Source organism: Bos indicus, chromosome 5 (genome assembly GCF_029378745.1).
Source record: "Bos indicus isolate NIAB-ARS_2022 breed Sahiwal x Tharparkar chromosome 5, NIAB-ARS_B.indTharparkar_mat_pri_1.0, whole genome shotgun sequence".
NCBI classification, from domain to species: domain Eukaryota; kingdom Metazoa; phylum Chordata; class Mammalia; order Artiodactyla; family Bovidae; genus Bos; species Bos indicus.
Genome location: NC_091764.1, coordinates 75792843 through 75934275, shown reverse-complemented (window position 1 = coordinate 75934275; position 141433 = coordinate 75792843). Strand labels below are relative to the sequence as shown.

The 141433-nt window shown below is 53.1% G+C and overlaps 1 protein-coding gene across 8 annotated transcripts; it reads left to right on the top strand.

The window, feature by feature from the left end:
* The first annotated feature begins 35907 nt into the window (after nt 1–35907).
* Nucleotides 35908–92741, top strand: ELFN2 (extracellular leucine rich repeat and fibronectin type III domain containing 2). 8 transcript variants are annotated; one of them, XM_070789785.1, is made up of 5 exons: nt 35908–36114; nt 44829–44976; nt 46853–46971; nt 71736–76378; nt 84841–92741. In XM_070789785.1, exon 5 carries the CDS (start codon nt 85300–85302, stop codon nt 87772–87774), a length of 2475 nt encoding a protein of 824 aa, XP_070645886.1. In that variant the 5' UTR covers nt 35908–36114; nt 44829–44976; nt 46853–46971; nt 71736–76378; nt 84841–85299; the 3' UTR covers nt 87775–92741. The 8 variants fall into 8 exon arrangements, with proteins under 8 accessions (XP_070645886.1, XP_070645884.1, XP_070645889.1 ...); XM_070789783.1 differs by lacking the exon at nt 46853–46971; XM_070789788.1 differs by lacking the exon at nt 71736–76378.
* The last annotated feature ends 48692 nt before the right edge of the window (nt 92742–141433 follow it).

Below are 141433 nucleotides of genomic sequence, written 5' to 3'. Positions count from 1 at the left end.
GTACCAAACCGGCTGTATTAGAATCACAGGTGCTTGGTAAAAACAGATTCCAAGGCCCCATCTTAGATCCTCAGAACTCACGTCTCCAAAGAAGGGGCCAAGGAATCTGTGTTTTTACCTGGTTTCCAAGAGGATCTAAGTAGTTCCTGGCTTAGCAAACACGGTGGGAGTTGAGGGGAGTTCAGCACCATGGACAGAACCTCACACTGCTGCCCCTATCTCCTCTCTTTCCTGGGATCAGCTGGGGCAAGGACATTCTATGTGTGTATGGGACAGGAGTTAATGGTCTAGCCCTGATGGGGGCCATAAGACATCTGTGGCCTTGGCCCTCATGTGACACAGCCCTTGTCTGTGCTTCAGGAGCGAGTTTTGGGGTAGGCACTGGTCCTGCTGTGGGAGACAGCTCTGACTGCTCAGGGAGAGGCAGGATAATGAATATCCCCTCTATTTCTTTTACAAGTTATAAGTGACCCTCATACTGTGCAAGCAGCAAAGCATGAAGCCTGAGCCAGTGTGAACAAATTAATCCCCCAAAGGTGGTTTGAGCACCTACTGTGTTCAAGGGCTGTGCTGATAGCCAGGGGGCACCTAAGGATGAAAAAGATACAGCTGCCTCCCCAAGGAACCCACAGCTTGTCAAATATGGTTCATTGACTGTTAGAAAGCAGAGCAGCCTTGAAGATAACCAGACCCAGAGTCAGCGAGTGTGCTTACTGGAGAGGCAGCCTGGGGAGTGGAGAGAACAGACATGTGGCAGAAAAGGCTTTTGGAATTTGAGACCTTGCTCTAGCACTGACTAGATGTGTAGCCTTGTGCCTGCTGTTTAGCTTTCAGAATCTCAGTTCCCTAATCTGAGGAGTGGGAGTGATTACATCCTTCCGTCAGCCCGGTCCAGGGGCACAGCCCCAGCACCATTCACTCACTCATAGATTCACATTCATTCATTCACATTACATTTATGCCAGGTGAGCTGACAGTCACTGTGAAGGTGCTTGAGAGTCAAGGTGCTTGAGAGATGGCATGCAAGGGGTGTAAACTGGGGTGGAGGGTAATACTCCTGGCCTCCAGTGAGATGACATTTCCAGCCTCCCTTATAGTGAGAGGCCGGCCATATGACTGAGTTCTGGCTGATGGATGTGTCCAACTTGCAGGCCTGGCCCATAAAATTCTCCTCTATGAGATGATCTGTCTCTGTCCTCATTGCTGGCTGGATGGAGAGGACTTTGGGTTATAGGAGCCTGGAGATGGGAGGAGCCCAGGTCCCAGAATCTCTTTGTGGAAGTCTGTCCATCAAACAGCTGCACTGAATTGTTAGAAGAACCAGAAACAAACTGGTGTTGAGTTGGGGTCTTGGGCTGTTTGTCACCGCACTTAGCCTGTCTGTGCTCTCTGTCTGCGCTCAGTCATGTTTGACTCTTTGTGGCCTGCCAGGCTCCTTTGTCCATGGGATTTTTTTTTCAGGCAAGAATACTGGATCCTCCTTCAGGGGTTCTTCCTGACCCAGGGATCGAAACTACATCTCTCACATCTCCTGCATTACAGGTGAAGCCATCCAGGAAGCCCCAGCCTACCCTGACTAATACTAATACAGGGAGATACAGCAAACAGGTAAACAAATAAACAGGAGTTCTAGAAACTTATGGAGTGATGAGGGCCACATGCAGGAAGGAGATCTTTGGAGGACACATTATGAATTTATTCTTAAATTCTTCTAAGCTTAACAAGTAAACTTTTAGCCTCTCAATGGTCCTGGTCTAAAATTCTCTAGCTTTGTCTGGCTAACCTCCTTCTCAAGCCTTCTGAAACCCTGTCTTGCATGATCTATGTCACTCTTAACTCCACCTTCTGGATTTTATTTCAAGGACCTGCTGTTTGTTTGTCTTTAATTTTTATCTTTAATTTGGCCCTGCTGGGTCAGAAACCTGTCCCTTCATGCTACATAGCTCCAGTGACCTTTCTCTCTCCCACCCATATCCTGGCCTTCTTGGAAAAGTCTCCAGATGGATCTGTGTTTCCCTCTCTCCAGCCCATTGACCCTCCCCAACCCCAGCTTTGTTCAGTATTTGGGTGTGAGCAGATCTGCATCTTTAATGATTTTATAGAAGCAGGATACAGACCATGAGACTGAAAACATCCAATTTACCAGTTGGTTTGCAAGAGACATTTATGTAGTTCAAATCTGTTTTATTTGTGTCTGATTATTTTTAAAGTAAATCAAAATAAATTCTAATACATTAGTAATATGTTCACTGTGCCATTTACCCATTGCTGCATAACAAACTACCCCAAAATGTAGTGGCTTAAAGCAGTGACACCACTTATTTTGCTCATGCATCTGTGATTTGGGCGGGTTTGGTAGGAAAGTTCATCTCTGCTCTGCTTGGTGTCCACTGGGGCGGCTCCGGCTGAGGTTGGATCATCTGAAGGCTCTGACATCTGATGCCTGGGTGGGGAAGGTTCAAATTGCTATTGTCATTCTCTGTATGAGGTCTCTCTGTTATGACATTTCAGGGTAGCTGGACTTCTTACATGCTGGCTCAGAGCTTCCAGCCAAGAGAGTAAGCTGGGTTGTCTCTTATGATCTGGCTTAGGAAGTCTAGCAACATCAACCAAGGCCAGCTCATATTCAACGAGAGGGCTGGCCCCACCCTTGCATTTAAGAAATTACATTATTAATTTTTAAAAATGTGTTAAAATATATAATATGAAATTTCCATTGTAACCATTTAAGTGTACTTCAGTGATATTAATTACATTTACAATGTTGTACAAACACCACCAAAACTTTTTTGTAATGGTCATCCATGTTGTAGCATGTATCAGAACTCCATTCCTTTTCACAGCTGCATACTATTCCATTGCCTATATATGTCACATTTTGTTTATCCCTTCATCCATCCACGGACACTTGGGTTGCTTCCACCTTTTGACTATTGTGAACAATGCTGCTGTGAATGATGATGTACAAATATCTGTTTGCATGTCTGCTTTGAATTCTTTTGGGAATATACCCAGGAGGGCAATTCCTGAATCATATGGTAATTCTGTGTACCTTTTTTTTCTGAAGAACTGACATACTGTTTTCCACAGCAGCCATTCCATTTTACATTCCCACCAGCAAAGTGCAAGGGTTCAAATTTCTCCATATCCTCACCAGCATGTTTTCTGTGTGTGTGTGTGTGTGTGTGTGTGTTTAAGTAACAGTCACCCTAATGAGTATGAAGTCTCGTCAATGGGTATGAACCATCTCCCTGTGGTTTTAATTTACATTTCCCTCTTGAGAAATTTTTATGCAGGTCAGGAAGCAACAGTTAGAACTGGACATGGAACAGCAGACTGGTTCCAAATAGGAAAAGGAGTTTGTCAAGGCTGTATATTTTCACCCTGTTTATTTAACTTATATGCAGAGTACATCATGAGAAACGCTGGACTGGAAGAAACACAAGCTGGAATCAAGATTGCCGGGAGAAATATCAATAACCTCAGATATGCAGATGACACCACCCTTATGGCAGAAAGTGAAGAGGAACTCAAAAGCCTCTTGATGAAGGTGAAAGTCGAGAGTGAAAAAGTTGGCTTAAAGCTCAACATTCAGAAAACGAAGATCATGGCATCTGGTCCCATCACTTCATGGGAAATAGATGGGGAAACAGTGTCAGACTTTATTTTTCTGGGCTCCAAAATCACTACAGATGGTGACTGCAGCCATGAAATTAAAAGACGCTTACTCCTTGGAAGGAAAGTTATGACCAACCTAGATAGCATATTCAAAAGTAGAGACATTACTTTGCCAACAAAGGTTCATCTAGTCAAGGCTATGGTTTTTCCTGTGGTCATGTATGGATGTGAGAGTTGGACTGTGAAGAAGGCTGAGCGCTGAAGAATTGATGCTTTTGAACTGTGGTGTTGGAGAAGACTCTTGAGAGTCCCTTGGACTGCAAGGACATCCAACCAGTCCATTCTGAAGGAGATCAGCCCTGGGATTTCTTTGGAAGGAATGATGCTAAAGCTGAAACTCCAGTACTTTGGCCACCTCATGTGAAGAGTTGACTCACTGGAAAAGACTCTGATGCTGGGAGGGATTGGGGGCAAGAGGAGAAGGGGACGACAGAGGATGAGATGGCTGGATGGCATCACTGACTCAATGGACATGAGTCTGAGTGAACTCCGGGAGTTTGTGATGGACAGGGAGGCCTGGCGTGCTGCGGTTCATGGGGTCGCAAAGAGTCGGACACGACTAAGCGACTGATCTGATCTGATCTGAATGGATAGTGATTTTAAGCATCTTTTAATATGCCTATTGCCATTTGTATATCTTCTTTGGAGAAATGTCTTTTCAAGTCCTTTGCCCACTTTTTAATTGGTTTTTTTTCTGTTGTTCTTGTTGATGAGATCTCATTCTTTTTTGCAGTCATGTAGTATTTCAAAGAAGAGTTATACAGTTCTTTTACTAACCAGTTCTCTATTGATGGCTATTCAGGTTGTTTCCAATCATATGTTGTTCAAGCAATGCAATAACGAATTTTCTCCTACAAATGTTATCATGCTCAGGTGTGAGTATATTGGAAGAGAAATCCTTGCAGTAGGATTGGTGAATTAAAGAAAAGTTGCATGTGTCAGTTTGGTAGATGCTGTCCAATTGCCCTTGAGAGAGTATGCACCAGTTTATACTCTCTGTAGCTATGTAAGAGAGCAAGGTGCAGCTTTAAAACTAACACATAAGTTTTCAGCATTATGTCAAAGATTTCTTCTTCCTTGGGGATGCTAATCTGACATTTCCTAATACCGATTAAAATGTTGGCCTAACACTGCACTCTGTTAAGGGATTTGCAACTTAATTGCATTTGTTCATAAAATGGAATTAATATCAAAAACTTGCCATCAACAGTGATTTTTGACCCTGTGCTATGACAAATCTATTCATGTTTTATGTTTTAAAAATCTATTCAAAGTTAAAAAACTGCTTCTTAATACTATTAAAATGATATTTAAAAAATCAGACTCAATCTCAATATGTATGCCAATCTTCCCAAATAGGATACAACTTATTTTTATCCATTTTTCCCCCAGAGGTATAGCCATGAAAATTCATGCCTGGAAACTCTTTTCTGTTGTCAGTGGTATCTAACAAGATCATGGAACAACTCACACATCAAATATTAACTCAACCTGCACTTTTTAGGTGACATGTGGATTTAGAAGCAAACAGCATGCTTTCCATAGCCAATGCCAAACCCCTCCCTCCTCTGGATTCGAATTAAGAAAGTAACTGAAAGCTGTTGTGATAAAGCCAGGATCCAATTAAAACAGATAAACAGACTGTGGCCACATTAACTATAATATATTAATATATGTTCGTAATTAACTAGACACAGTTTTCAAGAAGAAGGGGACTTTTTTCAGAGGCGAAAACTCCTGTAAATGAAGAACTAACATGTATTAATAGATCAACTCAGGACACACATTCTATATGTTCTTCCTGGCAACTAATGTAATATTTATATTAACTGATAATAAAGATATATGTCAAATAAGACTTGATGTGCAGGGTGAGTAAATGAGAAACACTTAGTATGTTAAAACCATAGTAAATACACAATTCACTTTGTACTGTGTGTCAATGTAGAAACTAGTTTACGTAAATAATAACTCACTTCTGTTTCTTTGCATGATGCCTTCAAGTTCATCTAGTCCAACTTCTTACCCAACAAAGGAACCCCGGATCACCCAAGCACTGCTGATTCCTCCAATGATGACAGTTTGACATTATCTCAAATGGCAGCAAAGCCATGATGCATCTTAGAAGTCACCTAAATTGGGTGCTTTGGGGCTTTCCCCTCCTCTGGGAGCTGTCCAGAACACACTGGCTTCTTCCTCACCACCTGAGATTCACAGACACATAACAGCCCAGAGATTTTTTTTTAAAAAAAAACAACCTCCCCAAGCAATTTGAGTTTGAAGCAAAGTTTGGGATCATCTGTTTCTACTTTACAAAGACCATCATCACCTGCTGGTCATCTCCTCATTCGTTTGTCACACGAACTTTTATTGAAACTTTTTTTGAACTTTTATTGAACCTTCTATGCTAGGTCCTGAGGATACCCATATGTTACTTGCCTAATTTTTTTTTGCACCTAAAGACATTTTGGGGTGAATTAAAAAAAATTTTTTTTAATGTGGTCCATTTTAAAAGTCTTTATTGAATTTGTTACAATATTGCTTCTGTTTTATGTTTTGGTTTTTTTGGCCACAAGGCATGTGGGATCTCAGCTCCCAGACCAGGGACTGAACTCTGACCCCTGCATTGGCAGGGGAAACCCTAGACCACTGGACTGCCAGGGAAGTCCCAAGACATTTGTTTTAAACAGAAAGTTTATATAATGGATTTGATGGGCCAGATCTATTAAATCTATCATACTTCAACATAGGCACATAATTCTTAAAATAAATAAGAATTACCTAAAAGGTACACTACTATCTAAAAAGTAAACTACGGACTAAAGGTCCGTTGTGTATTACTTGTGATATTCATACCACCTTTCAGGAAGCAATTCACTTCTGTATTTGTTCACTCATTCTTTCATCCATCCATCCCATATTTCCTGAGCTCCTCTGATGGGCCATGCTTGATACTGGGCATCCTCCCCTGCCTTCTTGCTTCACCATGCCTAGTGTCCATCAGTCACCCAGGAGCCTTTCATTCTCCCTGCTGCTGGAACCAGAATGGAGACGTCCTCACCCAAAGCAGTCAGGCCCTGACTGCTGACCTGGGGTTGGAGTCCCAGTGGGTAGTGTAGGCTATCACCACCAGGGGGCACTCCTGCCTCACTGCTGGCTTCTCACCCAGGCCAGGGCCAGAGCAAGGTGGGCCTGGCTGGAAGGGGAGGATGGCTGGCATGATACTGAGGGGCACCAGGCCAGGCTTTTGAAGAGCCTTATGGGATAAGGAGGCATGGAAATGGGGCCCCTGTACTCAGATTCTAGGAAATTTTCCCTCTCCTGACAGGGGAAAAGAGCACACAGTTCATTTATTTACACAGGAGCAGCTGGTGACAGCGGCCCTCGATGAAACCATCCTGCCATTTGGTGAAGGGCAAGGCCACCCCGTGTGCAGATACTGAGCTCATCATAAGCACCAGACAGTGTACCTACAGCTGATCCGGAACCTGTCCTCTACCTCAACCCTCTGCTGATTCTTTCCTGGGCGAGGAGAGGGCTGATGAGGGCCAAGGGGGCCTCTCCTGGGGACTGGGGCCACCCTGATCCCCACGTACAGCCAGGAAGACAAGTCCAGGTGGATGGGGCCTTCTACAACTGTTCTTCCCCTGGGCCTCAGTTTTCCCTTCTATAAAATGGAGCTGAAATAATTTCTGCCCTATCTGCCTCTCTTGGGAGCGTGGCTGTGAAAACTGCTGCAAACAGCAAATAATAGATTTGAAGAGAAACAGGAGAATCTAAAATGGAACTTGGAGCCCCTCCTCTCTGCTCCTTCCTGCTTTGGAATTTGCTCCAATTTGTAATCTGAGTGAGTAAGTCTGTGCTTCACCACGCCTTGCTGGAGCTGGCAATCAGGTGCGGTGGTGGCTTCTGCCTTGCCCTGCAATGACTTGTCTCTAATTGCTCTAATCTGTGTTTTCACGCACTCGCTGGAAAATGAGAAGAGCCGCCAGCTCCACGGAGGAGAGGAGCTGAGGTGTGAACCCCAGGCAAGGGGGAGGGGGAGGCGTGCAGCTGAGCACCTACTGTCTGCAGCCCCTGGGAGCGGATGTGTGCGAGGGTGACGATTCCTGGGGAGCCCGAGTACCTGGGAAAGGGGATGGGGGAGGACAGGGAACCCCGATTAAGTCTGTCTCCCAGGGAGAAGAGGACTGAGGGCAGAACGCTAGCTGGGCACAGGGCAGAGAGACCCAAGGGAGCAGTCTATGGGTGAGTGTTTTCTCCGTGTGCGAGTCCCCCTTGTTTCTGGGAGTGTGCAGCTGTGGCTTTCTCTGAGACAGGATGATTCCGTGTGGTCTCACCTGATTTGTCTTGCCTTTGGGAGGACAGTTCAGTATGCGTCTGTGTCTGGTGTTTTGTCTCCGAATGTGTGTCTGCACGTGAGTGTGTGTGATAGAGAGTGCGGGTTGCATGTTACCACCGCTAGCAGCTGGCTCCGTGGGACTTAGCTTCCAGTTGCAGGGCTTTCTTGCTGAGCCTCTGGGAACCCCACCTTGGGCAGAGGTGCTGGTGCAGCTGCGGGTGGGATGGTGCTAGCCAGGATAGCCGCTTAAGCCCCTCCTGCTGGGGTAAAGCGATTATCTGTGTGTGCGTGTGTGTGTGTGTGTGTGTGTGTGTGTGTGTGTGTACTTCTATAGGTGGGTAAGACTGAGCTCTCAGCCTTTAGGGGTTGCAGAATCCTCAACTACCCCCAAAAAAGGTCCAAAAATTCGCCCATGGTGTTTCCTTCCCTCCCTTCCCTTGCCAGGATTTGCTCCCCGTGGCTGACCTGGATATGTGCATTTACAACAAGACCAAGATGCTCTGCTCCTAAATTGCTTCTCCTCCTAGGGGTTCTCTGGTGCTAATGGTGGCATTTCAGTCAGTGTCAGAGGGGAGATGGCTTGGGATGTAGGGCGCTTCCTGGTGCTGCCTTGGTGACATGGGACAAATTGAGATTCTTGACCTTGTGTTTGACAAATGAATTGCGTATAATCACCAGTTAGTTTTACCTGTGTAAACCTAAGGAAGAGGAAAAGCTTTGGGTTGCTCCTCCTGGTGCCAGGAGACTCTACACAAGATTAATTATGATCAGAAGCAGCAAGTGTGAAGTCCACTGATGAAATGTTCCAAAACTGGTGAGTAAATTCAGTTTCCCATAACAAACACGTGATAAAGAAAGAGAGTTCTCAGCAGAAACATGTCAACAGTGGCTAATACTTAATATCTCCTCCTACATATCAGGCACCAAGCTCTTCCCAGGTCAGCTCTTGAAACCCTCAAAGCCACCGATTTTATTTTTTGGTTGTGCGGCATGGCATGTGGAATCTTAGTTCCCCAACTAGGGATCGAACCCTGACTCCCTGCATTGGAAGCATGGAGTCTTATCCATTGGACTTCCAGGGTGCCCATTTTAGAGATGAAGAAACTAAGGTACAAAGAGGGTAGAGAATTTGCCTTGAGATCACACAGTTCATGGAGCAGGAATTTGAACCCAGGCTGGCTGGTACCCTTGCCTACTACCCAGCCACAAGGTTATGAGTTGTAGGACAGCCCTATAGGGTGGGCTCAGTGTGGGTTTAATGCTATTCCTTCCTGCATGGTGGTTCAGATGGTAAAGAATCTGAATGCAATGTGGGAGGCCTGGGTTCGATCCCTGGGTCAGGAAGATCCACTGGAGTAGGAAATGGCAACCCACTCCAAAATTCTTGCCTGGAGAATTCTGTGGACAGAAGAGCTTGATGGGCTACAGTCCATGGGATCGCAAGGAGTCAGACAAGACTGAGCTACTAACACTTTCTTTCCTCTTGCAGGAGACCCACAAACCTCAGTTTTCACATGGCAAAAACAGGGGAAGACGAGTCTGAAAGAGGCTTTTACCCCACGTGGCTAGTATTCGTTTCGTGTATTTTCTCTTTGTGGTATGCAAATATTCTCCAGCTTTTCCTTTATTTCTGCAACAGGTATGACATTCAGCCTGGCACCTTGCTGTCTCACCTGTACTTGTGTCAACAGCTCCAGCCGCCTTGATCAGCGTGGAGCACCACTGACAGTGGTTGGTGAGGCCCCCTTCAGTTCAGGCCAAGGCTGATTCACAGCATCTGGGAGGTGGGATTTGAGTGCTGGTGTCTTAGAAAATCTGACAGGAGGCTGGGGGTGCACCTGGAAAATGGGGGTGCAAGAGGTGGAGGTTGCACCGTAAAATCTACCTCATAAGGCTTTTGTGTTTTGGTTAGGGATTGCTTCGTATTGCCAATCACAGAGACTGGAAATGACAGTGGCTTATACCAGATTGAGGCTTATCTCTTTTATATAAAGGATGTCAGGAGATAGGCATCCAGGACTGTGGGGGGTGGGGAGGCTCAATTGTGTCTTGAAAGCACCAAGTCCTAATTTCCTCATTTATTTTAACTTAAGAGAAAATTGAGGTATGATTTACATACAGGAAAGGAAATTAAATGCATGGATTCTAAATGTATAGTTTGACGGATATACATATGTGTATCAAACATGCCCAGCATCCCAGAAGGCTCCCTCGTGCTGTTCTCTCCCAGTCACCAACACTTTCTCCCCCAAGGCAATCACTACCTTGACCTCTGTCACTAGAGACTGGTTTTGCCTGTTTTTACCCTTCATTTGAACAGGGTCCTAGAGCATGTTTTCTTGCTTTTGGTCTCTTGGACTTAGTGTAATGCCTGTGAGATTCATCCAAGTCGTGGCACATTTATCAGCAGCCGATTCTTTATTGCTAAGTGATGTTCTATGGTGGGGAAACACACCACCATTTGCTTATTCTCTCACTTGTTGATGGACATTTGTGCTGTTTTCTGTTCATAGTATAATGAATAAAGCTGCAATGAGAATTTATGTCAAGTCTCTGTGTAGACACGTGCTTTCTCTTCTCTTGGGTAAATCCCTTGGAGTGGAATGGCTGGGTAATAGAATGAGTGCAGCCTTGTGAGAAACTGCCGAACAGTTTTTCAAACAGGGTGAACCACTGACAGTCCCATTGGCTATGTGGGAGAGTTGATCCTCATCCTTCTGTGCAATATTTGATACTATCAGTCTTTCACATTTTGACCATTCTTTTGGGTGTGAGTGGTAGTTTATTGTGGTTTCCTTTTGCATATATCTCTGATAGCTGCTAATGTAGAGTATCTTTTTGTGCATATTGGTCATTTTGATGTTCCCTTTTGTGAACTGCCTCTTCATATCTTTGCCTACTAAAAAAATGATTTTTTTCTTATTGATTTGTAGAAGTTCTTTATATGTGCTGGATACTAGTCCTTTGTCAGATATAGGTATTGAATTATCTTCTCTGCATCTGTGTATTGGCTTTTCTTTCTCTTAATGGTGTCTTTGGCTGAATACAAATTCTTAATTATTACAAAGCCCAATTTACACATTTTTCCTTTATGGTTAATGTTTTTGTGTTATGTTTAAAAACACTTTTCTTCCCCAAGGAGTCTTTCTTTTTAATTTATTTTTTTATTGAAGGATAATTGCTTTACAAAATTTTGTTGTTTTCTGTCAAACCTCAACATGAATCAGCCATAGGCATACATATATCCCCTCCCTTTTGAACCTCCCTCCCATCTCCCTCCCCATCCCACCCCTCTAGGTTGATACAGAGCCCCTGTTTGAGTTTCCTGAGCCATACAGCAAATTCCCATTTGTTATCTATTTTACATATGGTAATGTAAGTTTCCATGTTACTCTTTCCATACATCTCACCCTCTCCTCCCCTCTCCCCATGTCCATAAGTCTATTCTCTATGTCTGCTTCTCCATTGATGCCCTATAAATAAGTTCTTCAGTATCATTCTAGATTCTGTATATATGTGTTAGAATACGATATTTCTCTTTCTCTTTCTGACACATTTCACTCTGTATAATAGGTTCTAAGTTCAACCACCTCATTAGAATGTGTTCCTCTTTAAGGCTGAGTAATATTCCATTGTGTTTATGTATCACAACTTCTTTATCCATTCATCTGTTGATGGATATCTAGGTTGCTTCCATGTTCTAGCTGTTGTAAATAGTGCTGCAGTGAACAGTGGGATACATGTGTCTTTTTCAACTTTGGTTTCCTCAGGGTATATGCCTAGGAGTGGGATTGCTGGGTCATATGGTGGTTTTATTCCTACTTTTTAAAGAAATCTCCATACTGTCTTCCATAGTGGCTGTATCAATTTACATTCCCACCAACAGTGCAAGAGTGTTCCTTTTCTCCACACCCTCTCCAGCATTTATTGTTTGTAGACTTCTTGATGATAGCCATTCTGACCAGTGTGAGGTGATATATCATTGTAGTTTTGATTTGCATTTCTCTAAAAATGAGTGATGTTGAGCATTTTTTCATGTGTTTGTTAGCCATCTGTACGTCTTCTTTGGAGAAATGTTTGTTTAGGTCTTTTTCCCACTTTTTGATTGGGTTGTTTGTTTTTCTGGCATTGAGTTGTATGAGCTGCTTGTATATTTGGAAATTAACCCTTTTTCAGTAGTTTTATTTGCTATTATTTTCTCCCATTCTGAGGGTTGTCTTTTCACCTTTAGTTTCCTTTGCTGAGCAAAAGCTTTTAAGTTTAATCAGGTCCCACTTGTTTACTTTTGTTTTTATTTCCATTACTCTAGGAGGTGGGTCATAGAGGATCTTGCTTTGATTTATGTCATCGAGTGTTCTGCCTATGTTTTCTTCTAAGAGTTTTATAGTTTCTGGTCTTACATTTAGGTCTTTAATCCATTTTAAGTTTACCTTTGTGTATGGTGTTAGGAAGTGTTCTAATTTCATTCTTTTACATGTAGCTGTCCAGTTTTCCCACACCATTATGGAAGAGGCGTCTTTGCCCCATTGTATATTCTTGCCTCCTTTGACAAAAATAAGGTACTCATGGGTGCATGGGTTTACTTCTGGACTTTCTATCTTGTTTCATTTGTCTATATTTCTGTTCTTGTGCCAGAACCATACTGTCTTGATGACTATAGCTTTGTAGTATAATCTGAAGTCAGGAAGGTTGATTCCTCCAGCTCCATTCTTCTTTCTCAAGAATGCTTTGGCTATTCGGCTTTTCCTCCCCAAGGAGTCTTTTAACACATGACTCCATCTGGCCTCACCCCACCTGCTCTCTGCTCTCTCTGCCTCCCCATCCTCTATTAGAAGTGCCTCCCAGGAGCAAGGGGTGAGGAAGGCAGAGATGGGATGGCAGATCTGTGGGGAAGAGCAGGGTTAAAGCCTCCCTAGAATATGAGATCTGTGTCCCCCACCCCCTTCCTTCCCTGTGCGGATTTGGGTTTATGCTGGGCTGCAAGATTAAAGCCAAAGAGATTAAAAGATTACCTCTGACAGGGAAGGCAAATTCTGCCTCTTTGCTCCTAGAGCCATGAGGGGGAGGGGTGAGAGTGTTACTGGGGTGCAGGTCGGGGGATGGTAGTGATGGAGCCATCTCCACTACCAGGGCCCTCCCCTTCCTGCTGAGAACTCTGCCTCCTGGAAAGCTGAAGCCTGGGCCACTAGCTCATCTCTCTGAACCTCTGATCCCAAGTTATAAAGGGCATGGGGGGCTGAGCTGGATACTGAGCACCAACATAGGCTTTAGTGGTTCCTCAAAGTATGACCCCCAGACCAGGGGTCCCCGCATCAGAAATACAAACTTCAGGCCCCTTCCCACACCTATTGAGGCAGAAACTTGGGGGATGGAGTGGGGAGAGCAATCTATGTTTTAAAAGCCCTCCAGGGGATTCTGATGCGCATGAATATCTGAGCACCAGTGTCTTTAATTATGGTAACAATTGCTAATTTTTAAAGTATTTAACTGTGCTCACCAGTGACTCTTCTAAAGAGTGTGCACCCACTCACTTATGGTGCTATTACTCACCTTACTTTACACATGAGGAACTGAGACGCAGAGAGGTGAAGCATTTGCTCAGGGTCACACAGCTACTAGATGACTGAGCCCAGACTTGGACTCCAGGGGGCTGGCTCTAGAGGCTGAGTCACTAACCACTGCTCGAAACTGTTTTGAATTCCCAGTGCTGTGCATCCTGGCCTTCTCAGAAGCCCACAGCTTTTGTCAGCGGCTCCAGGGAGTGGTGACTCCAAGAGGCTGACTGCTTCCAGGGGCCCCTGGCTTGCAAGGTCCTGTCCCAGCTTCCTCAAGGATCGCTGACCACACGTCTTCCTGCTTCCTTTCCCTGCCTCCTGGGGCAGCTGGGAGGCCCCTTGGCTAAGGCTGAGGGAAGCGGATGCTGAGAGCTGACCTCAGCTGCACAGTAAGCCAGAACCACAGACAGAGACCCGCCGCTCCATGTCTCAGAAATTCATTTATGTCTCAGTTCATTCCCTCATTTCAGTGTTTAGTGATCAGAGCAAAATAGAGGCCAGCAGAAAGCCAGAGGCAGAGAGAAGGAAGGGGAAAGAGGAAACCTGTCGGTTAATTTTCCAATTCTCCCTGCTAGTCCCCTCCTGTCACTAGGGATGCTGAAAAAGCCCAACCCCCGAAGCTGGAAAGTGATCAAGAAATAGTCAAGGCCGAGATGAGGAGGCTGATTTATGGGGCCAGCGCTGGGGAGCGGGAGTGAGGGCACCAGCTGCGGGAGAGAGCAATTCATCACAGCTCCCAGGAAGAACGGAGGGCCTTCACAGGTCTAGCCCCGACTGGGCTCCCTGGCCTCCCCTGCTCTCAGGAGGACGGAACTTATCTTTGGGGCTCCCAGTACCTCTCACTTCTCTCCCCCAGTTCTCCTGGGTCTGTAGTCTCTTTGAACCTTTGAGTTGGTGGTGGGATGGGGAGGAACAAAGAATACAGCCCCAGGCAAGTCCCTTCTCTGAGCTTCAGTTTCCCCATCTGTAAAACCAGAGCCTTAGCCCAGCTGGTCAGCCTTACAGGGAGGCTGTGGAGGAAAAAGGCTATGGCCATGAGTTGCAAAGCCCTGTCCCATCCAAGAGATGACAAGTGTGAGGTGGGAGTGAGGACCTTGCCTCCTACTGCTGTGGTCCTGGGTTCTTCACGTGGAGGTGTGTGCCGGGCACACAGGGCTGCTGCAGCTGAGGTTCTGTCTGTGCAGGTGCGTCCACCTGTGCATAAACACGGTGTGTCCAAAGCCACAGCCGAGTGTATGGAGCATGCGCGAGTATGCATGTGCGTGTGCAGACATGCATGTGTACGTGTGTGCAGCTGCACCGACACCTGTGAACTCCAGCTCTCGTGTAATCTCTCTACCCCCACCAGCCTGGGAGGACTGCTCTGGAGAGGTGGTGGGGGTGTGTCTGGGTGCTTATTCACGGGCCCCATCCAGCTGGTTATTTATTGATTAATTCTGCTGCCAGCTGATAGATGCCAAGCCTGTGCCAGACGCAGGCCCTGGGCTGATTTACATAATTAAAAACCATCAGTAACAGAGCCGGGCCTCACCCGCCAACTGTTTCCTCTAGCATGACAAGCCGAGCCTCTCTCCTCCCCGCCTCCCTGTCCTCTGCACCCTCCCGGCTCCCTCTCCTTCCAGACCCCCTCACCCTCCTGGCCTGCTCTGTGTCAGTATGCTGGCCTGGGCCCCTCCATGACGTCAGCCTCCGCTCAGTCAGTGATGGAGAGCTCGTAGTGTTCTGGGATTCTCCAGTCACTGACTCTGAGATGCTATTAGTGGACAGTTCTAAGGTTCTTCGATGGAAAGCCTCAGATTATAAGATTCAGCTCTGATCCTCGGAGTCGTGATTTTTCAAGAGTCTATTACTCTGTGTGACAATGGGGAAATGATGTTTGCTCTCGGCAGCTCTGCCTGCGCTCAGGGAGGTGGGGCTGCTCTCTGGAGGGCCTGGCTTTCTGTGGAGGCCGCCATGGTGGATGGGGTGGGTCAGGCCCTGCTTTCCAGGAGGAGAAGAGCATCATGGCAGAGGGCTGGGGTGGGGGCTGGGCACCACAGGAACCTGTCAGAAGGAAGGAGGACCCAGGGATACCCGAGGAGGGCTGGAGGGAGAAATCCTTGCTGATGTCCTAGGCTCCAAGACGGATTTGGAATATATGGGATCCTGTGGAGTGTGTGACATCGGTCCCTTTGCTGGTGTCACCTTCAGTGTCTTCAGAGAAGACTCTGGCATTGAGAGAGACAGTCTGCAGGGAGGAGTGTGGATTATTCTATTTCCCAGCTGTGTGATCCTGAGGAAGCTACTTAGCCTTTCTGAGCTTCAGTTACTGTCTCACCTGTGACATGGGGTCTGTTGTAAGGATTAAGTATTAACTTTTGGGGACTTACCTGGTGATCCAGTTGCTAAGACTCTGTGGTCCCAATGCAGGCAGCCCTGGTGCGATTCCTGGTTGGGGAACTAGATCCCACATGCCTTAGCTAAGAGTTCAAACGTCGCAACTAAAGATCTTGCGTGCCTCAACTAAAAGACCTGGCACAGCCAAATAGATAAATAAAATAAGTAAAAAATAATTAACTTCTCTAAAGTGCTTGGAATGCAGCTGGTACCTGCTGAACCCCTAATAACTGGTGGCTATAATTGTGTGGGTCCTTGGGGGAGATGAGTAGGAGGCTGGTCAGATATGGTGAAAGTCCAGACACACAGAGGGGTTGGGTTTTCCCATTTTTGCAGGCCAGCTCCCAGTGGGGCTGGTGCTTGGACAATGTTGATTGAATGAATGAGTGATTCTTCTCTCAGCTCTTCCCAAACACAATGCCAGCCCCAGCCAGCTCTCAGCCAACTTAGGCAGGGTATCTGGGTGCATGGCTTCTCTCAGGTGGGTCCCCAGGACTTGCACTCTCCTCCTCCATCTGTCCCATCTCTGCCTCTTTGGCTCCATTCTCACAGCCCAGCTCTGATCCTCAGCAGTAAGGGCTGCCCCTCCCCCAACCACCTCCAAGATTGGTCATAATTTAAAAAATTGAAATAAAGTATGTTTAAAATTAACAATAGAATGTAAGATGGTGCAGCCACTGTGGGACACAGTTTGGCAGGTCTTCAAAAGTTAAACAGAATTACCATATGATCTAGCAATTCCACTCTTATGTATACACCCAGAGGAATTTTAAAGTACATCCTCTGAAAAAGCAAAAGCTCAAACGCTTGTACCCCAGTGTTCATGGTAACATTTTTCACAATAGTCAAAAGATGGAAACAACCCAAATGCTTATCTGCAGATGAATGGATAAATAAAGTACAAAACCTTTGCACTTAGTTGCTTCAGTTATGTCTAACTCTTTGTAACCCAATGGACTGTAGCCTGCCAGGTTCATTTGTCCATGGGATTTTCCCAGCAAGAATACTGGAGTGGGTTGCCATGCCCTCCTCCAGGGGATCTTTTGGACCCAAGGATTGAACACTCATCTTCTGTGTCTCCTGCATTGCAGGTGAATGCCTTACCACTGGGCCACTGGGGAAGCCCACAAAACATATATAAAAGTATAAAAAATATAAGTACATAGAATGGAATATTAGTTAGCCTTAACAAAAGAATAAAATTCTGATACATGCCACCACATGGATGAATCTTGAAGACATTATGCTAAGTGAAGAAAACCAGATGCAAAATGACAGGTTTGATTTACATACTTTTTTCAATCAAACTTCCAAATCTGATTCCAGTCAAATTCAATTTTCCATATTATACACTCATGGAAGTGTATGATTCCACTTATTTGAGGTACATAGAATAGTCATATTTGTAGAGACAGGAGAAGAGGTTGTCAGGAGCTGGTGGAGGGAGAAATGAGAAGTTAGTGTTTAATGGGTATAGAGTTCCAGTTTGGAAAGATAAAAATATTCAGGGAATGGATAGCGGTGATGAATGTACTTAATATCATGGAGCATACTTTTTAAAATGGTCAACTTTTTAATGTATATTTTAGCACAATAAAAGGCTTCTTTGCAATTGAGGGAGATGATTCTGTTTGTAATCCTTCTTTTTTATTTTTATTTTTTAATGGCCACCATTGATCCTCCAGGCTCCTCTCCTTGTCCCCAGCACATAACAGGACCCCACTCATCCTTTGCTGAATGGATGAACCGGGCCTCCCATCTGGCCCCACGAAGAGCCTCCTTGATCCGCTACTTGGCCAGGCAGCTGGTTCTCTTTTCTCTCTTTATTTCACCAAAACTGACAGCACATGAGCCAGCCACAGGTTGTTTGGGCTGAGGACCAGTGCCTGGTAGTGATTAGGTGGTTCTGGGCTTTGAGGATTAGACACGGCCCCGAGGTGACCAAGAAGCGATTTCTCACGGCCGCCTCTTTTAGCACCCATCAGAAGAAAAGGCACCACCCTCGAGAGCTGGCAAGTGTGGGAACAAACAGCTTGGCCTGGGCTTTGGTTGCATTTCACACTGGAGAGGATTCCTTCTTGTTCAGCATGAGCTCCTGGATGTGGCTTTTAATATGTTCGTTGCTGTGTCATCGATTTCTCCCCATGAGCAAGTGGAGAAAATCGTCAAGAGCTGGGGCAGAGTCAGGCTCTTGGGGATCAAGAAATATGCCCCACATCGGGTCTTACAAAACCCTGGTATCTTTTATCAAATGTGAACATTGTCACATAGTCCCCAGGTGACAGAGTCAGATTATTCAAGGTGCTGACTGTTTAGCCAGGTCATGTTTTTAAAAGCAAAGGAGTAGTTTTTATTGGCATCATCATGTTGTAGAGAAAGACGTTCAATCTTGCCTCTCATTTTAAAAAACTTGATGAGCACCTTTATCCAACAGTTAGTGTTGCTCAGGTTGTGAAAGCAGAGTTTTGCTCGGCCCATCCCTTTTAACTGCTGCTGTAAAGACATCTGCTCAGTGGCCTTGGTTTGATTATGCTTGCTATTTTCTCCATTTCTCTCAACGCTGAATGAAGATCAGGGGGTACATTGTTGCCTACCAGCTGCTTGGCGAACAAGTGTGAGGGCTGGCATTCCTGAGCTAGTGCCTCCATCCATGGAGCTGTGCCCTTCCCTGCCACCCATAGGGTAGCTGAGTGTCAGTTCTGATCCCTGTGTCCCTTTCTAGTCCACATCGTGACTCACAAAGTTACCAGCAACTTAACCAGCAAAGTTCTCTCTTGTAGCATCAATGCTGAGTGATGAACAGGACCCAAATAAATCACAGAGCACATTTCCCTCATATATGTACAATAATCAGGCTGCAGGTGATAGAAGAAAATCCAACTGTAAGTACTTTAATAAATAAGGTGCATTCCTGGAAATATAGGAAAAAACCACAGCTTTTTATTTTATTACCTGTCTTCCTCATCCCACAGGTAGCTTCACTATCTGGTTTAAGATGGTTGCTCCAGCTCCTGCCACTGCATCTGCATTCCAGCCTATGAGAGGTATAGAAAAACAAGAAAGGTATACATACATCTTTCCTTTTGAGGGCATGAGTGGGAAATTGCACAATTCCTCTCTGTTTTCATTTCATTGGCCAGAATCCAGTCACAGGGCCATTGTCACCCTGCTTATTTAACGTATATGCAGAGTACATCCTGAGAAATGCTGGACTGGATGAAACACAAGCTTGAATCAAGATTGCCAGGAGAAGTATCAATAACCTCAGATATGCAGATGACACCACCCTTATGGCAGAAAGTGAAGAAGAACTAAAGAGCCTCTTGATGAAAGTGAAAGAGGAGAGTGAAAAAGTTGGCTTAAAACTCAACATTCAGAAAACTAAGGTCATGGCATCTGGTCCCATCACTTCATGGCAAACATGGGGAGACAGTGAAAACAGTGACAAATTTTATTTTGGGGGGCTCCAAAATCACTGCACATGGTGACTGCAGCCATGAAATTAAAAGACACTTGCTCCTTGGGAAAAAAGTTATGACCAACCTAGATAGTATATTAAAAAGCAGAGACATTACTTTGCCAACAAGGGTCCATCTAGTCAAAGCTATGATTTTTCCAGTAGTCATGTATGGATGTGAGAGTTCGACCATAAAGAAAGCTGAGCGCTGAAGAATTGATGCTTTTGAACTGTGGTGTTGGAGAAGACTCTTGAGAGTCCCTTGGACAGCAAGGAGATCCAACCAGTCCATCCTAAAGGAGATCAGTCCTGAATATTCATTGGAAGGACTGATGCTGAAACTGAAACTGCAATACTTTGGCCACTGATGGGAAGAACTGACTCATTGGAAAAGACCCTGATGCTGGGTAAGATTGAAGGCAGGAGGAGAAGGGGACGACAGAGGATGAGATGGTTGGATGGCATCACCGACGCGATGGACATGAGTTTGAGTAGGCTCCTGGAGTTGGTGATGGACAGGGAAGCCTGGTGGGTTGCAAGGAGTCAGACATGACTGAGCAACTGAAGTGGTTTATTTAAAAATGAAGAGACCGCTAGTTGTCCCCCAGTATCCCCTCTCCCCTTCTTCTACAGTATTAGTAGAAGTTTTGCTGAATATGACGTACATAGCTGCCCAGATAAAGACTACATTTCCCAGTTTCAGTTAAGTTCAGAGTCTTCTCCAACACCACAGTTCAAAAGCATCAATTCTTCGGCGCTCAGATTTCTTTATAGTCTGGCTCTCACATCCATACATGATTACTGGAAAAACCATACCTTTGACTGCTGCTAAGTCACTTCAGTCATGTCCGACTCTGTGCGACCCCATAGACGGCAGCCCACAGGCTCCCCCGTCCCTTGGATTCTCAAGGCAAGAACACTGGAGTGGGTTGCCATTTCCTTCTCCAATGCATGAAAGTGAAAAGTGAAAGTGAAGTCGCTCAGTCGTTTCTGACTCTTTGTGACCCCATGGACTGCAGCCTACCAGGCTCCTCCATCCATGGGATTTTCCAGGCAAGAGTACTGGATGGGGTGCCATTGCCTTCTCCAATACCTTTGACTAGACAGACCTTTGTTGGTAAAGTAATGTCTCTACTTTTTAATATGCCGTCTGGGTTGGTCATAGCTTTTCTTCCAAGGAGCAAGCATCTTAGCTATACACTTTAGTCTACTTACTTTATTTTTTTCGGTTGTACTGTGCAGCATAAAAGATGTTAGTTCCCCAACCAGGGATGGAACCCATGCCCTCCGTAGTGGAAGTGTGGAGATTTACAGCTGGACCACCAGGGAAGTCCAGGCAGTCTCTTCATTAATTCAGTGAATAGCATTGAGTGCCCATGGGGATGAAGATGGGGCAGTGAACAAAACAGCAAATATTCTGTTTCTTCCGGAGCTCACACTAATGTGTGAGAAGAACAACAAGAGAGGGTTTCAAGGAGGGCATGGTCAGCTGTGCCTAAGGTAGCTGATGGGACAAATCAGAGGTGAGGTAAGGACCTGGTGACCTAGACAAGGAGTGGAGAGGAGGGGCAGAGACTGACTGAAGAGGCCTCCTGGAGAGGAACTGAATTGGGGTGAGTAAATACAGACAGTTCTTTGGATATTTTTTTCTTTCTGTAAAACAAAAAAAAAGAGAGAAGTGGGAGTGTGAAGTCAAGACATGTTTTTTAAAGATGGAGAAATACAGTATGTGTGTGGTAGTGGGAATGATCTCAGGGGAAAATGAAAAATGAAGATGAAAGAGAAAGATGTGGGAAATGCTGGAGGAAGATCCTTGAGGAGATGAGAGGGATTGGGATGAGGGCACAATGGAACCTTGGTCTTAGAAAGAGGGACATGGGCGCTGGTGGAGTCTCTTCTGATTACTCCTGAATCCTCAGTGAAAAAAGGAAACAAAGTCAACATGTGACAAGAAGCCTCCAGGAGGGACGAGATGGCTGCCACTGTTGTGTCCAGCATCATGCCAGCATTCCAGGCGGGACGAAAGGGGAAGAAAAGTGAAAGAAAAGAGATATCTTTCCTAGAAACTCATCTGCTGCTTTCTGCTTAGATCTTATTGGTCAGAACTGAATCACATGGCTACCCCTAGCTGCAAGGGAGGCTGGGAAATCAGGACCAGGATTCTCAAGACCAGTTGAGAGGAGGGCACACTGCCTCATCAAATGCAGCCAGAGTTCAGCTAAGAGAAGGAAGGGGGCTTGCCTGTCATGCACTCCCATGCCTGTGCCAAGGTCTGCTGTGTCCCGCCCACCAGGGGTTTGTGCATGTCTAAAGAATGCAGAGGCAGCCACTATGCCTGTGTGATCATTACAAGTCTTCTACATCATTGGCCATTAATTTCATGGACCACAGCTCCCAACTCCAATAGTGTTATTTGATAAAAGATAAAATAATTTTGCCAATAGCTTAACCTGTTTGCTCTGACTTGTCACTCACTGTATGGCTGCCTTTATAAGGGTCCTGGTGATAGAGTGGTTTGTACCTGGCTTTCCTATGGGGCCAGCCACTTTGAATAATGCCTCTGTGCTTCTGGTCTCTACTCTGCCGTTAGTGATGGGAGCCATCAATTTTGTACTGGAAAGCTTTATTTTGTGCTTGTTCTAGAAACACTCCAGTGGTTTCCCAGAGTGATGCTATGATTGTTTTCTAGGGAAACAGATGTGAAAACTCCAAAGGCTCCTACCGACCACTAGACAACCTGACAGGAGAGACCCCGAACTGGTTGTAGCTATGACACAGATCCACTGGCAGGCACATGGGATTGTACTTTCTATTTTTACTCTTTTGTCTTTGCTGGTGCAAAAATCATACCTCTTCAAACCAGAGCATTCAAATAAAAAATCCTAGTCACTGATTATGGTTATGCCTTATTCTAAATTATAGAATTTTAAAAATATTTTCATCCCTAGTTTCATGTTTCAACAAACCATTTTCCATGATCAATCCATTTTGTTCTTTGAAGATGTAATACGACACAAACATGTTTGAGAGCTTACTATGTGCCAGGCACTATACTAAGTGCTTTATATAGATTGTGGCAGTTTTAATATATGCTTCCTTTTTTTTTTTTTTTTTGACACTCTTCCTGTGAAGAGCTGGAATTTACATCCCTTTCCTTTTAATCTGAGCTGGACTTACTGATTCGTTTATCACCAGTACTAGGCAGTGAAAGTAACGCTTTCTGATTTCCAAATTCAGGTGCAAAAATGCAACGCAGTTTCTGCCTGGTTCTCCTGGGACACTTGTTCTAGAGGAAGCCAGGCACCAACTCCCCCGATTCTGCCATGCTAGATGTGCGCACCAGCTCCAGCAGAGCTGCCAGACTCCAGTGGGCACCAGATGCCAGCCATGTGAGTAAGCGATCTTGGCCATCCAGGGCAGCCCAGATGATGCATCAGATGATGGCAGCCGCAGCTAGCATCTGACTGCACCTGCGCGAGAACCCCCAGTGAGAACTGCCCAGCTGAGCCCTTCCAGAATTCCTGACCCACAAAAGTGTGAACAGAATAAAATGGTTGCGTGTGTTTTTTTTTTTTTTTTCACCACTAGAGATTTTCAGCAGCAATAGTAACCAGAAGATTTTTTCAGATAAAGCAATTGAGCCCCAGAGAGATTAAGCAACTTGCATCCGTTTTCATGGCAAAGATAAGAGATGAGTGCAGGCAGCCTGATTCTAACATTCTGCCTCTTGACAATAAGAGAGGGGAGGAAGCAAAATTAACCAATAAGCAGGAATACACAAAATGTTAAAGTGTGCCAGCCAGGCTACAGCACCTGCAAAAAGTCACAGTATTCCACTTCAGAATTGCAAAATGGAAGCGAATGACATTCCTCCAACTTTTCCTCTTACATCCGAAGACTCATAACTGCCCAGGGAGGTCAGGGTTTTGAGACCACACAAGGGAGGTCCAGACCCCTCGATTCTTAGTATCAGGCACGGGAGTGCTGGAGCTTCCTGGCAAAAAATATTAGAGCCATAAAATTAAAGGAAATCAAATTGAACTGTTGGAAGCACCCTGGATTTCATCTCATTCAGTATTCCACCCAGAGCAAAGAAAGGAAAGACCATGGGAGAGCAAAGCTCAATGCAGTGGCCTGAGTAGCGTCAATAGGAGGCTTATGATTAATGTGCAAGGAACTGTAGAGGAAATATGGCAGGGTCAGATCACAGGGTTAGGATGGTCACTGAGGTCTGGGGACTGGGTCAGCTTCAGGGGCATGTAACTTGTGCAGTCACCCTGCACCCCTTGCCTTAAAGGACCCCACATTTCACTGAATGCTTTGCATTGCTGTCTTGAAATTCTTAATACTTTTTGAAAAGGGGGTTCTGCCTTTTCATTTTTTACTGGGTCTCACAAATTATAGAGTTTGTCCAGGCTGTGGAGGTCTGACAGCTGGCTCAGGAATGAGCATTTCAGCAGGGAGAGTGGGACAGGCAAAGCCTGGGGGCTAAAAAGCCCAGAATCAGCTTGGGAAGCAGTCACTTGCCCATGACCATAGTCAGGAAGAGGCAGACAAGGAACTGGACCTGGTCTCGTCAGACTCCAAGGCTCATGGTCATAAACACTTTGCTCTTCTATTTCCTTGGACAGACCTGACACCTGAGCTGCCCTCGTGACTATTCCTACAGTGGTAGTCTTTTCTTCCAGGGAGCCTTCCTGGATTGTCTGGCCCATCATCCTTGCCATTCCCCCTTCCTTCATCCTTCTTACCTGGCTGAATCTGTGCCAATCCCAACAGGGCTTTGTCTTCCAAGAAGCCTTGGGCCCAGTGCTCTTGCTGCAGACTTCATGTAGATTTCATGGTGCAACCTTTCTCACTTTCCCATTCCTAGAGCTGGGCTAAAACTCCAAAGAACTGATAATGGGAGTCAGGTCTGGTTTGCATTCCTCCCACCACTGACTCTGGCACAGGCAGCTTAGCTTCTCCCAGCCTCAGTTTACCAATTTGTTAAGTGGGTGTAGACCTCACATTAACCACTGGTAATGTACCTCCTCACACACCGCCATATCAAGCACATCAAACCTCTGTGCTCTTCTTCCCTGCCCATGGCCCAGACCAATCATGAGAAAACTTCAGGCACACCTGAATTGAGGGACATCCTCCAAAATACCTGAGTGAAAGTGAAAGTGTCAGTTGCTCAGTTGTATCTGACTCTTTGTGACACCAAGGACCATACCCACCAGGTTCCTCTGGCCATGGGATTCTCCAGGCAAGAATATTGGATTAGTTTGCCATTCCCCTACTCCAGGGGATTTTCTTGATCCAGGGATTGAACCCGAGTCTCCTGCATTGCATGCAGATTCTTTACCATTTGAGCCCCAAATACCTGAGAAATATCCTTTAATTAAAACTGCCAAGGTTTAGAAAGGGAAGGAAAAAATGAGATGCTGTCATAGGCTAGAGGGGACTAAGGAGAAACATGAATGAATGCAATGTGGGATCCTGGATAGGATCCTGGAACATCAGTGGGAAACCGATTGCAATCTGGAGTTTAGCGCTGGGAAAGATTGAAGGCAGGAGGAGGAGGGGATGACAGAGGACAAGATGGTTGGGTGGAATCACCGACTCAATGGACATGAGTTTGAGCAAGCTCTGGGAGATGGTGAAGCACAGGGAAGGAAGCCTGGTGTGCTGCAGTCCACGGGGTTGCAAAGAGTTGGACACAACTGAGCGACTGAACAACAACAGCAATATATCTGTGCTAATTTCGACAAATGTATTGTGGTGATATGAGATGTTACCATCAGGGGAATTTGTGTGAGGGGTATACAGCTATTCTCTGTGCTATATTTGAAGCTTTTTTTAGAAATCTAAAATTGTTCCAAAATAAGATGTTTATATACATAAGAAGAAAAAAACAAACAAACAACCTCAAGGAACCTGTACTGCTTCTCTTCCTTTGTCTGCTCTGAGTCCCTCCCCCTTTCTTCTGCTGACAGGTCCTCCTCTGGCTACAGGGGTGGGGGCACCTGACCCAGCCTGGGCCATTAATCTGCCCTCATCACCCTGGCCACCGTGATTGGGTCAAGGAGTAAACATGTGACCTACAACGGACCAATCAGAGTCCTCCCCTAAAACTGTGCTGCTTGGAATTGACGACCTTCCCATTCTTGCCATGAATCTGTCAGGCTGTTAGCCTGGGGTCTCCTGGTTGCACTGAATGGAGACTGTGGCTCAGAAGAATTAGTTGCCAAGAGAGAGAGACAGGCAGAGAATGTAGATGGCATTCAAGATGGCCTCCTCCTTCTCACTCTTCCTCTGGGAGGCCTTTCCTGCCCTATCCTCTTAGGAGAGCCGGTATATCCTCCTTTGAGTTTGTCAGTTCAAACTGGGCTCGGGTTGGGTTTGTCACTTGCATCCAATGAGTCCTAACATAACATCCTATCCAGTCGTTGTGGAGATTTGATGGGATTTGTATATAATCTGGCTCATGGCAGTCATCCTGTAAATGGCGAGGGATATTTTTTCTTCTCCAGGGAGTCTGGGGCCTGCTGTGAACTTCGGCCTGTTTGGTTACAGCCCTGACACTTGCCTTGCTCCCCTCCTGCCTTGGGCGTACTGCTTAATACCGGCCCAGCTAATACCACACAACTTCTCACCTCTGGCCCTGCTCCTAGCCTTCTCCTCTTGGTGCTGTGAGCTGAGTTTTTTTCTTTTCTTTTTAAATTTTTGGTTATGCTGGGTCTTCATTGCAATATGTGGGCTCTCTGGTGTGGCATGCAGGTTTAGTTGCCCCACTACATATGAGATCTTAGTTCCCCAACCAGGAATTGAACCCACATCTCCTGCATTGAAAGGCAGATTCTCAACCACTGGATCATCAGAGTTCTTGGGAGCTGAGTTTGAAGCTGAGTTTAGGCTCTGCTCTGGGAAGGGTATCAGGGAGGAGGAAATGGAACTTAACCTCTGGCAGCAAATTTCCTCCTCAGAATTGGACGGGGGAAAATCCTAACACTGGCCTGGCCAGACCGAGTGAAATCAAGGTGAAGCTGGGTGTTTGAAAGCCACAGTTTGTCTAGTACTTGTTCTGAGAATGAACTGGAGGAACTGTGGAGACTGGAGTTCCACAGGCCCCAAGTGAGAGGTGGGCGGGGGAGCAGGAGATGTGAGGGGAGGTTTCAGAGAAACCGCAGGCAGAGCAATCAGAAGGATTTGAGTGAGAAAGGGCAGAAGTCGCTCTTTTATCTCAGGTCTGGGCTGTGGGCCAGGAAGGCAGAGACACCACCAGGGAAATCCAGGGCAGAGTGACTGAGGGCACGCAGCCACCTTGCCCTGGAGCTGGGCTGGGAAGGACCTTGCTCAGCCTGAGGAGGGAGGAGGCAAGTCCTGGCTTGCCGTCCTGAGCCTCAGTTGCCCCTAAGTCCTGTCCTGGCCACTTCATGCCTCTGTGGCTTGTTCCTTCCAGGGGCTCTGCCTGCATGCACCTCCCCACCTGTCGGGCTGACAGAGAGAGCATCTCTCTCTCTCTTTTTTGTTTTGCAGTAATTAAAAAATTTTATGCAGTTTAAAATGGTTACTTTCCATTTACAGTTATTACAAAATATTGGCTTTATTCCCCGTGTTGAACACATCCTCGAGCCTCTCTTATTCCCGGTAGTTGTACTTCCCACTCTCACGTCTCTATCGCTCCCCCCACCCCACACTGGTAACCGCTAGGCTGTTGTCTATATCTGTGCATCTGCTTCTTTTGTTATAGTCACTAGTTTGTTGTGTTTTTAAGGTCAGAGCATCTTTTCTTTTGTGAAGTTTTCTTTTTGACCACCTCCCCGCCACCTCCAGCCCGGTCTCCAGGAAGTACTGACTTCACTTGCCTTTCTGTTCCCATGCATTTTCTTTCCCTATCTGCTTACCCTTCCTTCCTTCATCTGTTCACTCAGGCATGAGCTTGATCATTTTATTCAACAAACATTTTTGGAGTGCCAGCTGCATGCCAGATCCTGAGCAAACCGAGGTAAATAGCGAGGACCCTGCCCTTGCATCTGTGGCAGCGACGGGAAGAGAAGGGGCTGGATTTAGGTATATTTTGGAGGCAGAGCTGATAGGAGTTGTCGATGTGTCAGTTCTGCAGGGAGCTCAGGAGGCATCAAGGTGGCATCTGGGTTTGGGGCCTGAGTAACATACATCAGCCATTCTGCACAGAGCTTGGGGAACACACAGTTATCCTAACCCTGACCCACCCTCATACCTGGATTCTAGACTGATAGAACACTGGGTATAAAGGCAAGGTGCTAGGAAGAATGAGCTACATGGAGGCTAAGAGTGGAGCTACTAGCCTAGACTATCCTAAGAAACCTGTAGTCACAGCACTGTTCCATCAGCAGGAAAAACTGGATGAGCTGCAGTGTTGCCTCTTGCTTGCTGTGTGATCTTGGTCAAATCGCTCAGCATCTCTGAGCCACATCAGTAAAACAGGAATAACAACATAAATACCTTGTAAGATTGCTGTCATTTTTCACTGAGACTTTAATTCATGGGGAACACTTGGCATCCTACCTGAAAGAGATAGTAAATGCCTCCATTTCAAGCTATTATTATGATTCTAGGTAGAGTGTGGCCAGGTTGCAGAAAACTCCAGATGCCGGTGTAAGGAGCTGGCACTTTACCCCGTGGAGTCAGAGCCTGGACATTTTTGAGCAGAGGAAGAACACAAGGAAAGCAGCCAGTCAGCGCCTCTCCAGTCCCTGCAGCATCCAGAGCCTTGGAGTCGGCCTCAGGCCAGCGGTGACAGCCCAGCCACAAGGCCAGTGACCTCCAGCTCCCAGAGCCCTCCAGCTGCCCCAGTTCTGGACCCAGGCAGTAGAAGCCAGTTTGACCCCAACCCCCAGCATCCCTCTGGGCAGAGCCAGATAGATGGTTTAATAATGCGGCTGCCTGGCTGACCTCGTGGCCGCTGAGCCAGCTGAGATTCATGCCCTGCACCCCCCCTCATAAGGATGCATGTGTGCTAAGTTGTTTCAGTCATGTCTGACTCTTTGTGACCCTGTGAACTGTAGCCTGCCAGGCTTCTCTGTCTTTGGGGTTCTCCAGGCAAGAATATTGCAGTGCGTTGCAACGCCCACCTCCAGGGGAATCTTCCTGACACAGGGGTTGAACCTGTATCTCTGTGGTTCCTGCATTGCAGATGATTCTTTACCACTGAGCCACCCGGGAAACCCCCACATAAGGATGCTTAGACCCATATGGCAGACATCCCCATGGTGCAGGGCTCATAGGCCTTTGGCTAGTGGGCAGCAGACAGCAGAAAGTTATACAGAGCCCCAAGCATTCCTACCACCCCCTCCAGCTCTCCCTGGTAGGTCTCAGAGGAAACCTCTGGCTCAGAAGACCGGAGGAGGTGGTCTGGCACAGGGCTGCAGTGCCTGTGAACTATGCCTGTGTTGGAGCGGTCTTCTGAGTCTGACCCTTCACCAGTGGATGGGGCCACTTATAAGGACCCTTCCAAGCACACGTTGTATCTTGCGAGGGCCTGGGCACCCAGGGCACAGAACAGGTCAGACATTGCGGGGTCTGGAAGTTGTTCACATTCTGGTGGAGGCATCTGGTGTCTCAACAGGGGTACTCACATTCCTTCCCTGTCCCAGGGTATGCTCCAGGCCTGCTCTACCAATACTGGCAGGGAGGCAGGCTGGCCAACTTCACCCCCCAGCTCCAAGCCGGGCATGCTATCGGCAGCCCTAATGAGGTTCCCTGGGGCCACTCCTATAACTGGATTTCTGGATCAAAAGGTATCTACCTGGACATTTCAAAATATCCTCCAGGGTCCGGTCTTAGCCTCTGGCCCTCACAGACACCCTCTCATGGGGGCCACACACCAAGCCACCCTTCATTCTTGCCTGGCTTCGTCAGGAAGTTTATGTACATTCTTCAAGCCCCACTGACCTTGAATTGCCCTTGATTCTTGGAGGATGATAGACCCAGACCTAATCTTATGAAATTAGATCCTCCAGCTCCTTTATCCACACCCCCAGTCCTGTTTTCACTCTTGCTAGTCTGAGTGCAGAACATGGAACCTCCTCAATTTTCCTAAATACAATTGATCTACCTCAAGCCCACTGGCCTGCCAAGACGGCTCCTGACGCTACCTTCCTCCTTGAATTCACACCTGGGTCGTCCCCTCCCACAGTGAACAGGGAAGACCTGTGTACACAATAGGAAATGGCCTAAATGACAGTGTGTACCTTCTGGGGATAGGTCATGTGAGAATGATGGCTTCCTCCCTGTTCTCACTCTGAGGGAAGCAGCTGCCATGCTGTGAGGACACTCGAGCGTCCTATTGAGAGGGCCATGTGACTAGGAACTGAGGCCTCTGGCCAACAGTCGGCACAAACTTGCCAGCCAAATGAATGAACCATCTGGGAAACAGGCCCTCCAGGGCAGTCTTCGGATGAGTGCAGCCCCGGCCAGACACCTTGACTGCAATCTTATGAGAGATCTCAGGCCAGAATCATGCATGCATGCTAACTTGCTTCAGTCGTGTCCAACTCTTTGCTACCGCATGGACTGTAGCCCATCAGGCTCCTCTGTCCATGGGATTCTCCAGGCAAGACTACTGCAGTGGGTTGCCATGTCCTCTTCCAGGGGAATCTTCCCAGGCCAGGGATCTAACCCGAGCCTCCTGTGGCTCCTGCATTGCAGGCGGGTTATTTACCACTGAGCCACCAGGAAGCTGAAGCTGAAATCATTCACTCCCAAATTTCTGACCACAGGAATTGTGAAATAATAGTTATTCTTTTGCTATTTGAACCCACTGAGCTTCGAGGTAATCTGTACCACAGCAACAGATGACATATGATAAGCATGTAGACGTTCCTAAAGGAAGTGGTGGGGAGAGGTGGTAGGGGAGGCTGAAGTTGGGGGAGGGGCTTATATTGCTGAAGTGTGTGGGCTCAGTCCCTTAGTCGTGTCTGACTCTTTGCAACCCTATGGACTGTAGCCTGCCAGGCTCCTCTGTCCATGGGTTTTCCCAGGCAAGAATACTGGAATGAGTTGACTCCTCCAGGGGATCTTCCTGACCCAGGTATTGAACCCCTGTCTCCTGTATTGGCAGGTGGATTCTTAACCACTGAACCCCACCGAGAAGTCCTTATATTGCCAACCTTCCCTCAATTCCCAGCTCCAAATCCTCTCATCCTTTTTATGCCCAGCAATATTTGCTCCCTAACCTCTACCTTCACTTCATGGGAAATAGATGGGGAAACAGTGGAAACAGTGTTAGACTTTATTTTGGGGGGCTCCAAAATCATTGCAGATGGTGACTGCAGCCATGAAATTAAAAGATGCTTACTCCTTGGAAGAAAAGTTATGACCAACCTAGACAGCATACTAAAAAGCAGAGACATTACTTTGCCAACAAAGGTCCATCTAGTCAAGGCTATGGTTTTTCCTGTGGTCATGTATGGATGCGAGAGTTGGACTGTGAAGAAAGCCGAGTGCCAAAGAATTGATGCTTTTGAACTGTGGTGTTGGAGAAGACTCTTGAGAGTCCCTTGGACAGCAAGGAGATCCAACCAGTCCATTCTGAAGGAGATCAGCCCTGGGTGTTCTTTGGAAGGAATGATGCTAAAGCTGAAACTCCAGTACTTTGGCCACCTCATGCGAAGAGTTGACTCATTGGAAAAGACTCTGATGCTGGGAGGGATTGGGGGCAGGAGGAAAAGGGGACTACAGAGGATGAGATGGCTGGATGGCATCACCGACCCGATGGACATGAGTTTGAGTGAACTCTGGGAGATGGTGATGGACAGGGAGGCCTGGCGTGCTGCGATTCATGGGGTCGCAGAGTTGGACATGACTGAATGACTGAACTGAACTGAACTGAACCTCTACCTTTAACCTGGCACACCCTTACCTGTCACAGAGCCCAGCAAAACAAAATACCCTCAGCTAAGTGGCCCCACTTTCCCAAGAAGACAGCCCACATCTGTCTCTCTATATTCAATCTGGGACGGTTCCATGGTGGACAAGAGGCGGGGGTTTTAGTAGGGGAATTTTCATTATTTGTCCTCTGGATTCTGAATCTCATCACTGGTTCCTGTTCTGAATGATCATAGCCCTTGGTTCTAGCATTGGAAGCACAGCATAAAATCTGATTTTTGGTCTGGATCCAAAATAGGAATATGACACCCCATACACGGTCAGTGTGTGTGTGTTTCTCTGGAACAATCACTTAACCTAATTTTTTTAGCATCAATTCGAAATGCCATGTAGACTGAATGAAAAAAAAGTTACCTAAGTACAAAGGGTAGATCTTGGTATTCACCTTAAACAGCCCATGAAGCTTTTTTAGCAATTTATGGGCTCTTCACACTCTCACTCCTCTTTTCTCTAAGCCTGCAGAAAGTAAGATCTTCCAGAAACAGGTTCTTATGGTGACATGGCCAAGGCAGTTGCGGTCATTTGGGTGTGAGCCACATCTGGTCAATTTAGGGCTCTTGCAGGTGGGCTGAGAGGGGCAACTCCCAGGCACTATTGGAAGATCCCAGGGTCTGGGGCCAGGCAGCTGGAAATGCCTGCACCTCATCTGGCACTGAGGCTTCTGGGATGGTTCTGCTGTGGCTGCTTTTCCCGTCCATACATCTCTCTAGTCACAACTCAGTTAGCCCAGCTTGGGGCTGGGGGTGGCACCTTGACCCAAATTCCACCAAGACTGTACATGGCAGTGGGGAGAGAGGAACTTGGGAGGCTTGTGGGAAGGGGGAGAGGTGCTGGGTTCCCAAAACAAAAAATCTCTAATGTTCATTTTATGACTTTTTTTTTTTTTAAACTTTGTGACTTTTTAATGAGAATCATTTCTGTTAAGGGCCCCCTGCACAGCGCCTGGCTCTGAGTGAGCCCCATACAAGCTAGCTACTATGAGAGAGGTGTCAGCGTGAGAAATAATTTGGGGGAGGACACACATGAGAGTGAATAATAGTAGGATGTGATGTGTGCTGTCATTAAGGCCTGCACAGACAGTTCTGGGAGCCAGTGGAGGAAGAAGTACCTTGGTCAGCTCAGCTCACGGGTGGTCAGGGAAGGCTTCACTGAGGAGGCAGACTTTGAGCAGTACCTGATGACAGACTAGAAGTAGACTGGTGGGGAAGGAATAGGAAAGGAGGAAAATCTTCCAAGTTGAGGGAACAGCATGCTCAAAAGCACAAAAGTGTGGAGAGGTGAGAGATTCATGGTATGTTCTGAAAAGGGCAGGCACTGGTATCTGGGATCCAGAGCATGTGTAGGATGATACGAGATGATGCTGGAAAGGTAAGTAAGGGCTTGACTGCTGAGAGTCTTATTTGGGCAAGGCAGGAAGTTTGGGTTTTATTCCTTAGCAGGGAGGGTGTACCATTCATCTCTGTGTCTGCACCCAAGGCAGACATCACCAATCGATCATGACACTGCAAAGGAAGCACCCAGGTAGCTGCTGTCAATCACTCAGCATCATCATGAAAAAAGGAATACACTTCATCTCTGCATGGGCTACTGGAGGGTTGAAATAGGTGGGTGATGAGGGAGGTTGTTGCAGGTGTTCAAGTGAGAGATGGTAAGTCCTAACCTAGGACAAGGACCATGGGGATGGATTTGTTGCTGCCTGCGTTTGTCTCAACCTTACCTGTCCAGCTAGAGATTGCAAGCAGTGGATTCATCTCTACCCCCAGGTCCGGTCAGGGAGCTCAGGGTCGTGCGTGTGTGTGTGTGTGTGTGTGTGTGTGTTATGTATTAGCTCTGTCTGGGCTCCATTGTAGGGAGAAAGGTGCTGTACTTCTGGACCTGTGCTAACTCACAGGGTTGCCACTAGCCACATATGGCCATTTAAATCTAAATTAATAAAATAAAAATTAAAAATGCAGTTCCTGAGTCCCACTAGCCACAATTTCAAGCACTCAATAGCCACATGTGGTTAGTGGTTACTGTATTGGATAATGCAGATATATAATCTTTCCACCACCATAGAATGTTCTATTGGACGGCACTGGTCTAGAGAAAGCTTAGTTGGGTGTCCAGATCATGTGAACCACCATGACCCTAGTTAGCCTAGGTCAATTCCATCTTCTACCTGGTGGCAGTGACTAAGTTAAGAGTCTGAAAGTCTTGCCAATTTATGTCTGCCTGCTAAGGACAAACCCTCTGAAGGGAGAATCTTAGAATGGATTCAGAGCTTAAAGTAATTTCAGAGCTAATCCACCAGACTTGGAGGTTCCAAGGGGAAGGGAGTGCCCTCATAGTAAGTCCCAGCACTGTGCTGGAGACGGGGCTGCTTCTGTTATTCTTATATCACAAAGCAGGAAACTGAGGCTCAGAGGGGCTTCCCAGGTGGCGCTAGTGGTAAAGAACCTGCCTGCCATTGCAGGAGACCTAAGAGACACGAGTTCGATCCCTCGGTGGGGAAGATCCTCTGGAGGACGACATAGCAACCCGTTTCAGTATTCTTGCCTGGAGAATCCCATGGACAGAGGGGCCTGGTGGGCTACAGTCCATAGGCTCGCACAGTCAGACAACGACCGAAGCCATTTAACACACACGGGGGCACGAGTCTCAGAGAGGGGTGTGACTTGTCCTTTGGCAGAGGACTAGGAAAGTCACGCAAACTGAACCAGAACAGACTGTTTTGCTGCCTTGTATTCCTTGGAATCATTGCTGAGGTTCTTGGGCCGGAGCAGAATTGGTTGACCTCCTCCAGCGCCCGCCTCTGGCAGGCCTCTGCACCGCAGAGCCTCAGCCATGGGGTAGATTGGGGAGCTTTCTGCTGTTGCTCCCTAGATCCACCAGAGGGCGCAGAGGCTGTTGTGCGTCCGCCTGAGGTGGGCGGTGCGGTGCGCGAGTCGTTCCTTCTAGCAAGGACTCTCGGCTGGGACCCTGCTTCTCGCCCAGCCCTCTGCAGGGCCATATGGTCCATATGGTCCCTGACCTCTAGGAGACCTCAGTTTAGAGGGCAGAGACAACGTAATGGCTTGTTTGGGTCTGCAGCAAGGGGCCTTGAAGGGTGGATAGGAGTGTGCCAGCCAGCTTGGAGTGCAGTTGTGGAGGGCAGAAGTGGGACACCCAACAGTTTTGCTCCTACTCAAAGAAACCGTGACCTCGGTGGCCTAATTCTCAGAGCTTGTCTGCCCTCCATGCCTGGACCTGCTTTTCGGTTCTCAGTTGACAAAATAGAGGAATTTCTGAACAGATTCTTTATGCTCTAGTAACACCTAAACTCCGAGGAGTTCCTCGCACACACCAGGTGGTCTCATGCCTCTGTGCCCTTACACATGATGTTCCCGCAGTCTGGGACATCCTCCTCCATCTTCTTCAGTTGACCAGCTCCTACTCATCCGTTGATTCAGCTCAGGCAATGGCTTTTTCCAGAGAGTCTCTTCCATTCCTGGCCCAGATGAGATGCTTCTTCTGGGAGTTCCTGCAGCCCATTTTGCTGTGCACGACTTGAGGGCTGGCATTAGCGCATGCGGCCCCATAAAAGTGATTGAGACGCCTAAGGCCTGTCCCTAGCCGGGCTTCAGCCAGTAGGTTTGCGGGCCCCAGGGGCCAAGGAGGGGGCTGTTTCTTTCTGCACGGGAGGGACATAAGCCAAATCTTCTCACTGGGTGCTTGTGTGCCCAAGTGTGTGTGTGTGTGTGTATGTGTGTAGGGTGGGGGGTTATAGGCCCCTCATGCCAGAGATTCCTCCTGCATCTCCTCCCTCTGTGTTTATGTGGGGGACGGTGGGTGGCTAGGGAGAGGCTAGGGCTCCAAAGCCTTAGGAAGCATCTCTGGGCTGCAGCAGAGCACAATGCGCCCCTGGCCATACTTCGCGAGGGCTGGGGAAAGGTAGTGAGCACCGCTCAGAGTCTTGGTTCAAGGACAGACAGACCTGGAGTCTAGTAGTACTGTCTCTGCTACCAAGCTGGCTTCTAACCTTGGGGGACTCCCTGCACTCCTCAAGCCTCAGTTGTCTTGCCTGTAAAATGGGAACACAGCAGCCACACTCCTCCAGTTGCCAGGGGTTGACCACAGGACTAGCGATCGGGGAGCGGGCTGCTGGGGATGGGGTGTGGGGGCGGTGGGTCCACTGCTGGGGAGGGGGAAGTCCAGGGGCTGCAGGTGTCTTCGGGCGGGCGCTGGGGGGCGCCGCGCACCTAGGGCGGCTCGCCCCGCCGTAAGTTTGCCTCCAGCTGTTGAATGCGCCGGGGGCCGGCGGTGGGACCGGGTCCCCGCAGGGTCAGCGGGGCCGGGGGCCAGGGCGTGATCGGGACTTGGTCGTCTGCGGGGCCTCGGCTGGCAGCGGCGGAGCCCGGCGCGGCCCCGGCCCAGCGGGCGTGTGTCTGTGAGCGTGCGTGTGTCCGCGGCGGCATCGAGCCTGGAGAGGGGGCGGGAGGGGTCTCGCTGCGGCGAGGCCTGCGGAGGGCGCGGGCGCGGGCGGCGAGGGCGGCGGACAGCCCGCGGCCGCGGCCCCTGACGCACGCTGCGCTCCAACCCCCTCCCGGGCGCGGGCCCCGGCGGGGCAGAGGCGCGAGGCGGGCGGCGGGGTCTGCGCGCACCCGGCGGCGGCTCGCAGACACACCGGCCGCGCCACAGACACACGCCACGCACCAAGCCCGCCGGGCGCCGAGCGCATCGCCCAGCTCTCGCACTCACTCTCGTGCGCAGGCCCCGCAGCCGCCGCGATCGGAGGCGGTGCTCGGCCAGGAGCCCGGCAGGGGCCGGAGGTGAGTTAATTCCTTCGGATCTGAGAGCCCACGGCCGGCCCAGACGGTGGGAGTGGGCGCTGGGACCGGAGGACACCCGCTCCGCCATGGGGGTGGGGCTTGGAGGAGAACTCAGCCGGGGGAGGTTTAGACGGGGAAAGCCACCCCCGGCACCTCCTGGGTCGCGGGATCCCCTTGAGACGCCCCCCTCCCTCCTCGGGGAGGACCACCCTGTGCAGGGCTGGGGATGGTGGACGGAGGCGGGGTGGGAGGACAAGGACGGTCGGTGAGGTGAGCAGTTTCGGGGGGTGGTGCAGAGGTTTGATGGTGGACGGTCGTGCCAGCCAGTACAACAGCGCGCCTCTCTGCCCGCATCTTTGCCATTCGGGGGCCCTCACACCCCTCTTTCAGGGAGTGGTGCGGGGGTCAAGGAATTCATCTTCTAGCTGGTAAGGGGGAGTTGATTTGTGCGGGATGACAGCTGAGGTGGGGGGGTGGGAGCTAGGGTGGGGCTTTACTCCCCTTCCCCGCAGGAGGGCGATGGTTTGGTAAGAGGACCAGAATTGGGGAGTGGGGGCTCCCAAGGGATGGGGACCTTTGCGAAGGCTTTGCCCCTTCCTCTGATGGCGCTGGTGTGGGGCAAGCAGGGAGGCAGCAGAAATCGGCAGACTGCAGCTCTGGCAGGGCCAAGGCCAATGCTGGTTTGGTGTGTGTGTGTGTGTGTGTGTGTGTGTGTGTGTTCCAACAACTGGCAGAAGAGGGGGGCAACAAGGGGTGGGTGTGTTGGTTGGTAAGATGATGTGTACACGTGGGAAAGGATGTGTGTTCTGTGTGCGCACACAAGGCTGTGTGCAGGGATGGACTCTGCTCTGTCTGTACACACACACACACACACGCACACACACACACACGCACACACACACACACACTCTCTCTGTCCGTGGTCCAGCAGCATATTTGGAGGGGAGAAGGCTGTGTGTTTGTCTATGTGTGCACTGGGGGAGCTTGTGTCCAGGACAGAGGTGGCCAGATTGTGGTGTGTCAGGCGTGCCCAAGAAGCGAGATGACTGGGATGGTGGTGCTGACCCTTGCTGGGTTCGGCTCCGGAGAAACGTGGTACGTGGTACTTGAAGGCACTTTCTGCAGCTCTGGGCTCCCTGCTGTGTCCCTTCCACCTGGACCCCTCCCACCCCAGTGCCTGCCTTTGGAGGGCGCTTGGATCCCCTTGCCGAGACACAGGTGTTGGACTGGAGAGTGTGTGTGTGTGTGAGTGTGTGTCTGGGCTGCGGCTGTTGCTGTCAGCAGGCCAGGCTGTTGGAGGAGAGAAGGGGGGAGGAGGGGGTGCTGGCAGCACCTGGAGGGATGTGGTGGAAGCTGCAGGCCCCAGGCTACCAGATTTAGTTACGGAGGAGGGACATTTTCATCTGGAGAGCGGCCTGGGGGGAGAGTATTTGCATGTGTCTATGTGTGTGTGCCTGGCTCACACACCTGTTCTCAGAGCCTGTGGGCACCTGTGGGACGTGTCATGTCTAGGCCATCAGCAGGGCATGTGCGTCCACATATATGTGTAAACATGTGTCCGGGGAGAGTAAGGTCTGTGCCTGCACACACACACACACACAGGTGCTGTCTGTAAATGCCTGTTCTGAGTGAGCTGTGTACACCAGCGGGAACTCTGGGCCATTGAACCCAGGGCAGGAAAGAAGCAGAGTAACTGAAGGGGGGTCTCAGGGAGAAGTGTGTTTGTGTGACGTCAGTGAGGATCTCTGGGTGTGACGTCAGCTCCAGGTTGCCAGTGACGTCACTGGGACAGCGGTGTGAGAGGTCACCCCCAAGGACCGGGATGATGTCAGTGGGCAGGTGAGGGAGGTGTCACCGTAAGGGTATGTGGTTCAACGGGGTCACATCCCTGTGTTTTGAGAGGTGAGAAGGGGAGAGGGGTGGAGCTTTGGAGTGAGCAGTCCTTCCCAAGAAGCCCCATTTCCTGAGTGGATGTGGACCCATTTCCATAAGGCCTGCCCCCCCCCCCAGTGGCACATCTCTGCTGCCTCCGCCTACCCATGTCCCCTCTCGCCCCTCTGCCTGGGACCCTGCCAGTCCCTTTTCTCCACCCCATCCTAGTCAGGCCTCACAGACCCTCAGATGAGTGTGTTCTGGTGGGTGAACATGTGTGTGTGTGTGTGTGTGTGTGTGTGTGTTAGTGCAGATGACAACAGAAAACAGCCACAGTGAGGGAGCCGGAGACCTTTGGCTCTCACTCCATGTTGCCACTCTGTGTTTTGTGATATCGACATTCTTGTCATCTCTCTGGGCCTCCAGTTCTCATCTGTCACCTGGGAGATGGTTAGGGACTTGAGGGGGGAATTACAGGAGGCAGTGGGCTTCTGGGGGGCCAGATGTCCAGCCCATGGTAGAAGTGAGCCCCATCCCTTGGCCTTCTGTGCCCCCCTGCCCCACCTAGAGCAGGTGTTCCCCTGTTTTGCTTTAAGTCGAACTTTGTCAAGAGCTTTCTTTTCTCTCCTTGGATCCTATGGCAGTCCTGTGAGGCTGGCAGGCCGGCTATTATGTGGCCATTTGACAGATGAGCAAACTGAGGTCCAGAGGGCAAAGTAAGCTATTGTTTCATTCCTTAGTAAGAACTCCCCTGCTGGTGGGTGTGGGGAGACCCCCATTTGATTGGCAGGGCACCTGCATTTAACAGAGGGACAGAGAGCTCTCTGCAGTGGGGCGAGGATTGGGAAGTGTCAGGGTGAGAAGCCCAAGGCCAAGGAGCTCAGTGGCGGCAGTAGACGCCTCCTGACTCCAGTCCAGTGCCTGCTTGTTCTGGGGCCCCAGGAGATTCCGAGGTGGCCCGACTGATAGGAACGGCTGCATCCAGCGCCAAGCCTTTTGTAGTGGGGTCGGCCTGGGGTGCTCATCGGGGGCTCTGAGACTGCTCCCCAGGCTGGTTCCCTGTCCCCTGAGGTCTGGCAAGGTGCCTGCTGTGGACACAGTCCTCGTTCCAGTGACACCTCTGCTCTGTCCTGGCTGTGTGTGACGCAGGGATCAGCCTCCCCGTCTGTCTCCGAGGTGGTGGCTGCTTGCCTCCGAGGCTTACTGCTGAGCAGGAGAGAGTGGCACCTCCCTGGGCAGTCGGGATGGTACCCATCATAGCTACTCTCACCACTTCAGCTCCAGTGCCCCCAAGCCAGGTCCTCCATCCTGCCACCCCACCCCCATGTCCCCCGCTCCAAAACTGCTGTGACAGCATGCTGTGCAGACCCAACAGCCAGGAAGCAGATTGCCTTGAACCCCAAGTCTCCTTAACAAGTCAGGCCTCTTTAGGGAAAGCTTTAATAGTCCAGGTTAACTCAATCCTCTGCCTCCTGCTGTCTCAGCCCAATCCCCTATTAAATTTACCTTCTCCTGGCTCAATGAGCACCTGGGGCAGAGGCGCTGTCACTAGTACTGGGGATGGTGTCTGGGAGGGTTGGAATAATAGAATCCCCTCCTCCCCGCCACCTCCAGCTCTGCAGACAGCCCCCAGAGAGGCCCTAGAGAGCCCCTGAGGACTGGGGAACCACCTGGGAAAGCTTACACCCGGGGTGCCAGGGAAAGGGCGCTGGCTGCACGGTGCTGCTGACAGCAATAATTATAGTGATAATAATAATGATATTAGCTGATATTCATCGAGCCTGTACTGAGAGCCAGCCCTGGTGGGAAGCTCTTTATAGGCGTACTCGTTTAATCCCACCAAGCCTTCTGCAGTACAGTTGTTATTATTCCTTATTTCCCAGACAAGAAACAGAGAAGTTACTGACCAGCTCTGACCACACAGCAGCAGAACCAGGACTGGAAGACCCATGAGTGTACTCTTTGCATTGTTAACCATTAACTGATGAAGCCTTTTGCTAGGGGACCTGGGGCATCTCGGGGTTCCCCTCTCTCTGAGGGACCTCTCAGGGCCTCACTTTGCTTGTCTGGAAATGGGGGCAGTGACCCTACTGTAGGGAAGCAGTGGGTGTGGCTGCAGGGACAGAAGGGCAGTAAGGCTCCTGGGTCTCAGCCCCTGCGCCCCCTCCCTTTGTATTGACCTGTGACATTCTGGAAGGCAGGCCTTGCTCCCAGATTCTCCCACAGTGCCTAGCACAGTGCTGGCTGCACAGTGGGTGCTCCGTAGGGGCTCCCCTAGGTAATGTAGGGGATGACGCTCTAGGATTATCATCTTCCTCAGGCCTGAGGCTGTCAAAGCCTCAGCTGGGGCCCCCCAGACCACTCCTCCTCCCTCTCCCTGTCTGACTTGTCGAAGAGCAGGAACTCAGGGCCCCCATTCTGCCTCTTTGTCTCCTTGATGTGTGTCCCAGGAAAGAGAATTCACTTCCAGAAGGTTCTGTCTCTCAATGTAAAGTGGGGGTAGTGGTACTGAATTCCTAACTCGGGTTGGTTACATAAGGGAATGACAAGCATGTAGCATTGTGTCTGGCACATAGTAGGTGTCAATTAGATGATTTCCCTCCCCCTTCCCATCTGTCTCCTTTATTCATTCCTGGTTCCCTGGAATGGGGCTTGGGCTATGTGTGTGTGTGTGTGTGTGTCCATCCTTCTCTCTTTTCAGCCTGTAGTTTCATTCCCTGAAATGCATAGAAATTGTTTTCTAGAGCCAGGCTGGGATAGCCCGAGGAAGCATGAGAAGAACCCGGGAGCAGCATACCTCCCAGTGGAGTGTATAGAGGGGCTGGGAGGGGAGCAGGGCATGTTTTTGTGGGTGTGTCTCTGTGTGTGTGCGCGCACACTGGTCAGCACCTCTCTTGGGCAAGCAGGGAGCCATTCCCAAGGGCCCTGCCTCAAGGCTGACTCAGTTTCCCTTCTTGGCCTGTCTCTATCACCTCTCTTCCCCTACAGTTCTCCTTGGATGTGGGGGGAGACACAGGCTGTGGGGTCAGCCTGCCTGCCGCCCTCCCTTCCCCGCCCTTGTCATTACCTGGAGTGGGTTGGGGGGAGGTCTCCTGTTCCCACAGTGTGTCAGCACCAAACAGGCAGAGACTAGCAGGCCCTCAAAAGGTACTTGTTGAACAACTTTCTTTCATCTACCACCTACTGAGAATGGGCTGATGTATTTTGTATTCAGTTCACACACACACACACACACACACACACACACACATATATTACAAGGATGTCTCGCTCAAGTATAACTGCTGTGTGCCTGGGACTCAGACAGGAACTCCCAGAGATGAGTTCCTGTCCTGAGGAGACACGAGACACCCGGATTGTCTGCCAGGCGCCTGGCATGGGGCCTGCACACAGTAGGGCTTGCTTGACGGGCGGTCCCTGTTAGTCTGTGACCCGGCAGACCGTGGACTGGTGCTGAGCCAGCCTTGGAAGCAGAGCTGGAGAGGTGGTGATGGCTTCCGCTTTGGGCACTGCAGAGTCCCCAGGATTGCATACCCACTACGAGCCAGGCTCAGGGCAAAATACTGTCTATTATCTTGTTTAATTTTGGCTGGAGGATTGTGGAAGAGGTCCAGCTGGCCTCTGGGGTGGGGGCATGCCAGGTGGAGACCATGTGAGCTGAGGCCTGGAGGTAGGAAAGCCCGGAGTGGAATTTGGGACAATGAGTCTGGACATGAAGTTTGGAGATCAACCACACAACAACCTAAATAACCCTAAAATCAGAGCTAAGAAATCCAGCATTATCCTTTCTGTCAGAGAGGATCAGAGTCTGTGGGTACTTATTTAGATGCAGATCCTCAGGCCCTGCTGGCAGAGATTTGAATTCAGTAGGGTTGATGGGGAGCCCAGGAACCTGCATTTTTTAGTGCATTTCCAGAAGATGAATTCACCCTGTTTGTGGGGTGGATGGCAGCTGAGGGGGCTGCTGCCTCTTCCAGGGAATCTTCCGGACTCCTCCCACGACAACCTGGTAGGCATCAAAGCCATATCCGATATCCAAAGGGGGCCTGAACACAGAGAAGCTAGGCGCCCTCCCTTGAGTGACACGACATTAAGACCCAGGCCGATACTGACTAACACTGATTAGTAACCTTCGTGTTCACTGACTGCTGTTCTAAGCCTGCTCAAGGAATCCTTCGTCAAACCCTCAGAACGACCCTCTGCATCCTCGCTGTTGCACAGAGGAGAGATGGAGGCAGAGTGTGGGTCACGGTTCAAGGCCTCACTGCTGGTAAAGAACTGAAGTGCGGTGGGGTGGGGAGGAAGTGAGGCTGGAGAGGGCCTGCCCCAGCATCTTGGAAGGAGCGATGCCCTCCCGTCTCCCTGCCTTTGGTGCGAGGACGCGGGTGGAGCTGAGCCTGCGGCTGTGCCTGTGAGCAGAGGCCAGAGGCGGGGGTGGAGTGCGGAACTGAGCAGCCGGGAGGAGGAGGATGGAGAGCCAGGAAGGCGTCCAGGAGGAGGCGGCGACGCAGAGTCGCGTAGCGGCGGCCGGAGGCTGTTCATCCGGTGGGCACGCTGGCCGAGGCAGATCCGGGGCCTGGCGGGCGGCGGGGTGTCTCCGCCCAGGGGGCGAGTCCCAGGCTGGCCCACGCGGTGTACCCGGGCCTCCTACTGGGCACGTGCGCGGCGGCGGGGCCGGAGCCAGAGCCGGAGGGGCGGGGGAGGAGGACGGAGGAGGCAGGAGAGCCCATACGGCCTCCGCCGCCCCGCCGCCAGCGCGGCAGCCGGGACTCCGCGGGGCCCCATCCCGGCCGCCTGCCGCTCTGCGGAGCCCCAGCCCCGCGCTGCCGGCCCGGCCGCGTTGGCCGGGTTTCCACCTTACTTCCCTGTGCTTAGAATTTGCAGCCGCATCTCCCGGCGCTCGAAGCCAATTTCACGGCCTCTGGGCTCGGCGCGGTGTGCGCGATCATAAACCGGCCCGCGCCCACGGAAACAGCGCCGAGGGGGCGGCCGAAATGAGGACCCGCCGATGCCCCGTGTTTTCGATGGGGTGTGTGGGTCAAGTGGGTGTGGGCCGGATGGGGGGCGCCTCTGTGAACTGCCCTGGGAGAGATGGGCGCGGATGCAGGCGTGGCTATGCGTGTGCAGAGTGGCCCCCCAGAGTGAGCCAGCTTGGGGATGCACGTATGTGTTGGCCTGTGTGTGCCTACAGGGGCCCCTGTGGGCTTGTTTGTTTGGGTGTGCATGGGGTATGGTCCGCAGTGAGCAGGGGCCGATGTGTTTCTGTGAGTGTGTTGACCTGTGTCTGTGCAGTGTCTCAGGTATGTTGACACATGTGCCAGTCGCCAAGTTAGGGCAGACGCCCCAGTGTCTGGTTCTGTGGGCAGCTGGGTCCAGTACCTCAGGGTCTGTGTGTACACGTGTCTGAGGGAGAGTGAAATTCTGGGGGGTTGGTTGCTGTCTGGGTGTGCCCCATGGGTGCCAGTGTGTGTGTGAGGTTATAGTGTGTAGCCCATCCCTGCAGGGTGCGTCCCATCCCTGCTGGCCACTGGGTGCAGGGTCAAGTGTGAGCCCGGTAGCTAGAGGGAAGAGCGTCCCTCCGGACCTGGAGCTGGAGCTAGCTGGCTGCTTCCTTAGCTGCTCTGGCTGGGGGTGGTGGATTTGAGGCATCACGGGGAGGGCGAATGGGAGAGGGGTGGCGGAGTGTGTGTTTCTGTTTCATTGCTGCCGCTGGCTGTCAGCACGCGGTGGGTCTACAATATGTTTGTGAATGGCCGTGTCGAGGGGGCCGAGGTGTGAGCCCCTGCCTGCGGGGGAGGGCCAGGAGGACCATCTGGGCTGATGAGGTGTGGGGCCAGGCAGAGAGGGGCCTCCGCGGGACGGGATGAGTGTATGCATGTGCACGTGTGCGCACAGATGGAGGGCAGATTCGGCATGTCTGTCGGGGGTTTGTGAGTCTCTGCAGGTGGAGGTCAGACAGGTACGTTGCTCTAAGGGTGTGTGAGCAGCGGGGCAGAGACACTACACCTGGCAGAGCACAGGTGGGGGGCCACAGGGGTGGGTGCCAGTCCTCGCAAAGTTCTGAACAAGAGATGTGCTGGGGTAGGGGAGGGGTGCTTGTTCCCTGCAGCAGAGAGGAAGAGGCCCAGCTGTAGAAGGGGGTGGGCCCAGTCAGTGTTGGGGTGACTAAGAAGAGGGCGGTGTGGTTGGAGGGGTGTGCGTGGGTACTGGGCATCAGGTCAGTGCGGGGTGCGTGTGGCCATCCCCACTTGGGTGTGTCTGTGATGGAAGTGAGGTGTGGGGCTGGGACCATGACTTGGGAGGACCCTCCAGGCTGTGGGCCCAGCTAGGAGTGAAGGACATGGGAAGGGATGAGGTGGGTGGGAATGGGGGCCCTTCAGCTCCCAGAAAATCTCTCCATCTGTTGTTTGCACCTCCTGCCCAGGGGCCATGGAGAGATTGGAAGAAGACTTGTGGCCCCCACCCCTCCCCTCTTCTCACCCCTGCAACTTGTGGGGTAGGGTTGGGAGTCCCCTTCCTCCGTCTGGGTCTCGAGCCCCTTCCCCTCCCTGTCTCTTGCCCCATCATCTTTCTGTCTCCATCTCTCTGCTCTCATCACCCCATCTCTCTGCCTCCATCTCTCTCCATCTCTGCCTCCATCTCCTTCCACTCCTTCCCTCCCTCTTCTCACACTGATATTCATTTGTGGTATATTCGGTTGTCATGGGAAACCTAAGAAAGAAGTGAGTGTACCCTTCAAGACTTCAGCATTTTTCCCTCCTCCCTCCCTCCTGCTGTCCCCCACTCCTCTCCTCTCCCTCCCTCCCCTTTCTCCCCTTGCCTCCTCCTCCTCCTCCTCACAGAAGGAGAGGACTTGGGTGAAGAGCTGCCGCAGCACCTGAGACTCCACTGCTGCCACCGCCGCTGCTGTTACCGTGGGGACCTGCCTGAGACCAGGCCAGGGACAGAGCTTCACTGGTCAGAGGGGCTCCTTCCACCTGCAGAGATCTGGTAAGAACAGGGTCCTTCTCACGGTGTGTGAGTGTGTAGCTGTGTGTGATCACGGCTCACATGACCTGGCCTTGAAAACCCGTGATGTAGCCCGGCCTCTGCCTCCTGTTCCCTCGCCCCTGCCCCCAGCTGCAGGCACCCCCACTCTGCTCCTCCCCAGCTTCCCTTCCACAGGGCCTGTGAGGCAGCTGGCAGAACGGTGGGTCTTTGAGGGGCTGGGCCAGTCCACTGGGGAGGGTGGGGAGGAAGCCCCTGCTGGCTCAGAGATCCCACTCCTGCCCTGTAGCCCAGCTGAGAGCCTGAGCTGGGCCTGGCTGAGCCCCAGCAGGGCCGGGGACATCTGTACCCCAGCTGGGGGTGGAAGGACTGGCTTCCAGGGGATGGCCTGGGAGATCATGGCCTCTTCTGCCTCGGGTGGGGGCCTTTCCATGTAGACAGGGGAAGACTGAGGGGCTGGGAGTGAGCTGGGAGCAGAGAAGTGCCGGCAGCATCAGAACCAGGCCAGATCCAGTGTCATTGAACTTGTAAGGAGGCAGGAGAGCAGTCTCACACTAGGAGGCCACAGGCAGGGAAGCTGGCAAGAGCTGTCCCAGCTGGGGCTGGTGGCGGCCCTTGAGAGGAGAGAGGCCAAGACTGTCACTGTCACTGTGGCTGTGTTGGTGGTGGCCACGTGGAGGGAGTTGTTGTCCAGGTCGGGTGCTGTGGCAAGGGAGCTGCCTTTGTGGCATTGTGGTCTCCATGGAGAGAGGAGGAGACAGAGGGAGGAGGCTGGCTGTCTGGGCTTGGTGTTGGTGGTTGCTAAGGAGAGGGAGATGTTGTCTCTAAGATGCGGTGGTCCTCATGTGGAGGGGCTGTGGCTGGGCCAGGAGTTGGGGTTCCCCAGGGGAGGGCTGGTGTTGGGTGCTCTGGAAGAGGCTTGTGCAGGGAGGGAGTGGGGGTGGTGGCTGCTCCATGGAGGACCAGACGAGGGGACGATGTGGGAAGGGCTGCTGCTCTGGTCTTGGTGTTGCTGGCACAGGCTGAAGGAGGGTTCTTTGGGGGCGGGAGTGAGGCACCCTGGGCAGGCCTGAGCTGTGCTCCCCGCTCCCATTGCTCGTCCTGTCTTGTCCAGACCAGACTGCGGCCCCTGCTACACCCCTGGCCTCCCTTCTCCCATGGCCTCCTCTTGCCAGGCCTCCTGCCCACCTCGTGGCCCAGTGCTCCTGCCTCTGCTCCTTGAGCCCTCTCCCTCTTCAGGGCCTCACTCATCCCTCATCTGGACACGTCCTCCCTGTGTGTCCCCAGATGACTTTGCCCCTGTCCTTCGTGTTTGCTGAGCTCTGGGAAGCCCAGCACTGATGCTTGCCTTTGAGGTATCAGAGAGGGGAAGAGACTCGCCCAAGGTCACACAGAACAGATGCCCTGGAACTGGGGTTCATCCTGGGTGCCTGCCTCCCCAAAGGCCCAACTTTTCAGGCCTAACTCCTTCCTCCAGAGCCTCTCCACCCCATTCAGAGTTGTCTCTCTTCCCTCAGTCCCCAGATATTCTCCAGAAGCACACATTCCATTTAAATGTCACTAAGAGGCAACAAGAAAGAGCACAGAGTTTAAATCCTGACTCTGTTGCTTATAGCTGTTTGAGTCTGTGGCTCAGTTTCCCCTTCTGTAAGATGGAGATGAGGCATGTGCCTCTCAGGGTTGCTGTCACTTGAGATAACTTCTGGGATGCCCTGGTTCCTGGCATGCAGTAGACTCTGAGAAAGTAGTTGCTACCACCATTATCGTAATGCCTTTAAAGAGTGACTTTTGAATGGTTTTCTTACTTGCCTGGGGTGGACAGGATGACTTCTCACCAGAGATCTGGCTCATTTTGTCCTTCTCTGTGCTCCTTGAGCAGCGGAGGTGCTGACCTGACATCAAGGAAGCAGGAGGCGGGGCCTGGTTGTCAAGTCAGGATGGAAGCTGACTCCCTGTCCGGTGCTCCAGGCTGACTCCCTGTCTGGTGCTCCCTGTCAGGTACTCCCTGCCTGCTCGCTCCAGGGGCCTGGGCGTGCACTTTAGTCATGTGGGCCTTGTACCCCTAGCTGTGCCGGGGTACCGCAGCCCCTTGGCTTCCTCCTCAGGGCCCGGGGTTCTGAGCCAGCTCAGCCACCCCTGGCTGGTGGTACCCTGGAAGTATCAGGGGAAAGCTGTCCTGTTAACCTTCTTGGCACCACCAGAGGACAAGCCAGGCAAGGGACTGAAAAAGATATACAAAGAGGGACATCTGAGGGGTCTGGGAAGTGACCAGCAGGATGTCTTTCCAGTGACAGAGATCTGAGTTCAGATCCTGCCTCTGCCACTGTCTAGGTGGGTGGGCCTGGCAACTTTTCTCTGCCTTTCTGGACCTCAATTTCTTCATCTGTGTAATGGGCATAGTGAGAGTCGTTAGATCACCTTGACTATGTGAGGCAGGGGAATGAAGTTAAAACATACAGGGAAGTGTTTCCTGGAGTGGCAGCTGCTCTTTCTAGAACCTGTCAACCTTCTTCACTTTTCAGGCTGAGTTGGGTAAGAGGGGAGAGAGTGGTCCTGGATGGCCCCAAATAACAGAAGTGGGCCCAACCAGGTACAGACCTCTGTTAGTCACAGGAGACTTTGTAACAGTCAGACCTGTCTTCGGATGGGGTGGAGGAGGAACCGAGTGCTCTAAGTGCAGTGGGACCACAGAAGACCGGCAGGGGCAAGAGCTGAGGGTTACAAGACCCAGGTTCATATCCTAATGTTGCCCTTTATGGGCTGTGGGATCTCAGGAGCCTCAGTTTCCCCACCTGCAAGATGGGAGGAATAATAATGGAACAAGGGTTCTGTTAAATGAGTTCGGATACATGGAAGAGATCTAGAAGTCCCTTGAATCCGCATGGCATCTCATTTTCCAGAAGCAGAAAGAAAGCAAGGTTCAAGAAGCTTAAAGGGTTCATAGCAGTAATACTGACATCTGCTCTCTACCGATTTTCTGCTGTGTGCCAGGCATTTTCCCACATGCTCCAGGTCTCATTGAATTCCCCAGCCTTTGCACTTGCTGTTCCTTCTACAGGAGTGACTGTTCCTTCTCTGCCCATTGCTGCTCCTCAGGCTTCTGGTGTGGCCATCTCCTGTTCTGGCTCATTGTCTACTCCTCAGGGAGCTCCCCCCACCCCCTACTGCTCTGTTCATTGTTCTGGTTCTTTCTCTCTGTTTCCTTATAACCCCTAATGCAGCTTATGCTATTTTGTTTATTTGCTTGTTTATTATCCTTGGGGCTCCTCCAATGGCTCAGCGATAAAGAATCCTCCTGCAGTGCAGGAGACGCAGGAGATGTGAGTTCAATCCCTGGGTCTGGAAGACCCCCTGAAGGAAGGCATGGCAACCCACTCCAGTATTCTTGCTTGAAAAATCCCATGGATAGAGGAGCCTGGCAGGCTACCGTCCAAAGGGTCACAGAGTCTGATATGACTGAGCTACTGAGCACTTACTATCCACCCTCCTACTGTGGCAGAGTATCAGCTCCATGAAGGTGGGAGCTTTTTCTGTCTTGTTCCCTGCTCTGTCCTTAGGGCCTTGAATGGGGCCTGGCACACAGTAGATGTTCAATCAATACATGATGACAGCATGGATGCGTAACCTGCCGGCTACCCTGGAGGGTCCATCTCATCATCCCCATTTTACACACGAGGAAAGTGGCTCTAGGGAAGGTTGGTAGTTGCCCATGGACACACAACCGAAAGTAGGTGGACGACCTGGCACTTGACCCCAGATTGGGCTGATTCCAGGTCAAGTCCTTTTCCTGCTATACCACACCTCCTTGCTGTGGGGAGCTTTGCATTTTTTAGGCTATAGAGTTTAGACTTTACTCCGAACACAGAGGCAGAATCACAGAAAGGCCTTTAAGTAGGGACGTCTCCTGCCGGAAGGAAAATATTTTAGTAGCAGCCAGAATTGTCAAAAGAAATCAGTTCAGCTGCCTGCTAGCTGTGTGGCCTTAGGCAAATTAATCACTCTATGTCTCAGTTTACTTGTCCATAAAATGGGGATACTATTTTGGCTGATCTCAGCTGGCTTCTGGGAGGCAGTGGGCTTTGAGCTTTGGTTTGCAGACTTGCCTCCACGGTCCCCTCCCTAGGGTGGGAAAACAGCATCTGCTGAATCACTCCAGTCCCCAGAGGCCCCATTGCCAGCCCTGAGGACTTTGAGGTTTTGAGTTCCGAACAGAGGACTTTTTCTGTGTTGGGACAGGCCATTTTCTGCCCTAGCAGCCTGGTCTCTCTGGTCCCACTCCACCCCTACTGCCCTCAGAAAATGAGAGAGAAGATCAGAGAGGAGAGAGGTTTTAATTGAGCACCTACTATGCGCCGGGCCATTCCTGTATGTATCCCCTTTCACAGTCGCAGCAGCCTCTGCAGAGCAGGTTTGTTATACGCATTTTCCGAATGCCCAGACTCAGGCTTGGGGAAGTCTTCCAGAGGGCAAGAGCAGGGATTTGAACCTAGGCTCGGAGGCTTCTGTCTCCTCTGTGTTGGAGGAGGGGAGAGAGTGATGAAAGTGTCCAGGGTGGGTCTGCTCTGGGGTTCCCTGGGGAGGGCTGTTGGTATCAGCCCTCCAGGATGGGAGCTTAGAGTGGCCCTGATTCCAGAGGCTGGACCTCAAGGGGTTGTGGATGGGCAGACCGCTCCCACCAACCCAACTCCCCCCCACCGAGTGCTGGCAGCCTCACTCACCCCGAGAATAGATCTAGCCTTGTGTGTGGTTATCCCAGTGTCTCACTCAAGACCCCATTTGTTTGGGGAGGAGAAAGGGGGGTCTGTGGTACCCAACAGAGGTGGGATTCATGGACAAGACAGGGGAGGGGGTAGCCTGCCTGGTACGGGCCAGGCCTGAACGAGTGCCAGGAGGGAGTGAGAGGAGGGGGCGTGGGCATGGTCTGAGGTCCTGCTTGGGGCAGAGCCTTGGGCCGGGGGCTCTGTGGATGGAGGTGCAGAAGGAGGGGTTGGGAGTCTCACTCTCATGACTCCTGGTCTGAAGGAAGGAGAGTGTGGTGGCCCTGTCCTCTGGGAGCCTCAGGTCTTAGGGGAGGTGGGGAGAGGCCAAGCCACCAGGACCCTTGTCTGAGGGAGACACAGCCCCAGTCTGAGGGTGGAAGCACTGTGGGTGTTTCTGGAACCATCTGCTTTCTGAGTGCAGGAAGAGAGGACGGTCCAAATGAGTAGAGTCTCCCTGAATTCTGGGAAGACTTCCTGGAAGAGGCGGTCCCTGAGGACTGAGAAGGGGTTGGATTCAAGGCGGGGCCTACAAGAGGGCCTGTTTTGTGGTTGGAAGCAAGGCCTGGTGGGTTAGGTCCTGATTCTGAGTGGTCATGTGTGCCTGAGTCTCAGTTTGCTTGTCTGTGAAATGGGGACATTGCCGGGCTCCTGGAGGGGATGGAATGAAATGGGGCTGGAGGGAGAAGCACAGAGTAGGCCCACAGGGCTGTTGGGAGTTGAGAGAAGAGTTCCAGAAGCTGCCAAAAGCCCATTCCCCCACCTTCTGCCTCCACCCGTGGTCACAGCTCTGCTAACCCAGCTTCGATCTTTGCAGGCATAAGAGGGAGGGCAGAGTCTAGGCTGAGCTCTTAGGTGGAGACAGGGCTCCTTCTTGCCTCTGACTTGCTGTGTGACTCTGCCTGGTCCTTCACTCTTTCTGGACCTCGAGGGTAGAGTTGGGGCCAGCCGAGGACCCTAAGCATCCTAGCAGGAGACAGACCACAGAAAAGGGTTGGCAGAACAGAGCAGGTACCCCAGGCCTTGGTGGCTCAGGGCCCCTGGAGCTCAGCAGAGCCTGGGGGAGCAAGGCCTTTCTTGCATTTGCCAGACACTCTGGGGTTCTGGCCTAGGGACAGCAGATCAGAACAGAGAAACTCCTGGGGCTGTAAAGAGGGGTGACACAGTGGTCCTGCATGTGGGTTCAGGTTTTGGGTCTCCCCCGATTCTCCCCATAAGTGCCTCAGTATTCTCACCTATAGAATGGAAATAAATATAGTAACCACCTCATAAGGTTGATGCTATAAAGTGCTTAGCCCTGTGCCTGGCATACAGTGAGTACTCAATAAATGCTAACTCTGCTTCTTGGGTTTCCTGGGAGCAGGCAGGCAAGGGCTTCACAGCCGTTCCAGCCACAACCTTTCAGGCTGTTGAGGACAGGCGGTGGCTTGTGGAATCCCAAAGCCTGGGATGCCAGGGCAGGAAATGTGGGGGTGTCTGCCACTGTAGCTCCTCCCACTCTCCCCAGTGCCTGCGGAGCAAGATGCTGTGGAAAGAGATAATGAGTTTTGGAGTAGGCAGCATGGGTTCCATCCTGGCTCATTCATCCGCTTGCTGGCTGCCTGGCTCTGGGTGGATCATTTTCTGAACCTTAGTGTCTCCATCTGTAAAATGGGATCAAAGGCTTTTATGAGGATTAAAAGGCAGCACCCATCCAGTCCTGTGCCGATGCTGTTGATACCTACTGCCTCCCATCCTCCTCCTCCTCCTCTTCTGCTTACTGATTTGGTGCTGAAGTTGCTGGCAGGTGAGGGGCTTTGGAGATGGAACTTCCATCTTGGTTGAGATGGCATCTGACCCAGAAATTCTGTCCTGGACTCGGGAAGGAGCTTAAGGGAGACCATCTGGGTCTCTAAGGCAGCTGCAGATGCTGAGGGCCCTGGGGACAATGGGGAGGTGGGATTTGATGGGAAATCAGGACCCTAGAACTCTGGAGGTTTCCAACTAGAGGATCTGCACGAACACCTGCATCCATGGGCAGGCTGATGACCACAGAGGTACTGGCCCAGGGTCACCCTGCCCTGAGTGGCCGGGCTTGAAGGTAGAACGTGGTCTGGCAACTTCTAGCTTGGGCACTTTCATTTTCCACGGCACCTCTGGGTCAGGCTGAAATGGCTGCAGGTGGAACAGGGTCACCCAGGGCCTGGGCTGAGCTTTCTTAGCTCGGCCTCTGTCTCCTCTGTCAGCATCTGCCCACCGTCTGGCCTGCACCAACCCCCAACAGCCTGACCTTCCCTGTCTGTTTGGGGCAGCCTTCGTATCCTTCCCTCAGCCACCTGAGAGAGATGGATGCACTAGAGCCAGGCGTGCGTGGGTGTGAGCACATGCACCCGGAGTGTTTTCGTGTGTTTGCAATGTGTTGGAGTGTGTACATGTAAAAGGGCACGTGAGTGTGTGCACCCTCTTTCTAACTAGGGGCCTGACACGTGCTCTGGGACAGCTGCTGCCCCCACATCACTGGGGGCCTTGCCCATATTTCTGGGTACCTATAGATACTTGAACACCAGCGTTTTGCCCATGGGGTTCGACTTGCTGTCTCTACTCAGGAGGCCGTGACTGCGCGCTCCAGGCATCTCCCCTCGGGCACAGCGGGACCCATCCCGATCCACCTTGGCCTGGGGTCCCCTCACACGGCTGTCCATGTTATGGGTGACTGGGTCAATTACAGTTTTTCCACTTTCAGTAATAGTGCATGACTTCAAATCCGCACCTCTCTCACCCAGCCGGCTGCCCTGTGACAGCCGGCTTCCCTATGCCCTCGTTTGTGAGGGTCTGCTGCCAGGGCTGAGTGTGGCTGGCTGTGCTCCACTGTGGGCTGAGGGTTTTAGGCAGGACCCCCATTCTGAATGGGTTTCCTTCCTGCAGGGCCCACCAGAGCCTGGGGAGCAGTGGGGTGTAGGGGTCCCAAGCCAGGAAGTCCCTGGCTGTCCCTAGAGCAGGATGCCCAGATCAAGATGGCTGTAGCCGTGCTGGGGACCAAGCCACCCCTTGCCATCCCCACCTGCTGGGTCCCAGGACCAAGGGAAGCTGCTTTATGACCTGGCTGCCCAGGTCCCCTGAGTAGTCACAAGAGTGCCCGAAGCCTTCTGGAGCTGGGGGAAGGGCAGGTGGGTGAGTCCCAGCCCCCAGGAGGAGGAGATTCAGGAGGTGGGTACAGGGTCTAGAGGCTTGACCCCCAGGCTGCACTCTCACCCCCAGGGACCTGAGTCTGGTCAGTCCCAGAACTTCTTTGTTCTCTTGACTGAGCTGGAGACACCTCAGTGCTGTCAGGAGACAGCTGGGCCCAGGGTTTGAGTGTTGGCTGTTCCCCGACCCTCAGTGGGAACCAATTCTCAGGCTGCCCGTGGAATCAAAGCGAGTCATTTATGCCTTTTATTTAACAATATCCATATAACATTTGGAGCTTCCCAGGTAGCACTAGTGGTAAATAACTCGTTTGCAGGTTCTTATGCAGGAGACAGAAGAGAAGCAGGTTTGATCCCTGGGTTGGGAAAATCCCCTGGAGGAGGATATGGCAACCCACCCCAGTATTCTTGCCTCAGAAATCTCCTTGACAGAGGGGCTTGGTGGGCTACAGTCCATGGGACTGCAAAGAGTCGGACAGGACTGAGTGAGCACACAGACACACGTATAACATTTACCTTGTGCAGGCACTGTTTGAAGAACTTTATAAAAATTAAAATCTCACAACAATCCAGCAAAATACCATTATCCCCATTTTACAAATGGGGAAATCAAGGCCCCAAGAGGTTAAGGATTCTGCCTATGGTCACACAGGGAGTCAGTGGTGCGACTGGGATTTGAGCCTGGGCCATCCGGCTTCCGGGGCTGTCCCAACCGCTTTGCTGTGTTGCATGCCCTCGGTAGTCTGTAGAGGGCAGTGATTGAACTGGCTCCTAGGCCAGCCTGGTCCCCTGGTCTGAGCATTGACAGTGGTCCAGGAAGGTGGTCTTGGCACCCAGTAGTTGTGGCAGCTTGGGATCAGGCCAGATTTGAGTGTCTAGTGTATCATTTACTGAGTAAGGCACTTGCCCTAGCCGAGCCTCAGTTGCCCCATATGTAAAACAGGGTAACAGTATCTACTTGGCAGGGCTGTTAGAATTTGGTGCAATGCGGTGTGGGGGGTACTCAGCACGTGGTGGCAGCTGTGATGGCGCCTTGACAGGCTGAGAGGGAGGTAGCTTCAGGGGTGCCCTGTGCCAGGAGAGGGGAGTGTGTGCCCTTGGGAGCCTGGGATTAGGAGAGGATGGGTCTGAGGGGATGGACCGCCAGTCCCTGTCATCACTGGGGGCACCTCCCACCTGGTGCAGCCGGCCCTCGGGGGCTGGGACACACACAGACACACCCACCGTGGAGACACAATGGAGCGTCCTCTCCTGTGAGGGCTGGGGTGAACCCTGGACACCCTCTGGTCCTGCTCCCTTGTTGTTGCAAGTGGGAAACTGAGGCCCAGAACAGAGAAGGGATTTGTACTGGGACCCACAGACAGTTCAGATTATCTGAAGTCATTGCTGAGCAGGGCCTTTTCTAAGGAATGCAGCAGCAACCCTTCCTACAGTAGCCCTGTCTTGGCCACACTGGTTCACCTTCTGCAGGGTCTATGCTCTGTAGGGGATTTTTCTCCAGCCTGCACTCTGTGGCTCTTCCCGGCTCGTCCACCACAACGGGAGCCCTGAGCACAGGGACCTTGTAGGTCTGTTCACAGCTGAGCCTGTATCCCTAGCACAGTGGTGCATACGCAGTAGATGCTCAGTAAGCAATGGTTGAGGAATAAGCGACCTTAGGAGTGATCCCTCCAGCACTGTCTCCTGGGAGAGTCTGAATTTCAGCGGGCGGCGGAGAGTTGCCCAGGGCCAAGCTGGTAACTGCAGCCAGGCCTCCTGGCTCCCATCCTGAGCCCTCTGTGCATTCGTAAACAGATGCAACACACACACACACACACACACACACACACACACACACACACTCCAAAATGCACACATACTCTATGCCATGATTCAAAAGCTTCACGCTGATCATTGCTCAATTTTCTAGCTTTTCAGCTTTAAAGTGTCCATCTGTCCATCTCTCTGCCAAGGCCGTGGGCTGGACACCTACTGAGGCACCTGCTCTGGGGCCTCCCCCACAGCCTGAGGCTGTCCCAGGAAGGGGCAGGGGTCCTGGAAGGGGGCCCTGGGAGGGTGTGATCTGTCCAAGTCACACCCCCCGCCCAAGGTACATTCCCTGCTGTGAACCCAGTGAATTCTCTGGGTCCCCTTCTTCCAACCCCACCTTGAAGGCCCACCTGCCCAAGTCTTCTTGTCCCTGCACCCCAACACTGAGCTGTCTTAGGCTTTGGGGGAAGGGGTGTCATTCCTGGGGACCAGACTCCCCCTCTGCCTCCCCCAGGAAGTCTGCCCTAATGCCCGGGAGGATGGTAATTAGTATGAGGCAGGCTGATTAGCTCAGAAATTAAGTCTTTGTTTTCTTCACTCCCCAGTTTCCCTAATTGAGCAGATGCAGAGCGGGGGAGGGGGAGGGACTGCGGGGTTGGTCACGGGGCTGGGTGGGAGCACGCGTGGCTATGTGCTTGCTGCAGGGGTGGCAGGGGTGGGGGTGGGTGTGGCTGGCGGGCACGGTGGACTGGGGTGGCCTGGTGGAGGAATGCCAGGGCGGGTGTGCCTGTGGGTGGGTGCCCAGGCTGCAACCCCCTGGTGGTTGCATGGCCCTGGGAGGGCATCACACCTGGGACCCCCTCTGTCAGAGTTCGTCTATATTCATTCCTTCCTTCAGGTCTTCACATCCAAAAATTAATCATAACTGCTGCTTTTATTGAGCACCTACTGAGTACATTCCCTCGGCTAGATGCCTTTTGTGTATTTCCTTGCTCTATCCTCAGATGACTGTGCAGGTAGGGGACCCTCATTTCTTCAGGCTCAGAATCTAAGGCTCAGGGAGGTGAGGTGACTAATCTAAGGTCACACAGCTCGGAGCAGCCAGGGCAGGGTTCATACCCAGGCGGTCTCATGTGGCCCTGCCCTGGGCTGGGGGAGAGAGGATCCTCTGACCAGTTGGTGGCTGGTCCAGGTCCTGGACACTATGGTGGGTGAGGCCTTTGTCCTTCTCAGTTAGATGGGGGCCAGTCCATCTACCTTCTTGGGTTGTGGGGAAGAGCAGTAACAGCAGCTGTATTGATGACAACTAAGCTAAGTCGCTTCAGTCGTGTCCGACTCTGTGTGATCCCATAGACGGCAACCCACCAGGCTCCCCCATCCCTGGGATTCTCCAGGCAAGAACACTGGAGTGGGTTGCCATTTCCTTCTCCAATGCAGGAAAGTGAAAAAGTGAAAGTGAAGTCGCTCAGTCCTGTCCAACTCTTCGCGACCCCATGGACTGCAGCCTACCAGGCTCCTCCGTCCATGGGAGTTTCCAGGCAAGAGTACTGGAATAGGGAGCAATTGCCTTCTCCGATTGATGACAACTAAGTGATGATTTATGTAGTGCTTTCTGGGTGCCAGGCAGGTGACAAATGCTTTACATGTTTTCACATTCCATGCTCACAGTGATCCCAGGAACCATGGCAGACAACCTAATTACCCTATTTCACAGTCTCAAAAGCCAAAGTCCAGGGAGGCGAGGGGCCTCTCCTGGTCCCAGTTAGTAAGTAGGGGACCCAGGATTTAGCCAGGTGCCATCTGACTCCAGGCCCTTCCTCCTTGATTGTGGCTGTGTGTGATCTAAAACCCCTGTTAGGTGCCCTGTGCCTGGCAGGTGCTCAGCAAAGGTCAGTGGTCTCTACCCTCCCTGAAAGGGCTGGTTCCTAGAGAGCCTGTGTCTCTGGGGCTCAGCCTAAGGGTCCAGGGCGATGGCCCTCCTCATAATATCCTATGGGGTAGGTATTACTTTTATTTCCATTTTACAGATGGGGAAGTTGAGGCTCAGAGAGGTGAAATGACTTGCCCAGGCTCTCACAGATGGTGAGGGGAAGGGTCTGGGATTTGAACCTGGTTAGTCTGGGTCCTGGTGCAGCCGTGTGGCAGGCTCCCAAGCATGAGTGTCAGCTCCCACCTGTGTCCATCCCTGAGGGCTGATCCTGCCTGCCTGGTCTCTGGGCGATCCCTCTGCTTCCCTGGTGCCTCTTAACAGCCGTGTACAGGGGATGCCCAGGTCTCATCCTTCTCTGTGCCCTGCCTCTGGCTGTTGGGCAATGGATGTGGCTACCTGCTGACTGGACATGTCTTTTGGGGTGTCCCTCTGGCCCCCAAAGCTCAGCTTGTCCGATGCAGGCTCTTCCTCTCTCCTCCTGCCTTCTGGCCCGTTAGCTCCTTCTCTGAAGTTCCCTATTCCAGTGTGGGCATTGCCAGCATTCAGCCAGCCACTTCAGCTAGCCACCTGGACCTGGAAGTCGTCTCTGAACTTCACCCCTGGCCTCCCAGCCTGTCGGTCACCAAGTCCTGCGCTCCGATTATCCCATTGCCTGTCCTCCCTGCTACCTTTATCTGCATTGAGTCACCATCATGAGTCTAGACTATCACAGCAGCCTCCTCAAAGGCCAACTCTCATTTTCCCCAATTCATCCTGCACTCTTCTGTTGGCCTGGGCTCTCTAGCATGTCACTGGTTTCCTGTTGTCCTGGGCTTAAGTCTAGGTTCCTTAGCCTAGCTTTTGAGACCTGCTGGACTTGGCGCAGCCACAGGGCTCCTGCCTCTGGGCTCCCTCTCCCTCTCCTATCTTGTCTCCTGGCTTCATTCCAGTTTCTCAGAAGTGCTACTGGGTAGCACTTCCTACAAACTGGGTAAGCAATTTGATGGCCAGGATCACCCTCAGAAGAACATTCTCTCCCCTGCACTGGGGACATCCTTCTAATTCTAAGAGCCCTTTGCAGGGAGCAGTGTTGCCCATTTTGCAGATGGGGAAGCTGAGACTCAGAAAGCTAAGCTGGCATCTGAACCCACGTCTCTTGCTGTGGAGCCTGTGTTCTCCCCAATCTGTGTCCGTGTGTGTGTGCACGTGTGTGCATACAGCAGGCACTGCTGTCTGCCCTATGAGCCAGCTGTGTTTGGGCTAGGATGAGCGCTACCTCCCTGGGAGGAGGTCTGAGATTGTCTCTGGAGGCCGGAACCTGTCTCTTCCTGTTGGGGGTGGAGATGCTATATGTGAGCGTTGTGGGGGTGTCAGCCCCTACTAGCCCCCGAGACCACAGCCTCCCAGCTCCTCCCACTTCTCTCCCCTTCCTTCAAAATAAACACCCGCGAGCCCAAACCACCCATCCAGCCAAGGCACAGATGGAACCAGAGTTGGAATTAATTAGTTCTGTTGCCAAGGTAACTGGGATCCAGTCTTCTCTCTCCGGCCTGCCCCTACCTCCTAGGCCCCGCCCCTGGCTCTCTCGGCCCCGCCCCTCAAGGCCCTGGCCCCACCCTCTTCCCCAGCAGCAGCTGGTGGCCTTGTGCCCTTGGAGACTCGAGGAGGGAGAGGATAGGTGTATCGAAGAGCTGGGTTCACGTCCCCACTCGGTCACTCTTGGCTTGGTGGGAGCTTGGGCAAGGTCCTGAATCACTGGGAACCACGCTATGACTCGACCTACCTGGGGAAGGGTACCCTGGAATGGATTTGAGAGACTGGTAAGAAAGGTAGAATGAAAGTGGTCTGAACTGGTGATACCATTGAGACTAGCAGTGGGCATGTGGACTGCAGCAGCAGGTGTCCAGGGTCGGGAGCTGTTAGAGCTACAGCTGGCAGCAGCTATGGGGCCCCCTACCCTGGCCACAGGTTCTGACTCAGCTCTGCCTCCTCCATCCCAACCTTCCTGGCATCCTCTAAGCCTGCATCTTGCTGACCGGACACCAACAGCCAGGGGTGTGTTCTCCATCTTTTCTCTGTTGGTCTGTCCACCAGTCTACTCTGCACTGTCTCTTCCTGGGTGACCCTGAGCAAGTTATTTAGCTTCTCTGTGCTTCCACTTGTCTGGAAAATGGGCATAACAGCATCCACCTAGTGAGTATGAAAAGCCCCCAGCATGGTATTAATACCACGCTGTGCTAACCACTTGTTGCTTCTGTGCCTCTGCTGGCTGCGGGCCAGGGGGTGCCCTGTGAGAGGGGTTGTGAGGAACACAGGGGACAGTGGTCCCACCTTCTTCTTGGGGAAGTTGAGGATGGTGATCACGGCCACACTGTTGAGTTATTGAGGCTCCCAGCCTTACCTCTCTGCTCTCTAGGACGGGCTCACTGTGTCCCGTCACACTGCAGATGGGAAAATCAAGGCCAGCAGGGGTAGGGGACCGGGGAGGCAGTTGTAGCTGGTGCCTCAGGGGCTGTCCCTTTCAGTGTTGGCCCTGCTTCCTGGATCTTGCTAGTTGATGCTGGCTGGAGGGTGGGACAAGCCAGGTCTTCAAAAGCCAGGGCTTGAGTCTCCCTCATTGTGACCATAGGGAATGTTCTTCTCCTGCCTGGGTCTCAGTTTTCTCTTCTGCGAAATGGGAGCTTATGGGGCTGTAGCTGGTGGTAACTGATTGGAGCTGGCTGGGGCCATGGCTATTTAGGCTTTGTGCCAGCAGAAGGGGGCCAGTGTGGGCAAAAGAGGTGCACTGTCTGGCTAGGGCCGTTCCTGGAAGTGCCCAGGAACTTAGATGTTATAGAGGGGACCTGGGAAGAAAGGGCAGCTTTGGCACCCAGGCCCCATCTTTTGGAGGCCCCTGTGCTGGGTTCTGCTAGGCTTGCCATCGTCTGGCTAATAGGCCATTTGCTCTTCCAGGGAAGCCACCAGGGAGGTGGCTCTTAAACTGGCATGGTGAGGCAGTGGCTCTGGAAAGAAAACAGGCCAGGACTGGAGAGGGAACTCTCCTTGGTTCCACAGCCCCTCCCTCAGGGACTGTGGGTAAGTCCCTGCCCATCCGTGAGCCTGTTTCCTCATCTGTGAGTTGGGCCTAATGATGCAATCAATGACCCACTGGAAAAGCTTTTGAGAGGCATAAACTAGGGGTAGCTAACTCAGATACCCACGGGGGCTTCGTCACAAAATGTGAGCATCCGGGCCGAGGAAGGCAGTAGGGTGTGGTGGGGCCTATGGTAAAGGCTCTGCCTCATAGCATCAAACCCAGATTTGCATCAGCTCTGAGTCCACCAACAAAACCTATCCATGGGCAGCCAGCTGGCCCAGAAGGCAAACTCTACAGATGGATTAACTGGAAGGGAGCTATTTAACTCTTCTTTACATAATAACAAGGTCTGACATTTATTGAGGGCTTGTTCTGCGCCTGGAGCAGACTCAGCACTTCACTAGGATTACCATGTTTGATCCTCACACTGACCCAGAGGCCAGCTGAGGGCAAGCGTGCTTCCTACTTGGTAACTGAGCCAGTTAAACCAGAGAGGTTGAGTCAGAGCCCAAGATCACACAGCTGTGGTGGAGAGAGCAGGGCCCATTCCCGGGACTTTGGTTTCCTATCTGGGGGGCAGAATGGGGGAGGGGGAAGGACAGACCCACTTGGCAGGGAAAGCCCCAAAGATGTGGTTTTTCGTTTCTGTTGGAGAGGAGGCTGGGAGAAGGAAGAAAAACAAAATTAAACAAACGCAGGGTGTTGTGGAGCTGAGGAAGAATAACTTATTTTTTATGAGCTTGTTAGCATTTGTGAAGTTAAGTAAGTAGAAATTTATGCCATTCATTTGCATGCATTCAAGGAAGGGCTCCCTGGGCCCAGTGTGGTACCTGGACCCTCACCAGCCCGGAGGGCAGCTGCCCCTCAGCTCACAGGAAGCAGCTGTTTTCTGGGATTTCTTCAGATCCGTTTCCTGATGGCCCCTGTGTGTCTGGCACCAACAGCTGTGGCTGGAAGCAGCTGACCTGGATGCCATCAGAGTGGCGTGTCCCTTGGTTCAGAGGTTGAATGTTCTAAACATGGTTTCCAGTCTCTCCAGGGGCCTCAGAAGGTGCAGGAGGCCCAGAGACCACCAGCTTGGCTGCCCAAGAGCTGGGGGACCTGAGACATGTGGTTTCAGTTCTCTGGGCCTCAATTTTTCTCACCTGTAAAATGGGGACAGTAGTAGTAGTACATGTTCATCTGAGATGATATTGGCTTGAGGGGCTGGCCTGCCTGTATTCCTAGTTAACCTGGCTGTTTGGGTCCCTTTCTTTCTGGTGGAGCAGGATGATCTGAGAACTGGCAGACCCCTTTTCTAGGAGGCCTTCCTGGAACCCCTACTGGGCCTCAGCCACTTCGTCTTGAAGCCCCATGGCTCTCTGACCTTCTCCCTGAGATGCCTGGTCTCCTGCACTCCTGCCTTTGAGCTGTGAATGTCCGCAGGGCAGAACCACTGTGTCCAGAGCACTGGGAGGCCCTGCTCCTGGCCCAGGGCTTGAGAAATGGTACTAAATGAATGAGTCTGTGAAGTACCTAACCTCAGCCTCGTTTTCACTGCTTTGGAATGAATAGTCCCTCCCAGGTGTGTAGTGACGTGTGGTTTTACAACACTTTCAGGTGCTGCTGTCATTTGATCTCCACCTTTGATCCCCACATCCCTTGTGCTCCCCTCACCCCCCAGCCTTGGAGAAGGGAGGTCAAGGACTGCAATGAGGAAACAGGCCCAGGCAGCAGCGTCAGGATTTGAGTCCAGCACTCATTCATTTGTTTTTGTTGCTGGGAAAGATTGAGGGCAGGAGGAGAAGGGGATGACAGAAGATGAGATGGTTGGATGGCATCACTGACTCAATGGACATGAGTTTGAGCAAGCTTCGGGAGTTGGTGATGGATAGGGAAGCCTGGAGTGCTGCAGTCCTTGGGGTCGCAGAGAGTCAGACACGACTGAGCGATTAAACAACCAGAGTTTGTTTATTTGGCTGAGTCAGGTCTTAGTTGCAAAACGTGGGATCTTCGTTGTGATGCACAGACTCTCTAGTTGTGGCGTGTGGGCTCCAGGGTGCATGGGCTTCAGGCTTTAGTAGTTGCTGTGCATGGATGTAGTTGCTTGTGGATATGTGGATCTTGTTCCCTGACCAGGGATCGAAACCCAGGCCCCTGAATCACAAGGCAAATTCTTAACCACTGGACCACCAGGGAAGTCCCTCATTTATTTGTTCATGGAAACTTTTGAACTCCTGCTCTGTGCTGGGTATTGGGGATCTTGGGAAGAGTAAGCCATGTCCTGCCCTTCAGAGGCTTAGAGGCTGCACTCAAAAAACAGGCGCAATGAGGGTCGAGGGTTAGGAAGCTGCAAACTCTCATTATTTCATTCACCCAGAGGAGCAAGGCGGCCTTCCCTGGGGCTGGAGCACACGAGTGAGGAGAGAGGTGAAGACAGGAAGTCAGGGAGGGCTGTGGAGGTTCTTCAGGCCTGATGGGAGTCAGTAGGCAGGTGGGGGTGGCTGTAGGGAGGAAGGTGAGGGCCACAGGAGTAGTTCACGTGAGCCATTGGAGGCTGGTGGAGGTGGGGAGAAGTGGGTGGATTTACATTGGTCATGGTTGGCTAATGGAACTTGTTCCCTCTGCCTCCGGGAGCTCAAGGGGGAAGCAGCATGTTTATTCGGCAGACAGTTCTCCAGCGTCTGGTGTGGGCTGAGCATCGTACAGGGTTCTGGGGAATTGGGGGGTGAATGAGAACAGTCCCTGCCATTAGGAATCCCACAGCCAAGTGGAAGGCAGATGAGGCTGACTGATGCCTGGGTGGGCTGGAGGACTTCCTGTGGGAGGTGGCTTTGAGTCTGAGGAGTAGCAGGCAGGAGGTGGGAGTGGGACATGCCAGGTTGTGGCCATTTCAAGGGGAAAGGCCAAAAGGTGTTGGGTGAGAAGGGTAAGAAGCTCCCACGTGAGGACTTTGGAGTGGGAAAGGAGGGTGCGGGAGTCTCGGCAGGCCCTGTGAGCCCCAGGCAGGCCAGAGGAGTCCAGAATGTGTAGTCTTCCCCAAGAGGGAGCCCGCCACTGGCTTTGAGAAACAGTATTGCGGATGATGCAGATCAGGATGGAAGGAGTGGGAAGAGCTGAGGAGTTGGGGAGGGGAGTTCCAAGGTGCTCTTCTGGGGTCAGGCTGAGGAGTGGGAGGCTGGTGTGGTAGAGGGGGGCTCAAGGGAGAGTCCCAAGTAGGAGTCAGGCAGGTTGTGGTGGAGGCACGTGTGCACAGGCATGTGTGTGTACAGGCATGTTTGTGCACAGGCATGTGTGTGCACAGGCATGTGTGTGTAGGTGTGTGTATGTGCAGGCATGTGTGTGTGCAGGCGTGGGTGTGGGAGGCACGTGTGCATAGGTATGTGTGTGCACAAGCATGTGTGTGGGAGGCACGTGTGCATAGGCATGTGTGTGCACAGGCATGTGTGTGTGGAGGCATTTGTGTGCAGAGTGGGGTGCCGTTTCTCTGGACAGTAGCCTCATTGCAGGAGGGGTGCTGGAGGGCAGAGTTGCAGAGATGGGACCAAGCCCGATCTTAACTGTGGCGATAAGGGCCTGGGAGGCCCCAGAGGCGTCCGAGCAGAGAGGTGCTCCATGAACCTGCCTATGCTTCAAGAAGTTTCTTCAGGCAGCTGTGCAGGGACTGGGCAGAGGCAGGGTCTTCGAGGTGTCTGTTTGCCATCCAGGGAACTTTAGCAGGTGGCGATGGAGAGGACAGAGGGTGGTGGAGCTCAGGAAAGGCTCAGGGGAGAAGTGGTGTTTGATCCAGGCCACTGAGGGCGAGAGGGTTCGCTCTGTGAAGGTGGAAGGAGGACCCAGCAGGTGGTTCCAGTGGAGATGGGAGAGGCCAGCTTATTCTGGATGTCTTTGAAGGATTAAAGGGAAGGTCTGAGCTGGAAAGGAATATCATTAGTGAGGACCCAACCCATGCTGATCATTCTCTGCCCAGCGCTGCATGCCCAGCTCCACACTTATAGCTGCAAGGCTTTGGAAAGATCCTTTGTGCCTTCATTTTGTTGTCTGTAAAATGGGGATATTGTAAGAATTTGCCTCTTGTGGGGCCACTTGAGGGAGTTAACCTACCTGTAGCCCAGCCTGGGAGATTCTCTGTAGTTATTGGCTGTGGTCATTTCTGTCTCCTTTAGCACTCAGGGCAGGCCTGCAGGGCAGCCTCCCATCCTCAGGGACAGATGAGGAATCGGCTCAGAGAAGCTGTTCAGGCTCCCTGAGACCACACAGCTGGCAGGGGTATGTCTGAATTCAGCAAGTGTCTGAATTGAGGGTGTGCAGGACCCCAGTCTTAGCGCTCTGTCCTCAGTGCCTGTGGCCTCCTGGAATGCCTGGACTCGGGGTGAACAAGTCCCCTCCTTTGATTTTGAAAGCTACCGGATCTAGTGCAAGGAGAGTGGGCAGGAGTCTGGTGGGCAGGTTCGAATCCCTGGCTTGGCCCTCACTGGCCATGAGGCTCCAGATTAGCTGCTTGCCCTTGGTCAGAGCCTCAGTCTCCTCATCTGTAAACAGAAGCCCTGCGTGCCCAGATAAGAGCTGCTGGGTCTTCTTCAAGGTCAGCTACGTCAGCCCCCTGGCCCAGGTGAGGCTCCCAGCAGGGGCTCTGTCCACCTTCTCCCCATTCCTCTGTTCCTCTGCCCCTGCCTGACCATGCTGCCCCAAGCAGGCTGGGACCATGGTGTACACAGGAGCCGCAGCACTGGTTGAGGCCTGAGTGGTCATAATAATAATGATAAGGAGCTGAGAGGCCATGTTGTCATCAATAGTAAAAGCAGGTCCACTCAGCGAGTGGGGAGGTGGGCAGGTGGATAGAGACAGAGGCCAGCTGGGAAGGACATGCCTGGGGGCCATGTAGTTCTTGTGCTTTTTCAGTCCCCGTGCCCCACTTCCTCCGTGCCAGGCCCCTTGATGGCACTGAAGGGACACGCTGTGTTGCCTTGGCTCTCAGGAAGGGAAATGGTGACTGTCCGGGGGGTTACCACTTGTAGCTTGTGAGCCCAGGGATGCTGTGGAATGGTGAGGCCAGGCTTAGGGTTCAGGGCAGGCTTCCTGGAGGAGGTGGTGCCTGAGCTGAAGCTGGTAGGGGTTCACAGTACTGGGGGCAAGTGGCAGGGACAGGAAAGGGCCTTTGTCAGTCAGGGAGCTGGGCCAGGAAAGTGAGTAGGGGCTGGGGCAGGAGGTGAGGAAGGTATGGATTCCCCTCATGGAAGCTTCACATGCCAGGAAGGAACTTGGCCCCTGTCCTCGGGGCTGCAGGGAACTCCCAGAAAGATTCTGAGGAAGAGAGACAGTGTCAGGGCTGCCCTGTGCAAGACTCCCCCTGGCTGCCATGAGGGAGGGGCTGGAGAAAAACGGGGCCATGATGGGCAAGGGGGCGAGTGATGATGGCGGTAGGCCCTGGTGAGGTGGGGAGCAGAGGACACATGGGGGAGATGTTTCGAGGATGAAGCTGGTGGCTGGTCTCACTATTCTTTTCCGGCAGGGGCAGGAGGAGTTTGTGATGGTGGGATCTGTGGTCTGAGCAGGCAGGCAGGGTGGTGGTGACCTTGACCAAGAGGAAACGTGCGCAGAAGTGGCTTGGGTGAAAAGATGACCTGGGCTGAGCCTGGGGCCTTTCAGGGCACCTGGGGAGACATCCGACAAGCTAAAGTCTAGGATCTGGGGAACCAAAGGCATGCCTGAGGTCACCCTAGAGTGGGGGGCACACATAGGTGGGTGGAGACAGAGCCTGGAGGGGCAGCAGCCTTTGGGAAGCTGAGGCAGGAAGCAGGGGCCTGAAGGAGAAAGGATGTGGCTGCCAGTCTTGGGCAAGACTCTCACCCACTCTGGACTCAGTTCCCTCACCTGTTACATGTCAGGAGCCCAGATGTGCTGAGGGGGCTGCCAGCTCTGACCTTCTCTCAAGTACCCCAGAGGGTCTGAAAGTGGATGAGGGAGGTGACCGGGGTCAGGGGGGTTCCCCACACACAGTAGTTTTGATACAGGGCCCTGGAAATGATGCACTAACAGTTTGGCCAGAATTACTGAGCATCTTTTGTGTGCCAAACCCCCAAGTTGCGGCCTGGGGCAGAAAGGGACCTGTCTATGGTCCCTACCCTCAGCACTCACAGTGGGAGTACAGTGAGGAAGTACCCAGAAATCTACTGATGTTACCCCACTTTTAGCAACCCCAATCTGTGAAAATTCAGATTCTCTCTTAAGAGAAATTAGAGGCTGGTTTGCTTCCTGGAGGTTCAGATGGTAAAGCATCTGACTACAATGCAGAAGACCCGGGTTTGATCCCTGGGTTGGGAAGATCCCCTGGAGAAAGGAATGGCAAACCCACTCCAGTATCCTTGCCTGCAGAATAACATAGAGGAGCCTGGTGGGCTACAGTCCGTGGGGTCACAGAGTTGGACATGACTGAGCGACTAACACTTTCTCTATTCTACAGATAGAAATAGAAAACCATAATGGAAAACCCTGAATGAACATTTTGGCCAACCCAATAACCCGCAGGAGGGTTTTCTTAAATAGCCAAGATCCCAGGGCCTGAGTGCTGGTTCTCCTCTTGCCCGAATTCCCTCCTGGCCAGAGATTTCCTTGCCCATCTTTGTTTCCTCTGCCCTAGTCCAGCCCCGCAGCAGGGGCTCATTAGCTGTGGACTGTCTAGTTGGCAGGGTGCAGTCCCTTCTGGGGATGCCTGGCCCCCTTGGGTCCTGGGCGGCAGGTCTTCAGAGGTGCCAAGCCCCCCAGTTAACCATCATCTTCTCTTCTGTCCTCCTGTTGGCTTCATGTTGCTCTTGATGACAGCAGGCAGGCACCTGAACCCTGTTGCCCCCAAACCCTGAATGAGACCCCTGCCCCTTCCCACCCAGGGTCCCTCACCCCCTGGTGATCCCCTGTGGACCAGAGACTTGTTTTGCCAGTCTGGGGCCTAGTGTGTTGTAGGCTTTAGGTGTGGGGATCATATGCTGCTGGTGAAGGGCTCCTGGTCGGCCTGTTACCCTCTTCCAGATGATGGATCCGGGGGCTCGAAAGGAAGGACATGGCTCCAGTCCTTGCTGCCATGGAGCTGGGGCTGGTGAGGGAGCCACAGTGGAGATGCTTCTCAGCCAGGGCAGCCCTGGCAGCAGAGGCCTGGGGAGACTTGAGCAGAGCTGGGAGGACAGACTAGCTCCATGGCTACAGCTCGGTGTATTGTCCCAGACTATTTCACCTCTTCACTGTGTGCCCTTGGATGAGTGGCTTCACTGCTCTGGGCCTGTTTCTTTATCTCTCAAATGAGTGGAATAATTGTGCCCATCTCCCAGGGCTATGGAGAGGCTTGAATGAGTTAATGTAAAACCTCACTGAGGTCTGGCATGTAGTTAGTGCTCGGTGCCCGGAGCCCAGGCAGTAAGGCTTGGTCCCAGCCCCACCACTGACTAGTGGCGACCTGGGAGCCCACTTTATCTTTCTGAACCTCTCACTTGAGAAATAGGTCCGATGACCTTTACCTTGTTACCCTGTTGACAAAGTAACAGGGGGACTGTGTAACTGGGGGCTGTGTCTGCATGCAGATGAAGAATGGCAAGGCCTTCACAGGGTCTGCTGGGTTCCTTGTTGGCACAATGCAGCCCTGTGGGTTTGCTCTCTGGACTTGACAGAGGCATTGGTTCAGGCCACAGCACTGCCAGGCTGACTGTGCCAGGGACTGGAGCTGCAGTGGAGAACACCCTGTGCTCGATGGCTGGGCGATGTGGGAGGGACAGATGCCATCAGGGGGTCAGACAAGAGCCAGGAGCGTCTCCATGGGAGAGGAGAGAGCTGCCTTAAGGGAGGATGCAGGAGAGGGGTCTGGAGTGGGTGGTTGGGCCAGGCCTCATAGGGCCTTGACCTTCAGAAGGACTTCTAGCTTCAGCCTGGAGCCACAGAAGATTCTAGAAGGGCTTTAAGAGAGGAGTCCTCAGCGGGTACACAGTAAACAGGCTATTTTGAGAGGCTCTCTGGCATCTGAGCCAAGGGTTTAGGGGAGGCACCCAGGGGACACCTGGAGTTGCTAGGAGCCAGTGCTCCCTTCCAGACAAGGGCCATCAGTGACTTGAACACTCAGGTATGTGGCCTGGGCAGGTGACAGGATGGATTGGAGATGAGGGATGAGGCAGGCGGTGGAGTCAGGTGTGATTCAGATAAAGCGGCCGAGGCACAGAGAGGTTTGGTAATGGGCCCATAGTCACACAGCCAGAGAATGAAGCCTCGGGCCCAGCACTGGTATGAGGCGGCAGCCTGGCCCTTCTGCTGTTGGCAGCCCAGCAGCCCTGTGAGCAGCCCCACACAGAGCTGCTCGAGGAGCGGAGCGGGAGGGCAGCGGAGCCAGCAGGGGTGACATAGGGAGCAGCATCCTCACGCTTTGTTCATGGGCTCTGCTCTGTGCCAGACATCAGGGGATCGATCAGGGAGTGGGGGCCCATTCTGTGTTGCCTGAAACCCCCCATTAGGTAGGGTCGGTGTACAGAGGACCCAGTCAGGAAAGGATGGAGCCAGGGCAGGGTGCTGACCGAGGGTCCCACCTCCAACCGAAGTGTGTGATGGTGATGAGCTGGGGATCCCAAGTGAGATGGGGAAATGGCCTTGACCTCACTGGGCTTGGTTTCCCCATCTGTAAAGTGGACGTGGTTCTGAGAAGGCTGAGACAGTGCAGGACTTTGCCCAAGGCCTGGGGCCTGGTATGTGCTCAGGAAATGCTGGGCGCACTTGTGATTATTATTGTTGTCGTCATCGTTGTTGTGTGGCAGACGGAGTCCACCCTTGCTGGCCACGGGAGGCAGTTGGCCTCTGTGATCTGGGATATGTTCTGGTCTGCCAAGCCAGCTTAGCTCAGGATACATGATGCTGGCTGCAAAGCCCAGGCTCAGGCCCAGATGTGGATGGAGGCCACTGGTGGGAGAGGATCAGGAAAACAGCAGGGACAACTGGCTCCTGTTTTATGGAGAACAAAGGGTCGTGTGAGCCCAGGAAAGCCTTGTAAGTGCAGGGAAGGGTTGAAGGAGCCTGCGGAAGGATGGGACAGGGCCAGTCTCGACAAGCCCAGGCAGTGTTTAGAGACTGTCCTTTGCCTCATTTTATCAGGTAAACATTCGGGAGGCCCAGAGAAGGTGAGGGCCTGGCTCAAGGTCACACAGCAGCTGGTGCAGACCTACTAGCTTGGGGGCCTGGGCGCTGCCCCACTCTGTGAAGGACGGATGTGATCATTTATCAGAGGAGTTTAATAATGAATGAAGTCGAAGTATCTTTAATGCAGGCAGCAGGCCCGAAGTAATAAGGGGCCCTGTATTAATTCGTAAGTTAATGAATATGCAGGTGTGTCTGAATGATTAATGGGGCTCCCGAAGGCCTCAGAGAAGGGTGCGTGAGCTGCTGCTGATGGAAATATGAATATTGCATACATCTGGGAAGTTGGATAAACCAGGGAACAGGTGGGCATTAATGAACTGGAGGACTCTAGTGGCCCCAAAGGGCTGAATATACAGATACTTGAAAGCAGATGTACAGGGTCATGGCTAAGTGCTCTCATTTCTTGCTGTGTGATCTTGAGAAAGTCACATCACTTCTCTGAACCTCCATGTCCTCATCTGCAGAATGGGCATAAAAATAGTAAATGATCCCTACGATCCTTGGGATGAAATTCATGACAACCCCTTAGCACCAGAGGTAGGCGTAGTGCGGGCATCTGATAGAAACTGTCATAGCCTTGTTAGAAAGAAGGGCAGAGAAGTGGTTGAGGAAGGAAAGTGTAACAGTAGTGATTAAATTCCCTTCAATATCACTAGCACTTTACAGTTTGTAAGGGGGTTGATCTTTCCTCTGTGGCTTCCCAGGTGGCACTAGTGGTAAAGAACCTGCTTTCTAATGCAGGAAATACAAGAGATGAGGGTTCGATCCCTGGGTCGGGAAGATCCCCTGGAGGAGGGCATGGCAATTCACTCCAGTATTCTTGCCTGGAGAATCCCATGGACAGAGGAGCCTGGCAGGTACAGTTCACAGGATCGCAAAGAGTCGGAGACGACTGAAGTGACTGATCGTCCATGCATGCTCTTTCCTCTGCTCCTTGAAGCAGCTGCGTGGGGCAGAGGAGATGGCTCTTGGGAAAGCTGAGGCTCAAAGAGGGCTGGTCCCTGCCCGAGTCACCCAGTCGGCAGAGGCAGATTCAGGCCCGGGCCCAGGTCTGCACCCCGTGCTGGTGAATTTCAGAGGGGATGGAGGTGGAACCGCCAGTCAGCAGGAGAGTCCCACTGAGGTACTGACCAAGAAGGGCCTGGGGTTGGGGAATCCTACACCCTCTCCCAGAGCCCCGGTTTTTCTGTCTGTGGTATGAGGGTCTATCTGCCACCCAGAGCTGTTTTGAGGCTTTGGAGAGAAGATGGGATACTGCACCCTCACCTGTACTCAGCGTTTTGAGGAGTCTCAGACCTGCAAACATTACCCCTCTGATGCTTGAAGCAGCTGTACCTGGAATTTATATGTACCAGCCTATCTTGTATCTGGGGAGCTGCGGGTCCTGCGCCATTCTTGTAGCTTTGAGGTCCTTGGGCACATCCCCTAGCCTCTTTCAGTCTCAGTTTCTCCATCCTTCAAGTGGGCAAATTGTGTATTAATTGTGTGGGCTCCTTCCTGCTCCCCCACCCCACCCCTGCCATGCCATGGCCTTGTGTATGGGCGCCCTTTCTTTTAAGCTCCAAGACATTTTTTCATTCTTCGGTCCTTTTGTGAATATTAATGGAGTGCTTCCTGGTGCCGGGTTGGGCTCTGTGTCTACAACAGGAGCGAGATTGCCCTCCCCGTCCTTGGCCTTGACAAGGTACTGGTCCAGACACACGCAGGTGTGAATCTAGTGTCAGGTGATGCAGTCTGGGATGGGGCACGGAGCCTGAGGTCGGCCTCTGCACTGCCGTGCTTGTTTGTCTTGCCGTCTTCCTCACTGGAGCATCTACCTGAGGCTGTGCCTTTTGGCAATGAATCCTCGGCTCCCCCAGCAGGAGATCCTCAGAGAATGGCTGTTGGAATGAATGAGAAAGTGAAGGAGTGAATGGCTGGCATCCTAGGCCCCTTTCCCTGCCTCTCCCGGGCTCCAGGCCAGGGAGCAGAGGCCCAGCCAAGCCCTCCCTTGGTTGTCCCAGGTAGACCAGGGCAGCCTCTCTTGCATCCTTTTTAATTCCTCCTGGGACTCTAGCCTGGGCCCTGAGGTCCCCCTGCCAGCCTGACTGGGTCAGGGAACTCGAGGTTGTTGGATAAAGAACCTGTCATGATCGTGTTGTAGCCTGCTCTTGACAGATAGGGAACGGAGGCCCAAGGAGGAGGGGGCCATGGTTCGAGCCCCTGCTGGGCTGCTCCATGGGCTTGGCCCTGCAGTACCTGGCCTGGCCAAGTATTTATAGTCTCTGCTGATCTATATTAACATCAGGGCCTGCCCAGGCCTTTGCAGCCTCTGGATCTGAAAGGCTTTAAACCTTCACAGCCGTGGGACTCATGCTGGGCCCTGTGCCTGGAGTTCTTTCTTCAGCCCAGGCCTGGGCTCCAGCCACCTTTTGGTGGGTTCAGCGTCTTTGGGGTTTTTTTTGTTTTGTTTTGTTTTTATGCCTTGCTTTCCTCCCTTCTCTGCAGGGAGACTGTGTGTACAGCATGGGATCAAGCACGCGGGCTGTGCGGCCTCAGGGGAGAAGCCTCCCCGCCTCCCTGAGCCTCAGTCTCCTCGTCTGTAGAATGGGCCATCATTTCCACCTGACTTGATATTTCAGGCACTGAGGGCTCAGTGTGAGCGGGAGTCACTGTTTACCCTCCTCACATCTCTTCTGGTCCTCATCACAAGCCGTCCTCACAGCCCCTAGGGACTGGAGTGTCCTCTCCAATGGCCAGAGGAGGCCACTGAGGCCCCAGGGGCGGTATGACTTGTCAGGGCTGTGCTGCCTGTTGGAGCAGAATTTCAGACTCCTCTAAGTCTGAATGTTCCAGCTTCCCAGACCCTCTCCTTTCCAGGGCCCTCGGGGTCCTTGGGGCAGGCTGCCCTCCCACCCCACCAGCTTGGTTCCCACCCCCGTCGCCATGGGAACGGCTCCACTAACTCTATGCTTCTCTTACAGAGCAGAGACGACTGGCCGCCCTGAGCGCAATTCAATTCAACAGACATTTACTGAGTGCCTACTATGCGCCAGGCCTTAGGCTAGGCACTGGGGTGGGGGCGCAGAGAGGAAGATGGAGTCCCATCCTCAGGTAGCTCTGAGCTGGGGGGTGAGGAGAAGACAAGCAAGGTCTGAACAAGGACATCTCAGCTCCAGGAGAGAAGCTGCCTGTAGGCTTGGTAGCAGCAGATACCTGGGTACAAGCACATCCCTGGAGAGCTGCTGTCCCTTGCCTGTGCCTCAGTTTCCCCATCTGTAAAACAAATGGTGGGGTGGGGTGGGGTAAGACAATCTCTAGGATCCTTCCAGGAGTCCATGAAGGTGGAATCAGGGCATGGGGGAAGGCACGATAGGGAGGCCCACACCCTTCCTGTGGAGAAGAAATCTCTGAAGGCTTCCTGGAGGAGGAGGCACAAGGCCTGGGCTGCAAGGGGGTAGGGAAGGTGGAAATGGTACCCCAGGGTCAGGAAGAACATGAGCTAAGGCCCAGGGGACACGCAGATGGGAATCCCTGTAACTGTAGGTTGAGAAGGGATGTGGTGGGGTATGAAGTTAGAGAGGGAGGGGGGGACCCAAGGCTTCATGTTGGGGTTTGAGCTCTGTTCTGTGGGCTGTTGAGGACGGAGGTCAGGAACAGTGGCCCTGCCTTATGCTGCCCCCTTCACCTGCCCTCTCTCCTGGGTACACTTGACCATCATGTTCCTGTAGAACCTGTGACCACGGTGGTGCCTGCATGTGCTGGACACATTACACATCAGTTCCCATGGCAACCCCATAAAGTGGGCATTACTGGGCCCCATTCACAGACAAAGACACTGAGGCTGAGAGAGGGAAGTTTTTGCCCAAGGTCATGATCTGACCCTCAGTTTTCCCATGCTTCTTCCACTAGCTCTCACTTTTTTTGGTGGGGGGGTGCATCTCTGTCCTGTGTGACACCAGCCATCCTAGGAACCCCCAAGCTCATAGAAGTACCTGTCAAGGGCAGTGCAGTTGGGTTTGGAGGTTGGAGATGGGCGAACCCTCAGATGTTAGCAGGGCTGGCTCTCTCCAAGACCTGAGCTTCTGTCCCCACAGACATCCTCTGAGATGGGAGTGAGGCAGGGCTCCTTCCCACTTTACAGATGAGCAGACTGAGGCCCTGGGAGTCCAAGGTCCATGCAGTGACAGCATGGGCAGGGAGTCCCATCTTATCACCCAGCTGAGGCTGGAGGGAGGTTCAAATCCCCTGAGATCTGTGCAGAAGCTGACCCCCACAGCTCTCCCTCCACCCCCAGGGAGTGGGAAAGACTGGCATTAGAATCACAGACCTGGGTTCAAATCCTGGTTTTGTCTTGCACAAACAGTGTGATCTTGAGCAAGTTATTACTCTGAGCCTCAGTTTTCATATCTATAAAGGGAGATAGCAGGCTTCTTTCATTCAGTCATCAATACATGTTTATTCAGAACCTACTGGGTGTCCGGTGTTGGCCTTTAGTGGAGAATCAGACCCTTCCTTGGAGAACTCAGCTCAGGAGTCACAGCAGCGGTTTTCATTCTGGTTGTGATGGAAGAAGCCCAGAGTGCTGTGGGAACCCACAGGAGGGACCCCAGCCAGACAATTTTGATTGGTGGAGGGAAGCAGGAGGGCACGAGAGGAAGGCAGGAAACCAGCTCCGCAAGACCCCAGAGGCTGAGCTTCAGATGATCCTTGTTGGAAATTTCCCAGATTAGTAAGGGAGCCGGTGAAGGCTTTTGAGCAAGGGAGCACCATGCTCCGATGTACGTTTTAGAATGCTCCTCCTCTACTGGGTGGAGGGGGTGCTAAGAGTGGAGTCAGGGAGACCCTTGAGCATGCAGATTGAGAAATTCACCTTGGGTGAGGAAGGAGACTGCAGCAGGACAGGAGCAGTGGGAGGGCATACGCCAAGACCACCCAGGTGTGGGCACATGGGGATGCTCCTGCCTGGCTCAGGGGCAGGGGAGAGAAGCAGTGGAGGGGGAGTGGGCGGGCAGTGGGAGGCAAGTCCAGTCATGGATGAGGACAGGTGGAGTGTCACGTGCCAGGGAGGGGTCCAGAAGGCAGTGGGAGGGGGATGGTGGTTGGAACCAAGCTGCCAACAGAAGCCTTGGGAGGGGCAGAGATGCTGGGCAGTAGGAGTGGGAAAGTAGGTTTGGGAAGATCAGAGAGTGGGGACCAGGATTTCAGGGAAGGTCCCTGCAAAGTAGCCCAAGGAAGGAGTGGCCTGGCAGGTAGGACGAATCCCCCAGTGTAGGGACTTAGGTCTGCCCGGGAGATGACAGAAGTCACATGTGTCAGGCAATCTGCCCAGCGCCAGGAGCATGGAGGGGCCCTGGAGGGTCAGTTCCCACCTGGCTGTCACCAGAAAGCAGAACTGTAGTCTGTCCCCCACTGCCATCCCGAGGAGGAGGGGGCCACCAAGGAGGAGGAGGTGTTTGGGAAGGAGGGAAAGGGGAAGAAACATTTGCATGCGTAACAAGGCTGAAGCGAGGGAGAGAGAAAGAGGGAGCAGGGGATGAAAAGAAATTACCATACGCCAGGATCTTGTTATTCAACCCAATTTTCAAAGGACCACAGCTGTCGCACTGAGATAATCCGTTAATTATAACAGCCATTGTGCTTTGGCAACGGGAGAGAAACCGAGGCTGAGGAGCAGGCTAAAGGCAGGGGTGGGAGCAGGTCTCTGAAGGGGCAGGAACAGGAAGGAAGGCAGACACTGTCCAGGGCCAGGCCTCATCCCTTCCTCGCTGCCACTGCTGCAGCGATGGGTGACAGGGACCCTGTTTGTGCCAGGCACCATGCCACACCTGTGAGCCAGGCCATCATACCCATTCTAGAGGTAGCTGTGAGCACTTACTATGTGCCAGACCTGCTCTGAAGCTTTGTTCTCCCACCCTCTGAGGTCGTGCCCTTCTAGTCCCATTTTACAGAAGAGGAGACTGAGACTCAGAGGAAAGAAATAGCTTGCCTGGGCCACGCTCTTCGTTCAGTGGCAGGGCCAGGATTTGAGTTGAAGACGGCCTGTCCTTCTAGGAGAACACTAAGGAGGGCCGGTCTCCATGGGTTGGCCACGCAGACTTGGTGGACACGTGTCCTGGGCTGTGGTTTCTGTGCAGCCGGCAGTCCATGGGGTGGCCCTCCCCTGGGCACTTCCGGGGCTCCTCCTGCCCAAACAGAGCTTCCTTGTTCTCTGGTGCCACAGCTGCAGGCCTCTGCAAGCTGTACCCCCCCACCCCTGCAGAGAAGCCAGTCTCAGGGCTAGGAGAGGTACCCCATGCGACCACCTGGTTCAGGATTGTGATAGACTGTCACCCTGGAACGGGCCTGGCCCTGGCTGGCTATGGGCCCATGTGGTGGCCTGGGAGAGGCCATGGGGAGGGTGGGCAGGAGTCCCAGGTAAGCAGAGCAAGGGGAACCTAAGCTCTGGGGGAGGGGCAGGAGCAAGGGGCCATTCTAGAAGCCCCAGAGCCCTTTGCAGCGGTACCCACTCTGGGCTGTGGCTTGGGCAGCCAAGGCTTTATGCCTCCTGGTGTTCACAGCAGCCTTGGTGGGAGCCTCAGCCCATCCTGGCTGGCAACGTTTTATGGACTAGGAATCGTATTTGGGAGCCCGTTACTCCCAAACCCCAGCAGAAGCCCCCAATTGGACCTAGCAAACCGAGCAGCGTTGTTGAAGAGCCAGGGACCCCGTGGGGAGACAGGCAGGTCAGGGGGCTGTGTGGGGGTGCTCTCCTGGTTTGGGGTCCCCACTCTGGTGGGCCTGCTTGGAGGCGAGCAAGGGTTGTGGATGGGTCAGGGCAGTCCTGTACCATCAGTGACACAGAGGCCAAGTAGACTTTTGGGATCAAGGAACTACATCACTCTTGAGCCCCAGATTCGTAATCAGAGACCTGCCATCCCCACAAAAAGATCTATGCCTTCAGAATGTCCCAGAGCTACAGAACCAGGGAGGCTCGTGCCATCTGCCCTGTCTCCGCAGAGATGTAGAAGGTGGGCAGCCAGTTCTTCCAGGTTTTCCAGTCATTCCAGAAGTGGGGATTTTAAAAATAAAATCTCCCAAGTTATCAACATTGGCAAGTAATTAAAAATTTTTTTAAAAAGCCATTGTCCAGATGAAACAGGAACTCATAGTATGGCTTGACCCAGAGCCTGGTGCCATGGAGGGTCAAAGCCATTCTGTAGCAGTTGTGAAACCTCAGTTTCCTCCTCTGTAAAGTGGGAATAATAACAGCATGACTCATGAGGTTGTGCAGAGGTTTAAGTGAGTTCACATGAGAAGTGCTAGGCCTACCCATGTCAGCCCAGGACTCTGTTTTCATTTTCCCCCCGGGGCTGCGCTGTCTGCCACCCGGAGCCTCCGCTTCTCCCCGTGGGCTCCAGCCGTGCCAGTCTGCCCTGGGGCAGCCCTGAGGGTGTTGGAAAGCAGGGAAATATTCACCCCTTGGGGCCCTGGAGAGGGAGCAGAGCCGGGAGGGTGGGCCTAGCCGGCGCCTGGTACATAGTAGGTGCTCCATAAATGTTTATTGAATGAATGAATGGAGGCCATGCAGGCAGAGGCAGCCGTGCGTGCGCAGGCACTGGTGAAAGAGCGGGTCCAGTGGAGACTGGTGAGTAGTGCCCGGGGCTGCAGCTGAGCGGGGCCTGGGGTGTGCCGGAGCCAAGGCCAAGGGGCCAGCAGGGAGCAGATGGGGGAGGCAGAGGACAGGTGTGGGGGGAGGCAGGGGCCAGATGAGCGGCAGAGACCACGTGGGAAGGCAGGGCCAGGTGGGGGAGGGCAGGGGCCAGGTGCGGGTGAGGGGCAAGGTGGGGAGGCAAGGGTCAGGTGGGGGAAAGCAGGGGTCAGTTGGGGAGTCACAGGTCAGATGGAGGAGGCAGTCCCTTGAATGGCCTGGGGGATTCTGGGAAAGCCAGAGATGACTCCTGCAGTGGGACTAGGAGACAGACTTTTAATACAGGTCATTCTTGGCTGTGAGCAGGAGGGTCACATGCTCTACACAGTCGTCCTGGGGGTGGCTGGGGTGGCTGGTGTGTTGCTTAGGGTCGGCGGGTGGGTACCAGGGAGTGGGCCATGTGAAGAGTTGCCCACAGAACCAGTGTCAGGGCCTCTCCTACCAGGCTGCTGGGTGGTTTCCCAAAAGCCCTTCCATCCTCCTGCCTACCTCCTTTCACAGAGGTCTGGACCCAGCACTGGTGCCAACAACAGATCCGACACCCCTGGGAGCAGGGGAAGCCCAGGCCCCAGTGGGGTTCTTGGGAGATGACCCAGTGAGCAGTCACAGAGGGCTGGGGGTGGCCCCAACAAACCAGAGAGACACAAGCACTCAGCTGTTATCCCTATAAACAGATGAGGAAACTGAGGCCCAGAGGGGGCAAGGCGCCGACCTGCCCAAGGTGACACAGAGAGCCTGCCCTCTGAGTGTCACAACAGCGCGTGGCACAGCAAACTAGCCCAGCCCCCTTCTCTGGCCGAGGTTACTCCTCTTGGGAGATGCGTGCACGTGCATCAAGGCCTTGCCAAGCCAATTAACCCCGTAACTGTTGCTGTTGATATGGCCGTGTTCTTACTAAGCTCTTTTGGGTAAGTTGGAAACCTGGTGAGGGTAGAGCAAGTCTGTCTGCAGTAACACACATCACAGGCACACAGTGGGTGTGCAGTGACACTGTGTGGGTGTGGAAGAGCGTGGCCGAGCGTGTGGCTGGTTGGACAGCGTGCCCTCCCGACCCCAGGGCTGAGCTGCGGGCCTGTTCTCTGATTCCCTGTGACGTGGATGCAGCCGGCACACCCTGTTCACCTGGCGCACAAGGGCACGGAGCCGGGAGCGGGTGCCACGGTGTCAGGGGCAGGAGCCAGCTCCCCCGAGATGTGGAGCAGCTGGCACGGAGGCCTGAGACTAACAAGACATGATTGAATGGGAGTGGACGGAAACCCGGCACCTCGGGTGAAACCAAAACAGATACTTCCCGGAGCTGCCTGACAGCGTTCTGAGGGCATGGGGGCAAACTTGCAGGACGTGCGAGGGGGCCTGAGGGTTTGGTTGGCATCTCGGACAAGGTGGGGACACACTGCTGTGCGTGTTCACGCTGCTCTAACGAGCATGGAGCCGAAGCGAGTGAGGCAGAGGGTCCCTTGGTGCCTGTCACCACTCCAACCATGTTGGTGCTGTGGCTCAGCTCTAGGTGACACCTTTTAGGAGGGACCTTGACAGCAAGCATGACCCAGCACGGCTGGACCCGAGGGTATGGGACTTGACACCATGGAGTAGGAAGAGCAGTAGAGGACTTGAGGCCGTTTAGGCTGGATATGTGGATGGCAGAAGCATGAGATAATAGTTGAACAAATACCAGAAGGACCTCTGAGGAGGGCTCTTGGCCACAGTGGCTACAGATGGGCTGTGCCTGGCCAGTGGCAGGCTGGGACCAATGAGCAGACAGAGGTACAGCAGCTAGGTCTGGCTTTGTAATATAAAGAAACCTCTAACAGTCAGAGCTGTTCAAGAAGGGAGTCAGTAGCCTCAGATGGGTGCTGAGATCCCTGTCCCTGGAGGTGTTTAAGTCAGGGGAAGTCATATCTGTAGGGTTCCTGGGAAGTCTGGTAATTCTAAGAGCTCAGGCCAGTTCAAGTTCCTGGCTATGTGGTCTAGGGCAGATGATGGCACCTCTCTGAGCCTGTTTCCTCATCTGAGAGATAGGAGGCATCAGCAGGGCCATGAGGCTAAAGAGAAGGCTCAGCACATTTCCTGCACACCATGAACACCTCATCAGTAGTGGAACCCCTCCCCCTGATGGTTCAAGTCCTGACTCAGTGGTGTCAGGGACTCTAGGATCTCCTTCTGTCCCTCGTCCCTGTCCCTAGCCCTGATCTGTCACTCCACACATCATGTTCTGGCACCTACTAAATGTCTGACCCTGTTCCAGGCATGGAGGTTACAGTTTCGAACAAGGTAAAGCCTCCTTTGATTTTATGATGGGGGCGGGGAGGGAATGATTAGGAGCTAAATGGTGTCTGGTATTGTTGAGGGCTCTGAAGGGACCAGAGCAAGTGAATCATCTCAGATTTGGTATCAGGGAGGGCAAGGTTGAGGGGAGCAGTTGAGCAGAGACCTGAATGAAGTGAGGTAGTGGGTTGTGTGGATATTGGGGGAAGGGCATGCCAAGCAGAGAGAGTAGCATGTGCAAAGGCCCTGAGGTGGGCATGTGCCTGGGAATACTGGAGGAGCATAGGCCTGGAGGCCTGGACTAAGTACTTCCTGATGAATGGATATGTAGAATTCTCTCTTGGTTTATGGATGGTCCACTCTTACATGCTTTCCTGGTAGGGAGGGAGGTGTCTACTCAAGGGGCAGGAAACCCACAAGATGGCCTACATGTCCAGTCCCTGTGATGGACCCAGCTCTTTGGAGGAAGCTGGGGAAGGAGGGGGCCTTGGTGTTTCATCTGTTAGATGAAGCCAACAGCATCAACCATGCAGGGCTAATACGAGATTAAAGGAATGTGAAATATCAGATGCAGATGAGTCTGTTTAGCTGTGTCGCTCTTATGGGAAAGGGACTAAAGCCCGGAGAGGTTAATTAACGTACCCTTTGTCACACAGCACAGCATTCACTCTCAGGACCCTTTGCCTCCCACATCCATGCTTTTTATTTTCCTCTCTGTCCTGCAGCTGGGGCTCTTTGTACCTGAAATCCTGATGGTTCATTTACCAGACAGTAGTTCAGGGGCGAAGGTATAATTATCCCATTTCACAGGTGAGGAAGCAAGGCCCAGAGCAGCCTGCCCAAGGAGCCCTGGTGAGGTGGAGGCAGTGACAAGACTCAGTATCTAGTTCCCAGGGGGTGGCAGGCTTTGTCCTTGAGGGCAGAGCGGTGGCAGCCGACCTCTGGGACCCCTAGTTTGGTGCTATGCTTCCAGCAGAGGTGAGGTGGCCACCTGCCCCTCAAGTTCTGGCTGGACCCCAGGGGTCCTCGGTTCTCCTAATCCTGGGTAATGGCATTGACACGGACAGTGTCAGTGGCACCTCAGGGAGCCTTGGCCAGCCAGCTCAGGGAGAAGCCCGTGCCAGGGCTGATCAGCTGCTGCAAATGAGATTTCCCTGGCTAAGCCTCACGTCCCGCTCCTGGGAGGTCGAACACGCACGGCATCTCCCCCATCCACTCCCGGGACCCTACCAACATCCATGAGGGTGTGACGTTATGGGCAGGAGCTATGCATTCGCCAGGAGAGAGTGTGTCTGTCTCCACTGAGTCCTAGGGTTTTGTTGGGAGCCCTGGGGACTGGGAGACACTCACCTTGCCACACAGGTGGAAAAACTGTGGTCTGGAGAGGACCCAAGGTCTCGGAGTCAGCGGCCCCACCTCTTGCCTTCTGGCCTCTGCCCACCCCCATTCCCCACCCAAGCCGCCCTGAGCCTGGGGACACACAGGCCTTTACCCTGTTCATCCTCTCGCCCAGCCCAAGCAGGAGGAGTGGCCCAATGACTCCCTGACCCTCCCAGCCCCACAGCCTGGGGTGGAGAGGTCAAGGCTCCCCTCTGACTGGGGAGCTTGGTGGTCGGCCTGAAGTGAAAGGGTCTGGGGAGATGTGACCAAGGGCTTCAGGGAGCCTGAGTCCAGGGGAACCCTGATGGGCTTATGAGGAAATAAGAAGAGCCTCATGAAGGATGGTAGCTAACATTCTCTGAGGCCACCTGCTCTGCACCAGGCAGCGTGCTTGCCCTGCAGCCCTGCAGGGAGGGATCGTTCAAACCCACTTCCCAGGCAGAGAAACTCTCCCGTGCCCGGTGTCCTGGGGCAGCTGGGGGGCGGGGCCCATGTCTGGGGAGTAAGCTCCCAGAGAGGATTTGAGGTTGGCGTATCAGGGTCTGTTACTGCAGCCCTGGGTCTTGAGCGGATCTGCTACCAGCCAGATGTGCCCTCCCCAGTCCTGGCCTCAGCTTCCCCTCTGACAGTGACTGGGGTTGAGCAGAGCCAGGATGCCTCTTCCCGGCTGCTCAGAGGCTCTAGGATCCTGAGTCCATGGAGGGGTCTTGAATCCTGGCCACTGGAGGAGGAGGGCACAAGATCCAATAGGGACGACCGACGGCTTGAGGGTGGGTGCTGAGCCCTGGAGAGAGGGGAGGGCCCTGCCCAGAGTGACTTGGATGTTCTGAGGCCGTGCCCAGCTCTGAACAAAGACCCCTGGCCCCTCTTCAATTCCTCTCAGACCCTCATGGGCTTGCCGACTCTTCGTTCTGTGCAGGGGTGTCCACGTGGGAGTGGACATCATGCAGTGTGTAGCCTGCTAGACTGGGGTCCCCAGGATCCCTCGATGGCATGCTGCCCCCCAATTTTGCCATGTTCCATCTCTGTGGTGGCAGGAGAGAGAGACCCTCGAAGAGATGCTGGTCTGCCCCCCTCTCTGGCCAGAGTTCACTCAATACCCCACACCTATGGGAGTGGGGTGAGGGTGGGACATTAGGGGAGGGGTCCAGGTCAGCTGGGAGCACTACTCTTTGCTGCACAAGCCCTGGCGCCCGGCCACTGGCCCACAGTTGGCTTCCCATGGTGGCCATACCCTCACAGGTTTTGCACCGGTTGCGTCCTGGGCAGTAAACACCTCTGCTTCCAACAGCCGCTTCCGGCCGCTCCCCACCCCCCTCCCAGGCTGGTCACAGACAGCATCTTGGTGGCTTCAGTGCTCATCTGTCTCCCTGGCCCCTGGGTGGGTGGGCGGAGTGGGCAGCTGGACTGTGTGCCCTCCCTCGAACCCCCCACATTTGTCATCACGCCGTGCTTCTCTGCCGATCGATTCCTCCGTCTCCCATGGTCCCTCTCCATTTATCTCTATTCCTCTGTCTCTCCCTGCTCAGCTGGCTCCAGATTCTGGCTTCTCCCTCCTCCTCAGCTCTCGCCTCTGGGCTGCAGCTCCTCACTTCCTCTCTCTCTCACCAGCCCCTGGCGTGTGGGGCAGGGTGGGGGGAGGCGGATAGGGCCCTGGTTCCTCCCACTAGTGTCTGGGCTGGGGCATCACTCCTGTGGGAGCAGGGGGAGGCCCGGCCCCCAGAACCGTCAGCCCGAGGCCTGACAGCACAGCAGCCGGCACACCCCTCCCCACACCTCGAGTGGATGTGCAGCCGGGCGGGGGGCCAAGTGCTGCTGTCAGCGCCTTAGCGGCCTTGCCGTCCCCCCTCCCTGGCTGCGTCAGGCCTCGACGGGTGGTGGGCAGGCAGCCCGGGGACAGGGACAGGCAGTTGACGCACATGGGACGATGGGACAGGGTAATGGGGAGCCTCCTCCCCACTCTGAGTCATGGGGGAGGGAGGGGGGAGCTGGACACCAGGAGGAGCAGGAGAGAGGGCGGGGTCACCTTGAGGGCCAAGGTGGGCAGAACTCAGAGGGGCTAGGCTAGGGGCACAGGTGCCACTGTACACCTTGGACTGTTTGGGAAGGGAGGAGGCAGGGCAGGGCTAGTGAGCCCCCAATCCCGCTCTGGCCCTCCCTCAAGCCTGGGCCCCTTCGCCTACTCCACTCCCCTCCCCTTTGCCTCTTCCCACACCCTCAGCTTGGCCTGGGATTTCCAAGAGTCTGGCCAGCTTTGCCTGCCTGCTAGCTGCTAGGTCTGCCTGAGTGGGTTCCGCTTTGAGCAACTCAGATCTGAGGGTGGGAGGTGGTGCCTGATGCGGCTAAAGTCGCGCATGTGCATACATACACATTCATGTGGGACACACATGCTTATTAACATGTCAGCATACAGGCAGGCGCCTGCCTGCGTTTCCATGAGATGCCCCACGTGCATCCCTTCCCACCCCTCCACTCACAGATAGCCCCTTCTTACTCTGCCGTTCACTCCTGTAGCTGGCCAGGCGGGCACATGACCCGTGCACACAGGCATGCGTGTGCACACGCTGGCCTGCACACACGTCTACTCATACACGCCAGCACAGCTGGTGCGCTGAGCCAGCGCACACCTGCACATCACCTGCATACAAATGCGGTCCCCAGACGTTCCCAGCCGGCAGAGGCACAGACGGAGGGTCCTCTGACAGGACAGACCTGGCAAGTCAGCCTCCTCGGTTCAACCTCCCTGCCTGGCGGGGAGGGGCACTGAGGCCCCAGCGGGTAGGACTGGCCTGAGGCCCCCTGGGAGCCAGCTGCCACGTCAGAAGGGAGCCTAGGTCTCCTGACTCCAGCCCTGAGAATGTGCTTGGCAGAGCCAAGGACAAAAATGCTCTCTGCTGCCTGGGGACCCCATCTTGACCCGCAGCCTCGTGGTTACCTCCTCCCCTGCCCCCATCCGGCCTCAGCCTGAGCTGGCCCAGGGACCGGTCGGTGTGGGGGCAGGGAGGGGTGGGCGGTGCAGGGGGGGGCGTCGAGGAGGTGTGAGGCTGACCCCCTGTGGCAACCGTGATAATCACAGCCTCTGATGCTGCATCAGCCTTCCATCTGAGGGGACATCTGGATGCCCTGTTCACTTGCCACCTCAATGAAAACTGCCTGCCTGTGCTGCTCTGGGGACTTCTCTCCCTCTCCACTTCCCTTTCCTCAGTTCCAGCCCTCTGGGGCTCAGGGCTGTAAATTGGTTTTGCTTTTAACTGCAAAGGTTTCACACTTTTTCTTAAAGCGCTCTCTTGCCTGGAGTTTTTCGGGAGGAGGAGCGGGAGGCAGAGGTGGCCCTTGTGAACAGTCTTTGGCTTCCTTGATCCAAACATGGGTTTCTCTGGCTTAATCTTCATATCCCTGGCCAGTGCCCAGGACGGAGGGAGGGAGGGCCGAGTTGTTCCCGCAGCCAGGAAAGCACTGGGTGTGAGAGACTGATCTGGGTGACAGGCCGTGTCTGGCTTGCTAGGAGACCAGGGCAAGTCCCCCCTAGATTGAAATTCACGAAATTGAGGGTCTGCAGGCCGAGAGCCCTGCACAGCCTCCCCTGACCCCCTGCAAGTCAAGCATGAGCAACATGGCTCACTTTACTTCTCCCCCTATCAGAGGCCCGGCAGGGGCCTGGTCCGCACTTTACAGATGTGGAGACTAGACTCAGAGACGGTGCAGTCCATCTAACTAATGGGGCAGGGTGGATGGGGCTCCAGGCCCGAATGCTGCTGGCTCAGGAGCCTTGATCCTGGCCGTGACCCAGGCTGCAGTATGTGACTCTGGGCAGGTCACTGCCCCTCTCTGGGCCTCTAACTCTCCAGCCACTGAGGAGATGCCTGGGCATTCCCGATGACTCTGACTTCTGCCTGAGGCACCCCTGTGGGATCAGGGTTGGGGGTGCCCCCTACTGGAAAGCACTTTGAGGAGGGGCTATTGGGAGTGTGTCTGGGTTCCCAGACTCACCCTCTCTTTCCTTCGGCTCTGCTTTTGCAGTAAGAAGAGCTCATCTCCTGCCCTCCCACTGCGGGAGACCCCAGCCGCTGTGCACCTCCTGCCTGGGGGGCTCACAACCATGTTGCTCTGCTCCCCCTCCCCCATGGAAGCTGAGACAAGGGAATTATTTTTGGAACAAGAGCAGTTACACAACAAATGAATTATTTATCTTTGGGCATGGAGGAGAGGAGGCATTTGCTGGGCTCCTTAATTCTTTTCTGGATTGGAGGGTGGCTGCCTGGGTATGTGGCCATGTGTGTACAGGCCTGTTGTCGTACACAAGACTGTAGGTGTGCTTGTGAGTGTGTGTGTGTGGTTGTGCGCACCTGTCTATGTGAGCTTGCTATGCAGTTCTGATTCACATGGGGGCATGTGGGTCTTTGTGCCGGCAGGTGGACGAGTGTGGACGTGAGGATGCTGACGCGTGTATGTGTATCTGCCCCTGCCCTGTTAAGTCTCCAGTCTCCTTTCTTTGTCTACTGGCTTCAGACACTGTCCCCTCCCCCCTCCCTCTTGTTTCTTTGATCTCCTTCCTCCCAGGTCCTCTGGCCCCCTCCTCCCCCTCTTGCCCCCCTGCCACCTCCCTTCTTTTATGTAACAGGGACCCAGAGTGCTGCTGGCACAGGACGCCCTGGGAGGGGGTGGGAGTGGGGCTGGGGGCCTGTGCTGGAGCTTAGAGGGCTGCCCTGAGCCTTCACACTGATCTGTCACCCCTTCTCGGTGCTGCCTTTCAGGAACCAGGTGACAGACGCGCCTCTTCCTTCCTGTCCCCATCTTTCGTGCTCCCCTCTCAGAGTCCCAGTCTCCAGCCTCCTGTGGGAGTCGTCTGAAATTCTGAGCCCCGAGCCCCAGGAGGAAGAGGAAGAGGCAGAGGAAGTCAAGCCCCGAGAACCTGGGCATCTTCCTGGCAGGAAAGGAACACCTCGGGGAAGCAGGCTGTGGGGCCTGCAGCCCCCCTGGCCTTGGTCTGGCTCTGGTGCCCGGCGACTGTGGGTAGCACCCCAGAAGGCCCCCTGACAGTTGGCACTGGCCGTGCCCACCTCACCTGGGGCCCCCGAGCTGGGGGTCCCCCAAAAGATGGTGGCAGCCCCAGGGAGGACTGTGCTGCTGGCCCCAACCTCTGGCCACTAGGCCCCCCGGCGCCCCGGCCCCCCACCCTGAGCCAGGCCTGAGAGGGGGCCGTGGCCGGAGCCATGCTGCGCCTGGGGCTGTGCGCGGCCGCGCTGCTGTGTGTGTGCCGGCCGGGAACCGTGCGCGCGGACTGCTGGCTCATCGAGGGCGACAAGGGGTACGTGTGGCTGGCCATCTGCAGCCAGAACCAGCCGCCCTACGAGACCATCCCACAGCACATCAACAGCACTGTGCATGACCTGCGGCTCAACGAGAACAAACTCAAGGCCGTGCTCTACTCCTCGCTTAACCGCTTCGGGAACCTCACCGACCTCAACCTCACCAAGAACGAGATCTCCTACATCGAGGACGGCGCATTCCTGGGCCAGTCGAGCCTGCAGGTGCTGCAGCTGGGCTACAACAAGCTCAGCAACCTGACCGAGGGCATGCTGCGGGGCATGGGCCGCCTGCAGTTCCTCTTCGTGCAGCACAACCTCATCGAGGTGGTGACGCCCGCCGCCTTCTCCGAGTGCCCGAGCCTCATCAGCATTGACCTGTCCTCCAACCGCCTCAGCCGTCTCGACGGCGCCACCTTCGCCAGCCTGGCCAGCCTCATGGTGTGCGAGCTGGCCGGCAACCCCTTCAACTGCGAGTGCGACCTCTTCGGCTTCCTGGCCTGGCTCGTGGTCTTCAACAATGTAACCAAGAACTATGACCGCCTGCAGTGCGAGTCGCCACGTGAGTTCGCTGGCTACCCGCTGCTGGTGCCCCGGCCCTACCACAGCCTCAACGCCATCACCGTGCTCCAGGCCAAGTGCCGAAATGGCTCGCTGCCCGCCCGGCCTGCAAGCCACCCCACGCCCTACTCCACCGACACCCAGAGGGAGCCTGACGAGAACTCAGGCTTCAGCCCCGACGAGATCCTGTCAGTGGAGCCGCCAGCCTCGTCCACCACGGACGCATCAGCGGGGCCGGCCATCAAGCTGCACCAGGTCACCTTCACCTCGGCCACCCTGGTGGTCATCATCCCGCACCCGTACAGCAAGATGTACGTGCTGGTCCAGTACAACAACAGCTACTTCTCCGACGTCATGACCCTCAAGAACAAGAAGGAGATCGTGACGCTGGACAAGCTGCGGGCGCACACCGAGTACACCTTCTGCGTGACCTCACTGCGAAACAGCCGCCGCTTCAATCACACCTGCCTGACCTTCACCACCAGGGACCCAGTGCCCGGCGACCTGGCACCCAGCACCTCCACCACCACCCACTACATCATGACCATCCTGGGCTGTCTCTTCGGCATGGTCATCGTGCTGGGAGCCGTCTACTACTGCCTGCGCAAGCGACGCATGCAGGAGGAGAAGCAGAAGTCGGTCAAGGTCAAGAAAACCATCCTGGAGATGCGCTATGGGGCGGATGTGGACGCCGGCTCCGTTGTCCACGCCACCCAGAAGCTGGGCGAGCCCCCTGTGCTGCCCGTGTCCCGAATGTCTTCCATCCCCTCCATGATCGGGGAGAAGCTGCCCACCACCTCCAAGGGGCTGGAGGCTGGGTTGGACACGCCAAAGGTGGCCACCAAGGGCAACTATATTGAGGTACGCACGGGCACGGGCAGCGAGGGCCTGGCGCGGCCAGAGGATGACCTCCCTGAGCTGGAGAACGGCCAGGGCTCGGCTGCTGAGATCTCCACCATCGCCAAGGAGGTGGACAAGGTCAACCAGATTATTAACAATTGCATCGATGCCCTCAAGCTGGACTCGGCCTCTTTCCTGGGGAGTGGCAGTGGTGGCGGGGACCCTGAGATGGCCTTCGAGTGCCAGTCCCTCCCTGCGGCCTCCACCACCTCCTCCACCGCCACCCCTGTTCCTGGCGTGCTGGAGCGGCCCAGCTTCCTCTCTCCCCCCTATAAGGAGGGCTCTCATCACCCGCTGCAGCGCCAGCTGAGCGCCGATGCCGCCGTGGCTCGTAAGACCTGCAGCGTCTCCTCCAGCGGCTCCATCAAGAGCGCCAAGGTCTTCAGCCTGGATGTGCCGGATCATCCGGCCACTCCGGGGCTGGCCAAGGGCGACTCCAAGTACATCGAGAAGGGCAGCCCCCTCAACAGCCCGCTGGACCGGCTCCCATTGGTGCCGGCCAGCAGCAGCGGGAGTAGCGGTGGTGGTGGCGGCGCCGTCCACCACCTGGAGGTGAAGCCCGCCTACCACTGCAGCGAGCACCGGCACAGCTTCCCGGCCCTGTACTACGAGGAGGGCACCGACAGCCTGAGCCAGCGCGTGTCCTTCCTCAAGCCGCTGACCCGCACCAAGCGGGACTCCACCTACTCGCAGCTCTCCCCCAGACACTACTACTCAGGTTACTCCTCCAGCCCTGAGTACTCCTCCGAGAGCACGCACAAGATCTGGGAACGCTTCCGGCCCTACAAGAAGCACCACCGGGAGGAGGTGTACATGGCCGCCGGCCACGCCCTGCGCAAGAAGGTCCAGTTCGCCAAGGACGAGGACCTGCATGACATCCTCGATTACTGGAAGGGGGTCTCGGCCCAGCAGAAGCTGTGACCCTCTCCCCACCCCCGACCCTGGTGAGGTTGGAGGGGGAGGGCCAGGGGCACGCGGGGAAGGGCCGGGGCAGCCGGGCGGGCGCGCTGGGGGCCGAGGAGTGGACGCACACGCACACCCGCACGCACGCACCCACGCACACACGTGACCACCACCTGACTGTGAACAACCACCACCCGACAATAACGGACAGGAAAACAAAGACATGTTCTCCTTAAAGTTTACACACTGATACCGAAACCAGTCGTCTTTACTGTGCTGCCCAGGGACTCTGCTGGGGTGTGCGGGCTCGGTTGGGGGCGGAGGGGAGGGGGGAGGGGCAGACAAGGAAGCCAGAGGAGGGTGTGGGGTCTGGGGCTCTGGGACTAGGGACAGGTTTTGGGGTAAAGGAGCCTGGGGTGGAGATGGACCCAAGCTCCCCTGGGGCAGGGAGTGGGTCCCCCAAATGGGGGACAGGTTACTGGGAGACTTAGTAGCATATGGACATTGGGCATCGTTTTCTCCCTTTATGGATGGGGAGACCGAGGCCCAGAGGAAGGGCGTCACGTGGCAGGTGAGAGGCAGTCTCCCAGTTTCCCAGCCCAGTGTTGTCCCCCACTCCCCCAGTGGCTCTTCTGGGGCCCTCACCCTCTGTCCATTCGCTACCTGTTCCAGAGCTGTGGTCTCCTGGAGCTGAGGGTCAGGCAGGTGCTTTTCCTTTCTAGAAAGGCTCATGGCCACGCCCCCAGAGTATGGAACTCCTCATGGGCGGCTGTGGGGGGGTCTCTGCCCACTGATGCCAGCACCCAGGAGAAGTGGGAGGTCCTGGTCGTAGGGGAGGTGCAGGCATGGGACGGTCCACCAGCCCCCTTCAAGTGTCTTCCAAGTAGCCTGGGAGCTGTCGACGGGGTCTGAGGAGAGCGGCTGGGCCAGCGGCCTCCGCATCTCAGGTGCAGGCCTCTACACCCCGGCCCCCAGCCTCTCTGGGCCTCCAAGACCCCTACTCATCCCAGAAGGGCAGGGGTGAACTGTGATACCTGAGAGCAGCCGGGGGGGTGGAGTCCACTGGGGGCCTTCCTGACTCTGCCCCTACGTCCTGGCGTCCCACCTGCCAGACCCCTGCTGTGGGCTCTCCAGGCAGCATCTCAGCCTGCCCAGAGGAAGGAGGGCCTTCTGGGGTTTTTCCACTCACACCCTCTTGGCTACCTATCCCCACCTTACCCACTGGTCTGAGAGGCCCCCATGTTTTCATGGAAATGGCCGCTCCTCCCATGCTGACACCCACCCAACATCGAACAAAGCACAAATGGTGAGCACCCCCCCACACCCCTACTGGGAAGGAGCAGGCTGGGTTCCTGGGGCCCCTCCCCCTCCCTGGCCTGCCTCTGTCACCATGGCAACCCAGAGCCTGGCAGTTGGGACCGTTTGGGCTTCTGGGGGTTCTCTCTCAGTCAGTGTGGGTGGCAGAGGGCGGTGAGGGAAGGCAGGGCCAGATGGGGTGGCTGCCTTTCTCAATAGCTGGGGGCTTCCTGGGGTCAGCTCTAAGGGACGGATCTGGGGTCCTGAGACTGTCTTGGAGACTGTCTTGAACACTGACAGGGTGCTGAGGGGTGGGAGTCAGCGCCCCTGCACCTGTGGAAGGGAGGTTGGCCAGTGGGGAGTGAGATGACTCTAGCTTTGCCCACCTGCCCATGTGCCCCTTGGCGCCCCACCCACCTCAGGAGTGGAAGGAGCCCACTGGGCTCTCCTCACACTCCTGGTTGTGGCCTGTCACTCAGTTGGGTTCTTGAGTTTTGGGGGTGTGACTGTGGGGTGAGGGTGGATGCTGGATGGGACCTATACTGTGGAGGGGATTCTGACCAGGAAAGCTAGTGCCATTCCCTGGGTGGTAGGCTCCAGCGACCTTCCTGGGGGAGGACAGTGGAGGGGAAAGGGGCCTTAGGGCTCAACTGAGCCCCACTTGGGGGACAGACCAAGCCTGGGGCTCACTTTTGGGGTGACATTTGCAAAGAAAGGACTGTTCTCCTGGGGAAGTGGAGGGGAGAGGGCCAGCATGGACATGCAGAGCAGACCTCTCCCAACTCCCCAAAACCTGCCCCCAACCTCTCCTCACACTGGATTGATGAAACAGAAAAGCAAGCAGAGAAGCCAGTGATGTGAGAAAGCAGATTCCCTGTTATATTTGCATGACGATTTTACTGTATTTTTCTGAGCAAACATCTGTCGTGTATGTGCCAGTTTGTCCAGACTCCCTGGCCCTCCCTCCCTCCCCGCCGCGCTCCCATTCCCACATTCCCTCTGTTGTGATCTGACAAGCAGCTCTTGAAACCCAGGGAGGGGCCCGCTGTGCAAAAGACCCAAAACAGGTGCCACCAAAAACACCCACCACCCTCCGACCCACCTCCTGTTTTTCTGGACATCAGGGCCAGCCCACAAGTGCCGCCTCCCCTCCTCCCATCAGCCTCTTCCTGGCCAGGGAAGGGCAGCCCCAGGGAAGGGCACCTGGGGGGACTGCTCCTCTGTCCCACTTGCTCCCATTTTGCAGATGAAGAAGTGGGAGCTCCCCAAAAGGAAGGGGTCTGGTGATTTGCCTGCCGGGAGAGTCAGTCACATTGCTGAGTACAGGAGGCCGAGCTTGGGGTGGCTCTACAAGGGGGGAGCTTGAGGCCCTGAGGGAAGAACCCATAGGGGGAGCCCCTCCCTTGAGGTTGGCCTAGGGACAGCACTGCCCATGGGGAGGAATCCTGCAGCAGGAGCCAGAGCTCCCCTCAATTCCCCTTCATTCTTGGCTGAAGATGACCTATAAAAACCTCAGATAGGCTGACTTTGGGGGGCTTCAGAGGATAGGTCCCCATCTTAACCGCAAGGGTCTTCCACTCCAGGAGCTGAACCCACATTCACAGCCCAGGGCATACAGGTCTATGAAGCAGAATAAGATGACCTCCTGGGTGCCCAGGCCAGGCCAAAGCTCTGGGGAGTGGGGCACACACTGTTGCTCACCCCAGAGGCTTTCCTGCATCTATGTCCTGTGTCCTGTTCAGGACAAAATATTCACAAAAGACTGGTGAACATTTATGTCCAGGAATCTGGCTGGCCGGGGTCCTGTGTTTGTAATGGTGATGAGCACGGTGGACCCCGGTGCCATGGCCTGGGCAGGCCAGGAGGGCATGAAACCAAGAGAGAAGGGAAGGGGGTGGGGGTCTCCTGGGGAGGAAGGGGACAGGGGGGCCTAGTGGAGTGGGGTTGCTGCACCCTGGACCTTCTGGAGGCTGGCTGGCCTCTTTGAATAAACCTTCACAGGAGCTTCCTTCCTTGGCACCTGTTCCCGGGAAGGGACACCCATGGTCTCCTGGAGAATGCAGTAGGGACCGTGACCCTTCTGTTGGAGCTAATGGCCTTCCAGAAGTGAAAAGTCGGGGTCTGGCAGGAAGAAAGCTTAGTCTGGGGTGGCCACCTCCTCGGGGGTCCCAGGCTTGTCTCCTCTCCATAGGAGGGGCCTGTGTTGGCCCCCCAGAGGCTCCTCACCCCTGACCCCTCCTAGGGGACAGAGCAGGAGGACGGTGGTGGCCTGTGTCCAGGCTGGGAAGGGACTGTCTGCGGCGGGGGCGGGGGCGGGGGGTGGGGGTTGGAGTAGAAAGACCCACCTGGGGAGAGGAGGTCTGCAGAATCCGAGAGAGGCAGGGAGAAGAGTCTGAGCCTGGTCGAAGGGCTCTGAGGTTCCTAGCGAGGAGTCGCCCACCTGCACCCCTCCTGTCCTGGACATGTTAACAGATGGGGAAGCAGAAGCACAGGGAGGGGGAAGGAAAGAAATCTTCAAGGGTCTCAAAACATACTAAGGCCAGGAAAGGGGCCAGACATGGGGGACAAGAGTGACAGGTCCCGGCTTATAAGGGGCTTACATGCAGTGAAGGGACAGCCACAAAATGCACAGAGAAGCAAAAATCGGGAGAATAGAGTGGGGAGGGGCCAGGGGAACCCTCAGGGCAGGGGAGCCAAGCTCTGAACGACAGAGCCAGAGGACTAGCCCGCTAGCCAGGGGAGGATGACATGGGAGGGGGGAGAAGTAAGGTTGTTAGGAGGGGCTGGACTCCCCCACGTACCTCCTCCGGTGACCTCCACTACTCTGGCCCTTCCCTGCAAAGACCCCAGGGTTCAGCAGCATCCCACCACATTCCTGAGGAGGGAGTTGGGGCCTTCTTTCTGAGGTGTTGGGATGGGTGGTCAGGCATGAGGAAGCCTGGGGGTGTGAGAGCCCCACAGGGCTTAAGGGGCTCCCCGAAGCTTGCCCGCCAGGCCAGAGTGAAGGTTGGGGCTTACCTGAGGGCAGTGCTGGTCTCCTCTCTGCCGAGACCGCTGCTTCACAGCCACCTCGGTCCTAGGAGCTGCCGTGCTCCTCGTCTGTCCTCCCACCCTTAGGACAGAACCGGTGTTAGACTCCTTGTTCTCATGCCTGCCACCGAGTCCCCCATTAAGATCCATCACTGCTGCTGAGAAGTAGGGAGAGAAAGGGGGTGGAATGGGGTGGTCTTGAGAGGGTCTGGTCAGCCTCTCCTTCCTTTACCTGCCCCTTGCCAAACAAGCACAGGGCTGGGCAGGGCCGAGGGGGGTCCACTCTTGTCCCCTGGCTTCCTCCACCCCCACCCCTCAACCCTGGCCCTGGAGCCACCAGCCCATCCATCCTGTCCCACGGCTTGGCACCTGGTTTGGGTCGTGCAGAGCTGGGCTCCTGGCCCCGGGCTACGAACCTGTGAACCCCAGCTGTGTGTGGACCTTTCTTCCCGTGGCGGGGCCTGAACTCTCCTTTTCTTCTTTTTGGGGTGGGGGGAGGGGTAACTTCATTTATTTTCTCTTCCCTATATCTGCCTCTCCCTCTTCCCTATTTCCTGTTTTAAACTGAATGGCACGAAATTGTTTTCCTCAACTCGGAGATTCCTGTATGGAGAGAATCAATTTCTATATTTGCAATAAATTTCTTATTTAAAACAACAGGACCAAGGTCTTTGTTGAATGTCGACCCCTCCCTCTGCAAGTTGGGATCCCAGCGCCTCCAGTTTCTGGTAGCCAGTTCCCATCTCCCTTTCTCACCAGAGCCTCACACGCAGGGTTAAGGAAGGGGGCCTATCAAATGGGCAAGTCTTCGCCCATGGTCAAGGGAAAAAGAAGTGTGTCCCCCAGACAGCACATGGGCCAGCTGGGAACTAAGGGTCACTTTCCCTGCCCCAATCCTAGCCAGCTGGGGGCCGCATGGTGTCATCCCGCTAGAAACGTGGGAGCCCACTGCCATGTGCCCCCACTCCCCTGCCTGGTGTCCTGGCCTCCGTTATCACTGGATCTAGACTGCAGAGGTGGAGGAGCATTGGGCATCACTTCAGTCTCAGCTGATTGCCGGGGGTTACGCACTGTAGTGAGTGGCCAAGGACCCCACTTTCTCATAGGCCTGCCTCTAATAGCTCTTTGTCCTTAGAGGGTTGGGATGGTGGGAGTACCCTTTCTCCTGGCCAAGGTTGCCGAGGTCAACTTCCAGGCTGCCTGCCTCTTCCAGCCGTCTGCTACCCTTTTCTCCACAGCTCTGAACCACCCCTGCTCCTTCTCAGGAATCAAGAGATACACCTTGTCTCTCTGGACAGGCATGGAGCTCAGGATTCATCCAGTGACGTCAGGCTGAGCTGCCAAAGCTTGGATTGGGAAGGGCGAGTTGGGGAGCCTGGACCCCAGCTCCAAGCCCCAGCCTCCCTGTCTCCCCAGTAGACAGAGCCCCTCCACCTCTCTTCCCAGACCTCTGCTCTCCAACTGCTGCAACGCCCTGCCTCTGGGCAGCCCCTGGATTCAGCCTGGATTGCTGTAAGGGAGTTTGGTCTCCCTGACTGAGCTCTTCCCCATGAGTGAGGCCACACTCAGACATTCGGCAGCCCCACCTGGGGTCCGTGTTCTCTGTGGCCCCCCTGGCTCCTGGCCCATGGGCCTTTCCTGAAGCCTTTTGCCTCCCTGGGAGTTGGTATGGATTGGGGGGAGGGGCTCCCCGGAAAGACCCAGGCTGGAGTCCCAGCTTGTATCCTGTCCCCTCCAAGCTGCCCTCAAGCACCCTCTGTGCTGCTGTCCCAAGGTGGTCACAGCCCAGGCCGTGGTCTCCCTCTGCTCGTCAGCTCTTCTCAAGCAGCTGTGTCCTGCTTCCCTGGTAACTTGCCCCCTGGGTGGAGGGGGAGGGAGACAGGTATGTGGGGAAGGGTTCAGAAGAGCAGGTGCTGGAATCTCACAGGCTCTGTCATTTCAGGCCTGCAGGTGGGACTGGCCTAGGGTCCCCCAGCCCAGCCCAGCTACCTTCTTTTGACACTCTGTCTTGGTTTCTCTTCATCAGCATGGGCCTTTTCTCTTGGAAAATTCTTATTATTCCTGAAAAAACAAAGATGTGACTAAGTGTGGACATGTGTGTAGGGGGAGCAGGGTCCAGGTCAGGTCAGATCCTCCCCCTTGTGGCTGCCCCAGCTCCCCCACCCCCCTGAGTGCTACCACACCATGAGGGTTAGGGAGTTTACAGTTAGTGGGCGTTTGGAACGTGTCCTCAAAGAGTTTTGCCTTTGGGTACAGAAAGGCTCGCTCCTTTGTTACTTGGATTCCAAAATGAACTATTTACAAAGTTAGATTCAAAGACTCATGGTCTTTCATTTCAATGCAAAAGTTACTCTATGAATAAATCTAGTCAATTTGAACATTCATTTTTAAGGGGACTTTGGGTTAATTTAGGTCCTGCGTACACATGTAATTAAGTAAATGTCCTTAACTCTCCCAAAACTATATCAGGAAATTTAATATATCTGATTTCCTTTTTCAATACTTCATTTATGTGAAGAATCTTGTATCCTGCTAAGTTTCCGCTTACTCCTAGCTTGACTCTGGGTTCTTGTCACGTCCCAAGCTTCTTATCACACTAGTGGTATTTCCAGGAAAATCACAATTCTGAACTAATTCCTTATTTTCAAATCATTGATTTGAATGTCAAGGACACTGGTGCTTTAACATTTAACAGAGCAGACAAACATCAAAAATACCCGGAACACTAAATATCCCAGATCACTCAACACAAATGTTTATTAATTAGGCAAATGTGACATGTTTATTTGGTACCTACTTCTAATTCCTTCTGGGGTGAGGCGGTATTCATCCAGTAAGGAAATAAATGCCTTGTGGGCAATTTTGAGTAAAACCTTGCTGGCTGGGGCTCCCGAGGACTTGAGGCTTCGGGTGGGGTTGGGGTGCTATAGAAAGAGCCCAAGGCCAGGAGGCACCCCACTTTTACACTTTCTGTGTCATTCCCTCCAAATTGGGGTTCTTCCAAACCAGTGCCCGTGGGCCTAGCTGCAGGTGACATGGCTCTTCTGTCTTCTCCAGAAAGTCTGTCAACCCCCCCATGTCCTCTCAACCTTGACCCTGTCTAGCTCAGGACCGCTTCCTCCTTCTCCACATTCACAAACACACCCCCTATATACAAGAGCCCCCACTACCCGAGCTCTGCCGGGGCTTGGTTTGAAGGTGTTCACAGTTCCAAGTTTATTCTGTGACCCCTCACAGCTGCCAGCCAGGGAACTTCTGTTTAGTCACTTAGTTCAATTCCCCTCCCCCGGGCTCCCACTTTGCCTTCACAACAACAAAAAGCTCTTTCTCCCGAAATACCCTCAAATTGAGCCCTATGGGGCTTCCCTGGTTCTCAGAGGCAGCCCCAGGTTTGTGACTCCCAGACCCCTGCTTCTCCCAGGTTGCTGCCTCCTGCCTCTGCCTTGGGGGGTTGAGGTTTCTGTAGGACCCAAGGGCCACCTCCTTTAGGCCTGGCAGGACCCCTGACCTAGGCGCCCTAGCTTACCTTGTCTCCCTACTCGCTGCCAATGGTCTGCGGCCCCTTTTCTCCACAGCTCTGAACCAACTCTGCTCCTTCTCAGGGGTCAAGAGATGCACCTTGTCTCTCTGGACAGGCACAGAACTTGGGCTTCATCCAGTGACCTCAGGCTCAGCTGCCAAAGCTTGGATTGGGAAGGGTTAGTCGGGGAGCCTGAAGCCCAGCTCCAAGCCCCAGCCTCCCTGTCTCCCCAGTAGACAGAGCCGCTCCCCCTCTCTTCCCAGACCTCTGCTCTCCAACTGCTGCAACCCCCTGCCTCTGGGCAGCCCCTGGATTCAGCCTGGGTGGCTATAAGGGAACTTGGCCTCGCTGACTCTGAGCTCTTGCTCAGGAGTGAGGCCACGCACAGGTATATTCAGTAGCCCCACCGAGGTCAGTGTTTCCTGTGGCCCTCCTGGCTCCTGGCCCGTGGACCTTTCCTGTGGACTTTTGCCTCCCTGGGAGTTGGTGTGGATTGGGGAGGCGAGGTTAGGAAGGACTCCCCAGAAAGACCCAGGCTGGAGGTGTGGATTGGGGAGGCGAGGTTAGGAAGGACTCCCCAGAAAGACCCAGGCTGGAGTCCCAGCTTGTATCCTGTCTCCTCCAAGCTGCCCTCAAGCACCCTCTGTGCTGCTGTCCCAAGGTGGCCACAGCCTGGTCCCAGTCACCCTGTTTACTGACTTCCCAAGCAGCTGTGAAAAGTGATAAAGGGAAACCTCACTAAAATGGACATGGGAGACCAGAAGGGAGAATGCTCAGGCATGTACCATTAGCTATCAATACTGATCCCAACAGAAAGAGATAGACCCTGCTTTTCCGGCAGGAGGTGACACTACCTTAGCACTGCCAGCAGGAGGAAGATTTTCTGCTGGCTTGAAAGTGAAAGTGAAAGTGAAGTCGCTTAGTCGTGCCTGACTCTTTGCGACCCCATGTACAGTAGCCTGTACCAAGCTCCTCTGTCCATGGGATTTTCTAGGCAAGAGTACTGGAGTGGATTGCCGTTTCCTTCTCCAGGGAATCTTCTTAACCCAGGTATTGAAGCCAGATCTTCTTCATCATAGACAGACGCTTTGCCATCTGAGCCACCAAGGAAGTCCCTGGCTTGGCAACAGCTAAGTGTCACATCTCAGCCAGAGTAAAGCAGTTTTCCTCCAGTGGACTTTTTGTTTATAACCGCCCCTCCTAGGTCCCCTTCTCTATAAGAGTTTCCTCTCCTTCACTTTCTTGGGATTTACAAGTATTTCACCAGAGTCCCCAAGTTGCAATTCTTGGCTGCTCCCACATAAATCCATTTTGCTGGTAGAATAACTGGCTGTTTTATTATTTTAGGTTAATATAGCTCATGTCTTGTTTCCTAAGGGAAGGTTCGCTATGAACTTGCACCATGGGAGGAGGAGGAGAAGGAGCAGGCTTGTGGGGCTGGGGGTGGTCTGAGGAGCAGGTGTTAGAATCTCACAAGCTCTATCTGCTCAGGCCTGCAGCTGGGGTTGCTCAGAGGTCCCCAAGCCTGGGTCAGTTTCAGGGTGCCCTGCCCAGCTGCCTTCCCCCTTGCCCTCCCCTGCTGTCATTGTGAGGATGGGGGAGGGGGTGTGTGTGTCTACAAACCTATCCTCCAGGAAGGACTTGGAATAAAGTCCTCAGGAAAAGAGGCTCTTAGAAGGATCATGTACACATGGTAAGGCCAGCAGCTAGGACCTGGATCTGTGCTTCTCTTAGGCCCCAACACTTCCAGGACTTTCTTTCAACCTGAGAATTACCTTTCCAGGTCACATGAAGTCTTCCTTTTGAGGGAAGGTAGAGGGGGTGGGACATGGGAGGTGGGCTGCCTTCCAGGCCTAAACTGCAGCCCATGCTTATGCCTTGCTCGTCTCTTTGGGCCTGCACCCCCCCAACTGGTCCCTCTACTCCTCACAGCCTCTTCCTCCCAACTGGGTGCCTCAGGGAGCTGCAGGGACCCACACACTCTACTCCTAGGTGAGTTGAGCCAAGTGCATGTCCCAAAGCCAGATCTCCCCAAACTGCAGTAAGGAGGGCCTGGCAGTGGACCCAAGGCACCCACTGTTGAGGAAGGAGAAGGGACTGCATAGAAAATATCCTTCTCATCCTGGGGGACCCCAAAGGTCCTCATCCAGGGACCTCAGGCTCCTTTGCACTACTGTTTGCTGCTGGGCCACCAGCCCTTCTTCCAGACCCTTGCCATCCTGTTGGGACTAGAAACGCCTTCTTTCAGGAAGGTGTCTAGATTTTGCCCATCAGCAGTAATAGTGACAATTGGAGGGTATAGCCAGCTTTCAGCTTATTCCCAGGAGCGAGGCACCAGTGTCCTGTGACAGGTTCCAGGCATCTCCTTCTATCTCTGCCTTGAGTGCTTGGAGTATCTGGGGGACCCATAGGCTTCTTCCTTCAGGCCAAGGCAAGGTCAGCCTCCAGGCTTCACTGGACCTCTGCTTGCACATGACCCCTCTTACTTGCACTGTCTCCTGTTGCCCGACCACAACAGTCTGTGGGCCCTTTCTCCATGGTTCTGAACCACCCCTGCTCATTCTCAGGGATCAAGAGATGGAACTTGTCTCTCTGGACAGGCATGGAGCTCAGGCTTCATCCAGTGACCTCAGGCTAAGTTACCAAACTTGGATAGGGAAGGGGAAGTGGAGGAGCCTGAAGCCCAGCTCCAAGCCCCAGTCTCTCTGTCTCCCCTGTAGGCAGAGCTGTAACAGGAGGGAAAGGGGCAAAGCACAACTTTTGAAAGAATAACGTAGCCCAAGGACACAACATAAACTGATTAGAATCAAATGGGACCAAGATGGCAGACAAGACTAGACCCTGATCCTGAATCAGCAAGAGAAATGACACACCCAGAGGTGCCATGACAGCTCCAAGGCACTATTAAAAGATCAAGGACTGGGAGGCGGCCCAAATCCAGGAAATCTCTGCCCCTTCCCCAGAATAGTTGGAATAGTCCTCCAACTCATTAGCATATGAAAATACCTAGCCTATAAAAACTAACCATGCCACAGTTCACAGCCACTGCATTCGCCCTCTGTGATGGCCCACACTCTGTATGTGGAGTGTGCTTCTCTCTGTTTCTGAATAAATCCACTTCTTACCTATCACTTTGTCTCTCACTGAATTCTTTCTGTGATGAGATATCAAGAACCCGAGCTTCATTAGGTCCTCAGGTATTGTGGGTTCTGGCTGGGTTTGAGTCCCAGCTACCTGGGCTCAAGTCCCAAGCAGGGTTTTGGCTGGGTTTGAGTCCCAGTCATGTGGTTCAAGTCCCAAGCAGGGTTTTGACTGGGTTCGAGTCTCAATCTGTGGTAAATGGTTTCAGAGCCCCTCCCCCTCTCTTCCCAGACCTCTGCTCTCCAACTGCTGCTACGCCCTGCCTCTGGGCAGCTCCTGGATTCAGCCTGGATTGCTGTAAGGGGATTTGGCCTCCCTGACTCTGAGCTCTTCCCCATGAGTGAGGCCACACTCAGACATTCGGCAGCCCCACCTGGGGTCCGTGTTCTCTGTGGCCCCCCTGGCTCCTGGCCCATGGGCCTTTCCTGAAGCCTTTTGCCTCCCTGGGAGTTGGTATGGATTGGGGGGAGGGGCTCCCCGGAAAGACCCAGGCTGGAGTCCCAGCTTGTATCCTGTCCCCTCCAAGCTGCCCTCAAGCACCCTCTGTGCTGCTGTCCCAAGGTGGTCACAGCCCAGGCCGTGGTCTCCCTCTGCTCGTCAGCTCTTCTCAAGCAGCTGTGTCCTGCTTCCCTGGTAACTTGCCCCCTGGGTGGAGGGGGAGGGAGACAGGTGTGTGGGAGAGGGTTCAGAAGAACAGGTGGAATCTCACAGGCTCTGTCATTTCAGGCCTGCAGGTGGGACTGGCCTAGGGTCCCCCAGCCCGGCTCTGGCTCAGGGCCACCTGTTCCAGTTGCCTTTCCCTTGCCATTCATGAGGTCTCTTTATGCCATAGCTGTGAGGATGGGGGTCTGCTAACCCCTTCTTCCAGGAAAGCCCTCAAATTCTGCTCCCTAACAGTAGGCTATTTAAGATGGTCTCACAGCAGCTGAGGTATTTTCCTCATTATTTTCTAGACTGTGAGGTTGGAGAATCCAGTTCTGGGTCTGGACTCTCTTGGCCCCAACTCATCCCGCTTCCCTGACTCAGTTCAGTTCAGTCACTCAGTCGTGTCTTACTCTTTGCAACCTCATGGACTGCAGCATGCCAGGGTTCCCTGTCCATCACCAACTCCTGGAGCTTGCTCAAACTCATATCCATCGAGTTGGTGATGCCATCCAACCATCTCATCCTCTGACATCCCCTTCTCCTCCCGCCTTCAATCTTTCCCAGCCATCAGAGTCTTTTCCAATGAGTCAAGTCTTTGCATCAGGTAACCAAAGTATTGGTGCTTCAACTTCAGTATCAGTCCTTCCAGTGAATATTCAGGACTCATTTCCTTTAGAATTGACTAGTTTGATCTTGCAAGAGACTGAGCCAGACTTGCCTGTGAGTGTCCAGGAGTCTCCAGTGGAGGTGTGGGTCGACAGTGGCCTGCCACAGGGTCAGGGACACTGAATACAACAGTCCTGGGAGCCCTGGCATGCTGGCATAAATCCTTTTGAAGGAAGTAGCCATTATCACCATTACCCCTATGGGAGGGAACACTATCCCACCCAACAACAGAAAATTGGATTAAAGATTAACTGAGCCCCACCCATCAGAGCAAGACCCAGATACCTGAACAGCCAGTCCCTCCCATCAGGAAGCTTCCACAAGCCTCTTATCCTTATCCTTCAGAGGGCAGACAGAATGAAAACCACAATCACAGAAAACTAGCCAAACTGATCACATGAACCACAGCCTTGTCTGACTCAATGAAACTATGAGCCATGCTGTGCAGGACCACCCAAGACGATTGGGTAATGGTGGAGAGTTCTGACAAAATATGGTCCACTGGAGAAGGGAATGGCAAATCACTTCACCATTCTTGCCTTGAGAACCCCATGAACTGTATGAAAGGCTTGCCTGATTACAGGTCCCAATTTGTCACTTCTCAGCCTCTGCATTTGTAGTCTCGCTCAGGGTGAGGACTCAGCCCCCAGGAGCCACCTTCTCAGGGCTCTTTACCTGCAAGAAAGATACAGGTCAGATGTGACAGTTCTGGGCACACTCATTGTTCGTCCTTCCCCCTCCTATGGGTCACCCACTCTCTGTTCCTAGCCCTGCTCTCATTTTTGCCATCTTGGGAACTCAGCTACTGTCTCCTTCCATGGGTCCTTAGCTCTCAGAGTGTCTTCCCCCTTCACACTTGTCTTTGGCCCCGAGACATCCTGATGTGTGAGCCAAGGTGGCAGGGTCTCTGATGCTGCCACCCTCATCAGCAGTTAACTCAGGGCTTACTCCCTCCCCACTCTCTCACTGGTGCCCGAAGGGGTTTGTGACTGGGTCTCCACTATCCACCCTCCACATGAGGCCCAAGGCTGCCTCTCTGCCTGGCCTAGGTCCCCATTTTCCTCCCGTAGGCCTGGGTTGCCAGGCCTATCTGTCCTCTCTCCACAATGCCAAGTCTATCACATCCATTCCTGCCCAGCTCCCATGGGAATTGGAAGCACCACCCCAAATCTCCTTTCTTGGACTGAAATACCTCCCCCCATGACATCCCTGACAGCCTGTCTTGGGTCGTCATGGTTCTTGCCAAACTAAGCAAGATCACATGTGAGGGAGTCACAGTGACAGAGGTGAAGACCTGGAAGTTGTAGCCTCTGAAAGTCCTTGTCCTCAGTATTCTTGCCTGCCTTTTTCCTGACCTCCTCCTCCAGCAACCACCCCTCCGCATCAGAATCTATAATGGCCCAGGAGGTAAAACCCACTCATCCATTCTTTCTTCTAGTCAATACAAAAACCATTTCTGGTCCCTGTCCGTATTAGCAAGACACAACAGCTATGAATTTGGCCTGGACTCTGTTGAAGACAACAGAATTTTCTATAACCAGTTGAAACGGAGAAGAGTTAATGAGAGGGGGACCAAGAGCTGTAGAGAATTATCGGGCGAGCTGAAGACCCAGACTCGAGCTTGTGCTTTCTGGATTGACTTTGTAAGTAACAGTGCAGACCTGGGTCACCTAGGAGGCAGCTGCCCCTTGGTCCATTAGCAGGATCCAGGCTGCTGGTGCCAGGACAACAGTGGCCCAGTGGATACTGGGCCATGGAAGCTGACGATGGGCTGAAGGTTCCTCTGCTAAGGCAGGGGATGGTCACCGAAGTATACCCTCTGGTTCATTGCCTCCTTCCACATCTCTGCAAAGAGCCCCTGATCTGCAGAACCGAATCTGCCCGACACTCAGCTTCAAGAGCGTCTTACTTGGGCCAGTTTTTAGCTTTCTGGCCTCTATAGTGCCTGGAGGTACGCTGTAGGGCAATGGGCCAATCCCGCCTGTCCACTGTACAAACCAAGTTAAATCGAATTCCCATAGCAACTCTGGGAAGTAGATGCTTTAGCTCCGCTTTACATTTGGGAAATGGAACAGGGTCAGAAATAGAAATTCCCCTGAGCTGGCACGGCTTATCAGGGGCAGCCTGGGAGGGAACCCCACCCCACTTGACTCCTAAGCTTCGCTCGTTCCTTTAGATAGCTTCATCCAGACATTCCCTCAGGACAGCACTCAAAGGCCCGAGGCCCAGTTAGGACACTGCAGGACATCTCAATCTGTAGGCCAACAGAGAGCAGAGGAAGGCCAGCTTCAGGCCTAGGACCTGTGGCCATCCTGAGCCTCGGACTGAGGTAAGATGTCCTAAGCACTATCAGACCCTGCATTCTGATTCTTTCTATTAGAATTCTGGTTACTTCTAATATATCTATGCAAATTCCTCATTTCAAGATGAGATGAATGAAGTCCAGAAAATAGGGGATGGGGGAGAAAAACTTCCCAGTCATAAGGAGTATGGTATGACCTGGGAGGATGGAGGTCAGGCCTCACACTATTTCAACTAGGCCCCAGACAAGGGAAGGGAAGGAGGCAGATGTGACTAGCATCAATAGGGGACCTGCCTTGGGCCACACACATCAGAGGGCCTGCTTTGACCTGCCTCCAGCACCCTGTTCCTCCCTGCAGGGCAGTGAGTCTACAGGGCCAACATGTGCATGCCCAAGGTCTCCCTATTCTAGATCCTGCTTGAAATAACCTGGGATGCCAGGATCATCTGTCCAGTTGGTCTTAGGCCTGCTTCCACAGTCTATCTGCTCAGGGTGAGCACGTCTCCACGTGGGCACAAGAGATGGCCAAGGGGTAGCTGTGAGTGGGAAGTGTGGACACAGTCTAGATGTATGGGTTGGGGGGTTGCTATTTGCATGCATGTGAGACCCCTTAAGTTGTAAGAAAGCACTGGGAAGAGAAGAGAAGGGGTTGTGGTGGGCCAGAAAATGGGGGCTTGGTTTCCCAGAGCCACCACACTCAAGGCATCCAAGGATTTGAAATTCACATCTTCCTAGGTCATTATGAAGGTATATTTGTCAAAGCAGGAGGATGTGCTAATGATTTCTAAGCTTGATTTATAACTTAAATATTTAGACCTACAGTATTTGAGCTTCCCTTTGTATTCTTGCCCAGGCCTTACTAGCACTTGGAGAGGGGTTCAGCTTGGGGGAGCTTAGGGTGCCCTAAGTGAAGGGTGGGAAGAGGAGCCTACTGTTCGGAAAAAAAGGCTCAATAAATGGTGTTGGACGAGTAAATGGTTTTGCTTTTTTATGTCTGGGCAGGAGCAGGATGGGCTTGGAAGCCAGTCATAGGAGAGGGAGTGACACTGCAAAGGGGAGGAAAGAGGAGTGGATATGGCCTGGCTTGGGCACAAGGGTTAGGAGGCTGGACTCTTGTCTCCTGGAGGAGTGAGAGGATGAAGGAACTGGTTTCTGAGGGAAGAGAGGTGGCATGGATCAGATGAAGTCAGAAAGGCCATTTGCATTTGGGGTGTGTCCTTCCTTTGTCTTGCTGAGTAAATCGCCAATTTCTTCTTCCCTCTTCTGCTGCTCAGCCGAATCCCCAGCCCAGATGGTTTTTCTAGTTTCTTACTCTGAGGGTCAACCCACGAGCCTATGTGCTAGGTGGAGCCCTGGCCCTGGCTGGTGTATGCAGTGGAGAAAGCTCAAGGAGACACAGCCTCTGGTTCCTGGGAGCTGAGAGACGCTGAGGCAGAACAAGGGCCTCCGGGGGTGGGGAATGGGGGCGTGGGGGTGAGAGTGGGGGCAAGGGCCAGGCATGGGAGCTGCCGGATGTTACCACCCCTTAACTACTTGTAAAGTTCTTCAGGTGAGGCATGAATGCTGGGCTGCAACCCTAGTAGACAAGGGGGCCTTGTGTGGCTCAGTCTCTGAAGTGAACACTATTCCAAACAGCCTAGCCTCCCCGTCAAACAACAATAAAAGAGGAATGCTGCTCTTTCCTCTCTTGAAGTACATCTAGATTGCAGTTAGGATTCATGGCAATTCTTCTCAGAAAATCCTTCTTTATTCTGCTCATTTGTCTCCTGCCCAGACTTGTTCCAGCACCCCATCCTTCCACTTCTCTGGTGTTGCTGCTGTCAACTCTGATCCTAGCAACCCCAGGTTTGGGCCATGGGTCCCCCTTGCCCGGCCACTTCTAGCCTAAGGACTGTTCTGGCTTTAGGACCTGAGCATAGAAGCCCCGCTACCAATGCAATCCATTCCTGATGGTCAGTCCCTGAGCTGTCACTGGGCCAGGCCTGCCACGGGCTGCTTTGGGGCGTGGGAAGGAGAGTGGTCCATGGCTCCTGCCCTGGAGGACCTCACTGTGTATCAGCATTGTGCTCAGCTATTTAAACCTCACAGTAGCACCATGAGGTAGGCATTAGGTTGTTAAATCTTTGCAGTATGTCTGTGAGATTAAATGTGTTTCTTATCCCCAGTGTACAGACCAGGGGAGTGAGGCTCAACAGATGTTGATTAACACAGGCAAGGCCAGATTCCCCCAGATCATGTCCCTGCCCCAGACCTGGCTGCCTCTCAATAGCCATCAATAGATGATATGTCCCAGGCCAGTCTAGAGCCAATCGCTGGACTGACTGCCAGGGATGGCTCTGATAAGAGAAGGAGTATGGTGGCTGGATGGCGAACCTTAGAGTGCTTCCCCAACTGCAGAACCTCAGTTTCCACCTCTGTGAAATAAAGCTATAGCTGCATCCACCTCCCAGGCTGTAGGGAGGTGTTGAAGACCTGAGAGCCGAGGAGCAGTGCTACCAGGGCCTGGCCCAGGGAGGCTGCCAAGAATGTTAGCTGAATGGAAGAGGGTGTGACAGAGTGGCCAACACAGCAGCGGAAGCACATGCTTTGTCCAAAAGAAACAGACCCCGGGGCCAGAGGCATGCGGGGGCAGCTCTAAACCAGAAGAGGGAAAGGAAGAGAATCTCAGAGTGGGATGAAAGAAAAGGGGAATGAGCAGGGTGTGGGGAGGCCTCAGTGTGGGCTCTGGGGGAGGCCTGGGCCCTGGCAGGGCAGAGCCTATAGGGTTAATGGTTAATGTTGAACCTTGTACCACCCAGTCCTCTCTGAAGCCCAAACCTGCAAATTACCTCAATTTCTCCCTCTCCTTCCCTACTTGCATTTGCTTAGGTCCAGAGGTCCTACAGATGGTATCTTCAAGGCGTCTGAAGTCCATCCTCTCTAGTACACCTTAATCTTGGCCTGTCTGTCTGTCTGTCTCTTGGATTCCTACAATGGTTAGAGAAAGGTGTGGGCTCACGAAAACATCCCTTCGTTGACTCCCTCCTGAACACACTTTCTGAAGTCCCAAGGCTTCAAATACCATCCATATGTTGATGACTCTCAGCTACATATCCGACCCAGACATCCCCAACAGCCCCCAAAACAATCTGCTTCCTACGTAAATGGCACCACTCAGCTGCTCAAGCCAGCACCATGGGTCCTCTTTACTGAGCTTTCCCCCTCATTCCCCAGGTCTGAGGCTGCAGCACATCCTACTGACCTGATTTTGAAAACCCACCTCGAATCTGACACCATGTATGCATTCTCCCTGTAGTCCAAGCACAGCATCCTTCACCTGGGCACTGCAGCAGCCTCCTAACTGGCCTCCCTGCCTTGGGTGCAGGCCCCAGTCTGTTTCTTTGAAACGGGCACAGGGATCATGATGGGCATGCATCTGGTTGTGCCCCTCATCTGTCTAAATAATCTCATTGCCTCCATCAGCCAGGCTGAGAAGACCCTTCACCCAGTCATGCCTCTGGACCTTTGAACCCACTGTTCTCTCTGCTGGAGATTTCCCCCTGAACCTCCATTTCTTCCCTTTACCTTCCCTAAAAGAATCCTCCTTAGGTTCAGGAGAACTTTCCCCACCTACACTCAGTACTGGACATGGCCCTGCCCCTAGCTCCAGGCAAATGTGGATTGGCCTGGGCAATCATGGTGGCCCTACCACCGCTCCCCCCACTTGCCAGTGATTGGTTTAGGAATGGCCACGTGACCCATTTCCTACCAAGGGAAGGAAACCTACTGGTGGGCTTTGAGAGGGGAAGGATCTTCTGTGTTCTCCTGGATGCCCTTGTTGTATGTAATTGGGATGCAGATACTGGAACCATTTCAGCCTTGTGGCCACGAAGCCCTTCTCTATGAGCACAGTTGACACACCAGGAAGGCCAAATGGAAAGAGAATATTTGAAGAAATGGACCTGAGGACCCTTATTTGAAGAATGGACCTGAGGACTGCATTGGGTCTGTCTGCCTCTGCCTTCTCATGTGAGATGATGTCTCTTTAGCTGGAACTTGACTTGAATAGGGATTTTGTGTCACTTGTAGCCATATGCAGATACACACCATCAACATGTCACTCCTACCTGTGAAGGGCGTGGTAGATTTGGGCTCAGAGTCAATTCACAGAGTGACAGCTGCTTCTAGGGTTGATGCAGCTGTGGGCCACATTAATAGAAACACAGGGTCCAGGCCGAGGGAGGTGAGGGTTCCCTACTCTTCTGTATTGCCCAGACCCCACCTAGAGAAGCTGTGGTCAATTCCAGGAGGGAGGTTGACCCAATGGAGCCCCTCTGAGAACAATACCATTTGGGAGGTTTGGGAATCCTGTCAGACAATGGACATGTAAGAAAATGGGGGTTTTAGCCTGACAAAGGGAAGGCTCTGTGGGTGACCTCATTAATCTCTTCAAGATGAGTGTGGGGGGCGGCTGAATGGAGGAGAGACCAGCCACATTTGCGCTACTACAGACCACCAAGAGGCAGAGAATGACAGCATAAAGAAGTTTGCTAACAATTTAGGGCAAACTCAAACTTGCTGGGCATTGTTCTCACCTCAGGAACTTAGTAAAACCACAGGCCCAGTTCCTGTCTTTCAGTGAGTCCCAGACTGAGTTCTTAGCACTACAGCGGCTTGTGATACACACCAGCACTGGGCAACCCCTGCCTTGGGAAGGAAGTCAACATTTGCAGGGCACCTGAGATGAGTCAGGTGCTGAGCTGGGTCCACCACTGTGTCTTCCATTTGATTGGGACACAAATCCTTAGAGTCAAGCATTGTTGTTACAGTCATGAGTTCCCCACAAGAAGCATCATTAAAAATGAGAATAACTAATGCAATAGAAATGGAGACTATGAAAAGATAATTCTGAGGTGAAGAAGTGAAAAGGGGAAGAGCTCTTACACATTCACAGTGAGATACACAAAGACTCACAGTGAGACACACAAAGGTTTCTTTGTGTACTCCTCCAGTGTGGCAGAGATCACAGGCTGTTCTCCAATTTACCTTCCCTTCTTCCATAGGAGCAGAGCCCTTGATTTTTGGCTAGGCACATGGTCATCTAGAATAAAGACATAGTCTCCCATCTAGGTGAGGCCATGTGCCCAAGTTCTGGCCAATGAGAAGTAGCAGATTCCAGGAATCTTCTGAAAAGACAACTGGTAAGTACTTTTTGTCTTTATCCCTTCTTCCTGTGACTGGAAGACAGGACTTGATGGTTGGAGCACCAGCAGCTATACTGGACTGAGAAGAGATCTTGGGAACAGAGATCATACACAGGGAAGTAATAAGAGAAGGAGCCTGAGTGATTGACACTGTGGAGTAGAGCCACCATGCCAGTTCTCAACTATCAGCCTCAAGATTTTACTTGAGCAACACATTTCTGGCTTAGGTCTCTGTTACTTGTACCCATGCCTAATCCTAACTGATAAAATGACAATAAACTGTTACTTTTCACTTATGATATTGATAAGAATTAAAAGATGATTATATCATTGGAGACAGTGTAGCCTTGTGGTTAATGTCACACCTGGGTTGGACTCCTGCCTTGGATTTACCAGCTATGGCAATCTGGATGAATTGTGTAATCTCTGTGTCCCATGACCTTTTCAGGTTCCTTACCTGAAACGATTGTTTTAAAACACACACACACACACACACACACACACACACACACGCACAGTATTAGTGAATATTGTGGGAAATAAATTCTTAGAAAAGGCACTAATGCGCCTGCCCTTAAAATTCCTACTTAGCTATCACATCTGCTGCTGACTGGGTCAGAGGTGGTGTGAAATGTAGAGAGCCATTCCAGAAGGCTCTTGGTTGCATCTATTAAAACTTTGCTCTAACGGAGCAATTCTGCCTCTAGGAAGCAGAAATCCTAGGGGCCAGATATGTTCCAGATTTTAAGAAGGTAATTTGGTGCTTATGCCACATTCTTCATCACTCTCCCACAAGGTCTGGAGGTGTCTCACACTGGGGTCTTCAGTTCCACTTCTGATTTCAGCCTCGTGCGCACAGGTCCCACCTCAGGTGTGGCTGGGAAGTTCCGGAGAGTGGAAGCTCCTTGGGGTAACCCTCGGCTAGGGCCCAGGGGCAGGTGGGTAAGTGCCTAGTAGATTCCATCTTTCAGGCGAATACTCCAGGCTACTCATGAAGTCCCAGAGGATTGACTGCTCCTCTGCAGCTACCTCGACAATGACCCTTGTTTTGGCTTCTCCCTCTCCCTATCTTACTCTCCCCAGTCCCTAATTCCTGCTTCCTGGCATCACCTTCCAAATAAACCACCAGCACCCAAGTCCTGTCTCTGGCTCTGCTTTTAGGGAGCCCAGCCCAGAATAATCCCTTAATGAAACACTTTTTAATATTTCTTCAGCAAACTGCATACATATTCACAGTAAGTGAGATACACAAAGACTTGAAATAGCCTCACATCGATTTGGGTCAGGTTTGCTGCCATCTAGGTAAAGAGAAGGTCTTCTGAGCACCAGAATATTATGGCTCTGAATAGGGGCCCGGCCTGTACTTGCCTGGTACACAGAGGTGCACCCTCTCATGCTTGGTTAAGTCAGTGTGAGTGGGGAACGTCTTGGTGCCATGGACTGCTCCCAGAAGTCCTCAAGGACACAATAGTGACCAGGATGTTGAGGGTTGCCATCAAGGAGCTGACATCTAAGCAGGAGGAGACAATCGACAAATACAGGTAGGTAAACAAGGTAATTTGACCTCTGGTAAGATAGCATATTCAAAAGCAGAGACATTACTTTGCCAACAAAGGTCTGTCTAGTCAAGGCTATGGTTTTTCCAGTGGTCATGTATGGATGTGAGAGTTGGACTGTGAAGAAAGCTGAGCACCGAAGAACTGATGCTTTTGAACTGTGGTGTTGGAGAAGACTCTTGAGAGTCTCTTGGACTGCAAGGAGATCCAACCAGTCCATTCTGAAAGAGATCAGCCCTGGGTGTTCTTTGGAAGGAATGATGCTAAAGCTGAAACTCCAGTACTTTGGCCACCTCATGCAAAGAGTTGACTCATTGGAAAAGACTCTGATGCTGGGAGGGATTGGGGGCAGGAGAAAAAGGGGACGACAGAGGATGAGATGGCTGGATGGCATCACTGACTCGGTGGATGTGAATCTGAGTGAACTCTGGGAGTTGGTGATGGACAGGGAGGCCTGGCGTGCTGCAATTCATGGGGTTGCAAAGAGTCAGACACGCCTGAGTGACTGAACTAACTGAACTGAACACTGGGGAAAGAGGTCCCAGAGTGATTATAGGCGATGGGGTGCTCAGGGGTGGCCCATCTCTGGAGATTTCTGAGCAGGGAGGGGACAAGGAGAAGGAGTCCCTGACACACGATTTGGCTAAGGGGAAGAGCAGTTTTAATTTCTTGAGACAGGGTGGAGTTTTCCCTGTTTGAAGAAGAGCAAGGACACCAAATGGGTAGGCACATGATCCTGCCAGCAGGGCAAGGGGAAGAGCCCTAGTTAAGGCTTTCTAGCTTCCAACAACAGAGGGAGGAACTGAGGGGCTTCCAGCAGGGAGCACCATGATCTGATTTGGAAGAGCCCTCTGCATGTTGCTCGTGAGCGGATGGGAGTTAGTGGCAACAGTGCAAACTCAGAATCAGCAGAGTGGTGTCTGCTGCCCACCAGCACCCATGCCCGTCTTGTCTTAATAACAGTGCCTAACCTGGGCCCTCCCGCCTCCAGCAACTGCTTCAGGGAACACAAGCCCCACCACCACCACCACGACCACCACCACCACGGGTGCTCTTGATTGGCCTAAGGATGACCTATCCTCTGTCAGTGATAGGTCAAGAGTGTGCATGTGACCAACCCCATCCAGTGAAACATCAGGGAAAGCAGCCGGGACTCTGCTGTGGGGTCTACCAACACAGCCAGCTTGGCAGTGATATCTGCTACACCACTGAGATGGGGGTGAGCACAACTAGGGAAGAGGCTGCTTCCTGCATCCCGGAACCCAAAGCTCACTCCAGGCTTCCTGTTGTGCAGAAATGGGTATATGCTTGTGGTCGACGCGAGATTGAGCAGGGGTTTCTGTTACTTGCAGCAGGAAACCTTCAATGGACAAGCAAAATGCCTGTCAGAAGGGAAGTCTTAGCAAATCAGGGCACGTTGGTATTGTGGAACATGGCAGAGCCATTGCAAAGAAGAGTAGGATCCTCGTGTCTAGAAAGGGAACCAGCCACAGGAGATAATTTTGGTTCTCAATCAGGAATTATTTTCTCCCCAGGTAGGTTGCCAGACTGAGTAGATAAAAATACAGAATAAATATATATCTCAGATAAACAATGGATACTTTTTTAAAATCAAGTCCCGGGGAGTACATTATTAACTGAATATCTGTATTTTATCTGGCGACCCTGCCTTCAGGACTTTGGCAATGTCTGGAGACATTTCTGGTTATCGTGACTGACAGGAGGGCACTAGTAAGTCGAGGCCAAGGATGCTCGCAGACATCGCACAATGCACAGGACGGCCCTCCCAACAAAGCATGTACCAGCCTAAAATGTCAATAGTGCCAAACCTGAGGATCCCTGTTATAAAATGAGAAACAACTCAGTAAGCTACACTGGAATCCCATTGGTGTTAAAATTCGAATTAAGCTACATGATTGCATAGAAAATTTTATGGAGGTCACACTCCATGGGCTTCTCTGATAGCTCAGTTGGTAAAGAATCTGTCTGCAATGCAGGAGCCCCCGGCTTGATTCTTAGGTCAGGAAGATCTCCTAGAGAAGGGATAAATTACCCATTTCTCCAATATTTTTGAGCTTCCCTTGTGGCTCAGTTGGTAAAGAATCCGCCTGCAATGCAGGAGACCTAGGTTCGATCCCTCAGTTGGGGAGATCTCCTGGAGAAGGGAATTCTCCAAGCTATTCTGGCTTGGAGAATTCCATGGACTGTATAGTTCACAGGGTCTCAAAGAGTTGGAGATGACTAAGCGACTTTCACTTTCTTTCACACTCCAAAGCCATGTGGGATAGGGGGTGAATATACTCCTCACTCTAAATCCTTCTGCAGTGTTTTGTTATTTTTTTTTAAAGTTAATAAATTTGAAGTTAAAGTTAATATATATATATGTACCCACAAAGTACCCAGATGAAAATGATGGATTTTTCACAAAGTGAGCACACCCATAACACAGGGACCCCAGACAAGACAAAATGACCAGCATCCCTTGAGGCTGCTTGTGTCGCCTTCTAGTCTCTCACTGCCCTACAAGGATGATGCCTCTCCTGGATGCTAACCTGTTTTGAACATCGTATAAATGGAATCACTCAGTATGTATATATGTATATATGCATTTAGGGCTTCCCAGGTGGTGCTAGTGATAAAGAATCCGTCTATCAATGCAGGAGATGCAAGAAACTCAGGTTCGATCCCTGGGTCCAAAAGATTCCCTAGAGAAGGAAATGGCAACCCACTCAGGTATTCTTGGTTGGAAGGTTCCATGGACAGAGGTGCCTGGTGGGCTACAGTCCATGGGGTCGCAAAGAAACAGACATGACTGAGTGACTAACGCTGAGTGTAGTAGTAGTTTGTTCCTCTTCCTGTGAGATACGCTGCAGTTTATTCCTTCCACTGTGGACAGACACTTGGGTGGCTTCTGTCTGGCACTGTGATGAATGAAGCTGGTATGAACATTCATTCACCCTTCTTTTGGTGGCATCTGTACTCCCTCCTGGTGGGTGTGTACCTGGGTCTGGATCATTCCACCACAGGGTGTGTGTATGATCAGTTTGGGGGCTTCCCCGGTGGCTCAGCAGTAAAGAATCTGCCTGCAATGCAGGAGATGCAGGAGACTCTGGTTTGATCCCTGTGTCAGGAAGATCCCCTGGAGGAGGAAATGGCAACCCATCCCAATATTCTTGCCTGAGAAATCCCATGGACAGAGGAGCCTGGTGGGCTATATAGTCCATGGGGTCGAAAAAGCGTCTGACATTACTGAGCGCACACGCACCCATGCTCAGTTTTACTGCTGCTGCTACTGCTGCTAAGGCCCTTCAGTCGTGTCCGACTCTGTGCAACCCCATAGACGGTAGCCCACCAGGCTCCCCTGTCCCTGGGATTCTCCGGGCAAGAACACTGGAGTGGGTTGCCATTTCCTTCTCCAATGCATGAAAGTGAGAAGTGAAAGTGAAGTAGCTCAGTCGAGTCCGATTCTTAGTGACCCCACGGACTGTAGCTCACCAAGCTCCTCCGTCCATGGGATTTTCCAGGCAAGAGTACTGGAGTGGGGTGCCATTGAGCAAAGAGCTGCCAAAATGCTCGCACCAATTTACACATTCCCCAATTATACATGAAGGTTCTGATTGCGACACCCATATCCTTACCAACCCTTGATACAGTCTAGCAATTTCATTTCGATCCCTCTCCTGGGTGTGCGAATTGTTAATCACTGTGAGTTTAAGTTGCATTTCCCTGAGTAAATAAAGTTGAGTGCTTTTTAAGTATCTTTATTGACCTTCTGAATATCCTCTGTTGTGAAATGTCTGCTCAAGTCACTTGTCCATTTTTCTGTTAGGTTATCTCCTTTTCTCCAGTTGATTTGTAATAGAGTCTTATTGGTAAGTATCTTTTCCCAAGGAGTGTCTTGTCTTTTCTTTCACAGTGCTGCATCCTTTTCTGGACAACACCCAGGCTCAGGTAATAGAAGGGAGATTGCTGAAAACCGGCTCAAGGCTGAGAAGGTAATGGACACTCTTTGCATTATATAATACAGTTCAGGATAAAGAACACCCTCAGCCAGAGGTTGGTCTTTGCAGTGTAAAAGGTCTGGTTGCTTTTTAAAGAAGTAGGTGCCATTATTGGAGTGGACCCCATGAGGGCTCTGCTCTTCCCCTCCCCTTGAGGACCTCAGTGCCCGCGCCTTCTCCTCCGCCCCATTCCCCACCAGAACAGTTGCAGGACTGGATAAAGCTAAGAAGGACAGGAAAGCCCATGTGGAAGGCTGGAGGCAAGAGGAGGCAGGATTTCAGTGAGACAGGGAATGAAAAAGAACCGAGGTATGGGTATGGAGTGGAAGGAAAAGGAAGGTGAAATGGGGAGGGTCCTGGGAAAGCACTTCTTGCTGTCATAGGTGGAACAAGTTCAGCGGACCTCACCCTGTGGACCTCCCTCTGTTCTCCAGAACCACTTCTCTCCTTGCTGCCGCTGTGCCTGTGCCACCAGCATCTCTTGCCTGCATCTCTGCAACATCCCTTTAAACTGGCCTCCTGGCTTCTATTCTTCCCACCCTACCCTCAACAACCGGTTCTGTGCCAGCCACCAGAATATGAAGATCTTTTACAGGAACAATAGAACACATTTCTCTTGTGCTTAAAAGCTCTACTGGGTGTTTGTTGTGCTTAGAATGCATCGCCAGCAACTTCCAGGATCTACCAGGCAAGATGCGATCCAGTGGGGACAGTGTCTCTGACCCGTTGTGCTCCAGCCACGCTGGCTGCTGGTCCTCAGACAACCACATGTTCCAGCCTCAGGGCATCTGTACTTTCAGTCCCTCCATCCAGAATGATGCGCCCCAAACCCTGTCATGTTGGCTTCTTGTCATTCCAGCCCCATCTCCGTGTCACCTCCCCCGAGGTGTCTTCCCAGAGTCCTTGAATCTGGCCTTGTCCCGAAGCAGTATCCTGTCCCTCTGTTTTCTTTCTTTCCTAATGCTGGTCTCTCTGAAATGATCTACTGTAGCATTTACCCGTTTGTAGACTGTGAGACAAGAGGACTTGTCTGTCAGGTTCCTTGCTGTGCCCAGAGCCCCAGCATGCTCCTGGCACACAGTAGGAGCTTAACACTGATTCCCCCTCAAAGATTCCTGGATTCTGGACTGATGGAAGAGCGTGTGGGTCCTGTGTATCCTCTACCAGCTGATGGAATGTGCATTGTGTGGAAAAGAGTCTTCTTGTTGGGGATTCTTGTTACCTGGGTAATTAGAAAATAATTTAAAAAATAATATCAGTTATAAAAAAAAACTATTGATCTGGGTGAACCATCAGTGTCCTCAGCCCTGGCCAACTGACACCTACAAGGTCTGAGGGACTAGAGCAGAGCTGGACCCTTGAGACTGGGGTTGGCTTTGGATGGGAGTAGGTGGGGGCCAGGGAGAGTGCGTCTTCCATTCCACTCAGAGGCGCTCTCTTGGACTGCCTGGGAGGAGGCGGAGATGGGGCTTGGGTTACCTAAATGCCTGCTGGCCCTGGGTGACTGCCAGCTCAGAGTTGGGAAGTCCAAGGAACCCAGGAGGAGCAAAAACACTGTCTGTTCAGGGGCCAGGCAGGAGCAAAGACGAGTGAGGTGACCACAGAGACAGAGGGAGTGAGAGGGTTTGTGAGGATCAGAAACTCTGTGCCTAGTCCCAAACCATTCATGTGCTGTGTGTGCTTAATTGCTCAGTCGACTAAGTCGACCATGGGGTTGACTCTTTGTGACCCTGTGGACTGTATCCCGCCAGGCTCCTCTGTCCATGGAGATTGTCCAGGCAAGAATACTAGAGTGAGTTGCTGTGCCCTTTTCCAGGGGATCTTCCCAACCCAGGAATCGAACCCAGGTCTCCCGCATGCAGGCGGATTCTTTACCATCTGAACCACCAGGGAAGCCCAAACCATTCATAATAAAAACAAAAGCACAAAATGAGGCCAGCCATGAGAGCAGGTATGGAGCCTGTTGCTTCGGAGGAAAAATTGAAAGACCTAGAAGCCACATAGCCTGAGCCGGAAGGGCTCTAAGGTGGAACCTCATTTTACAGATGGGCAAACTGAGGCCCAGAGAGGGGGACTGGCCAGGATGGGGTCTCTGGACTGTCAGCCCAGCACTGTTTCCTCTGAGCTGTGAATTCCACTGGCAGCCAGAGCTGGGGGAGGGGATGGCCGAGCAAGGGGAGGGGGTGGTTTGCTCCCTTTTGGGGAAGTGAGAGGAGCCAGTGGTCTGGGAGGAGGGGGAGCAGCAGAGGGGGAGAGGCGAGGGTCGGGGGAGGGCAGGACTGGGGGCATTGCGATTCCAGACAGCTCCCGACACCCAATTTTCCAGCTGGGTGCCCTGGTCTGCTCTCGGAGCATCCTGCCAGAGCCGGTCTAATTGACAGGGAGAGAAGAGGCTGCTGAGGGGCGGGGGTGGGAGAGGATGGTGTGGGGGGGGGCGGTGGTGGTGAGGAGGAGAGGGACAGAATTGGGGTAGAGAGAGAGGGGAGGTGGGAAAGAAGAGAAGGGGTGTGGAGGTGAGTGGGAGACAGGGGAGACGTGTAGGAAGGAGGGCAGAGGAAGCAGCCGACCCCTCGGGACAGGCAGGTGGACATTGACACTGGTGGCTGCCGGGGAGGAGAGTTTGGCAGGATGATGCAGCTGGAAGGGAGGCAAGAAATGCCACCTCCTGGTTTAAGGGAGGAGGAAACCTGCCCAGAGAGGAGAAATGAGTTACCCGGGGTCACACAGCCACTGGAGCGGGAGTGCAGAAGGCAGGATGAAAAGAGTCCTGGTCTCCTGGTTTCCTGCCTCTCGGGCTGCAGGAGGGAGAGAGAATCCTAAGAGGAAGGAAGGGGGCTTCCGGGGCCATTGGAGGTGAGAGGGGACTGTCTCAGGGGTCAAGTAGCCCCTGGCACATGGGAAATTGCTGGGCACTGGCGCCTGCCCCCTGCGTAGAGCAGGCTGATTGGCATTTCTGACTCTGGGCTGGTGACTGGGGTGGGCGCCAGAGCTGCGCCCTCCATCCCCCACGATGCTGATTGGGGTAATTAGAGCTAATAACAGGACTGTGGGCTCTGTTATCACACACGCGCAGCCCTTCTGGGGTGCCATCCGAGGGAAGGAAGGCAGATGGGCCCAGAGAGAGACCTGAAGTGCGGAGGGGGAGGGCAACAAGGAGGGGAGGAGCGGCACAGTAGGGGACCTGGGTCTGCTTCAAAATGCTCCTCAGTGTGGGCAGAGCTGGGGGCTCTCTTTCAGCCCCTTGAATCCCAGGACCCTCAGGGGCTTCTTCCTACAGAGGGAGGAGTGGGTGCCAGGGGAGTCATGGTGTGGGTCTAAGATGGAGTTGAGGCTGGAGCTGGGGAGAGGGGGGAAGCCCTCCACACCACCATCCCCGTCCCCTGCCCTCCCCCAGACCCCGCATGCTTCTCAGGAACCTCCAAACATCCTTGAGCAGAAATAGACCGGTCCGTCAAACTGGGGCAGGTGCAGGGAATCTGGGCCAGCGGCCTGGCTGGTCCCTAGGGCCATGCCTTGTGTGCTGGCACCTCTCTACTGCCCGCCCCACTGGGGGAGTCCAGGGCAGGGCTCCCTGTCCATCCACCGGTCAGGGCCTGCCCCTCACAAACCACAGCTCCTGGCTCCACCCACCACAAGGCCCAAAGAGACAAAGTAACTCATCTCCAATCGCACAAGCTCGGAGTGGCGGGGCTGGGGGCCTATACCCAGACCTCCTTAATGGTCAGGGCTTGGCCTTTTCGAGGCCATCACACTGCTGTGGGGGAGCCAGAGACCCAGGGCTGCCCGCCGGAGTCATCCACCCAGCCCAGGCCAATGCCTGGCACACAGGCACACAGTAGGTGCTCAACAGATATCTGGGCAACTTCTCTGGCAGCGAAGTGGATAAGAATCCGCCTGCCAATTCAGGGGACACAGGTTGGATCCCTGGTCCAGCAAGATTCCACATGCCATGGAGCAGCTAAGCCCGTGCATCACAACTACTGAGTCTGCGCAGTAGAGCCCACCATCTGCAGCTCATGAAGCCTGTGCATCTAGAGCCCGTGCTGTGCAACACCTGCGACAAGAAGCCTGTGCACCTCAACGTAGAGTAGTCCCTGCTCGCTGCAACTAGAGAAAGCCTAGCAGCAACAAAGACCTGGTGCAACTCAGAATAAATTAAGAAAAAAACAGATACTTAGGGACTGACTAATGGTGTAAAGCCCTCAGCATGTAGGAAATGCACAACAAAAGGGAAGTAAGCCAGTGGGTAAATATATAAGAGGTGTGGACACCATGAGTCCCAGGAACAAGGCGGATCACCCCCGATCACTTCATGTCCCACCAAGTGGCCGGGATCCTCCCCATCCCCAGTGTGGCCTCACCTCCCAAAGGGTCTGACTTTGCATCCCCTCCCTGTCCCCACCCCAGGTGCCCTTGGCTGATGGGCGAACCTGGGGCTGCAGGCAGAAGGAGGGCCTAGGGAAGGTCCCTGAGTGTCGCTCCCTGGGGCAACCTGTCCTTAATGAAAGACGCCCAGAGGATGGGCTGGGACTCTCCAGGAATGTTCCTGCCTCTTCTATCAGGGCACTTGTGCTCATCTGTGCCCCCCTCTTGTTTCCTGAAGCCCTTCATCCCTTCCACCCTCAAAACAGGGCCCTATGTCTATCACCCCCAGGATCCCCCTCTCTCTGCACAGTGTCCCCAGGGGCTATCCACCTCAAGGGATGGCCCCTGCTTCACACGTGTGAGTGTGTACGTGTGTGTGTATGGGGGGTGGGAGTGATCTGGGAAACCTCTATGAGTCCTCTGAGCCTGGCAGCAGCCACAAAAGGAGAGGGTTTGGCGTCCCAGGGAAGAGACCCAGGACCCAAGGTGGGAGAGGCCCTGACAGCCAGCATTCAGCTCAGCATGAGAGGGTCCTCAACCTTCATAGGAGCTGGGAGGAAGCCAGTAGGAGTGAGCTCCCCAGGCCTGGCAGGGGAAGTAGGGGGTGGGCGGTGGTGCTAGTACAGGCCCAATGGCCCTAGGCAAGGATATTGTGAAGGGAGTTTGAATATCAGAGGAGTTGGACTAGATGAAATTTAGGGTTTCTCCTGGTCCCAGGTTTAAGGAATTTGGGGGTCCCTGGCCTTAGAGTATCAGATATTACACCTTTCCAGACACAATGCATCTTCAGACAGAAACCTTTGAAATCTTCCAGATGCAAAAGAATGGGATGATAACGTAGATTGGAGGCCCAGTGACGTGTGTGTGTGTGTGTGTGTGTGTGTGTGTACGGCCACCTACCAGCTGTGCAACCTTGGGTGAACCCCTCAGCCTCTCTGAGCTCTGTGTTCATCCACAACATGGAGGCCACAGTCGCAGACACAGAAACTGCCTGGTCGGTCAGGGTCTGCCGAGGGAGGTGTGATATCGAGAGCACGTGTGCTTCAGTGCCAGAAGGTGAGGGTTTTTATGCCCATGGATGTGGTTGTGATCTTTGTTCAGTCAGGTAATAGGGAGCCCATGAATGTTAATGAATGAGGTGGTGATGTCCGATTTTGCATACCTGCAGCTTCAGATCTGGAATGAACCTCTGGAAGAGGTAAGGAAGCCAGTCCATCCCAGAAATAACAACAGTGAGGTTGGTCCCAGAGCAGAATGCTCTGAAGTGCTGCGGGATGGAGGTGGTCCAACCATGACCCTCCCTGCCCTGCTGAGGGGTTTGCAGGGAGGTGGCTGGGGCTCCATGAGTGTGGATGCAGGCAGTTCACCGAGTGTGGATCGTGTGTATGTGTGCATATGCATGCATGTTTGTGTGTTGCGTGTGTGACTGTGTGTGGTTTATATGTGTGCTAATGTGCACATGTGCGTGTCCAGTATCCATGCCCTCCCACGCACACCTTTTTTCTGCTGTCCTGGAGAACTGGGCACACAGGCCCCACTGTCTCTGGCCAAGAGAGGGGAATTCTTTATTTCCGTGGCCTTCCATGGTGATTAAGGGTCCGAACTTCTCCTCAACCATCATTTCTTCAAAATGAAAAACCCAATTGCATCTCCAAGCAGCTTGGAAATCGATTTGTCTCAAAATGAACTTTTGGAGAAGCGATTCCAAAGAGAAATAAGAGGAGGAAGGTGGGGAGGCCACAGCGTCAAAGCCATCACCAGGGCCTCCACAGGCAGGGGATGGTGAGGGGGCTTTGGCCCCAGGTTATCTGGGTTATCTCCCTGCCCTTGAGACCTCAGGCAAGTTGCTCTGCCTCTGGGAGCCTGAGTTCCATGTGTGTAAAATGGATGCCTGAATGCCAACGGCATACAGTAGGTACTCAGCAAACCCTGAGGCACACACCCGTCCCCCATGAAAGGCGGTCCCGGGACTTGGCTGTGGCTCTCCGAGATGCAAAGGCGCCAGGACACTCTGGACCCTTGGCTGGGTTGCTTGTTCCTCCCCAGCCTCAGCCGGGACAACCTCAGCTCCTCCAGCTCCTCCATTCAACCCTTTGCAAGCGGCCTGGTTGGAAGGGTCCATGTCATGCTCAGGTCTGAAGTCTTCTGGGGGTGGAAATGGGTTTCAACAACAAACCCAGAAATAACGGTGGCCGCCATGTTTTCATTTCACCCTCATATAAATTCTCGTCCATGTTATCATTCTGTTTTAATGACAAAGAAACTGTGGCTTGTGGAGTTTTGTGAGAGGGTAGTGGAGAGGATTCAGGTGAGAACAGTGAGAATAGGTGACAAGTGCTTAGCGCTGCACCTAGGATCAGTACGGGGGGTCAAAGCCATGGGTTGGGGGGGCTCGTACCATGGACAGTCACAGGAGAGTCCAGGGATGACCCCTCATGGGGGACAGGTGTGTGCCTCAGGGTTTGCTGAGTACCTACTGTGTGCCGTTGGCATTTATGAATCCATTTCACACACAAGGAACTCAGACTTGGAGAAAAGGAGCAACTTGCCTGAGGTCTCATAGACAGGGAGAGAACCCAGATCATCTGGGTCTAAAGCTGTACACCACCCAGGGTCACCATGGAGAGCATGGGAAGGGCTTCCTGGAGGAGGTGACTTATAAGGCTGTTGGGGAGGGAAGAGCAGAGAGGGTGTTCCTGGCAGAGGAAACTTCACAGTGACAGGCGAGGAGGGTGGGGAAAGTGGGGATGACTAGGAAGAGGCTCACAGTCTGGATGGGGCACAGGCAGGGACAGGTCCGCTGAAGCCCTGTGAATGGCAGTGGGGGTTGCTGAGGTGGAGGGGGGCCCAGAGCGCTGGGGAGAGGCACCCGGGCCAGGTCCTGAGGGAGGAGTGGTGCTCAGTGGGAAGAGAAGGGACACCTTGGAGGGTGAGCGTCTGGCAGAGCTCATGGAGGTGGGGGCAGGTGATGACGGCTTGCTGACTGAACACTTACTCGGCGCTAGGTGCCCCATAACCTGATGAGGTGAGTGCCATGCCTGCCCGCTTTACAGGTGAGGAAACTGAGGCCCAGAGAAGTGAAGGTAGAGCTAAGAAGTGGCTAAGCTGGGCATTGCACATAGGTTTGACCCCCACTGCCCCCTGTTGTGCTGCTGGAGAGAGTGGCAGGGTAGGGAGGGCAGGGTGCCCACTGGCCGAGGGGACCAGTGTGGGCAGGGAGAGGAGAAAGAGACCAGTGTGAAGGCCATGCTAAGGAGTTTGGGCCTCCCCTAGAGGCTGGGTGCTTGGGAGTCTTCAGGAAAGGAGCCGGGGTGGCAATATGGCCAGGGCCTCTGTCACATTATCACCTCCCCAGTCACCAGCAGAGGCGGTGCGGGGAGGACCAGGAGACGAAGGCAGCCTGTTAGGTGGCCGCAGAGGTGGGCTCTGAGGCAGAATTTTCTAGTGTGTGACCAGGCCATGTCTCTCCCAGGGCTCTGTCTGCCTGGCCCCTGAGAATGGGGAGTTCCAGGGGCCTCTGTGGTGGGATTAGAGCTCCCGGGTGTGTGTGTGTGTGTGTGTGTGTGTGCATGTGTGTGTGTGTGTGTGTGTGTGTGTGCACTGCTGGTGGTGGTGGAGGTAGGTGTGGACATGGGATAGGGGGCCCAGGGCAGGATGGTGTCTGTCACTAGGAGTTGGGAGAGGGTGGTCGGCCTGAGGCAGGAGATAGATGGACCCCAGGTTGTGCAGAGTTCGTCCCCTGTGGACAGATTCTCCAAAGTAGCAGGAGGGATGAGAAGCTGAACCTTTCCCTGATAAGAGACAGAAGACCATATTTTCCTCACTCTTGAAGTCAAGGAGACCTTCCCAACTACACATGTGCAGAAAGGCTCCTTGGAGGTCAAAAGGGAGGGGGCGTCACCTCATAGCAAGTGATGCCAACCTACCCAAAAGCCTCTTCATTAGAACCCATCTTGGCTAAGAGATGTCCACACACCCATGGGAGGACCCTGAGATGTACCGATACAGACTCAGAGCCGGGCCAAGCAAGATGACTGGCCAAAGGAAACAAGAAACGCCCCATGTAAGCGATTCAAACCACCATGAGGGCGTGTGACTCTCTGAGCCCACCCAGGTGTCTGTGCACATGTGCCCTTTCTCCTCCTAATAAACACTACTTGCTTCTCTACTTTCCATCTCCATGTGAAAATTCATTTCTACACAGCTGACAGGCCAAGGCCTAGTGGCTAGGATTGAGCACTCTCAGTGTCGTGGCCTGACTTCAGTCTCTGGTGGGAACCTAAATCCTGCTTCAAGCCGCTTCAGGCCAAGATCACTGAGGTCAGGCCCTGAGGGCTGGGCAGTGCGGGGTGGCTGGTGTCACTTCAGCGTAGGAGCCCAATGTGGCTCTCAGAGCCTCCAGGTTCAATTGGGCTACCAGATAGGTGGGCGACCAGTGCTCAGCCTCTCCACCTTTAGAGACCTCCCCACTGCTCTGCCCACCCCTCTGTTTGGGGAGCCCAGGGATCAGAGGCCTGAGGCGGGGGGACTAGAGGAGAATGGGATGGCCAGGGGGCAGAGGGTTGGGGACATCTGGAAGGGTCTGGAGAGGGCTGAGGGGCTGGAAGGGTCTGAGGATGAGGATCTAGAAAGGGTGGGGGCTGCAGAGCTGGAGGGGTCTTGGAGTTTGGGAAGGGGCTAGGGGCTGGCTGGAGGAGACTGGGAACTGACAGAGTCAGGGGCCTGGAGGGGTCTGGGGACTTGGAAGGGGGATGATGAGAGCAGAAGAAGGTTGGACTCGGGCTGGATATGGGAGGCTGAGTGGGTGGCAACCACGGAAATTTCTGAACCGAGATCCTAAGTGCCAACCAGGCTACTCTCCGCTGTGCTCCCGCCCTCCCTGCCTGGCAGCTGGGGTTTTGATCATCTTCACAGCGCTGAGCGGCGGGAGCACTGGGAGGGGGCAAGGCGGGTGAGCAGCCAGAAGGGAAGCCCGCCAAGGTGGAGGTGGAGGAGGCAGGAAGCACACACAGTGAGCCGCGGGGGCTGAGAGAGAGACAGACAGGATTCTCAGACTGGGGGCGGCCTGGGGGGAGGAGGCGGGCACCTCTGTGTGCCAGGTCCACACCGCAGGCCAAGAAATGGGCTGGTGTGGTGCCCAGTTTCCCTGGGGGAACTGAGGCTTGGAGAAGATGGCTGGTCTGGCAACCCTCCTGTCGGAGCTGGGATCACAGAGCCCAGGGTTTCATGGGAGGAGGGAGAGTGAAGGGATGGGGCGGGTATGTGTGGTCCAGACCTTTGGGCTGGGGACACCAGGGCCTCCCCACTGGAGATTCCTGGGTGGAGGAAGGAGGCTGGCCTGAGGGCAGGAGCCCTTAGTTCTAGTCTCGCCCTGCCAGGGCCTCACTGTGTGCTCTTGGCAGGTCCCTGCCCCTCTGTGCGACTCAATTTCCATATCTGTGAAATGGAGGAGGCCTTGGACCAGACCGTCTGCCATATTGCTTTCAGCTTTTGTGACATGAACCCCGTGAGACCTATCTTGCCAGCATTAATGGGGTGCTGAGTGGGCACAGCTAAGCTCCCTACCAAGACTGTCCCTTAGCTGCTGTGGGACCTTGGGCAATTCTCTCAAGCTTTCTATTTCTCAGTTTCCCCTTGCTCCAACGAGGAGGGACTTAAAATGGACCAGGATGGGGCTCCCTCCGCTTTCCTTCCCCTCCCCCACACCCCACCCACAACCCCTCACTCCAGCTCTTAAAGCCCCTGCAGGGGCCCAAGGCTGGCTCTGATGAGATTCAGAGCCTCATGAATGAAAGGTTCATTTTCCTTTCATTGTGCAGGTGACAAGTTCTGCCGCCAATAATCATTTGTGAAAAATCAACAGTGAAGCCCAGAGGCTCCCAGGCCCCCAGAAGAATGTCAATGGATTTTCAGAGCAGCAGGGTGGAAAAAAATCAGGGGCAACTGTGGGATGGAGAACTAGGGGGCTGACCACAGTGAACAGTGTGCTGAACGCAGGTCTCACCGTCACTGGAAGCCTTTGCACTGGCTGGTCCCTTCCAGCTGGAATGGCCAAAATAAACCACGGTGACATGTGCTCTGAGGGTGGGGAGAGGGGAGGCAAGCCTGGCTGGAAGGGAGGGTAGAACCAGGGAAGTGATGGTGGGAGATCACAACAGAAAGGAGTTGGGCTCCTGTTCTGAAGGGCTTGAAAACCCAGAGAAGACAAGCTCATTTGGAGGACAATGAGGGGCCACAGAAGGTTTTGGACCAGGGGAGAGAAACATGTGTGAAGAAAGCTGTATTTCGTCTGACTGCTCTGCACCCTTTCATATTTGGGACCTTCCTGGGAAGGCCTCCAAGGACCCAAGTCCGAATCCTCTGGGGATGGGGTGGGGGTGGGGGAGTTCATGGAGCAAGTAGGTCAGGGGGATGGAGGTTGCGGGGAGGCACCCACTCAATGCATATCAGACTGGATTATCTCAGTGATCCCCAAAGAGTGACACAAATGGTAAGTGACCCAGCCTGACTCCGAGCGGAGGTCTGGGGGAAATAGAGCCCAAGCAGGAAGAGGATCACAGCAGTGGTCTGTCTAGGGGCAATTCCCATAAATGGCCTCGCTTGTGCCTCTTTCTTGTTTTGCGGGAGGAGCTCTCCATCACCAGTCTATTTTATAGATGAGGAAGCCGAGGTTCGGAATTGCTTCCCTGATAGCTCACTTGGTAAAGAATCTGCCTACAATGCAGGGGACCCTGGTTCAATTCCTGGGTTGAGAAGATCCCCTGGAGAAGAGAAAGGCTACCCACTCCAGTATTCTGGCCTGGAGAATTCCATGGGGCTGCAAAGAGTCGGACACGACTGATCGACTTTCACTTTCAGAGGTCACGAAAGAAAACAATATTTCAGTATTTCCAGTCTTTCTGAACCAGTCCTTGGCACATAGTAGGTGCTTAAAGGATGGATGAGAGGCAGGATTTGAAACTTCTCCCCTGGACTCCAGAATCACTGCTCTTCTGATGGCACCAAAGAGCTTTCTCTGAGCTGGCAATGTTGTCAGCTAGCATGAAAACCCCAGAAACAGAACCAGCTGAGAAATGTTCAACCATCTTGGAAACCTGGCCCAGAGAGGGAAAGTGACTTGCTTGAGGCTGCACAGTAGCAGAGTAGGGACCAAGATTCAGGTCTTCAGTCTCCTCTGCTCCCTGACTCTGAGCTGGGCAGGAAAGGTGGGCACTGCCCTGCTGCGATGACAGCTCCCTGGCTCTGTGGCTGGATGGGTGGGCCCTGGAGGAGCAGCGAGGGAGGGCAAGTGCCATGGTAACCAGCCAAGGGATGGGTAGCGGGTACAAAGTGGACAGCAGTGGTGGGGGAGGCACTGAGCCCCCTTCAGCTCCTAGGCCCCCAGGTTAGAGCCCTCAGAGGCAGACTTGGCCAACTCAAGTCCTCCACCTCCACGCAGCACCTAATTTCCATTTATATGGCTGCTCCCAGAGCTGCTGGTGAGGACAATGGACTTTTCTCCTCACGACACTTCTTGCTTGACCTTTCCCCCATCTCTCCATTTCTCTCTGTCCCTCCCTCCTCCCTATCTTCCTCCCTCCTTCTCTCTATCCATCTTCCCTTGTCTCTCTCAGATTTCAGCTTCAGAGAGATGTGCTTTTCCCAGCCTCAGCCCAAGCTCAGGCATCTTTCAGCTGTATGACCTTTGTGGAACCAGGCGCATTTGTCCATGGCCTTGCCTGGGCCTCACTTTTCTCATCTGTACAGTGGGGTTAATACCCCTGGTGCCGGTCTCTCCTGGCTCACCGTTCCTACAGAAGCCCAAGCACATTCAGCAGGTGCTTGCTCTGCAGTAGCCGCCAGACGGTGATGGGATCTGCGGTAGAATTCACTGGACTCCGAGCGCCTCGCCGCCTACCCGCCACCTGACACTGACACCCGCCTCTCCCCGTCTCTCCACCATAGCGGGGGAGGCTGGACAAGTGCCCTACTCCTGCTGTTTCTCCCCTGGAGCCTCCCAGGTTAGTAGCAGTTTCTCATGGGGCTATTTGGCTTTTTTAAGAGCCTCCTTTGCCTGTTTCTACACTGTGAGGATATTCCCAGGGTGGGCCGCAGTGGAAGGGAAGGAGGGGAGACTCTGGAGGCATTTGCTGACTAAGGCGGGCACTTAGAGATGGGAGGAGGGCCTGGTCTGAGCAGGATATATACCAGGCAGTGCCTGTTTCAGAAGAGCTCCCAGGTACCAGGCTGGGTGGGCTCTGGAGTCAGGTTGCAGGTTCCACCGACCCTAGTCCAGATTGTTGGACTGTGCGGGTGTCTCTGAGTCTGTTCAGGCCTCAGTCTTCTCTCCTGGAAAATGGGCCTGATGACCCATGCCCTGCCTCCCTGGGAAAGGGACAGAGTTTTGCTGAGTTGCGAACAGAGCTACAGAAAACAAGGACACACCATGGTGACAGGCTTGGCTGGTAGAGCACCCAGGATCTCCCTGGCGCATCCCTGGGTCCCCGGGCTCCTGCTCTCCACTCGTCCTGTGTTCAGGGCCTGCCTGCCTCAGGCCTGAGGAGGAAGGCAGAGGAGAGGTCCCGGCAGCTCTTCCACTGCCCTGGGCTCAACACAGCCCTTCAGAACTCAGATCTCACGCCCTTTCCCAGCAGGGGCCCAGCCAGCCCTGCGGGATAAGTAAGGGCTGATCACTTTCTGTGTTTTGTATTTTTTTAAAACTGTGATAGAGAGAGGTAACACAAAACTTACCATCTTAACCTTGTTAAAGTATACAGTTCTGTGGTACTAAGCACATTCACAGTGTTACACAGCCATCACCAGCATCCATCCTCAGAACTGTCTCACTTTCCAAACAGAAATTCTACCCATTAGACACACCCCCCCATTCTCCTTCTCTCCCCTAGACCCTGGTAACCACCGACTACTTTCTTTCTGTATGAATTCACCTATTTGAGATACTTCATATAAGTGGAATTAGACAATATTTATGCTTTGGGGTCTGGCTTATTTCCCTTAGCGTAATCAGATGGCCTCTTTTAACAAAAGAGAAAACTGAAGCACAGGGAGGCCGTGGGACTTCCCAGGCTGGGCTCTATCCCGTGTCCTCTCTGCCACCTCTTTTCTTTTCCCTCACGGCCCTGGCAGTGTCCCAGTTCACCTGGCATGCCCCCATTTCATGGAGCAAGAGACACTGTGAGGGCTGAGGCCCTGAGGGGCTAAGAATCCCTGGGTTGGGTGACTCCAAGTACAGTGCTCACACAGTTAGGGAAGCCACCCAGCTCTCTTCAGGAGGGGCCAGGGGCTGGATCACTCCCAGGGTTTGATGGGGATCCTGCCATGTCTCTTTTCAGGTCTCAACATCTCTTTTCCCTGAGATTGACCCAGTGATCAAACCCTGTGGGTTGCCTTGGGCTCCGCTGACATCACCCCTCCCTGGGGCTCTCAGGGTAAAGAAGGGGACAAGCTAGCAGAGCAACATGGCCTGAGGGGCCGCTCTAAGCAGAGAAGAGACCGATCAGGGCTCTGGGCTCTGGGTGACCCACGCTGCCTGACACAGTCCCCCATGCCTCCCTCTCGGGCCTCCCATGCTCAGCATGTATGTACTTGGAAAAGGTCAAGGTGGCTGGTGAGTTTGTAAGAATTCGGAAACCCATTTACTGTGCTCTTATGTGAGCTTTGGGACATCAGCCAAGTCAGGCATCTGATGAGAAAAAGAGGAAGTGGAAAGAGTTTCCTCAGGTCCCACTCACCTTCTTAGTGTAGTCTAACACTTAAAGTCTTTGGTGATCTGGCCGGGCCCCTGTGTCCATCTGCAAATCCTACTATAGACTGACCCTTTCATAGATTCATTCATTCATTCAGCAATTACTGACTGAGGATGGCTATGCCCAGGAACAGTAAGAAACACTGGGGCCATGGCCACAGCTGTGAGAAGGCAAACATGCCTTCTCACTAGGAGTTCCTGAGCCTGTGGTCCAGGGGCTAAACCCAACATTAAGCAAACAATCAGATGATGTGTAACCACAGGCAGCCCCCAGGGCTTTGAAGGAGAAGATGGGGCCTTGTGAGGGAAAAAGAAGCAAGACTGGGAGGTGGAGGGGGCTTCCTTAAGCAAATGCTAAGCACAGCGATGGATGGATGGACCGGTGAGGCAAAAAGCTTCAGGAAGACTGTCCTAGGCAGAGGGAACAGCATGTGAAAGGGCCTAGAGGCACCTGGTGAGAGACGGGGAACCTACATGAGGTGCTGGAGCAGCAACCATATAGAGAGAGACTGTGGGCAATGGGGTTGAGGTCTAGACACACAGGACCCATCATAGGGGGCTGCTTACACAGGGTGACTAGAAGAGTTAGAGGATGACAAGAAGAGATTCCCCTAGGCCAGGGGGACACAGGAAGGGTAGATTTATTGCAGTTTAAGGGCATGTATGGATGTGAGAGTTGCACTATAAAGAAGGCTCAGCATCCAAGAACTGACACTTTCCAATTGTGGTGTTGGAGAAGACTCTTGAGAGTCCCATGGACTGCAAGGAGATCAAATCAGTCAATCCTAAAGGAAATCAACCCTGAATATTCATTTGGAAGGACTGATGCTGAAGCTCCAATACTTTGGCCACCTGATGAGAAGTCAACTCATTGGAAAAGACCTTGATGTTGAAAAAGATTGAGGGCAGGAGGAGAAGGCGGGCAACAGAGGATAAGATGATTGGATGGCATCACTGATTCAATGTACATGAATTTGAGCAAACTCCAGGAGACTGTGAAGGACAGGGAAGCCTGGTGTGTTGCAGTCCGTGGAGTTGCAAAGAGTCAGACACAACTTAGCAACTGAACAATGATGACAAGGACCTTAGGATGAGGCTGAGCATTTCCAGCAGGAGCTAGAGCCTTGAAGGAGACACAGCCATGGCCAAGGCAGACAGGTAGGCAGAAAGACCCAGACTTTTTCCTTCCTCCCATCCTCCAGGCTCCCAGCCACTGGCCAAATCCAACTGGAAGCCAACTGCGATGGGAGCCCAGGAAACACAGATTATGTGATCTTGAACAAGTCTCTTAACCTCTCTGAGCCTCAGTCTCTTCATCTATGAAAGGGGTAAGACCTGCATTGTAGGAGGTGGCCTGGAGAGAGCAAGGCTGGAGACAGGGAGACTAGGGAGGAAGGTCTTTCTAGGGGTCCCCAGCCGTCCCGTCCCCACCCTGCCTTCCTGGGGCTGCGAGGGTGATCGCTTCTCCCTTGCCCTCTGCGGTGGAGCTCTGGGAGGTGCTGCTGATGGGATTCTGGAAGGTTCCCAGTTCCTGGACCAGCCTGCCCCTGTGGTGGGTTGAGGCCACACTGGCACACCTCAGACTGGGCTCACCTGCTGATTACTTGTTGCCATTTCGGGGTACAGTCTTGCCTGTATTGCCAAGAGGAGAGCTGGAGGAGGCTGGGGAGGGGAGAAGGAGCCTACGAGAAGAGGGAGTGCGAGGGGCCCCAGGCTCCGCAGTGTGCAGCCTGAGGGGTCCCCATGATGCTGCCACAGGCTGGTGGGAGGGGCCTCTGCCCCCTATCTCGCCCCCTGGCTCCACTGTCAAATATCCCTGGCGCTTAGCTGAGATAAGGGGGGAGAAGAAGAGGAGGGGAGGGAGATGACCAGAGGCCAGGAGAAGGTGGGGGAGAAAAGAACAGAAATTGAGAGCAGGAGAGGGCTAGTGAGCCGGCAGTGACAACCAAAATAGAGACGGTTTATTGAAATTTCCGTGTGTCTGTCTGCTTCACACATACACACATCTCACAACACCTCCGGGTACCAGTATTATTTCTAAAGTTCAATTTTGTAAATGTTTGCCTTTTATTTAACCTATTCATTGGAATTGCTAATGCATTTATATATCAATATTTAAAAGATGCATGTGTGCAATGCTGGGTCTCTGTGTTTTCGTCCCTTCTCTCAGAAGGCCAGGCTCCTGTCCTTGGAGGCAGACAGCCAACTACTGCAGGCGACTTCGCTTTCCTCCCGGGGTGTCCGCCCAGAGATAAGCAAACATGTACATGTTCCCCTTTTTAACCCATTAAAGGATGGCATTTCATCACTGAGGTCTTCTGATTTTTTTTTTCCACTTAAATCTATAACGGAGGACACTACTAAAGCTCAGAGGGGGTAAGACACTCATCTAGGGTCACACAGCAGGACGCAGAAGTGGGCCGAGACTGCGGTAAACCAGCCGGAGGGGATGGGAGCGGGGAGAGGACATGTTTCCGGAAAGAGAGTCTGGAGGAGGAGGGGAGCGCTCCTGGAAGGAGGAGGCTGACGGAGGCGAGCTGGGGAGTGAGAGGGAGCGGCGACGGCGCTGCGGCCGGAGAGGCTTGGTTTCCTGCCGCTTCCGCTCTGGCGGGTGCGGGCGCCTTCTGCATGTCCTCCCACGCCCCTTCCAAATCCTCTTCTAAGTGCGGGTCAGGTCCTCGCCCCCTCCCCTCATCCCTAGGCTCTCGATCAGGTCTGGAGATGGGGCGGAGAGCAACTCGTTCCCGCTCGCGACCTCGGGCGAACCACCTGTAAAATGGGTGTGTGGGTGGCTGCGGGAACGAGTCAAAGGGGATGGGGGAAAGTGGACGTTCCAGGGCTTCTCTCTGTGTTGGCATTGCCCCCCAATTTGAAGGGCCGCCCCCCTCCTCTTCCCTCAGTGCACTTGCACTCTTCCCCGGCTTGTTGGAGGGACGGTCCCCGAGGGTAGGGGACCCTGCTCCACCTCCCACCCCGCGCTGCCCTCCTAGCGGTTCTCCCGCCCCGGGTGCCGGGAGCGCCTGGGCGGGGCCGCAGCGGGCATCCTCCACGTAGCTGAGCTTGAAGGAAGGCCCGCGTGGCGCCCGGCTAATGAACTCTGGGGCCGCGGGTGCGCGCTGTCCGGTCCGGTCTTCCTTGCACCGCCTGAAGCACTGACGCCACTGACTGGCTCTAGGTTCGAATCCCTACAGGACGGATTCTCCCTACTTGCTCTGCTGTGAAAGACCCGTCTCTGAGTCTCACTTTGCTCCTCTCTAAGGGTTGGTGGAACTCTGCATTCCGATGCTTATATCTTTCCTTTTCTCCTTTGCTTTTCGCTTCTCTTCTTTTCACAGCTATTTGTAAGGCCTCCTCAGACAGCCATTTTGCTTTTTTGCATTTCTTTTCCATGGGGATTATCTTGATCCCTGTCTCCTGTACAGTGTCACGAACCTCCGACCGTAGTTCATCAGGCAGTCTATCTATCAGATCTAGTCCCTTAAATCTATTTCTCACTTCCACTGTATAATCATAAGGGATTTGATTTAGGTCATACCTGAATGGTCTAGTGGTTTTCCCTACTTCAATTTACGTCTGAATTTGGCAATAAGGAGTTCATGATCTGAGCCACAGTCAGCTCCTGGTCTTGTTTTTGTTGACAGTATAGAGCTTCTCCATCTTTGGCTGCAAAGAATATAATCAACCTGATTTCGGTGTTGACCATCTGGTGATGTCCATGTGTAGAGTCTTCTCTTGTGTTGTTGGAAAAGGGTGTTTGCTATCATTGAGAAGACGTGGCGGGAATACACAGAAGAACTATACAAAAAAGATCTTCACGACCAAGATAATCACGATGGTGTGATCACTCAGCTAGAGCCAGACATCCTGGAATGTGAAGTCAAGTGGGCCTTAGAAAGCATCACTATGAACAAAGCTAGTGGAGGTGATGGAATTCCAGCTGAGCTATTCCAAATCCTGAAAGATGATGCTGTGAAAGTGCTGCACTCAATAGGCCAGCACATTTGGAAAACTCAGCAGTGACCACAGGACTGGAAAAGGTCAGTTTTCATTCCCATCCCAAAGAAAGGCAATGCCAAAGAATGCTCAAACTACTGCACAATTGCACTCATCTCACACGCTAGTAAAGTAATGCTCAAAAGTCTCCAAGCCAGGCTTCAGCAATATGTGAACCATGAACTTCCTGATGTTCAAGCTGGTTTTAGAAAAGGCAGAGGAACCAGAGATCAAATTGCCAACATCTGCTGGATCATGGAAAAAGCAAGAGAGTTCCAGAAAAACATCTATTTCTGCTTTATTGACTATGCCAAAGCCTTTGACTGTGTGGATCACAATAAACTGTGGAAAATTCTGAAAGAGATGGGAATACCAGACCACCTGACCTGCCTCTTGAGAAACCTATATACAGGTCAAGAAGCAACAGTTAGAACTGGACATAAAACAACAGACTGGTTCCAAATAGGAAAAGGAGTTCATCAAGGCTGTATATTGTCACCCTGCTTATTTAACTTATATGCAGAGTACATCATGAGAAACGCTGGACTGGAAGAAACACAAGCTGGAATCAAGATTGCCAGGAGAAATATCAATAACCTCAGATATGCAGATGACACCACCCTTATGGCAGAAAGTGAAGAGGAACTAAAAAGCCTCTGATGAAAGTGAAAGTGGAGAGTGAAAAAGTTGGCTTAAAGCTCAACATTCAGAAAACAAAGATCATGGCATCTGGTCCCACCACTTCATGGGAAATAGATGGGGAAACAGTGGAAACAGTGTCAGACTTTATTTTTTTGGGCTCCAAAATCACTGCAGATGGTGACTGCAGCCATGAAATTAAAAGACGCTTACTCCTTGGAAGAAAAGTTATGACCAACCTAGATAGCATATTGAAAAGCAAAGACATTACTTTGCCAACAAAGGTCTGTCTAGTCAAGGCTATGGTTTTTCCTGTGGTCATGTATGGATGTGAGAGTTGGACTGTGAAGAAGGCTGAGCGCCGAAGAATTGATTTGATCCTTTTGAACTGTGGTGTTGGAGAAGACTCTTGAGAGTCCCTTGGACTGCAAGGAGATCCAACCAGTCCATTCTGAAGGAGATCAGCCCTGGGATTTCTTTGGAAGGAATGATGCTAAAGCTGAAACTCCAGTACTTTGGCCACCTCATGCAAAGAGTTGGCTCATTGGAAAAGACTCTGATGCTGGGAGGGATTGGGGGCAGGAGGAGAAGGGGACGACAGAGGATGAGATGGCTGGATGGCATCACTGACTCGATGGACGTGAGTCTGAGTGAACTCTGGGAGTTGCTGATGGACAGGGAGGCCTGGCATGCTGTGATTCATGGGGTCACAAAGAGTCAGACACGACTGAGCAACTGAACTGAACTGAAGGATTGGTGGGGGCAGGGAGAGGGTGGACAATAAGAGAGAATAAGAGAACACCTCTTAGGATGGTGGGAAGGATAGACAACTCCATGCCATGCAGATTGCTTAGCTCAGTGCCTGGGCTCAGGGAATGCTCAATACATGTCTGCCAGGTTGATGACCATGAGTGGTGGTGATGACCATGATGGTGGTGATGATGACTCCAGCTAGCCTGACCGGAGGAGCCACAATGGACTTTGGAGAGACCTCATGTGAATCCCCAGCCCCCTCTACATTTAGGGATTGTTGAGTGAGTTGCTCAGGATCACAGCCAACACTGGGGAAGGGATATGGTTCCAAGTGGAAATTCGAGGGTTCTCAGCCCTGGACCTCTCTGCAACCCTTCCTCTCCCTGGCAGTGTGTGCCACACCTGAGCCCCCTTCACTCTGTCTTTGCCACATTATTTGAAGTGTTTAAACTGGAAGAATTATTAGGTCATCTTGTCTAATCCTCTAGTTTGCTGTGTGACAATGAGCTAGACACTCATCCTCTCTGGGCCCACATTCACATCTGTCAACTGAACGGGCTGGACTACCCTCAATTGGCAGTACCCAAATCCTCCAGCAGCATATTAATGTCTTTTGAAGAACTTAAAAAAAAAAATGTCAGCTCCTGGACCCCTTTCCAGACCTGGTGTGCCATGCCTCAGGATGTGAGAGAATTTGCAGCAAGCTGAGTCCTGGTCCCTAGGAGGCACAGACCAAAGAGCCTTCTAGCTCTTGATTTAGCCCCTCCCCAGTCTCTCTGGGACAGATGAAGACCCTGAGACCCAGAGAAGGGAGGTCTTCTGCCCTCCTCCCAGTCTCTTCTTCTACTGGGCCCTCTGTCCAGCCTTCATTCCATTCTCTTGGGCTGAGTTGAAGCATCTAAGGGGGAGTGAGAGTGGAGGGAGCAACCACCACCCTGCTTGTGGCTGACGCTCCTTTGCTCCTGTCATCTGATTCTGACCTCAGCGCTGGGGGCCCTGCCTCACTTTTTTGAACCCACAATTGTAGGAATCTCTTGGGTGGTACCCGGGTGATGCTAGTGGTAAAGAACCCACCTGCCAACAGAAGAGACATAAGAGGTACAGGTTTGATCCCTGCGTCAGGAAGATCCTCTAGAGGAGGGCATGGCAACACATTCCAGTATTCTTGCCTGGAGAATCCCATGAACAGAAGAGCCTGGTAGGGTATAGTCCATGGAGTCGCAAAAAGTCAGACATGACTGAGGCGACTTAGCATGCACGCACGCTTGGGTGGTACCTGGGAAGGACGGATGTGGCACTGGTGGGGGAAGGGGAAGACAGGCATATAGGAAGTAGGTTCATCTGTCTGTGGTCTTGAGGAGCTTGTGTTCTGGTCTTGGCTCCTCTTAGGAGGGATGGTTTGAGAGAGGAACTGATTGAAATGTACTTTTCGTTTCGGGAAATTAAAGTCCTCAATTTGAGAGCATGGTGGCAATTAGTGTTTAATCATGGGAGGATAGAGCATGGGGAAACGTTCCCAGCACATGGATGGGTGGGCTGATAATCAGCCGTGCTTCCTCCTGGGGAGGCTGAGGCTCATTCCTCACCTTCCCCAGGACAGATTAAAGGTGTAATTTGATGAATCAATTTGTTTTCTGGAGGAGGAAAGAGGGAAGAAGAAATATGATAATTTGAATCAAGTTGCTCCATCCTGTCCTACAAGAGTCTTTGGGAAGGGGAGCAGGGAAAAGAGGCAGATCCAAAAGGTGGGGTCCTGGTTTCTTCTTTCAGCTATTTGCACTGATGTATAGACCTTTGAAGTCTCACAGACCTGAGTTCAAATCCTGATTCAGAACTATGTCAGCTGTGTGACCCTGAGAAATCCACTTTACCTCTCTTTGCCTCCATTTCCTCTTCTGCAAGAGGGTGACAGCCCAGCAGGGTGACTGGGCTAACATTTGTAAATATGCCCCTTGCAGTGTCTGCACATAGTAGGTGCTCAGGAAAGGGAACAAGAGACAACCTTAGGTTTGAAGTCCAACTGGCAGGATGGAGAAGGAAGCTGGAGTCAGGTTGGGTGGGGCTGAGACAACTGACCCTTGTGGCTGGGCTTGTGATGGTGGGCCAGATGGCTCTCTGGGCAGCACCTTTTGGGTCCTGGAAGACAGAGCACGGTAATGGGAAACTTCTAGGCAGAGAGGCAAAAACTCCAAACAGTGGGTAGCAGGAGCAGCCTGTGTGGTGCTACTCCCAGAAGTCTTCCCCATCACCCTAAAACAGGTTGGATCCTCAAGTGCATCTCAGCATCCCCTTGACTTTGCTTCTGTAGCCCTGTGAATCATGGTGGGTACCTAGTGAGCCAAGCATACCATGGGTCCTCAGTCAGTGTTGAACACTGGGGAGAGCTGGGCAGCAGGGGCACAGGGTGCTGGGCTCTGGCTGCAGCTGCACTGACCAGGAGAGCCTGAGCTGCAGAAGAGAGAGCTCAGGTCTCAATTGGACAGACCTAGGTTTGAATCCTGCCTCTTTCTGATTGCATTTGAACTGCCTTTTCTAAATCTCCTCTGTAACTTACATTTTCCTGAGCTGGTTATTAATAATGACAGCAGTTGCCTCCTGCCTCCTCCTAGTGAGGGTGTCCTGAAGGAGTCTTAGGTCAGCTCCAAGGGATGGTTTTGGCCACTGAGAGGGGCAATGGGGATGGAGAGAGGGGCTTCTCTCCACTCACTGAGTACAAGCCGCATACTCTGTGGCTTGTGCTGAGGTCTCTACACACTTCATTTGACTCCACCACTCCCCTGTAAGATAGGGATAGTTATTCCTACTTTCCCAACAGAGGAACTGAGGTTCAGAGAGGTTACCTGGCTTGCTTAGGCTCACCAACAAGGAGTCAGTTGTCAAACGTGGGCCTTTCTGGCTCAGAGTCTGGGCTCTGTCCCATCTGGCTGGCACCGTGGGAAAGGTGGATGATCCGGGCTGGAGGCCACAGCCGAATATGGGTGGGTGAGCCCATAGATCTTGGCTAATGAACCCTGGTGGGCCTGGTGCTAGTGGGCACTGGAAGTATCAAGCACAGATTTCGTGGGAAGGCAGGTGGTGCCTGTAGTGGGGTCAAGAGTTTCTCTGTTTTCCCCTTTCCTACTCCCATTCTGGCCAGGAAGGAAAGGGTTGAAGGTAGGGTCTTAAGGAGGGAATATATACTCAGTTTCACCACTATCTCTCTAGTTGGGCTCAGCTTTCCTGTCTGTCCAGGGTGCTAATGATGCCCACCTCTCAGGCCTCTTTTGAGCACTGAGAGCAGTAACATATGGGAATCAAGAGGTCAGATGGAGTGGTCATTCTGTCACTGCCCCTTCCCCCCAAGAAAATGCACTTTCTTTGGAGATCCCAGGGTCTTGAGGATGCTGGCAGGTGTCCCCAGACTGTGCCAGAGCCCAGGTAGTCCTAGGTAAGGGACCTGCATGGCCTGGCCTGAGTGGATGAGAGAGTGGGTGGTTCTAGCTCAGCCAATGAAGTGTCTGCTTCTGATTGGAGCGCTGGTTGCTATGGCGACCGATTGATTGCCCGAGCTGCAGAAACTCAAGGGGAATGAGCAATGGGCCTTTCTCCCAAGCTGAACAGTTTAGGCTAGTGCTGAGAGGCCAAGGCAGGGGAGACATCCTCTGGGAACAGAAGGGCACCTAGGCTCAGTCCAGGAGCTGCTGCTGGTCACATGCTGTGTGTGGGTGTGTGTGTCCTGATCTATCAATGGGCTGGGAGAAGGGGGAGGGGCTGGCACTTATGAAGCAGCTACTATACAAAAATGAAACTGCTGGACAAATAACATATGATATCACTTATATGTAGAGTCTAAAGAAATGATACAAATGAACTTATTTTCAAAACAGACTCACAGACTTAGAAAACAAGCTTATGGTTTGCAAAGGGGAAATGTGGAGGGTAGGGATAAACTAGGAGTTTGGGATTAACATATACATACTGCTATATCTAAAATAGATAATCAACAAGGACCTACTGTATAGCACAGAGAACTCTACTCAATATTCTGTAATAACTATATGGGAAAAGAATCTGAAAAAGAATGGATATATGCATATCAGGGCTTCCCAGGCGGCACAATGGTAAAGAATCCACCTGCCAATGCAGGAGACAGGGGTTTGATCGCTGGGTGGGGAAGATCCACTGGAGGAGGAAATGGCAACCTGCTCCATTATTCTTTACTGAAAAATTCCATGGACAGAGGAGCCTGGAGGGCTACAGTCCATGGGGTCACAGAGAGTCAGACATGACTGAGCAGCTGAGCACACACGCATAACTGGATCACTTTGCTATACACCTGAAGCTAACACAACATTGTAACTCAACTGTGCTTCCAATATAACATACAAATTCAATTAGAAAATGAAGCTGCTGGGACTTGAACCTGGCCAGGCGGAATCTCAAACTGTTTGTGAGGACTAAAGCACATTTATGGGGGACCAACATGTACTTTGGATCACCAGAATGTAACCCCAGTAGCATCAAGTCCCGAGGGTGAGGGAGAGAAAGGCATTGTTGAGGGAGATCAGGGCTGCACTGTCTGAGGGCCTGAAGAGTCAAGGTGCATGGACAGGGGACGGTGAGTTGAGACTGGAGGGAATGAAGTGTTTGGAGTGGAGGAGATAAAGGCGCCCCTGGGGCAGGGGTTTGGGGGGGTGCCACTGACTTAAGCAAAAGTGGGGAGATGGGATGAGCAGGGCAGGTGGCAGGAACTGGACCAGCCTTCTGTGATGTGGGCTTGCATCAGCTGAGAGGAATGGCTGTGGTCTCTCTGGTTTGTTAGTCCCAGAAGTCTGTGCTGGTCCCACCCTGCCCGCTATTTCAGCCCCACCCACTCCCTCTGCCTCCTCTCTGAGTCTGGAGATAAGCTAATCTCTATTCAGCTTCCTCTTTGGGGTAGGGGAGGGCGGTTGGTGGTGGTTAGTTGAGTCCTTGGCCTTCTCTCGTTGCACTGGCCCCACCTGACAAGGGAAGAAGTTGGCACAAATGGGGCTATCCCCAGGACTCAAGTGTTGGTGGCTTCCTCCTGTCCTCTCCCTGCTCACACTCCCCTTTTAGATTCCTTTTCCTCCAACTCTTTCTCAAAGTGCTTTTTTCTCACTCCTGACCTGGGAGGACCTCTGACTCTCTCACAGTCTGCCCCATGGGTGTGGTGTGATTTTGTTTGGATCCCTGTTCCAGCCTCTTCTCTCCAGTGAGCCCAACCCCTGCTCCAGCCATTCTGGTTCCTATCCGAGGCCTGCCTCATCCCAGCCCCATCCCGTACTTCTGGCAACCCCTGCCCTGCCTTGCCCTGCTCTGCTCTGCCCTCTCCTATGCAGCCTCTGCCCCACCTTCATCCAGAACTCCTTCCCCACTGGCTGCCTCTCTCCTACCCCTGCCTGTCCCTGCCTCGTCTTCATCCTTGAGCCTTGAGTTCCCAGATGGGCTTGCTTAGGCCTTGGCCTCATTGTCATTCTGTCCACGGCAGCATCAGTCGCTGGCTGCAGGCGCTGTCGGGGGTGAAGGAGAGAGGGGAAGAGAGAGGTTGGGTCTGCAGACTGAGGGGAGCTCTAGGTCTGCTCCCCCAGCCTTTTCTCTGGCAGAAAAGCTCCCACCAGGCCTGGAAGAGCTGCTGTTTATTGAACACCTACTGTGTGCCAGAATCTTTAAACCACAACCTGTCTAACCTTCCAGCAACCCTACATGGCAAGTGTTATTCTCCATTTTATTGCAAGAGGTGAAGCCATGTCCTGATAGTAAAGGCAAGATTCACCCTGGACCCAAGGCCTCCTGCTCACTGTCTTTTGCTGTGGGATCTGGGCAATGTGACGGTAGTTGGCTTCCCTACTTCAGGTGCCTCTGCGTCCCTGAAGCCTGGGCTCCTATAGGCACAAATGGGGGTGAGTCAAGAGGATGTACAGGGAGCAGGAAATGCACGGGCAAATGCTTGGAGACTGGGGCTGTTTAGGGAAGACAGACCTGGGGGATCCAGTTCTGTTCCTGCCCGCTTCCCCCACCCCCTTTCCCACCCCTCACCAGGGTGTGTGATCAGAGTCACTGCCTATAAGACTTGAAGACTTAAAGACTAGGCTGGGTGCCTGGCCTTTATAGAGGAGAACTGGGGAGCCACTGAAAGTTGTTGAGCAAGGGAAGGGCAAGATCCCATATGTCTTAATTCCTTCCTGCTTTCATTGTTGCATTTACTAAAAATTTTACTAAGAACTTTCTCTGGGCCATGCTTTTGCTAGGACTGATGATACAGAAATGCCAGTTGCAGTCTCAGACCTCAGGGGACTCAAGGGCTCACGAGGAGCATGCATATTCATGCATTCATGTTCATGCATATTCATAATGGCACTGAAATCCCACTGGTGCCCAAGTAGTTTTGTAAACTGAGACCATGGAGGTGGGTGAAAGATATGAAAAGTTTCCAGGAGGAGTTTGGGACTGAACTGAGTCTTGGGGAAGGGTCTAGTAGAGGATGCCAGGCCCATTGGACTGGAGGTAAGGAAGAAGAATCCAGGCAAGAAGGAATAGCATGAGTAACTACCTGGAGGCTAGATCCAACCTTTGGGGTTCTGGGAAACACTAGCAGTTTAGATGTTTGTTAAGACTGAACAAGGCGGGTAACTCAGCCCCTTGTATGTTGCACTGGGAGCATGGCTTGAATAGAGGGAGCAGTGAGGAGCCAGGGGGAGGTGTGATACCAGAGAGAGCGTGAAGGGGTCAGGGAGACCTGGCAGGAGATGATGGAGGTCAGAACAGAGAGAATGGAAAAAAGGGAAAGACTGCCCATCCATTTATCTAGACTGTGTTTGCTGAGCATCTACTGCAAGCCAGGGACTGTGCTGGGAGCTGAGAGGAAGCCAGTCAGGCTTGATCACTGATTGGATGAGGGCTGGGGGCTCAGTTGGTAAGAATGGAAAGAGGGCAAGCAGGGTTAGGCAGTGGGTGGTGAACACTTTGAGTTCAGGGTGCATTGATCTGATAGCTCAGCAAGTAAAGAATCCGCCTGCAATGCAGGAGATCCTGGTTTGATTCCTGAGTCAGGAAGATCCTCTGGAGAAGGGATAGGCTACCCACTCCAGAATTCTTGGGCTTCCCTGGTGGCTCAGCTGGTAAAGAATCTGCCTGCGATGCGAGAAACCTGGGTTTGATCCCTGGGTTGGGAAGATCCCTGAAGAAGGGAAAGGCTACCCACTCCAGTACTTTGGTCTGGAGAATTCCATGGACTGTATAGTTCATGGGGTCGGAAAGAGTCAGACATAACTGAGCAACTTTCACTTCATCCAAGTAGCTGAGATTTGGGATGGGAGGGGCTAGAAGAAAATGAAAGATATTGGGTTGGCCAGAAAGTTCGTTCAGGTTTTTCATGTTATGGAAAATTCTGAACGTACAAACTTTTTGGCTAAACCAGTATTTCTAAGGTGGGCCTAGAAAGGAACTAATTGCCTGATGCCTTGCATTTAATGATGTCTTTTCATTTAATCCTCATTAATGTTGTTCTCATTTGTTCAGACAAGGAAACTGAGGCTCAGAGACTTCATCACTTGTCCCATTAGTACAAGGATGGGCAAACTTTTCCTGGAAAGGGTGAGGTTGTAAATATTTTTGACCTGATGGGCCATGTCTCTCCATCAGAACGATTCAACTGTGCCATGGTAGTGGAAAGCAGTGATTTAAGTGGCCAATATTAATGGGGATAGCTGTGTTCTAATAACACTGTATATATGAACATTGAAATTTGGAGTTCATATAATTTTCATGTGTCAGGAAATCTTATTCTTCTTTTGATTTTTAAAAATATTAAAATATGTAAATATCATGCTTGGTTCCTGGTGGTGGATAGGATTTGGCTGGTGGGCTGCAGTTTGCTTACCCCAGCTTTGTAGGTGATAGAGCTGAGGTTCGGATTCAGTTCGGCAAGCCTGTGAACTTCCAGACCAGATCAGCTCCAGGTGCAGTGCAGGACCTCGGCATTCCTCCTTTGGGCTCTGTGCAGTCTGTCTCCAAGGTCGGCTCATCTTGGGAAGCGCACACACACCCTGCTTTGGAGGAGGCCGCGTGGTAGGTCTCTAGCTCTGGATCCACCACCCGCGAAGTGGGTCCTTGCTCAGCCACTCATCGAGGGGAAGACCTGAAACCTCTCCAGGCCTCAGTCTCCCCATCTGTAAAGTGGGTCTTAGCAGAGAACCCCGGAGAAGGCAATGGCACCCCACTCCAGTACTCTTGCCTGGAAAATCCCATGAACAGAGGAGCCTCTTAGGCTGCAGTCCATGGGGTCGCTAAGAGTTGGACACGACTGAGCGACTTCACTTTGACTTTTCACTTTCGTGCATTGGAGGAGGAAATGGCAACCCACTCCAATGTTCTTGCCTGGAGAATCCCGGGGACGGGGGAGCCTGGTGGGCTGCCGTCTATGGGGTCGCACAGAGTCGGACACGACTGAAGTGACTTAGCAGCAGCAGCAGAAAACCCCACTCTCAGAGGCTCTGTGAGGCCGCAGTGAAGATTTGCCTCCGCCCTTGGCTCCCCAGTTTCCCCCCTCTGCTCCTGTCCCTGGGGCTGGTCTACACTAGCTCGACGTCCTCTCTGCTGCCCCCCACCCCCACCCCCTTTAATGGAGAGAGTGACGTTCCTGGTGTCTCGCAGTTGCCTCCCGAGCGCACAGTTTCTTGTAAGCTTTTAAAAATGAGGCTCCCTCCTGGGCGGGGAGGCGGGGGTGGGGTGTGTTTGGGAGGGGGGCACCCGCCCTCCGGAGCATCCCTGGTGGGCGGCGGCTGCCGCTACCGGCCTTTTCGGAAGATCTGTGGCTGATTATTATGGAAATCAGGCCCCAGCA

Coding starts and splice junctions, on each gene's coding strand:
- ELFN2 (XM_070789784.1), top strand. CDS start 85,300: ATGCTGCGCCTGGGGCTGTGCGCGGCCGCGCTGCTGTGTGTGTGCCGG.